At 41.8% G+C, this 109963-nt stretch overlaps 2 protein-coding genes across 4 annotated transcripts; one reads left to right on the top strand and one right to left on the bottom strand.

Annotated features, from left to right (window-relative positions):
- Window positions 1-36040: 36040 nt before the first annotated feature.
- lypla1 (lysophospholipase 1) lies at window positions 36041-97804 on the bottom strand. Of its 3 annotated transcripts, none has more exons than XM_078540516.1 (9): window positions 97604-97804; window positions 80520-80551; window positions 76105-76170; window positions 72499-72546; window positions 67527-67597; window positions 60301-60374; window positions 44560-44661; window positions 39102-39278; window positions 36041-37718 (listed from the first exon to the last, which is right to left on the bottom strand). In XM_078540516.1, the coding sequence occupies exons 1-9, from the start codon at window positions 97670-97672 to the stop codon at window positions 37665-37667; spliced, it is 693 nt and encodes a 230-aa protein (XP_078396642.1). In that variant the 5' UTR covers window positions 97673-97804; the 3' UTR covers window positions 36041-37664. The 3 variants fall into 3 exon arrangements, with proteins under 3 accessions (XP_078396642.1, XP_078396644.1, XP_078396641.1); XM_078540518.1 differs by having other exon boundaries at window positions 97714-97786; XM_078540515.1 differs by lacking the exons at window positions 36041-37718; window positions 39102-39278; window positions 44560-44661 and adding an exon at window positions 49364-49861.
- Window positions 97805-97914: 110 nt separating this feature from the next.
- mrpl15 (mitochondrial ribosomal protein L15) lies at window positions 97915-106524 on the top strand. Its single transcript, XM_078540514.1, has 5 exons — window positions 97915-98397; window positions 99516-99673; window positions 101131-101296; window positions 105221-105344; window positions 106084-106524. Exons 1-5 carry the CDS (start codon window positions 98296-98298, stop codon window positions 106419-106421), a joined length of 888 nt encoding a protein of 295 aa, XP_078396640.1. The 5' UTR covers window positions 97915-98295; the 3' UTR covers window positions 106422-106524.
- The last annotated feature ends 3439 nt before the right edge of the window (window positions 106525-109963 follow it).

The following is a 109963-nucleotide window of genomic DNA, read 5'->3' as shown; positions in this document are numbered from 1 at the left end:
CGCAACAAAGATGTTTGTGAGAGCTGGGCCGAGAGGGAATCCATGGCAACACCATCTATTTGGGCATACATGGTGTTCTTAAAACTGAACTGAACTGCGTGAGTTGCCAACTTCATAAGTTCAATGAATACTGATTCACGCAATGGTGGCGGGTCTAGATTGCCATGATTTAGTGCTGCAGTGCAAATATCTATGGCTTCCTTAAGTGGAACATTGATGAATAGGCTAGCAATGTCAAATGAGCACATGGACACAGCATTGCTATCAATATGTAAGTCCTGTATAGTCTTCGCAAATGTGAGGCAGCCCTTCACCATGTATGTGGAAAACTTGGAAAGCTTAGACATGTCTTTTTTTTCAGCAATCTTCAAACGCTTGAGAGTGTTGGGACTGTGGGAAGAAATATGAGTTCCCAGAGGGGGCTGAGCCCTGCCTTTGGGAAGTTTGCAACAGGTGCAGAAATAACAACCATTTCACAGGGAGACACTGTGGAAAGAATTGGCTGACAGACAGGAAGTTATAGCCATGGAACAGATGAACAAGCAAGGATTAAAGAAGTCATTGTCATCGAAGTTTGGGTAATTAAGTGTGTTGCACAGCTGCAGTCTGACTGCCTATGATTTCAAATAGATGTGAGTGCACAATATAAAGTAATTCCACTTCACCTATACCAAAAAGCAATGAGATTTTAAACTTGAAAAAGTGGAACCACTTATGTCCACGATTATAATTTATGGAAGGACAAGTAGGAATTCTGGTCCAACATGGTGACTATAATTGTAAATTGGGCTATGAGTTCATTCATAGCGCTACTATGTAACCTCTGCTGGATAGAAAGGTGTATCTGGGCATGAACATCATTAGGGACAATCATAATGATGAAATTAATAGAACATCTTCAATTGGTGTATATACATGCACAACTATAAGCCACTAGCCAAGGACTGTTCAATATTGAACACCCTCGAACATTCAGTGATAGAATAGGACAAGTTAAGGGAGAGTGCCAATTAGGTTCAACAAGGCAGTAGATTCAGTCCAACACTCCCCATGTTCTATTTTTTTCTTTATTCTTTCATGGGATGTGGCATCACTGGCAAGGCCAGCATTTGTTGCCCATCCCTAATTGTCCTTGAACTCAGTGGCTTGCTTGGCCATTGCAGAGGGCACTTAAGAATCAATTACGTGGAGTCATATGTAGGCCAGGCCAGGTAAGGATGGCCGATTTCCTTCCCTAAAGGACATTAGTGAACCAGGTAGGTCTAAGAACAATTGAAGATAGTTGTATGGTCACCATTACTGAGACTAGCTTTATATTCCAGATTTATTGACCGAATTCAAATTCCACCTGGGTCTCTGGATTACTAGGCCTGTGACATTACTCCTACGCCACCATCTCCCCAAGAGAAAGTGTACCTGTGCCTTTAAAGGATAAGCAGAAGGAAAGACTGGATAGTTTGGTCAGATCATTGACCAGAAACTAAATTGGACTAGCCATTGTGGCTATAAGAGCAGGTCAGAGGCTAGGAATCCTGCGGCGAGTAACTCATTTCCTGACTCCCCAAAGCCTGTCCACCATCTACAAAGCACAAGCCAGAAGTGTGATGGAATACTCTCCACTTGCCTGGACGAGTGCAGCTCCAACAACAATCAATAAACTTGACACCATCCAGGACAAAGCAGCCCGCTTGATTGGTGCCCCATCCACAAACATTCACTCCCTCCACCACCAACGCATAGTGGCAGCAATGTGTACCATCTACAAGATGCACTGCAGGAACTCACAAAGCCTCCTTAGACAGCACCTTCCAAACCCATAGCCACTACCATCTAGAAGGACAAGGGCAGCAGATAGATGGAAACACCACCACCTGGAAGTTCCCCTCCAAGTCACTCACCATTCTGACTTGGAAATATATTGCCATTCTTTCACTGTCATCTGGTCAAAATCCTGGAACTCCCTCCATACACCACATGGACTGCAGCGGTTCAAGAAGGCAGTTTACCACCACCTTCTCAAGGGTCATGAGGGATGGGCAATAAATGCTGGTCTAGCCAGTGATGCCGACATCCCATGATGAATTTTTAAAAAGCATCATTGCTCCTGCATCAACATTGACCTCATTGATAAGTTCAATAATAATAATAATATCTAAAAAGAATGACATGCTATGCATCTGATAAGATCCTAAAGACTTGAACAAGGCTATCAACAGAGTGCATTATTCTCTGCAAACTGTTGAAGATATAGCTACGTGGTGCTAAAGTCTTCACAAATCTTAATGCTCACAATGGGTTTTGACAGGTGAATGACAATAAACAGTTGTCATATCTTACAGCATTTCACACAGACCTTATAGATTATACTGCTGAAAATGTATGGCATTTTGCATCAGCTCTGCAATAGAAGTTTTCAAATGAAAAATAAATGAGCTGGCGGAAGGACTGCAAGGGATAGAGGTCATTGCAGATGATTTTGTGATGGTTAGCTTTGGAAGAACACTTGAAGTAGCAATTTGAGACCACGATAAAAAACTAGGAGCTTTCTTACATTAACACAATGATCATGGGGTGGTGTTAAATGATGATGAAATAAAATTTCATAAGCAAGAAAGTCCTTTTATTAGACACATTGCTAAAATAAAAAAACTTCATCCAGCCAAAGTTAAAACTGTTATGGCGATACTGGCACTGATGTAGCAGGGATCCAGCGATTGCTTGTACTCATTCAATATCGGAGTAAGTTTCTCCCACATCTATCGGACATTACAAAACCAGATTTAACGTGAAAAGATACAGGATAGGGAGAATTTCTTGAATTAGTGCTGCAACATCTTAAAGTAGCAGTTACCAGCATAACATCTCAAAAAAGAAATCGCTGCACAATGTAACGCATCTCAATCTGGACTTGGAGCAACGTTGATGCAGAATGGACAACTGTTGTATATGCACTAAGGGCATTAATAGCAGCAGAAATGAGAAAAACACAGATCAGGAAAGAACTTCTAGTGATTGTGTTGGCCTGTGATAAGTTTGAAGCTTGCATCTATGACTGGAATGTGATGAATACTGAAATAGATCACTGCCCATTAGACATCAATAGTCCTCAAGCCACTAAATATTGCATCTAAGAGACTTCAAACAATGCTGTTAAGACTCCAGAAATATTGTTTGAAAGTATCTTATAAGAAAGGGGAGAAAATAGCCCTTGCAGAATTTGCAGCATACATCTGCCAGATGTTAAGGCCTGCAATTTTACACAACCGGAAGGAATTGATTATTGCAATCATTTTCGGTTGAAGACTTGTAATCGCAACAACTTAATCATTGCTACAGCAGAACGACTTGGAAGCAACTGCAGGTTTCACGCAACAAGACTGGTCTGGGATCAAATCAGAGATACCTGAATACCTCCAACTCTACTTTGATTTTCAAAATAAGCTAATTGCCCAAGGGGAATTGATATTCAAAGGACAGCAACTTGTGATAATTGTTATATTGTGTAAGGAATTAATGTCAGTAGTTCATTCAACTCACTGGCATAGAATGTCATATCTGCAGAATCTGTAGCAGCTTCTATTTGCCAAGGCCAGTTCACCACTACCTTCTCAAGGGCATTTTGGGATGGGCAATAAATGCTGGCCTAGCCAGTGATGCCCACATCCCATGATGAACGAAACAAATGACAAAAAAGGATGTCAACAGAGCGTAATGCATTGAAAAATGTGATTTCTGTTTGGCGCATCGTAGTTCTCCAAGCAAAGAGCTATTATCACAGCATGAAATGGTGGCTAGCTCTTGGTTGAAGGTTAGGGTTGACTTCTGTGAGTTACATGGCTGTACCCTGTTCATAGGAATAAACAATCAGAGTAACATTTTGTCAAATTAGCCAGCCTCCCTTCCATTGCCAAGCACTGTGTTCTGAGAGAACTCCAAGAGATGATTTCAAAATTTGAGATACCAGCCATCCCTGTCATAGATAATGGTTCATAGATTGTCCCTTCAGTATTGGCAGTGTTTGCCAAGACATATGAATTTAACTACATGGTGTCATTACCTTACTACCAAAAATCCATTGGCAAAATTGAGAATGCCATCAACTGTTAAATGACTTCACAACAACAACTTGTATTTATTTCATAACTTTAATATAATAAAACTTCCCAAGGCAGGACCATTGTAGAGCAAAATTTGACACTGAGCTAAATAAAAGCAATAATAGGCAGATGACCATAAGCGTGGTCAATGAGGTAGATTTTTATGAGTGCCTTAAAAGGGGAAAGATTAGAGAGACAGAGAGGTTTAGGGAATTAATTCCAGAACTTAACGGCTTGGCATCGAAGGCATGGCCACCAATGGTGGAGCAATTAAAATCATGGGTGCTCATGAGGGCAGAACCAGAGGAGTACAGATATCTCAGAGGGTTGTGGAATTCAAGGAGATTACAAAGATAGGGTGGGGTGAGACTGTGGAGGGATTTGAAAGCCAGTTAAAGAATTTGAAAATCAAGGCTTGCTTAACTGGGAGCCAATGTTGGTTAGCAAGCACAGGGGTGATGGATGAACAGAACTAATGTAAATTACAGAAAAGAAAGACTTACATTTATATAGAGCCTTTCATAGCCACCAGATGTCCCAAAGCATTTTCCATAACCTTTTTGTAGGAATTTTCACACAACTGAATCCTGACAGTTCTGTCCTGGGAACAAAATCCTGAAATACTCTTAAAGTGTAGTCACTGTTGTAGGAAACATAGCAGCAAATTTGTGCACAACCAGCTCCCATAAAAGCAATGTGATAATGGTCTGATAATTTGTTCTTGTGATGTTGATTTGAGGGGTAAATATTGGCTAGGACATTAGGAATTCCCCTGCTCTTCTTTGAAATTGTGCCATGGGATCTTTTACATTCATCTTAGAGAGTAGACATGGCATCAGTTTAATGTCTGATCTGAAAGATAGTGCCGACAACAGTACAGCACTCTAAGAACTGCACACGAGTGAGAGGCTACATTTTTGTGGAGTGGAACATGAACCTGCAACCTTCTGACTCAGAGGTGAGAGTGCTACCAATGTAACTGACACAATCTGGGATGATGCTTCTGTAAGAAATGAGAACAAATGGAACTAATAAGTACGGAGAGTTAAAACTTTTATTTAGTTGACAAAATGTGTATTCCTGAATAAGCAACTTATGCAGTTCCCAACATCAAACTCGAAAACACAAAGAGAATATACATTACATACACGTAACAACTCTACCGAAAATTAACCGTCCTTCTGAGGAGGTGGAATGTGACCAATATGACATGGGTAGATAAAAGCAAAATACTGTGGATGCTGGAAATCTGAAATAAAAACAAAATGCTGGAAAAACTTAGCAGGTCTGGTAGCATCTGTGGAGAGAGAAACAGAGTTAATGTTTTGAGTCCGTATGACTCTTCTTCAGAGCTCGAAACATTAACTCTGTTTCTTTCTCCACAGATGCTGCTTAACCTGCTGAGTTTTACCAGCAATTTCTGTTTTTATTATGAACTTAGTAGATGTAGGTTCTCCCGGGTGTTCCTCTTCACTACTGTAAGTCCGTTCCATACCAGGTCTCTTATTTTTACTACATCATTTACATTTTACCTCTGACCAGCAGTCACCAGGCAGTTCTAGTCTCGACTTCACAAATACTCAATGTAGCATTCACAACACAGGAGTACATCACATGACATATCTATCCAGGCAGTTCAATTGGCTAAATAATGAAACAATAACAAAACATATAATCTTACAGTCCTCTCCTCGAAGCAGAAGAAATCTTTCTGATTCCTCACAACATTAACCATCTTAACAATTAGGCTATTTGCAAATGGTCAGTTCATCTTAGTAACCTCCCCACATGATACCTTAAGTAACATAATATAAGGCCCAATATTACCAAAGTTACCATTTGCACTAAAATAAGGATAATTGAGACCATCCAAGTCCATGGATGTTGACTGGTAATATGCAGCTTCCCACTTTTGGTGGATTCCTAGTTGCTGACCTTTCTGGAAAGTTATATCATTTTCTTGTAGCATTCTAACCCGATATTTTTGAGAGGTACTAGCTCATTTAATAATGGAAGTCAAGCTAAGAGTTGGGGGCATGGGGGGGTGAATTATATACGGTGTCCAAACTAGTAACAGCCTCAAAGCTTCAAGGAGTGTAGTGATCTTTACCTAGATTTTAGTCATATTTTGAGCCTATAATCAGGATGAGATGAGAATTTCCATAATGTGCATTGTGGTAGGTCTAAAACAGAAAGCGGGGTTTGTCCATGGTACAGATCTGTCCCATGACTGTATTTAAGGGCAGAAGTAATCACACCACAACTTTCCCTGGCCTACATAACTTGATTGAGTCCTGACCTCTTCCTCAGGCCACGTTCATCCAATGTGAGCTCACATGCTGATATCCTGTTTTACAGATTGTCACATCTACACCGGTTGTGCAAACAACAATCTAAGTTGGGAGCCTCTCAGGTTGAGCCTTTCCAAAAGAAGTGCTGGGGATATTCTGTGTGTTGCTTGTACAGATATCCTTCCATGATTCCTGTAGATTCACTTTAAATATTTCCCACTGCTTGTTGCAATCTGGTGTGGTAGCTGAAGGACAACAGGTGCTGGTGCTCTGTGCCATAGTCTCCAGGACATGGGATCATAGCATAGTAGGGGAGGCTGTGTTCTCTTGAGCTACATTGGCCTCTTGTACCATTCAGGCTATCCTTTAAATGGCTCAGAGTAACAAAGTTTGGTATTCAATTGTTTTCAATATTGGTGAGGCCTTACCTGATGAAAAAGGAAACTCCAATACATCACAGAGACACTGGCATTAGCTATTTCAGCCTAGTGAAAAGTTGAATTAGTAATTATCTCATTCACCTTATCCCAGATTTTCCTTAAATGTTGATATAATATCTAAGATTGATTTAAGGTTTTCCTGTAGCCCTTATTTGGTTATTGTCCCCCTTGCCTATCTTAGTTAGGATTCTATTTAATTGGCATCTCATGTTCTCATTGTGTTCCCACATGCTCTGTATGCCTGTGCGGTTCCATGCTGTGGTTCCTTGGTGGCACCTATCCCTATCCATTCTTCTAACCCTTTCTTATGCCAGAATTTTTGTTTATGACTATTTGTTTTAGTATCATTCACAACAGGGCTAGAGCACTTTTCCTCTCCTGGGAGGCATTGTTGATTTCCATCTCATCCTGCATTTCTTTCTATGAAATCCCTTATTATTGAATTTACTATTTGGCTATGAAAGTCCCTATATGGGATTTTACACAAGGACCCTGGCATTTGAACAGTGGAGAAATTAAATATTACAAGGATAATTCATATATAACATCATTGTTCAACCTCTCATGGCTGCAGCTGACTTCTAGATCATTGGTAGGGCCTTCCTCTAAGGCTGGGCATAACCTACCATCTAATCTTCTCCTTTGATTTGGAATGGTCCACATGTTTCATCATGCCTTGATCTTAAACCACCTACCCCCACCAAACTCACTCCATTTCCACCCGTACATCTAATCTCAGCACATTTCTTGGCCAACATGGAAACAAGATTGATCGGTCCCACAATTTTCATGTGGGACTCATGCTATTTTCATTTGTTTTCATGCCCTAAGGTTAAAGATTGTGTTTCACTTAGGCATCCATTGATACCATCCATTAAAGTTCATGCTACATAACAAAACATTAAACAAACACCATCTCCCTCTGGCACCCATATAGTTCCACTGAGCTCCTTGCATCTTTCACAATTGACAGTAAATGTGCAGTTGTTATTTTCATTGTTTATTCCCTTCCCACATCTCAGGTATTTGACTGATGACATCATTGCCATCGATTTGGCCAGGAGGGCAACCAGTGGCAGGAACAACGACCTCAACCTTTTCCTCCTAATGATATAAACAACCAGTACCGTATTTACCCTTTCACACTTTTTTTAGCTGATTAATATGACACCATTTGGTTAGTTTTCCCCCATTTTTCCCCAGCGTATTGTATCAAATAAAGGGGCCAGTATTATTGATAGACGACTACTGTGTAGTTCAAAATAATGCCAATAGCATGAGTTCCCGTTCCGGCTGTGGTAGACTTGGTACCTGCTCACCTTGTTCTGCCCCTGAAAGTGGAAGGCAATGGCAAACCACCACTGACAAAAGCTGCCAAGGAAATGGCTCAGGATAAAGCATCAGCAGACAATGAGCCAAGGACCTGCCTTTGGGCAGAGCACACATGAATGAATGAGTGTATCAAATAAACAGCAGGGCTTGCCTTATCAATTCCCCAAAGCCTGTCTACCATCTACAAGGCACAAGTCAGGAGTGTGATGGAATACTTTCCACTTGCCTGGATGAGTGCAGCTTCCACAACACCCAAGAAGCTTGACACCATCCAGGAAAAAGCAGCCCGCTTGATTGGCACCACATCCACAAACATTCACTCCCTCCACCACCAATGCACAGTAGCAGCAGTGTGTACCATCTACAAGATGCACTGCAGGAATTCACCAAGGCTCCTTAGTCAGCACCTTCCAAATCCCCGACCACTACCATCTAGAAGGACAAGGACAGCAGATAGATGGGAACACCACCACCTGGATGTTCCCCTCCAAGTCACTCACCATCCTGACTTGGAAACATATCGCTGTTCCTTCATTGTTGCTGGGTCAAAATCCTGGAACTCCCTTCCTAACAGCACTTTGGGTGTGCTTACACCACATGGACTGCAGCGGTTCAAGAAGGCAGCTCACAACCACCTTCTCAAGGGCAACTAGGGATGGGGAATAAATGCTGACCCAGCCAGCGAAGCCCACATCCCATGAATTAATAAAAAAAATTATAGGGAATGGTCAATTCCATTTTGTTCAAACATCTGTTCCTTTTTCCCGTAATTGGGGACCATGACAGTATCTCGGACTTGATATGGGTATACCTTTTTGTTGAAATATTTCCTTACCTGATTTTTAGATTTTCCTAAGTTCCAAGCAATAAATTGGTCTGTCTGATTGACATGTTCTACCTTCCTTTCTCTTTTGGTTTTTCTCATGTTACATGAGGTTACCACAATGCTGGTTGATCACTCCCTCATATCAACTATCACTCTTATATTTGGCAGGTGGTTTTTACAGCTAGATGCCCTTCCTGGCATTAACCCTCCCCATTTATCCAGACTGGGGACCAGCATTGATAGACACTGGCTTGCCTGTACCAGTGGCTGGATTCTTTCCTGGCCAACGGGTCCTGAAATGGAAACAGAAAATACTGGAAAACTCAGCAGATCTGACAGCATCTGTGGAGAGAGAAACAGAGTTAACTTTTCAAGTCTATATGACTCAGGGTAGAAGGTCAGTGATAGGTGGGGGCTAAGGGGAGATTGACAAAAATGTCATGGACACAAGACAAAGGGAGTGTTAATGGTGGTGGCAAGGGCTGAAGAAGGTGCTTATAGTGGCATAAAGTAAGAAAACAGAATGTGTTAATATCAGAACAAGAGTCAGCATTCTGTGAAAGAACAACATGGAACATATTTAAGCCCAAATCATTCATGTATATTACAAACAGCAAAGCCCCAACACTGAGCCCTGTGCAATGCCACTGGAAGCTGCTTTCCATTTGCAAAAACATCCATTGCCCATTACTCTTTGTTTCCTGTCGCTGAGCCAACTTTGGATCCAACTCACCACCTTCCCCTGTATCCCATGGCATCTCACTTTTCTGACCAGTCTGTCAGGTGGGACCTTGTCGAATGTCTTGCTGAAATCCATGTAGACAACACCCACTGCACTACCTTCATCAACCCTCCTTGTTACTTCCTCAAAAAATTATATTAAATTAGTAAGACATGATCTCCCCCTAACAAAACCATGCTGACTATCCCTGATTAATCCGTGCCTTTCTAAATGACAATTTATCTTGATTCCAAAGAAGTCAGACTGACCAGCCTATAATTTTCTGGCCTATCCCTTGCACCCTTTTAAAATATCAGTACAATGTTCAAAGACCTCCAATCCTCTGGTACCTTGCCTGTATCTAGTGAGGATCGGAAAATGATCCTCAGGGCATCCGTTATTTCCTCCCTGGCTTAACAACCTGGGATACAATCAGTCTGGCCCTGGTGATTTATCCACCTTCAAGCATGCCAGTGCCTCCAGTACTTCTTCTCTCATAATGCTTATTGTATCTAACATTTCACACTCCTCCTCTTTGACTAGAATGACTGCATCATCGCTCTCCTCAGTGAAGACAGAGACAAAGTACTCATTGGGAACCCTGCCCACGTCTTCAACATCAACCCAGAAGTTACCATGTACATCTCTGGTAGGCCCTATCCTTTCCTTAGTTATTGTCTTGTTTTTAATGTACTGGTAAATCTTACGATTTTCTTTGATTTTACCTGACAATATTTTTTTGTATTGTCTCTTTGCTTTCCTAATTTCCTTTTCTACTTCACCCCTGTACTTTCTATACTCTTCTAGGCTTTCTACAGTATTAAACATTTTGTTACTGTCATAAGCTTTCTTCTTCTACTTTATCTTGGCCTGTATGCTTCTGGATAACCAGGGGGCTCTAGATTTGGGAGTACCACCCCTTTTCTTTGTGAGGACATGTCTATATTTTGCCCGTAGAATCTCGCTTTTTTATAACTCCCACTGATCTGACACTGTTTTCCCTTCTGATACCTGTATTCAGCCCACTTTCACCAGTTCACCTCTCAGCGTTGTAAAATTTGTCTTCCCCCAATTTAGAACTTTTACTCCTGAACTATATTTGTCCTTTTCCATAATGATGCTTAATTGAACTGTATTATGGTCACAATCTCCAAAATGGTCACCCACTGCTACTTAATTTCCTAAGACTAAATCTAGAATTGCACTCCCTCTTGTTGGGCTTGTTACATGCTGGCTGAAAACATTCTCTTGAATGCAGTTCAAGAATTTTGTGCCCTCTGTGCCCTTCACACTGTTTGTATCCCAATTGATATGAGGGCAGTTGAAGTCTCCAACGATTACTACTCTAATGTTTTTGCACTCAGAACTTTGCCTACATATTTGGTCTTCTAACTCCCTTCCACAATTTGGGGGTCTATAGTACACTCCTAGCAGTGTGGCTGCCCCTTTTTTATTTCTGAGCTCAATCCATATGGCCTCATTTGCTGCTTCATTTAGTATATCCTCCCTCCTCAAAGCTGTAATTGTTTCTTTCACCAATAATGCTATACCCACACCCTTTTTTTAAATCCCCCTCCCTATCCTGCCTGAAAGCTCTATACCCAGGGATGTTGAGCTGCCATTGTTGTCCCTCTCTAAGCCAAGTTTCCGTTTTAGCAATGATATCATGCTGCCATGAGTCTACCTGTGCCCTCAGCTCATTGTCTTTATTTGCTATAATCCTTGAATTCACATATACTGCCAAATTCCTGTGCTGTGAACTTTTTAACCTGTGCTTCTGTCATTCAGAGTCACTCACTAATTCTCCATCTCCCGTTTCCAGCCCCCTGCCAATCTAGTTTAATCCCCCCCCCCCACTCCCCAACAGCACTAGCAAATCTCTTTGCGAGAATTTTTGTCCCAGTCCTGTTCAGGTGTAGACTGTCCAGATTGTACAGGTCCCACCTTCCCCAGAACCAGCCCCAACACCTCAGAAAACCTCCTACACTAGCTTTCCAGCCATGTGTTCATTGCTGAATTATCCTATTTGCACTTGCACGTGGGACTGGGAATAACCTTGAGAATACTACTTTAGAGATCTTGCTTTTCAATCTCCTGCCTAGCTCCCTAAAATCTGCTTTTAGGACCTCATCCCTTTTCCTACCTAAGTCATTGGTACCAACATGGACCACCACAGCCTCTAGCTGATCACCCTCCTCCAGAAGAATGTCCTGTGTGACATCTTGGCCTTGGCACCAGGGAGGTAACATACCATCCTGGAATCATGTCTACATCCTGTCTGATGAAAGAAATGCCTATCTATTCCCCTAACTAATGAATCCCCTATTATTTCTGCTCTTCCCCTCTCCTTCCTCCCCTTCTGTACAGCAGGGCCACCTGTGGTGCCACAAACCTGGCTCTGACTGCACTCCTCTGAGGAACCAACGCCCTCACCAACATCCAAAATGGAAAACTGATTGTTGAGTGGGACCCCAGGGGACTCCTGCACTACCTGTCTAGTTCCCTTGGACTGCCTGGTGATCACCAATTCTCTCTCTGCCTCCAGGCTTCTAAGCTGGGGTGTGACCAACTCTCTGAACATGTTATCCATGGAGCTCTCTGCCTCGCGGATACACCACAGTGTTTCATTCGCTGCTTGAGCTCTGAAACCCGGAGCTCAAGGATCTACAGCTGGTGACACTTCCTGCACATGTGGTCATCTAGGTAGCATCCAGAATTTCCCACATATTCCAGGACACGCATTCCACATGACCGATCTGTTCTGCCATGGCTTCAAGCTACTTCCCTTATGTTAACTTTATTTTACTTAAACTACTTTATATTAGCTGACCTTCACTTTAACTTTACTTCCCTATTGTTTGTGTTTCTCACTGAAATCTAAGTAGCTCCTTCTTTTAAAAAATGTATTTTTCTAAATTTTCAGCTATGCGAAGATGCTCCCTAACAGCAGTTTCTCACCAACCAAGGAACTTACAGTTCTCCTGAGATGGCACTCTTGGATGTTTTCAAAACTCAACCATTTTGTGCAGCTTTTCAACTCCTGATCTCCTGCAGAAAGATAGAGAAAGAAAAAGAAAAGTGCACACCCCTCCCCACCCCACCGAACTCCCTTCTCACCAAAACTCACAGTAATTCCACTCTGTACCAGTGCACTTTAAAAATGACAGAGACCTGGTCTACATAACCATCATGTTGAAACTCAAATATCAACCTCTTTGCAGGTCAGGTTGCCTTCATTGTAGTCCAGACCTATTGGGTGGTGAAGAAGACACCAGATTTTGGATGGCCACCACAGGGCTCTTGACATGACCCCAGTTGTTCCTACCATCATTATTATAGGAACAATTTTATTGAGTCTTTGTTCCAGACCTGCTTGGTTATTTTTTGGTGGCCTTTTTGGCATAGGGTGGTAGTGGGTCTCTTCTATGACATTGCCATCCTTCAGCCATATGGCCTTGCTTGCCACAATTGTAGCATGAAATTCTCAGCGTCCATTTAATTTGTTGAGGATGAGGCAGCCCCAGATTAGAAAGTCCCTCCACAACAATGGGTGTTCTCGGATATTTGGTGTGGAACCTGTGTTTGGGATAAGGTGACTCAAATGCCCAATTGGTGGTAGTTATAATAACTGTGACCCCAATGGACCCAAGATTAATGGTTGGAGCTGACTCAAAAACATTTGTTTATAGACCTCATAGTCTTGGCAATTAGCCACAGGTTTTCCTGCATCTAGAGAGGGATGTGTTTGTTCAATGAAGTCTTGCAAATGGATTCTGAAGGCACTTCCTGTATCATTTGTGAACACAGCCAATGGGTTTAAACTCCCAATTCCCAAGATGCTTAACAGTTCCGCGAAAATTGCATCACATTCTAGCTGGTAATGATCAGGGATATTGCAGGTATAGCTCTCCTGATTGTTCCTTCGCAAACCATAACGAGTATTTATTTTAAATCCCCTTCCTGGAACTCCTCGTGGAAATGTTTGAACGATTGCTACCAATAATTTACATCAAGTAGACCATCGGATATGACAATGGGTCCCACCTCACACCAAATTCCAACACGCGTCGGGCTTGAGATATGTTTAATTACAAGTAACCGTCACTATGGCAGGATTAGCCCCTTGTGCCAGAACAGCTCTAGTTTGAGTGGAAATAATATTGATGGGCGCACAGAGGTCAGTTCCAATCAGGACAGTCAGAATTGTCAAGACTAAGTCCTAAGTCAAACTCTCAATATTTATCCCCTCCCCTCACCTGCCTGGACTTGCGACCGAGACAAGATCAGTTCGTTTGCCTCATCTGTCTTATATCTGCCAATTTGGCACTGAGATTTGTCATTTTTCCTCAGCACTATTTTAAGCAATATCTTTTTTTTCTTTAGTTGCCAACGGACATCGCCTGATTCATCTGTTGTTCTTCAGAACCTCTCGCATGAAAATATGTATAGGCAAGTAACCATTTTCCTTAGATAAAAGCAAAATACTGCGGATGCTGGAAATCTGAAACAAAAACAAAAGTAGCTGGAAAAACTTTTCCTTTCTTCCTGTTTTATCACTCACTTGTTTTTGGATACACTGAAGTGTGTCCTCATAAAATATTGTTTGAATTCGTCAGAGGTTCAGACAACAATGTCTTAATGCCTTTTATACTTTTTCCTGGCGCCACATATTATCGTCATTTTATCAACCAAATAATTATTTTATCTATCGCTTTCAGTTTTCGTTCTTCAAGAAAGGTTTTAAGGATTGTACACAATAATTAACTGGTTGAGTCTTATAGTGTAATAGGATGATCAGTCCTTTCCCCTGTTCAACTCCATTGTGGTTCCAGCTGGGTTGCCAATTTGTAAGAAACGTGAACTAATTGAACTCAATGTGTGGAGAGTTGAAACTTTTATTTAGTTGATAGAACATGAATTCCTTTTGTACATAACTTCTGTGTTCTCAAACTCAAAAACACAAAGAAAATATATAATATATGTGCATAACGACACAACTGAAGACTAATTATCATCCCGAGGACTGGGATTGCGATCGAAGTGACCTTGGTCAATGTAGATTCTACCGGGTGTTGTCTTCACTACAAATGTAAATCTAATCCATACAGGATCTCATATCCTTGCTACATCATTTACATTAGCTCCGACGGCAGTGGCTAGGCAGTTTTAGTCTCGACTTAATGATATGTCATATGAACCGTTCACAACAGATGATATACCTATCCAGGCAGTTCACCTGGCAGAATGGTACGAGAATAACAACATGTATATTTTCACATTTAAAAGGACTACGGGGGCAGTGTTGCACTGTCAAAAGGAAAATGTTAAAGATGTCTTTCCCCTGGGATGGACGTCAAAAATCCCATGGAATCCTTGAAGGAGAGTAGGGGCGTTCTCCCTGGGACCATGAGGGGTAAACCCTGGGCAATCAGTATCACTAAAGCAGATTAAAAGCAAAAAACTGCGGATGCTGGAAATCCAAAATAAAAACACAAATACCTGGAAAAATTCAGCAGGTCTGGCAGCATCTGCGGAGAGGAACACAGTTAACGTTTCGAGTCCGAATGACCCTTCAACAGAAATAAGTAAAAATAGAAGAGAGGTGAAATATAAGCTGATTTAAGGGGAGGGTGGGACAAGTAGAGCTGGATAGAGGGCCAGTGATAGGTGGAGATAACCAAAAGATGTCACAGACAAAAGGACAAAGAGATGTTGAAGGTGGTGATAGTATCTAAAGAATGTGCTAATTAAGGATAGAAATCAGGACAAGCAAGGTACAGATAGCCCTAGTGGGGGTGGGGTGGGGTGAAGGAATCGAAAAAGGCTAAAAGGTAGAGATAAAACAATGGATGGAAATATATTTAAAAATAATGGAAATAGGTGGGAAAAGAAAAATCTATATAAATTATTGGAAAAAAAGGAGGGGGGGGGGGATCGGAAAGGGGGTGGGGATGGAGGAGAGAGTTCATGATCTAAAATTGTTGAACTCAATATTCAGTCCGAAAGGCTGTAAAGTGCCTAGTCAGAAGATGAGGTGCTGTTCCTCCAGTTTGTGTTGAGCTTCACTGGATCAATGCAGCAAGCCAAGGACGGACATGTGAGTATGAGAGCAGGGTGGAGTGTTGAAATGGCCAGCGACAGGGAGGTCTGGGTAATGCTTGCGGACAGACCGAAGGTGTTCTGCAAAGCCGTCACCCAGTCTGCGTTTGGTCTCTCCAATGTACAGGAAGCCGCATTGGGAGCAATGAATGCAGTAGACTAAATTGAGAGAAGTGCAAGTGAAATGCTGCTTCACTTGAAAGGAGTGTTTGGGCCCTTGGACGGTGAGGAGAGGGGAAGTAAAGGGGCAGGTGTTGCACCTTCTGCAGTTGCATGGGAAGGTGCCGTGGGAGGGGTTTGAGGTGTAGGGGGTGATGGAGGAGTGGACCAGGGTGTCCCGGAGGGAACGATCCCTGTGGAATGCCGTCGGGGGGAGGGTGAAGGGAAGATGTGTTTAGTGGTGGCATCATGCTGGAGTTGGCGGAAATGGCGGAGGATGATCCTTTGAATGTGGAGGCTGGTGGGGTGATCAGTGAGGACAAGGGGGACCATATCATGTTTCTGGGAGGGAGAGGAAGGTTTGAGGGCTGATGCGCGGGAGATGGGCCGGACACAGTTGAGGGCCCTGACAACCACCATGGGTGGAAAACCTCGGTTAAGGAAGAAGGAAGAGATGTCAGAGGAACTGTTTTTGAAAGTGGCATCATCAGAACAGATGTGATGGAGGCGAAGGAACTAAGAGAATTGGATGGAGTCCTGACAGGAAGCGGGGTGTGAGGAGCTGTAGTCGAGGTAGCTGTGGGAGTCGGTAGGCTTGTAATGGATATTGGTGGACAGTCTATCACCAGAAATTGAGACAGAGAGGTCAAGGAAGGGAAGGGAAGTGTCAGAGATGGACCATGTGAAAATGATGGAGGGGTGGAAATTGGAGGCAAAATTAATATATTTTTCCAGGTCCAGACAAGAGCATGAAGCAGCACCGAAGTAATCATCGATGTACCGGAGAAAGAGTTGTGGGAGGGGGCCAGAGTAGGACTGGAACAAGGAATGTTCCACATACCCCATAAAGAGACAGGCATAGCTGGGGCCCATGCGGGTACCCATAGCCACACCTTTTATTTGGAGGAAGTGAGAGGAGTTTAAGGAGAAATTGTTCAGTGTGAGAACAAGTTCAGCCAGACAGAGGAGAGTAGTGGTGGATGGGGATTGTTCGGGCCTTTGTTCGAGGAAGAAGCGGAGAGCCATCAGACCATCCCGGTGGTCCCATCACTAAAGCAGATTATCTGATCATTGTCACTTCATTGTTTATAAAACCTTGTTGTATGGAAACAGGCTGCCTCGTTTCCTATGTTACATCAGTGACTAGACATTAGTACGCAATTGCCTATAAAGCACTTTAAGATGTCCTGAGGTTGGGAAAGGTGTTATAATAATGGAAGTCTTTCTTTTTGCTTTGAAAACAGAGATCATTTGGGCTAGATTCAGACAAGGTAGCAGTAAAGGATTCTGTAATCCAGGGTTTCCTAACTTGTGACTTCAGCTCACACCACCCTTGAACTCAAGCAATTTGGCTCTCAAATTCCTTCCCCGCCACATTTAAATGCTATGGTACAAGATATGAAAATGATTGGAAACACAGACTTAAACGTTATATATGGCCCTAGCAACTGAAAGACAAAAATATGGGGGCAAAAATACAGTAATCTACTACACTTATGTAATCACCTTAAAAATGAATCCTAAACGCTGCAGTCTATTCCTGTTTATCTGAAGCATTCTTCATTTTAAAAAATCCAGTACGATAGTGCAGATGAAGCCGTTGTAACATCACAGCAAATTCCAGCAATGAGCAAACTAGTGAATCAAAGGATATTGTTTTTCTCTGCTCTCAAAGGCTTTTAAATAAGTGTGGAACTTGATGACCAAAATTCCAACACATTTCCTCTTATCTGCAAAGTTAATTCGTGAAGAATTGCTTCTGCAGCACAGAAAAGAATCTAAAAGCAAAAAACTGCAGATGCTGGAAATCCAAAACAAAAACAAAAGTACCTGGAAAAACTCAGCAGGTCCGACAGCGTCTGCGGAGAGGAACACAGTTAACGTTTCGAGTCTGTATGACTCTTCAACAGAACTAAGGAAAAATAGAAAAGAAGTGAAATATAAGCTGGTTTAAGGGGGGGTGGGACAGGTAGAGCTGGATAGAGGACCAGTGATAGGTGGAGATAACCAAAAGATGTCATAGACAAAAGGACAAAGAGGTGTGGAAGCTGGTGATATTATCTAAGGAATGTGATAATAAAGGTACAGATAGCCCTAGTGGGGGTGGGGTGGGGTGAAGGAATCGAAAAAGGCTAAAAGGCAGAGATAAAACAATGGATGGAAATACATTTAAAAATCATGGAAATAGGTGGGAAAAGAAAAATCTATATAAATTATTGGAGAAAAGGGGGGATCGGAAAGGGGGTGGGGATGAAGGAGAGAGTTCATGATCTAAAATTGTTGAACACAATATTCAGTCCGGAAGGCTGTAAAGTGTCTAGTCGGAAGATGAGGTGCTGTTCCTCCAGTTTGCGTTGAGCTTCACTGGAACAATGCAGCAGGCCAAGGACGGACATCTCTCTCATCCATCCCCACCCCCTTTCCGATCGCCCTTTTTTCCAATAATTTATATAGATTTTTCTTTTCCCACCTATTTCCATTATTTTTAAATGTATTTCCATCCATTGTTTTATCTCTACCTTTTAGCCTATTTCGAGCCCTTCCCCCCACCCCACCCCCACTAGGGCTATCTGTACCTTTATTAGCACATACCTTAGATAATATCACCAACTTCAATACCTCTTTGTCCTTTTGTCTATGACATCTTTTGGTTATCTCCACCTATCACTGGCCCTCTATCCAGCTCTACCTGTCCCACCTCCCCCCCTTAAACCAGCTTATATTTCACCCCTTTTCTATTTTTCCTTAGTTCTGTTGAAGAGTCATACGGACTCGAAAAGTTAACCGTGTTCCTCTCCGCAGATGCTGTCGGACCTGCTGAGTTTTTCCAGGTATTTTTGTTTTTGTACCGAAAAGAAACTGTTTGATCCAGCATGTCTTTAAGGTGGTGTCAGAGCTGTTCATGGTTACTTTACTCTGTAATTAAAAGATCTATTGCTTGCTTACCTGCAACTAAGTGATCTGGTAGGATGCAACGATATCTCTGCCAAAAATTAAATTTCTAGGCTGTATTGTCCTTTCTGTGTCCTATAGCTCTAGAGTTGACCTTAAGCTAATTTGAAGTTGCATCCCAATATTTTTCAGTTGAAGCCAGTTTTGGTTCCTTCCTGAAAACAATATCACTGGGGTGACCCACTAAGAAGAGAAATTCTGTTCATTACTCTTCTGCTCACTACCACTGCAAGAAAATTGACCTTGTTTCAAATATGTTAAATCAATCTAAGATGTTTCCCGAAAAAGTGGAATGCTTTGAACAAAAAAAATTTGCAGTAGAATTTCCTTCCCCTTTAATTAAATAGCAGCTATGGCTCAGTGGTCACATTCTTGCCTCTCAATCAGAAGGTTGTAGGTTCAAGTGCCACTCCTCATACTTGAGCATATAATCTATGCTCAAATTTAAAAGCAGTACTGGGAATGTGTGGTGTTGTCTGGTGGATGAGATGCTAAACAAAGGTGGACACAAAAGATTCCATGGTACTATTTTGTGAAAAAAAAAGCAGCAAGTTCTCCTTGTGCAAAATCAAAATAATGCAGATGCTGGAAATCTGAAATAATTAGAAAATGTTGGAAATATTCAGATCAGACAGTGTCTGTGGAGAGAGAAATAAAGTTAATGTTTCAAGGTGTGACTTTTCATCAGGAACAATCATGACCTGAAATGTTAACTTTTGTTTCTCTCGGATGCTGCCAGATCAGCTGAGTATTTCCAGCATTTTCTGTTTTTATTTGCATTCTCCTGGTGTCCTGACCAGTACTTAACCCCTTAACTGACATCACCAAAACAATGAGGTCTTGTGGCACAGTAGGTAGTGCCTCTGCCTCTGAGCCAGAAGCTCCAGGTTCAAGTTCTACTCCAGGTCTTGTTGGCCATGGAAGAAGCATTCATGACACAGTTCAACTGATTGAAAATCAGCCTTCCCCACTATTTCCCAAAGGAGGTGGGGGGAGTAGTATGTGAAGATACAAAGCAAACAAACCAAAACTGATCATCTGGTCATTACGTCATTGCTGTTTGAGGGACCTTGTTGTGTCCAAAGTGATGATTGTGTTTCCTACATCAGTTAAGTACTTCATGGATTGCAAAGTGCTTTAGAATGTGAGGTTGTGAAAGGTGCTTGCTATTACAGTTTAAGCTTAAAACTTTAATTTAAAAATTGATTGGAATTTTATTTTCCCAATTTGGCAAAAAAAAAAGCCATAGCTTACAGTGGAATAGCATTTAGCTTACTAGTATATGGGTACTGTCTGTTAAAACACTTTACCTTGATAGACTTCTGGTCATTACGCTCAAAATGAATGACCCATCTTTAGAGCTGATAGCAGGAACCCTGATAATGCATTTTCCCCCTGGCAGCTTGAAATATTTAGCCAGCCTGTGCGGCACAATAAACTCATGCATCTGAAAAGTGGATATTGGAAATGTTCTTATTACACATTCCCTTATCACAAACTGGTAAAACAAATTACATTTATACTGTACCTTTACTGTAAAGAAAACTCCGTGTTTCACAAACATGCATAAGCAAAATGCTGCTGATACTGGAAGGGAGAGGTTCAGATGGGTGACTGAATGCTTGATCACACAAACTGATCATCGAGAGATTTTTGTGGATGGAAAGGAAAAATCCATGATTATTATCGGGCCCCACGATGTTGCTTGTTCTTCACTCTATGTCCTTGATTTCCCAGTTTGCATATTTATGTAAAAGTGTGCCAAGGAAATTAGAGAAAAAATTAACCTTGGATTAAAATATTATAAGTTAGAATTTAACTTATTAGTAGTTAGTAACAGCAGCTTATCATCAATGCTTATTTTTATTCCAGAATTTTTTCATTATTTCATGGTCAGACAGACATCAGGATGTAGGACTGCAGGGCGGTTAAGGGTTTGTAAGGGTGGCATTTTTCTGATAAAGTTCTTCTATATAGATGTAATTTTTCAACAAGTTATGCCTTCAAAAATTGCAAATGAGTAATTTCATTCTTCTTAAATGTTGAGAAGGGCACCTTCACGAGGACTGGATGGCATTCAATGTGTGGATTGGAGGGCACCAAAAATGACACAGGGACTGATTAATTGTATACTGATCTTCCTGAATTATAACTGGGAGCAAGGAGAAATGTTAAGAAAAATGTCCTTACACAGAGGATTGGGTAACACAACGCTTTGCACAGGCAGCGTTTGAGGCAGTATTTTAAGGAAAATTGGATAAATATTTGAAGCAGAGTAAGATGCAAAAGCAGGACAGTGGGGTAGTTTATATTGGGATGCTGTTGGGCTGGCCCCTTTGTGGTGGAAACTTCTATGGTTCTATAATTCCTATCCTTCCAGGACAATGGTATTTTTCAATTGCGGATACAATCAAATGCTAGAGGCTCGGTTTAGTTCAAGTTGGTTTAGATTCAGTTCTTGCAGCTATACCCTATTGAACTGCTGGTAGGTCAGGCTATGGTCAAATCTCATTACAGGATAAATTGTTGCTTTCACATGCTGAATCCAAAAGTGTTACTCTTCAATGACCAAATACTACAGGATCGTGCAAGTGAAGATTTACTTCCCAGGCAACAGTTATAATTCCTTCATTTAAAGACAATCCTCTTGGCTATTTAAATTGGAAATTGAAGAACAGAAGCTGCTCTCTTCAGCACTGACAAAATTGTGTTTTTGCCAGATTTAAGGATTTAGTGCATTTCACTCACCATTTTTGATTTCAAAGTCAATCATTCCAAACGTTGGAAAACAAAATAAATTCTGCTCTTTGTTCATTTCCCCTTTCAGTGTACTTTAATTTTCCATATAACACAACTGATGGAACACTAGATATGCATACAGCCTAAGTTCCAAGCTGATGTTTTGTTGCATGCTTCGTGTGTTTGTTTTCACATCACACACATGGCCAATGGACTTCTGTTTTCTGAAGAAAACAAATTGATGCAGGGAAACAATCCCTGAAATTACAGTTTTAAAAAAAATGAATTTAACACACTTTAAAGCAGCTTTTTTTGTCATAAAACAAATTCAGAGCCGTTTTTGAATTTTTGGGGTTAACTGTCAATCACCTGAAGCCTGATTAGGGACTGAATAGGTGTTAATTACTATTTGAAGCTTAACTTGTGGTGAGTCAACTCAGCTTTATTTAAGAAAGGGACTATCTAGAGTGGGGCACAGCCAGAGTGGGTATTGGCAATTTGGTGCAAAGCGGGAATTCAGTGCATAGGGGACGAGGTGCTCTTTGCATTTTTTCCTTGTTACCCAACTTCTTAAATCTTCAGAGTGTGCTGCAGCAGCAGAGGCTACAAGGGAAAGGAATCACTGGTAAGTAGTGGGTAAGGTATTTACTACTTTAATCGCTTATAGTTTAAGGTCTTTTTGTGGTTTACAGTTTGTATATTCTACAGTAACGAGGATCAGGAAAGAAGGGCCCTAGAGTAATTGACTTAAAAGGTTTAATTTAAAAGGATAAGTCATGGCAGGAGTGCTCAAAGCTGTGGTGTGCTCCTCGTGGGAAGCCGGGGACATTTCCAGTGCCCGGGACCAGCACGTGTGCAGGAAGTGTGTCCAGCTGCAGCTCCTGGAAGCTCGGGTTTCAGAGCTGGAACAGCAGCTGGGGACACTGTGGAGCATCCGCGAGTCTGAGAGCATCATGGCTAGCACATTTAGAGAGGTGGTCACACCGAAGATGAAGGGACTTGAGGAAGGAAGGGAATGGGTGACCACCAAGCAGTCCAAGAGAAACAGGCAGGTAGTTCAGGAGTCTCCTGGGGTCCCGCTCGCAAATCAGTATTCCATTTTGGAGGCTGATGAGGGCGCTGATTCCTCCAGGGAGTGCGGACAGAGCCAAGCTTCTGCCACCACAAGCAGCCTGTCTGTACAGGAGGGGAGGAAGAGAGGAAGAGCAATAGTAATAGGGGATTCTATAGTCAGGGGAACAGATAGGCGCTACTGTGGCCATCAACGTGACCCCAGGATGGTGTGTTGCCTCCCTGGTGCCAGGGTCCGGGATGTCACTGAACGGCTGCAGGGCATCCTGAAGGGGGAGGGTGATAAGGCAGTGATCTTGGTACATGTTGGTACCAATGACATAGGTAGAAAGCGGGATGAGGTCTTGCATCAAAAATTCAGGGAGTTAGGCAGTAGACTAAAAAGCAAGACCTCTTGGGTTGTAATATCTGGATTATTCCCAGTGCCATGTGCTAGCAAGCTCAGAAATAGGAGAATAGCACAGATGCATACGTGGCTTAAGAGTTCGTGCAGGATGGAGGGTTTTAGATTCCTGGATCACTGGGACCGTTTCTGGGGAAGGTGGGACCTGTCCAAGCGGGACGGTCTACATCTGAACCAGAGCGGGACTAACATCCTTGCAGGTGGGTTTGCTAGTGCTGTTGGGAGGAGTTTAAACTAATTCGGCAGTGGGAGGGGACACAGAATGTTAGCAGAATAGGGACACATCATAATACAGTAAAACAACCAAGTCAGAGGGAGTACAGCTGCATTAAGCTTCAAGGGAGTAAGGCAAGGCTGGAAGGCCTCTACTTTAATGCCAGGGGTATTACAGGTAAAACAGATGAGTTAAGGGTGAGGATTGACACATGGAATTGTGATATAGTACCCATCACTGAGAAGTGGTTGAGGGAGGGGCAGGATTGGCAGCTCAACATTCCAGGATATAGAATCTTCAGGCGAGACAGGGGAGGGGGTAAAAGAGGAGGAGGCGTTGCATTATTAGTTAAGGAGTCAGTTACTGCAGTAAGGAGAGATGATATCTTGGAGGGGGCATCGAATGAAGCTTTGTGGGTAGAGCTTAGGAATAAAAAAGGGGCAGCCACATTGTTAGGTGTTTATTATAGACCCCCAGATAGTCAGTGGGAAATTGAGGAGCAAATATGAGCACAATTTGTGGAGGTGTGTAAAAACAATAACAATAGGGTAATTATATTAGGTGATTTCAACTTTCCCAACATTAATTGGGATAGACATAGTGTTAAGCGCTTGGAGTGGATTTCTTGAAATGCGTACAGGAGAACGTTTTAGGTCAATATGTAGCGGGTCCAACAAGGGATGGCGCAGTGCTGGACCTAACACTGGGGAATGAAGCCGGACAGGTGGCTGAGGTGGTGGTGGGCGAGCATTTTAGCGATAGCGACCACAACATAGTACAGTTTAAAACAAAAACAGAATTACCTGGAAAAACTCAGCAGGTCTGGCAGCATCGGCAGAGAAGAAAAGAGTTGACGTTTCGAGTCCTCACAACTCTTCAACAGAACTGAGTAATATTAGGAGAGGGGTGAAATATAAGCTGGTTTAAGGTGGGGGGGTGGGGGGAGAGAAGTTGGGGGGTGGGGTGGTGGTTGTAGGGACAAGCAAGCTGTGATAGGAGCAGATAATCAAAAGATGTCACAGACAAAGGAACAAAGAGGTGTTGAAGGTGGTGATATTATCTAAGAGAATGTGCTAATTAAGAATGGATGGCAGGACACTCAAGGTACAGCTCTAGTGGGGGTGTGGTGGAAAGACTGACAGGGCATTACAGGTATAGATTTAAAAATAATGGAAATAGGTGGGAAAAGAAAAATCTATATAAATTATTGGAAAAAACAAAAGGGAGGGGGAAGAAACGGAAAGGGGGTAGGGATGGAGGAGGGAGTTCAAGATCTAAAGTTGTTGAAGTCAATATTCAGTCCGGAAGGCTGTAAAGTGCCTAGTCGGAAGATGAGATGCTGTTCCTCCAGTTTGCGTTGGGCTTCACTGGAACAATGCAGCAAGCCAAGGACAGACATGTGGGCAAGAGAGCAGGGTGGAGTGTTAAAATGGCAAGTGACAGGGAGGTTTGGGTCTTTCTTGTGGACAGACCGCAGGTGTTCCGCAAAGCGGTCGCCCAGTTTACGTTTGGTCTCTCCAATGTAGAGGAGACCGCATTGGGAGCAACGAATGCAGTAGACATTCCGTAGGGATCGTTCCCTCCGGGACACCCTGGTCCACTCCTCCATCACCCCCTACTCCTCAACCCCCACCTATGGCACCTCCCCATGCCCACGCAGAAGATGCGACACCTGCCCCTTCACTTCCTCTCTCCTCACCGTCCAAGGGCCCAAACACTCCTTTCAAGTGAAGCAGCATTTCACTTGGATTTCCCCTAACTTACCTCCTCTACATTGGAGAGACCAAAAGTAAACTGGGCGACCGCTTTGCAGAACACCTGCGGTCTGTCCGCAAGAAAGACCCAAACCACCCTGTCGCTTGCCATTTTAACACTCCACCCTGCTTTCTTGCCCACATATCTGTCCTTGGCTTGCTGCATTGTTCCAGTGAAGCCCAACGCAAACTGGAGGAACAGCATCTCATCTTCTGACTAGGCACTTTACAGCCTTCCGGACTGAATATTGAATTCAACAACTTTAGCTCTTGAACTCCCTCCTCCATCCCCACCCCCTTTCCGTTTCTTCCCCCTCCCTTTTGTTTTTTCCAATAATTTATATAGATTTTTCTTTTCCCACCTATTTCCATTATTTTTAAATCTATACCTGTAATGCCCTGTCAGTCTTTCCACCCACCCCCACTAGAGCTGTACCTTGAGTGTCCTGCCATCCATTCTTAATTAGCACATTCTCTTAGATAATATCACCACCTTCAACAACTCTTTGTTCCTTTGTCTGTGACATCTTTTGATTATCTGCTCCTATCACTGCTTGCTTGTCCCTACAACCACCACCCCACCCCCCAACTTCTCCTCCGCCACCCCCCCCCCCCACCCCCCCCCCCCCACCTTAAACAAGTTTATATTTCACCCCTCTCCTAATATTACTCAGTTCTGTTGAAGGGTCGTGAAGACTCGAAACGTCGACTCTTTTCTTCTCCGCCGATGCTGCCAGACCTGCTGAGTATTTCCAGGTAATTCTGTTTTTGTTTTGGATTTCCAGCATCCACAGTAGTTTTTTGTTTTTATCTCATGGTACAGTTTAAGTTTGTTATGGACAAATAAATCGACAAGTTGCAAAAAAATGTTTTGGATTGGGGGAGAGTGCATTTTAGTAAAATAAGGCAGGATCTGGCCAACGTAGACTGAGAACAGTTACTTGTGGGGAAATCTACAGAGGAACAGTGGGGGGCATTCAAAACGGAAATGGGGAGGATACAGGCTCAACATGTTCCCTCTAGGGTGATAGGAAGGAGTAACAAGCCCAGAGAACCATGGATGACCAGAGATATTCAGGTTACAATGAGAAGGAAAAGAGAAGCTTTTAGCAGGTACAAGGGAAGCAAATCAGCAGAGGCATTAGTGGAGTACAGAGAGTGCAGGGTGGAGCTTAAGAAAGCAATTCGGAGAGCAAAGAGGGGATATGAGAAAGCTCTGGCTGGCAAAAGTAGGGAAAATCCCAAGATATTCTCTAAGTATATCAATGGGAAGAGGATAACCAGGGAAAGAGTAGGGCCCATAAGGGACCAAGGGGGCAATCTAAGGATGGAGCCAGAGGACATCGCTAGAGTGTTGAATGAATACTTCACATCCATCTTCACCCAAGAGAATGAGGATGAAGGTACCGAACTTGGGGAGAGAGACTGCGAGGTTCTTAAGCAAATTGATATAGGGAGTGACAAGGTATTGGAGGTGTTGTCAGGCTTAAAAGTGGACAAATCTCCAGGTGCAGATGATTTGTGTCCCAGACTGCTGAGGGAGGCAAGGGAGGAGATCGCAGGGGCTCTGACCCAAATTTTTAATTCCTCTCTGGCCACGGGGGAGGACTGGAGAACAGCTAATGTGGTTCTGCTATTTAAGAAGGGGTGCAGAGATAAGCCAGGGAACTACAGGCCAGTGAGTCTCACGTCAGTGGTAGGGAAACTGGAGAAAGTTCTGAAGGACAGTATCCATCTTCACTTGGAGAGGCAAGGTTTGATCAGGCATAGTCAGCATGGCTTTGTCAGAGGGAGGTCATGCCTAACAAATTTGATTGAATTTCTTGAGGAGGTAACCAAGTGTGTAGATGAGGGTAGTGCAGTTGATGTAGTTTATATGGATTTCAGCAAAGCCTTTGACAAGGTCCCACATGGGATACTTATAAAGAAGGCAAATGCACATGGGATACAGGGTAATTTGATAAGGTGGATTCAAAATTGGCTTAGTTGTCGGAGGCATAGGGTGATGACAGAAGGATGCTTTAGTGACTGGAAGCCAGTGTCCAGTGGCGTACCACAGGGATCTGTGCCCGATCCCCTATTATTTGTCATTTATATAAACGACATAGATGACTATGTGGGGTTTAGGATTAGTAAGTTTGTGGATGACACAAAGATTGGTTGGGTGGTTAACAGTGAGGTTGAGTGTCTTGGGCTACAGGAAGATATAGACGGGATGGTCAAATGGGCAGATAAGTGGCAGATGAAATTTAACCCTGAAAAGTGAGAGGTGATACACTTTGGAAAGAGTAATTTGACAAGGAAGTCTTCAATGAATGGCATGACACTAGGAAGTTCTGAGGAACAAAGGGACCTTGGCGTGTGTGTCCATAGATCTCTGAAGGCGGAGGGGCCTGTTAGTGGGGTGGTGAAGAAGGCATATGGGGCACTTGCCTTTATCAATCGAGGCATAGATTACAAAAGTAGGGAGGTCATGTTGGAGTTGTATAGAACCTTAGTGAGGCCACAGCTGGAGTACTGTGTGCAGCTCTGGTCGCCACATTATAGGAAAGATGTGATTGCACTGGAGGGGGTGCAGAGAAGATTCAGCAGGATGTTGCCTGGGGTGAAACATTTAAATTATGAAGAGAGGTTGGATAGACTTGGGTTGTTTTCATTGGAGCAGAGAAGACTGAGGAGCGACCTGATCGAGGTGTACAAGATTATGAGGGGCATGGACAGGGTGGATAAGGAGCAGCTGTTCCCCTTAGTTGAAGGGTCAGTCACGAGGGGACATAAGTTCAAGGTGAGGGGCAGGAGGTTTAGGGGGGGTGTGAGGAAAAACTTTTTTACCCAGAGGGTGGTGACGGTCTGGAATGCACTGCCAGGGAAAGTGGTGGAGGCGGGTTGCCTCACATCCTTTAAAAAATACCTGGACGAGCACTTGGCACATCATAACATTCAAGGCTATGGGCCAAGTGCTGGTAAATGGGATTAGGTAGGTAGGTCAGGTGTTTCTCATGTGTCAGTGCAGACTCAATGGGCCGAAGGGCCTCTTCTGCACTGTGATTCTGTGAAGTTGTCAGCTTTTACTGATCTTTGCTATCCAGATGGGCATAATCATGGAGCTGCTGGAGGGTGAGAAGATTCACCTTTACCTACAAAGTCTACAACCTTGGCGACAACCCAAAACAAAAATCACCGCTGTAATATCTTTGCAGCCACAAATAGTGACACTGCAGGCTCTCTGGTTAGATTTTCAGCTTAGTCCCTGTTTTACTCTATGCCCTAATGAACTGTTTACATGCACACAATGCAACAGGGCAATAAATCTGAGGTAAGCGTGCAAAGACTGGAACAGAAGCGACCGCTGGAAATGCTTGGACAGTATATTATTGGATAGACAGAGTGGAACAAAGTGAGGCCCGTCCCACCAACCTGGACAGCAGGGAAGCGTTGTTGGGGGAAGACATGTGGCCTACTGTGTCAGAGTGCGAAGAGGTTGAAAAACAATAATGCTCCGTCACAATTGGAATGTTACCTGTGACTTTGATTTGGGCCATTTCAGTGCTGTGAGATGAGTGAAAACCTGTTTGGAGAGGATTTAACTTGGGAGAAGTGGGGGAATGAACACAGACTTGGGTTGTAACAATATATGCAATGACTGGAGAAGAAAGGGTGTAGATAGGGCAACAATAGTTTGCAGAGACAGAGGTGGAAGGTTTTTTTTGAGGGTATGATAATTATGAAAGGAGGAGTACAGTGTCTGAGGAGATGGAACATTCACAAGTCAAGGAAAATTGGGTGGTCCACAGTTTAGTGAGAATGGTTTAACGAAGCAGAAGATGGGTCATATAGGTGAGCATGGAGAGATTTTGTAGGGGGGGAGGTGGTGGTGAGATGGGGACAATAGGGTGCGGGTCTATGGCAGTAGTCAAGACACGTGAATGAAGTGTCTCTATCTGGGTGACAAAATTCCTTGAGCTCCGCACACTTGAGAGATCAGGATGGAATGGGTGGGGGAAAGGGTGTGGTTTAGGACAAGTTAATAGTGGAGAAAAGCCAGAGATTATCTTGCTGTTCCAAAGTCTTACACTCATGCATAAAATACAGTTGAGTGATAATACTTGGTTTATGTTCTTTTCTTTTAAAAAAAAAGATTCAGTAACTACTAGAAACAATCTTACACAATTTACTTGCTCAGTCTATCACAAAGAAATATTTTATTAAATTCTCTTTAACCATTTTTTCAATGGAAAAACATTTTTTTCATAACTAAAACCTTTAATTTCTGATGTTCTATTGCTGTGGAATAAACTCAAGAGCAAAAATAAAGCAATGTCAACATGATTAAAGTGCTATCTCCATCTCTTGCTTTCGTGCAACCAGGCTGTTGCTAGAGCTCTCATTGAGTCAGCACACTGTAGGCTTAATCCCTGTTCCAGAACATAAGCACATAATTTACAGTGACAGCAATGTGGTTGACTCTTAACTGCCCTCTGAAATGGCCTAACAAAATATTCAGTTGTACCAAATTACTAGGACAAAGTATAATAAGAATAAAACTGGACAGAACCACCCAGCATGGACCTAGACATCGGATTTGACAAAAGGCACACCCAGCCCAGTCAATGCAGCAAAGTCTTGCTCGCTATGTTCTGGGTACCTGTGCCAAAATTGGGAGAGACAGCCAACAAAATAGTCAAGCAACAGCTTGACATAATCATATTCACCAAATCATACCTATCAGCCAAAATCCCAGACTTCTCCGTCACACTCCCCAAGTATGTCCTATCCTGCAGAGGCGGCAACACAGTGGTATGCACTTGGAAGGGAGAGGTCATTGGAGTCCTCAGTCTTGATTCCAAGACCTAGAAGTATCATGGTATCAGGTAAAAAATGGGCAAAAATTCCTCCTGCTGATTACCACCTACCACCCTCCCTCAGTTGATGAATCAGTAGTCTGCCATGTTGAACATGACTTGGAAAAAAGAGGGCAGCAAGGGCACAGAATATACTCTAGGTGGGGCATTTCGATGTCCTTCAGCAAAACTGGCATGGTAGCACCTGACTGAGCTGGGCAAGTTCTGAAGGACATAGCAGCCAAACTGAACCTGCAGCAGGTGGAGAGAGAACCAACATGAGAGAAAAGGCTCCTTGACCTCCTCCTCCTCATTGGTCTACCTGTCACAGTTGCATTGATCCATGACAGTACTAGTAGGAGTAATTACTTCATAGTTCTTTCGGAGATGAAATCCTGGATTCACACTGAGGATGTCCTCCACCATGTTAAATTGGATAGGTTCAAAACTGGATATCCAGCAGATTCTGTTCCACCACAATCTGTAACCTCATGGCCTGTTATATCCGTCTACCATTACCACCAAGCTAGAGGACCAACCCTGGTACAATGAGTGTAGAAGAACAAGCCATGAGCAACAATCGGCTTCTGGAAAACTGTGAATATCTGGTGAAACTACAACACAGGGCTACATGCATGATAAACAGCAGAAGCAGCATGCTATAAACAAGAGCTAAGTGATCGGATAACCAATGGATCAGATCAGAGCTCTGCAGTCCTACCCCCATACGGTCATGAATGGTAGTGGATAATTAAATAACTAATGTTCATGGCAGAGATTCCATGGACATCCCCATCCTCAAGGATAGGTCAGCCCAGTACACGAATGCAAGATGAGGCTGAAACATTTGCAACCATCTTCAGTCACAAGTACTGAGTGGATGATCATCTCGGCCTGCTTCTGTAAGTCCCCACCGTCATAGAAGCTAGTCTTCAGCCAACTTGATTCAATCCATGTGGTATCAAAAAGCAGTTGAAGACAGTAGGTGCAACAAAGACTCGGCCCCAACAACATCCCAGTTGTAATGCTGAAGATAGTGCTCCAGAAAGGGTTTTTCCCCTCTAGAGGTATGCCTCTAGCCAAGCTGTTCCAGTTTAGCTACAACACTGACATCTGTCCAACAATGTAAAAAAAAATTGCCCAGGTATATGCTATCCACAAAAAGCTGACAACTTCGATTAACACCCCATCAGCCTACTCTCAATCAACAACAAAATGATTGAAGGCGTTTTCGACTTTTCAATCAAGTGGCATTGACTTATCAATAACCTGTTCACTGATGCTTAGTTTGGGTTCCAAAAGGACTGCTTGGCTCCAGACCTCATTAACCTTGGTCCAGATAAGGCATCACTTGATGGAGTGTGACTTCAAGGAGTCCTATTAAAATTGAAGTCAATGGGAATCAGGTGAAAACTCTTCCACTAGTTGAAGTCATGTTTAGCACAAAGGAAGATGGTCAAGGTTGTTCAATGCCAATCATCTCAGCCCCAGGACACCACGGTAGAAACATAGAAACTAGGAGCTGGAGTAGGCCATTTGGCCCTTTGAGCCAGCTCCGCCATTTATTATGATCATGGCTGATCATCCAACTCAATAGCCTGCTCCCGTTTTCTCCCCATATCCTTTGATCCCTTTCGCTCTAAGAGCTTCATCTAACTCCTTGAAAACACACAATGTTTTGGCCTCAACTACTTTCTGTGGTAGCGAATTCCACAGGCTCACCACTCTCTGGGTGTAGAAATTTCTGCTCATCTCAGTCCTAAATGGTCTACCCCGTATCCTCAGACTGTGACCCCTGGTTCTGGACTCCCCCATCAGGAACATCCTTCCTGCATCTACCCTGTCTAGTCCTGTTAGAATTTTATAGGTTTCTGTGAGATCCCCCCTCATTCTTCTGAACTCCAGTGAATATAATCCTAACCAACTCAATCTCTCCTCATATGTCAGTCCTGCCATCCCAGGAATCAGTCTGTTAAACCTTCGCTGCACTCCCTCTATAGCAAGAACATCCTTCCTCAGATAAGGAGACCAAAACTGCACATGATATTCCAGGTGTGGTCTCATCAAGGCCCTGTATAATTGCAGCAAGACATCCCTGCTCCTGTACTTGAATCCTCTCGCTATGAGGGCCAACATACCATTTGCCTTCTTTACCGCCTGCTGCACCAGCATGCTTACCTTCAGCGACTTGTGTACGAGGAAACCCAGGTCTCGTTGCACATTCCCCTCTCTCAATTTATAGCCATTCAGATAATAATCTGCCTTCCTGTTTTTGCTACCAAAGTGGATAACCTCACATTTATCCACATTATACTGCATCTGCCATGCATTTGCCCACTCACTCAGCTTGTCCAAATTACACTGAAGCATCTCTGCATCCTCCTCACAGCTCACCCAGGTGGGAACCCAGCTTTGTGTCATCTGCAAATTTGGAGATATTATTTAGTTCCCTCATCTAAATCATTAATATATATTGTGAATAGCTGGGGTCCCAGCACCTATCACTGCAGTACCCCACTAATCACTGGTGCCATTCGGAAAAATACCCGTTTATTCCTACTCTTTGTTTCCTGTCTGCCAACCAGTTTTCTATCCATCTCAACATACTACCCCCAATCCCATGCACTTTAATTTTACACACTCTCTTATGTGGGACTTTGTTGAAAGCTTTCTGGAAGTCCAAATAAACCACATCCACTGATTCCCCCTCATCAACTCTACTAGTTACAACCTCGAAAAATTCCAGTAGATTTGTCAAGCATGATTTCCCTTTTGTAAATCCACGCAGACTCTGTCTGATTCTGCTACTGTTTTTCAAATGCTCAGCTATTAAATCTTTTATAATGAACTCTAGAATTTCCCCCACTACCGACATCAGGCTGACTGGTCTATAATTCCCTGTTTTCTCTCTACCTCCCTTTCTACATAGTGGGGTTACATTAGCTACCCTCCAACCTGTAGGAACTGTTCCAGAGTCTATAGAATCTCGGAAGATGACCACCAATGCATCTACTATTTCTAGGGCTACTTCCTTAAGTACTCTGGGATGTAGATTATCAGGCTCTGGGGATTTATCGGCCTTCATTCCCATCAATTTCCCCAACACCGTTTCCTTACTAATACTGATTTCTTTCAGTTCCTCCCTCTCACTAAACCCTGTGTTCTCCAACATTTCTGGTATGTTACTTGTTTCCTCCTTTGTGAAGACAGAACCAAAGTATGTATTTAGTTGGTCAGTCATTTCTTTGTTCCCCATTATAAATTCCCGTTTCTGACTGTAAGGGACCTACATTTGTCTTCATCAATCTTTTTCTCTTTATATACCTATAGAAATTTTTACAGTCAGTTTTTCTGTTCCCTGCAAGCTTACTCTTGTACTCTATTTTCCCCTTCTTAATCAATCCCTTGGTCCTCCTTTGCTGAATTCTAAACTGCTCCCAATCCTCAAGTCTATTGTTTTTTCTAGCCAATTTTTATGCCTCTTCCTAATACTATCTAATACTCCTAATACTAATAGAATCTAATACTATCTCTAATTTCTCAGGGTAGTGTCCAAAGGCCCAGGTATCTTCACTGCTTTATCAGTGAGCTTTCCTACATCATAAGGTCATAAATGGGGAACTTTGCAAATGGATTTAGGTGCCTCATCTTTAATGCTTTAATTATTCAGTTCCATTCATATCTACGCATAATGAAGCGGTTGACGCCCATATGAAAGACCTGGACAACATTCAGGCTTGGGCTGGTGTGTGGCACAAATGTTATTTGCCACAAGTGCCACCTCCCCATGACATTTAATGACATTATCTTTGAAGTCCCCACCATCAACATCTTGGGGGTCACCCATGACCAGAAACTTAACTGGACCAGGCACATAAATATCGTGGCTACCATAATAGGTCAGAGGCCATTTATTCTGCGGTGAGTCACCTTCCAACTCCCCAGAGCCTTACAAGGCACAAATGGGGAGTGATGGAATAGTCTCCAATTGCCTGAATAAGTGCAGTTCTAACACTCCAGAAGCTTGACACCATCTAAGACAAAACAGTCCACTTTATAGGCAACCCATCTACCACCTTAAACATTCACTCCCTCCACTCTGCACACTGTGTCTGCGGTATGCACCAGTTATAAAATGCATTGCAACAACTTAGCATGGTTTCTTCAAGTGCACCTCCAAAAACTATGACCTCTTTCAACTAGAAGGACAAGAGCAGCAGGCAAATGGGAACACCAGCACCTCCAAGTCACACAAATCTGACTTGGAAATATGTTGCTGTTCCTTAATTGTCACCAGATCAAAATCCTGGAACTCCCTCCCTTAACAGCACTGTTAACACATGGACTGCAGCAGTTCAATAAGGCAGCTCACCACCACCTTCAAGGGCAATTAGAGATGGGCAATAAATGCTGGCCTTGCCACATCCCATAAATGAATAGAAACATATGCATTAGTAGAAAAGCCATCCTTCAAATGAGTATTTCAGCAAAGACTCTCTACTGCTCCAGTACATTAAGGAGCCAGTGACACTATTGGAAGAGAAGCAGGAACTTGTCCAAGAGTCTTGGCCAATACTTCCATTGAACTGATGCAGAAAACTCTCCAACTCAAACTGATCATTTAACTCCTTTTCTCTTTGTGGATCTTGCTGCAAACAATTTTATTTTTTCTAGATAAATCAGTACGTTTTGAATTCATTAACTAGTACTATATAAGGTTCTCCCTAAAAGGTTTAATATCGTGTTCTACACATTTTTGACCCCACGGCAGCTGATATTTCACCCCTCTGGAGCTGTAGTGTCAGTTAGTTCACATGCTCCTAAAGTGGTTCCATTACGTTTAATGGGAGTCATATTGGTAAGGTAAAGTTGCACACTCAACCAAATTTTCTGTAGTTCATTGTTCTTGATGAATCCTAGTCTAAAGCCTTGCCTCCCAATAAAGCAATGGAGCTACTTTGGAGGTTAGCTGACCCAGTCCTGTAGTCTACATCAGTGAAGTGGTTCTATATAGAAGCAGTTCTATATAGAAGCAGTATAGCATGTCTCTGGTCATACAAAGATGGTAATCTATGAAAGATAATTAAAATAGAAATATCCTAGCATGTTCGCTGAATTTCCTTAAGCTTCACCCACCCCCAAATTTTTTCCATCACTACAGTGCAGGCATTATTCCATCACACTTCAGACTACTCTGATCATCTCAAATTTCATCCAAACATTAACTTATACATGTCCATTTCACATTCCTTTCATGGCTTGATGCGGAGTAAATCATAGGCAATTAGAGGACCAACAATCAGATGAGTTTTCCAGCTTTTCTTATGGATTATGGATTTATGGAACCCTACAGGCTACATTAAAAGTTTGTGTTTTAGAGTTTCATTAATATGTACACATCTTAAGTTACTGATGCTAACTTTAAAAAAAATCATTCACAGGATTTGGGCAGCACTGGCAAGGCCACCATTTATTGTCCAATCCTAATTGCACTCAAGAAGGTGGTGGTGGTAAGTTGCCCTTTTTGAAAATAATGAGTGGCTTGCTCGGCCATTTCAGAGGGCAATTAAGAGCCAATCACATTGCTGTGAGCCTGGATTCACATGTAGGCCAGATCAGGTAAGGACAGCAAATTTTCTTTCCTAAAGGACGTTAGTGATCCAGATGGATTTTTAATGACAAACAGGTAGTTTCATGATCATTACTGATACTATTTTTTTTTATTCCAAATTTATTTGAATTTAAATTCCCTAGCTGCCATGGTGGGATTTGAACTCATGTCTCTGGATTATAAGCATTAGGATCTTGAGATCCAGGCCTCCAGATTTAGTCCTGTTACTATCCACTATGCTACCCCTTAGTTTTCAGATTTAGGATTTTCCCACCAATGTGACAGCAGCATTAAGGGCAGACCTTTTCATAGTTCCTGGTCCACAATATTCAAATAAGACAAACTAGCAAATAAGAAAGATAAGCACAAATAGAACTCAACCAGCAACCCCCAATTATAGTTTGGAATGTAGAACAATTTCAGCCTAACAACAGAAGTCAAATAGTGGAAGAAAATGTGAAGAAGAACAACAAGGCACACAACCCAGGAGTTCATTATGGTCTAGTATCAATCGGTTTTATTTTTAAATCATGTTCTTGGTTGATTCTCTGAATTTATTAAATGCACTAAAAATGGTGCACATTTATCATAAATTTTGACAAACGTATGTGAATTAAGTGTTCTCAGCACTGCTTCACAGTATGTATATTGAACAGCTACAACAGGATTTATCACATCCATGAATTTAATTAACAAAAAAGTTGTTAGTTTAACCTAGGTAGTTAGGTACAATTATGTAGAATTGTGAATGCATTACCAAATAACTTATTATACTTACTGCACAAAATTTCTTTAATTCTGAAACCAGTTAAACATTCCATTAAATTTTTGTGTTGTCAATTGGAATATAGTTTATTTCTCAAATATTTCAACCTTGATGGTAAATCACATTGTTTTGAAGAGGTGCTTTGTCTGGTGTCCATGGCAAATATTTTTTTTTTCACGTGCAATTCCTGTACAAAAGCCATTTTTTTTCCAAAAATAAATTAAACATTGTACCAGTGATAACCACAAATTTAAATTTAAATGCTTCTACTAAATGTCATTGTTAGTTTGAGAATCATGAAGCATGTTTGTCACTGAAACCTGTTTGCATTCTAGGATTGTGTGTCACACAAGCCATAATGTCAGACCAAGATGGATCAATATTCTTAAGATAGTATTCAATTTAAAAATGTAACACTTAAACATTAGGTAAATTTCACATCATACAAAAAGTAAATAAAAATACACTAGCCATATCCACCATTACAACATTTGCAAAAATCTAACTGGAATATGTAAAGTTATCCCTGCACAGTTTAGTTCTTTAAAATTGGGAAAATGGACATAGCAAAGACAACTGCAATTCAACTCAAAGTTGTTTCTTTACTTGGTGTAATACGATATACCAATTTATGTTGTTCTGAACAAATTGTATTTATTTAAATGATAAAGTACTACACTTTAATGCTGCACTTGGCTTCATGCTCAATTTTGAAAGCACTTGTTCTTCAACAGATCACGTACTCCTATTGTTTTTCATCCTGTGCTGTGTGGCTTTGAAACTCACTTCTCAAAGGTGGTTTTAAGTGTACTCCTCTGATTAGTATTTATAGGAAATGCTATTACCTGTACTACTATTTTGGAATAACAACCTTTGGTTATCAACTTTGACCTTTATTTGATTTTCTATATCAATATTTGCTGTATTAAAATACCAGCAAGTGACATTCTTTTTGGGAGTTTTTAGAAATTTGCTTCTTGTATCTTTTTTCCATATAAACATACATATGCCATCACAGTCAAGACAGAACGAATCACATGAACAAAGCCAAAGCAAACTGAATTTGGACAGAGTAAAGGCTAGGGTGCTCAAACATTTGGGTATGAGCAGCTTAAACATCCCCTGTGATTACTGCAGTGTTAAGCATTTATAAACCGTAGCAGGCAGAATCCAACTCATTGTAACATTGAAAGTTCCTTCATGAAAATTACAGAATGTAGATTGGGAAAAATGTGCAAGTATTAAAATGATGGATGACTGATATCTTTGAGTAAATGAAAGGAAGGATTAGGGTCTATCATGATCAGATGCTGGTGCAGCCTCTTAGAAAAATGCTTCTGATGGTCTATTAGTTGATTGGAGGTAGCTGCTTTTCAATGAATTGTTTGACGTCCATCATTTCCTAGTTTTAAAACAAAAGGTTGTTAAAATTGCTATGTTGTAAATAGTTGAAAGATGGCTTTAACACATGTGATGTTTTGCAATCAGAATAATGGTGTTTGGCCTCCATGTGGAACAAGAACAATACAGACAGTCTTAGAAATCCATTCAAAACAAACTACTCCCTCAGCACAGCACCATATTCATTTGCCATGAGGGGCAGCAACCCTGAAAAACACAATCGCCAGCATGCCTGGCTCCTCCACATCATTTCAGTGCCAAAATATCCCCAGAATCCAGGCTGAACAAACTGCCTTTGGATCCCTGACCCGAATGATTCCTAGTTCAAGCAACCTTGAAGGAACCCTGCAGTCAGGGTGTGTCATGACTCAACTTATACAATATTGGAATGTCCATCACCATGTGTGTGTGATTAAACACAAATATTCAAGTGAATCCTTAATCACATAGTAGCTTCACAAAATATGAATGTACATTACCCAATTGCCTACAGATGGTGTTTTGATAGGTACATAGCACAGCCAATCCTGAGGAGTGTCTTCCAGTTCGGATCAATTGTATGAGTAAATCTGCTCATTATATCAGATTTGGAAAGTTACGTTTTCTTCCCCATGAAGCTTGACAGTCGATTAACTTTTAAATTGCTAACTTCCAAAGGTGGTGGTGGTGGTGGAGGGGTGGTGGGTCTAATGGGGTTCAGGATATGAGTCCATGCTGGGGTATCATTCCATAATTGCTAGCAGCCTCTGATATCACATGCAAGTGGCTATTCCTCGTTAGCCTTGGCATTGAGTGTCGGTACACTATTTGGCTATGGGAAGACATAACAGTTGATCCTGATTTCAAGAGATGTTTAAGCATACGCATGTTCTGAATTGCTCCCTAACTAACGACGAGTAGCAGAATGCTGGTACTTTTTCCTTCCAAAATCCACAAGTGCAGAGACCAACTAGACTAGAGCCTCTACTACCACCCTGGCTAAGAGCAGCTAACTTGGCACAGACCAAGGATCAAATTTTGAACCTTTCTACTCTAACTCTGTACCATGCCAGAAGACACATTTAATCACTGAACCATTGGAGAAGCTCACTTAATTTCTTTGTAACATGAGGGTCAAAGGAAGGGCTATAAAATAAACACAAGAATTACACATTTCAAAAAATGTCTTAAGATGGATTCAAGTTGAAGAAATTAACAAAAAACTACAATACTATCCTTTTAACAGCTTATGTGCACTGGATTATTATTTCTATAAAATTATAGATATTAAAATATTGCAGTCATGATTATAATAACAATCAAATTCAACATAGCTTATCAACACAATAACTCTGATTTTTCAGGAATACATAACTTGAAATATTAGCTGAATGTAATTGCTGACCTGGGGACAAGAACCATGCATCATGCCTGTGTAGGACTTGAAAGTGACATTGTCTGGATTGATGATGGTTTTTAATTTCTCAGCAGTGAGAGTACCAAACATTAGAGGCAGAAGAGAGTCAGCCTCTCCATGACATTGAAGAGCATGAATATCTTTGTTTGGACTGTTAGCAGCTGCCTTGAAAAAAAGTAAAAATAAGATGTTACAGTACTTTCATCTGCTCTAAATTATGGCTCTCCTTTTACTCAGCAGAAATCTATTTTCAGCTAATATATAGATTAGAACATTGAAATCTTATTTATTTGCCCTACAAGTAGAAGACGAAGCTCAAAGTTGTCACACAACTTTTCACTCTTACAAAAGATCCATCAGTAACAGTCTTTTTCCTTTGCTGAGGAATAATTTTGTTTGCTATAGTGCAAAACTGTTTTGTCAGTACTCACATTTCAAGTAAGCATACACAAAAAAAAATCCCGCTGGGATGTTCAGACAATCACAGATGGATAGGCTTTGGCATAAGTTTAGCCAAATTAGTGAGATAAAATGCTAGCAAGGAATCTTGTTCAGTAGAACAGCCTCACTAAGCTTTTGCCTGCCATGTAATTAAAAAAAAGAGGCACAATCAATGCTTTATAACTAAGAATATGAATATTCTTCTGAGCTTGTAGGTACAAAAGAAATGAATAATCATTGTCACTAGTGACTTAAATTTCTTTCAACTTTAAATATTCACAATATAATTAAGAATGGGTACACAGCCAAGTTATAAACCATGTATTATGTGCTAATGGAAGCTTCTGATAGCATGATGAATAATTAAGTAGACACAGATACAGTTAAAATACATGCAAATTTTAAAATCAGAAATTGGGGAACAAAAGATAAAAAGAAAACTATGCTGCAGAATGATCCAAATGAATGTAGAATATAGGTGAATTCTAAAACCATCCAAAGCTGCAATAACACTAAAGCACGTCTTTTGGTCTATGTTGGTTTTTAATTGCTCCCCAGCTTATTAACTATGTTTATACAGTTCAGAAACACAATTTTTAAATTATCATTGCCTGACATATTTAGACATATAATTTTTTTCTGATTAATGCATAAAATGTCAATCATTTTCAGGACAGAAAAAACTATATTTACTACAAAGAATTGGCATTCAGTTTCAGCTGTGGCTCAGTTGGTAGCACTCTTCCTCTTGAGTCAAAACATTGTGGATTCAAGTCTCGCTCCAGAAATTTGAGCATAAATATTTAACCTGACACTCCAAAGTTCTGAGAGTGTGCTGCACTGTCAGAGGAGCCACCTTTCAAATGAAACATTAAAGCAACTCTCACCTCCCGGGCGATGTTAAAGGTTCCATGGCACTGTTTCGAAGAGCAGGGGAGGCATCCCCAGTGTCCTGGCCAAAATTTATCCCTCAGTCAAACGTTACAAAAACAGATTATTTGGTCATTACCACATTGCTGTTTATGTGCAAATTGGTTGTCCTACTTTACAACAGTGACTGCTCTTAAAGTATTTAATTGGCTGTAAAGTGCTTTGGGACACCTTGAGGCTATGAAAGGCATTATATGAAAGCAAATCTTAGGATAGTCCAGAAGTATTACATGAACTGATCTCTTTCTTACGCTGACCAAATTTAAAACATACCACTAGCTAATTGGAAAGAAAAGAATAAAACAAGATTTTAAAAAGTAGAAGTACAATAGCCAGTATATGAAATAAAAGCAAAACAGGAAATGCGCAAGGTGCTGCAGTGGACAAAGATGTTTTTCTTTTATCAAACAGACCTGGGTTGAAATCCAGCCATCTCCTTTACTGCCAGCGGAAACTTTATTGAGAAAATCAATAAGGATGATTAATGGGGGAATTCATATTGTTACACCAGAGGGCGCTCCACATTTGGGGTTAGAACAACTATAGTTACTTCATATAGATATAAGCAGGAACTATGTTTGATGTCAAAATTTGTTGCTGGTAGAAGAAAATGTTCTTCTCCAAAGCCATGGACATCACTAATTTTGGTCAATGCAAAATGTAGATGAGCACAGGCACAGCTCTAAAATGTATAACCACACTCCACTCTATCATATCACAGAATTGTTATAGCAGAGGCCCTTCGGCCCATCGTGTCTGCACTGGTTCTCCAAAAGGGCAATTCACCTAGTGCCATTCTCCTGCTTCTCCCCATAATCCTGCACATTCATTCTTTTCAGATAACAGTCTAATTCCCTTTTGAATGCTTTGATTGAACCTGCCTTCATCACATTCTTAGGCAGTGCATTCCAGACCTTAACCACTTGCTGCATGAAAAAGCTTTTCCTCATTTCGCTTTTGTTTCTTTTGCCAATTACTGTAAATCTGTGCCCTCTTCGTTCTCAACCCTTTCATGAGTGGGAACAGTTTCTCCCTATCTAGTCTGTCCAGACCCCTCATCATTTTGAATACCTCTGTCAAATCTCTTCTCAGCCTTTTTTTCTCCAATCTATCTTCATAACTGAAATTCCTCATCTCTGGAACCATTCTTGTGAATCTCTTCTGCACTCTCTCCAATGCCTTTACACCCTTTCTAAAGTGCGGCTCCCAGGGCACAATACTCAGCTGAGGCCGAACCAGTGTCTTATTTAATTTCCATCTTAATCATAGAGTCATAATGGCACAAGAGGAGGCCATTCAGCCTACTGAGTCCACGCCGGCTCTCTCTCCGTGATGTAAATGGTCAAGAGGAGCACAGATTTTAAGATTAGGAACTAATCTAAAACAGGTAGATGTAGCGACAGGAATTCACCAGAAAAATCAGGAAAACCAGAAAAGGTACTTAGATAAGTGAATTCGAATATTTTAGGCTCAAGAAGGTATCAAGAATAAGTTATTAGAAAAAGAGTTTATGCAATTTACAAGTATTAACCAGCATAGCTAAAGTTAAACAACAAGGCATTTTCCAAAGTAACATTCCCCAAAGCAAGCTGACCAGTAACTCAATGTAGTGAGAGTCAATTGTATAATGAAATTGGTATTTCCAAACTTTAAAAAGCATAAATTGAATAAATTGCAAGACTAAAGAAATGTTCTTCCAAACCAACAAGAAAATGTTATGAAGGAAAAAAAGTTATTCCTTTCCTACCACAATGCTAATAATATCCTGCTATCATTGAATTGGTCAGTCACCTAACCAGAAATTCAACTTCCTGTGCAGTAGATTGGAATGTATTGTTGTGCTCTCGATGGAAAAAAACAAGGTAATATGTTTACATCTGCTTCTTTAACGGATAAGATGCAACAAGTATCACTTGCTTTGTAGTTTTACTCCGTACAGCTATTCCACTTTCTTAATCACACTGCAGCTAATGGAATGGTGTTACCAAGTATTCAAGGAGATTTTCTTTTAAAAATAGAAATTGATAGAAGGGAAAGTTAGGTTGAATCAAAATACAAAAGAAAATATGACAATAAATAATACATGTTGTTCAGTTTCATACAAACAGAACTAGATAGTTCTTATTGCCAGTATCTTTGTACTAGTTTTGCCTTTGGGTGGGTTTCTCATTCTATAGTCTGATCTAGTACTAAAAGCATATGTACTGTGGTTTTCACTTCATGCCTCTTGTACATTAATAAGATAATCAATAAAATTAGTTACATTTTAATTGTGTAGAATTTGAAGGGATGGAAGCAGAACACAAAGAATTAGTCGCAAATTAAGGAAAATCTAGCAATGCTTAGTTTTCCATTATTTTTATAATGGCAAAGTAACACTATTTGTTCTTTCACAAAACAGTTTGAGTTCTTGAATTCCAAATTTGTATCATTTCTGTTATTACAAGCTACAATGAGACATCTCTGTTAAACATGTGACAAACCAAACATGTTTATGATGAAACAAAATTTGAACATTGTGAATCACAAAAGGCATGCAATTATTATTACAGTAGCCCAAATAAGACATATTTCATACTTTAGCATAACACAACTACTTATATTTATATAATGCTTTTACCATATAATGAAGTATCCCAAGGTGTTTCATAGGAGCGAAAAAAAATAATGTATGACATCGAGCCACACGAGATATTAGGTCAGATGGTCAAAGATGTAGGTTTTAAGGAGGTATAGGGGCATAGAGGTGTATGGAAGGGATTCGAGAGTTTGGGATCTTGGCAAGTGAAGGCACAGCTGATTGGGAATGTACAAGAGGCCAGAATTAAAGGAGGGCAGATATCTTAGAGATTTGTGAGGTTGGTGGAGATTACAGAGATAGGGAAAGGCAAGGTCACAGAGGAATTTGAAAACAAGGATGAGAACTTCAAAATCAAGATGTTTCTTGACTGGGAGCCAATGTAGGTCAGTGAGCACAGGGGTGATAGGGAAATGGGATTTGTTTTGAGTTAAGACACTGGCAGCAGAGTTTATGGAGGGTAGAATGTGGGAGACCAACCAGGTGCACATTTGAATAGTCGAGTCTAGAGGTCACAAAGGCATGGATGAAGGCAGCAGATGAGTTGATCTAAGGGCAAAATCGAGCCATGTTACAGAGGTGAAAATAGACAATCTTAGAGACATCACGGATATGAAGTCGGAAGCTCATCTCAGGATCAAATGTGACAAGAAGGTTGCAAGCAGACTGGTTTAATTTCGACCATTGCCAGAGAGAGGCATAGAGTTTGAAGTCAAGGAAGGAAGTTTGGAGGGGATTGAAATGAATAGTTTTGGTCTTTCAAATATTTAATTGGAGGAAACATCTGCTCATCCAGTATTGGATGTCAGAAAAGCAGGCTAATAATTTAGCAACAATAGGGGAGTCAAGAGAGTTGGTGGTGAGGTAGAGTTGGGACAGCATATAGATGAGAAATAGGAGGGGGCCAATGTTAAATTCTTGGGGTAACGATGTGGGAGGAGGAAGAGAAGCCATTGCAAGTGATTCTCTAGCTACTATTCGATAGATAAGAATGGAACCACATGAGAGCAGTCCCACTCAGCTGGATGATAATGGAGAGGCATTGGAGGAGGCTAGTATGGTCAATCGTGTCAAAGGCTGCAGACAGGCTGGGGAGGAGGGAAGATTCATGATTTTCAAAGTGGAATTTGTCTTAAAGAAGACATGGTGCTTGTGCAGTGTTGAATACTTCAACGGCTCCAATTTCTACTTCTTATTTGTATATAGTTATTTCATTTGTTCAGTGTGTGCATAGTCACATAGTCTTGACAGTGGCTTGATGGAGTTCTTCAAGCCTGCTTTCAAGTTTAGTCAGTGGACACTCCTTGACAATAAGGGTCATTGCTTGGACTGCACCACAGCTGCAGCCTGGATGGCCTTGACAACCCCACTGATTTTGGCTGGCTGCACAGAGGCCTTGGCCAGTCCAGAAATGGTTTATGGTGGGAGACTGCTACTGAACCTTGTTAGTCATTGAGTAATCATATTAAGCAATAGTGTGGATTATTTTATTAGTACCTCTGGAAAAGAGTTCCGAAGTGGAAGCCAACAGCTAAGGCCAATCACTCCTCCAAGTTTCTGATGTGTTGTTAGAGCAGTGTACAATGACAGAGCTCCTCCCTGTAAATAAATTACACCAAGAATTAAATCACTGTTAAACCATATTATAAATAAACTATTCATGTTAACATTTTCCACCTGAAGCCCTGTTTAAAGTATCTTCAAATTTCATTACAATGAGTGCTGGCTATTACTTTGTTGATCTATGTCTGTAATGGTCAATGAATATGTAATAGTGAATAATTCTACATTTCATTACAAATTCGCACTAGATTTTTCAAATTCACAATAATTTAAAGTATATCATATCGTCTAATCTTAAAGCAGAGAACTGATAATAGATTTCCTTTCCATTGCAGTGGTCACAAGCAATATTTAAAAGTCTGAGATTAAATGTGCCTAGTGTAACTTGCAGTTAGTTTTCGCATATTTTACCACATCAGGCTAGTGTTCCTAAGGGTTCAGGAGCATTATTTGGTAACCTGTGGATTATATCCACACTGTTTCATTTACAACCTGTAGGGGTTCTCATGTGCTTTACACAGCATGCAGCAAGGGTAAAAATTACAGGTTGACAAACCCTAATACCGTACACTCCTGATGACATTTTCTACCCAAACACATTTATGTGCAAATATACATGCTTCCAAAAATCTACTGGAACAGCAGTATTGTTAGAGGAAGCTTCTGCAGGAAGGAAAAGCTCCAGTCTGCAACGATGTTGTTCAGTAAGCTACACAGGAAGTCAACCTTACAATGGACAAGTGGCATTTACATAGGCCTGACTTTCATTCTTGACACGTGCACCAAGTCGGCGGGAGTGGAAGACGCGGTTGTGTTGCAAAAGCGATTTTACGCTGGGTGGCCAATTAAGATCCGCCCAGGGGCGGGAACCTGTCAGGCGCTGGGTCCGATGGCGACCCGGCAGGCACTTTAAAACCAGTAAAGGCAGCTCCCTGAAGGCAGTCAGGGGAGAATCTTTGGAGTCTGTCCAGGAGACTGGGACAATGGCCTCACTAGTGGCTGGAAACTTAGGGCGGGAGCGTAAGTCGGGTGGGCACTCGGCCCCATTTCTTGGGCAAGTGCCTTGCGGTCCTTGTGGAGGAGGTTGGTGTCAGGCGCGGCACACTCGTACCCAGGGATGGCAGGAAGAGGCCACTGCACCTGACCAAAAAAGCCTGGGAGAAGGTGGCAGCCGAGGTCAGCAGCCATGACATTGTGTAGCGCACATGGGTGCAGTGCCATAAAAGGTTCAATGACCAGCTGTGCTTAGCAAGGATGAGTAGTGAGTTGGCATGGGATCAGTGTGTTGAAATGTTAAGGGCTGGCCATCCTTCCGTGGAGCTCAGGGGTGTTCGAGTCTGAATGCCAACTGTCACTGACTCCAGAGCTGGCCAAGAGGGTGAGCCTGGCTGCTTGGCCGGAGTGTCTTGCAGGCCGAGGGCCACGACTTGAATGTGCCCTGCAAGGTGTTCCTCAGGTGGGGTTGGCCAGGCTGCAGTTGTGCTGCAGGTAGAGTGGACTAATCAATGCTTCTCTGTCCTTTCAGAAGAGAAGCCATAACATCTAGGGGTCAAAGACAGTCGGAGGACCCCAAACCACTTTATTTTAACGAGGTACAAAATGGATGCCTTCAGGTTGGATAGCCGCCACCCACCTCGGTCAGCCGGTAGTGGAAAGGCAGGGATCTCTGACGAAGGTAAGAGTGCAGTGCACAGAGTTGAGAGCGTCAGACTGTGCAAACATTCTTGTGTAGTCTCATCATTAATGGGAGCCTCAAACCTGGAGACCCCATTGATCATTGCCCCGTGATGCAGATCTCTATCGTCTCACCAGGGTGCCTAGCATGCACAGTGGCAGTTTGTTGACTTAAACTAATGACATGTCGTTGTTCTCCCTTAGATTCGCCAGCTCTCACTCACTCCCGAAGAGCCACCCTTGACGCTTGAGGACCACGGGGCTTTAAATGCACCTGCGTCATACCCCCTCTCGGAATCAAGCACCAGCACCTCAGTGGGCATTAGATCATCGGCTAGAATGTTGGTGCACAGCTGTGAGGGCACTTAACACTCGTTTGAGCAGGTCGAGGCAGAGAAAGCCTAGGATCCCGGCAGTCGGAGGACTGCTGGAGACCAGCATCATGCTGAACCAAAGGCAGATGGTGAGCTTTTGGAGTCGTCCAGTAGGTGGCAGATGCTGGATGTCCAGTGGGATGTGTGGGAAGATCTGGCAGAGATCCATGGGAGTATGCGTGGTTTATGCTTTGGAGGAGTCCATGCAGAGCATCACCACCGAACGCACTGCCTCCTTCATGTACAGAGTGGCGACTCTTATGGAAAGGCAACTCCAGGTAGAGAATCACAGGTTCCTGGAGTGCATTCGGACCTGCAAGCCCTCACACAGGCACTGACCACCTGAGGTTAGTGCCAGTGTGGGAGAAGGATGAGGCACCCAGTATCCCAGCTAGGTGCCCGTCCATCAATGGTGAGCAGGGAGGTCCAGAGCGACCTTATGTTGGTGTACAGCCTGCTTGTCGTCTCTGCAGGCTCCTCTCTGGGTGCCCTGGATGACGGCAGTAGCTGCTCTGCCCCTCTGCCAGTGACCGTGGCATCTGATGAGGCTGCAATGACTGGGGAGATGCCAACCTTGGAACTGGCTGCTCCCTCCCAGGTGGGACCAACACAGGCTCCACTGCCCAGAAGACAACCGCCATGGTCATCAAAGCTAACAGATGAGTCAGCAGGCTGCCTCCAATGCTGGTGCCAGTGATGTGGGGGCGGGGGGAACAAGACGCAGTACTTGCAAATGTAAGTTTAAGGCACCATGAGCACAAGAGGGGCTGTTCACGGGTGATCTTCTGTTCTGCCACATTTTGTTAATATGTTTACTGGTGTGACAATTAACACCATATATAGTTATATTCATCAGATGTGTCAACATGATATAAATTTTGCTTTTGTCTTAATGGCCTGAGTATGCTTCATTTGTTCTGTAGGTGCAGGGCACGCCAGTATCTAATACTGGACGTGAGTGGCTCCAAACTTTATTGCACAGGCACTGAGTGGACTTTGGGTTCAAAGGAAAAGGTCAAACATCCGGGATGGAGGTGGCACCCCTGACATGACACCCCTGGAAGCAGATCTTTGGCAGCCTAGCAGAAGGAGCGTTGGATCAAGGCTTCGCTGGTGTCCCTGCCTCATCGAAGCATCCAGAGGTCTGCCTCCATATCCTCAGTGTTCTCACTGGGCTCCTCTGCTGACTCACCACTGGATTCATCCTCTGTAGCCTGTGGAGCTGCCTCAAGACCCTCTTCCTCCATGAGTCCCCCCTTACCAGAGCCAGATTGTGGAGAGCGCAGCATGCAACTACTATCAGTGATACCCGCTCTGGGGGGTAATGTAGTGCTTACCCTGAACGATCCAGGCATCGGAAGTGCATCTTCAGAAGACCTATAGTCCTATCACCGCCCTTGTGGAGGCATGACTCCTATTATAACACTGCTCTGCCTCTGTTCTTGGGTGGCAGATAGGAGTCAAAAGCCACCTTTTCAACGAATAGCCCTCGTCACCCAGCAGCCATCCATCCAGTCGAGCTGGAGCAGTGAACAGCCTTTACCCTTGGCATCCAAGTGTCTGAGAATGTAAGCATCATGAGAGCTGCCAGAGTACTTTGCACAGACTTGCAGAATCTGTGTCTTGTGGTCACAAACTATCTGAACGTTCATCGAGTGGAAGCCCTTCCTGCTGACAAAGACACCCAGCTGACCTGCTGGCACCTTAAATGTCATTACCTGTCTGAACAGAGCATCAGTCACCAGCTTGACACAACTGTGGACAGCTGATTGGGACAGTCCACAAAGATCCCCCACTGACCAGAGGCATAGAGGTTGAGGGCCACTGTGATCTTCAGAGCTACAGGCATGGGATGTCCACCCAGTTGGAGGTGATCTCAAGCCCAATCGTCTGACAAATGGAGGTCACAGTCTCCCTGGAGAGGTAGAACCTCCTTCGGCACTGCACCTCGAACACCGCTGCCTGTAAATCCTGGCGGCAGGATAGTGGCCCCTTATGCCTTGAACTACCTGCTGGCTCCGCACCCCTAGTGCCTGAGCCTCTCCTCCCACAGGTCGCTCCCCTGGAAGCTGCATAGGGACACCTGGCCTCTTCTCCCTTCTGCCCCTCTCTTCCTCCTCAGAGGAGGTGCCACCAGCAGAGAGCACAATCCCCATTACCAGAGTAACAAAAGGCTGTCTGGTGCCTGGAAAGGTCCACACAGTCAAAGTCCTCCAGGAGCCTTGGAGACACCAATGAGTCCTGAAATGAAGCCTTGAAATGCTAAGAATGAAGCACAGAACAGGGATGAAGCTGTCAAGTTCAAATAAGCACCCAGCAGCAAACAATCTCCTGAACTCCTCACTACTCACAATGGCAATGCTGCTGACCCTTTTTATCCTGCCCTTGGATGAGGTTTCGTTAAAAGTAACCTGCCCATTTTGCCCATGAGACAAGTGTGAAATCGCACGGGGAATGTAAAATCGCAAATTACTACCTTTTTAATGGCCTTAAGTGGCCTTTTTATTATTGGTGGGCACGGCTCCGACACCCACACACACCCTATTGCTCGCATGTGGGATGACGTCAGGATGCCCGCCCGACGTCATCTCGCACTGTCACATCCATTTGGGTCAGGTGCGCACCCGCCTGAGAGGCATAAAATTCTGTCCATAGTGTATTTGACTTAGAAAAAGCATTCCAATACGCTTCACAGGGGGGTTTAATCAACAACAACAAATTGCTACATTAAAGGCACAACAGAAATGCAATGTCCCAAATGCTTCACAAACAAAAACTTGCACCACAGTCATGGTCAGAGGTCATTTTTTAAAGAGGGTCCTAAAAATGGAAAGGACATGTAGGACTTCAGATAGTAAATTCGAGAGCACAGGGTCTTGACAGCTGCAGCCAAAGCTGCCAATGGTGCACAAGACACCAGGGTTGAAGGAAAGTTCTTGGAGAGGCTGTAATATTCTTTGAATGTTGTCACCTCCCAAATCTGTGTCCATCATTCCCAGATCGCTGTTTGAAAATCTCCAAAATAGGTTTACATCCCTGCCACAGTATTGAAATAGCTTGTCAAAGTCACAAATGGCATCCTGTGACTTCCTTCTTAACCTGTCCTGGTGCCTGGAAAGGTCCACACAGTCAAAGTCCTCCAGGAGCCTTGGAGACACCAATGAGTCCTGAAATGAAGCTTTGAAATGCTAAGAATAAAGCACAGAACAAGGATGAAGCTGTCAAGTTCAAATAAACAACCAGCAGCAAACAATCTCCTAAACTCCTCACTACTCACAATGGCCTTGACCAGGTGCCCGTGTCATCCTCCTCCAATGCTTCCCCACTGTCATCCAGCTGGGTTGGACTGCTCTTCCCTGGTTCCATTGTCATCTTGTTTAATCACAGCCAGAGAATAATCTGCATTGGCTTCTCTTCCTGCTCTTGTACTGTTACCTCTGTTGTCCCCCAAGAATTTATTCTTGCTTCCTCCTACAAACTGCCCCTCAGCAACATCATTCAAAAACAGTGTCAGTTTCCACATCTACATTGATGACACCCAGCTCTACTTTGCTCAACCCCTCCACAGATGTAAATTGTCAGGTTGTTTGTTTGACATCTAAAACTGGATGAGTGGTAATTTCCTCCAATTAAATATTGGGAAGACTGAAACCATCATTTTCAGTTCCCATTGCAAACTCTATTCCTTAGCCACTGACTCCATCTCTTTCCCTGGCAATTTTCTGAGGCAGAAACAGATTGTTTGTACCCTTCGAGTCACATTTGACCCCAAGATGAGCTTCCGATCCCACATCCAGCCTTTACTAAGACCATCTCTTTCCACCTCCGTAAAATCGACCGACTCCCTCCCTGCTTCAGCTCATTCTCATCCATACCTCTACCTCTAGACTTGATTATTCCAATGCACTCCTGGCTGGCCTCTCACATTTTACCCTCTGTAAACTTGAGGTCATCCAAACCTTTGCTGCCTGTATCCTTATCACCCCATCACCCCATGCTCCTGGTTAAGCAATTCCTCAATTTTAAAATTCTCATGTTTGTTTTCAAATTCATCCAGGGCTGCACACCCTCACTTCCAACACCCCAATCTCTGTAACCTCCATCAGCCCCAAAATTCTTCTAGGTATTTCTGGATGATCCCCAATTTTAATTGCTCCACTATCTTGCCGTGCCTTCAGCTACCAAGTTCGTAAAGCTCTGGAATGCCCTCCTGTAATAACCTTTGACCCAAAAGCATTACAGTAAGAAAAAATTGTAATTTCTTTAAAAGGTCTGTGGAATCTGTAATTTTTTTTTAAGAATGTTTGAAAAGGACTTTTAAGAGATTGCATCAATTGTAAATGGACCAGCTTGGTAAGAAATACTGGCTCCTGACCTGGAAGCAGTACCAACAGGAAGGAAGTTAAGAAAGAAGCATTTGGGTTGGTAGACACAAAGAAGCACTGCAGACACAAAGGAGAGCTACAAGCAGACGAGCTGGAGGGTAAAGGCGATCAGTGCACAGGTGCAGACACAAAGAGAAAGCAGACAGATAGAAAGAAGAACACAGAGAATTCTTGGGAGGAGAAGCAAATCACTCTCAGGAAGAGGTCAGTTTTTCTGTTTGGCAGAAACCGAGGTAGGAATTCTTGGGGTCCTGTGCGAGCTGGCTAAAAAGACCTAGAAAGCTGTGTGAATAGCTCAGAGATACTAAAGAACTGGATGTTGTCCCAGAAGTTGCTAAACCATGAACCAGAGTGTTATTGGCTGGTCGGCTGAAATGGAATTCTGTAAAGCTACACTATCAAGGCTGTCGTGACCCGAGGGAGAGGGGGTTTGGAGAAGTGAGTCTTGCTGATGATAACAGAAGGTGAAAATTGTAGTCAGATAGAACCTCCTGGCCTACCTTGCACGAGTGAAAAACGTAGCTATGTACTCCCACATTTGTACAGGGAATGACGTGAATCCTTGTGGTTACATAAGACATAGCTTGGTTGTATCGACTATTTAAAGTGAAATTTACCTTTTTATTTGAAGTATCATTTGTCTGGCAATTTGCGTTGGTTCTGATTCGTGTTAAAGTAAAAGCTACAAAAAGTGGAATCTTGTTAGTAATTTCTTCATTTGGGATCTTTCAGTAAATTTGGTTATTTTGATTTACGGTTTCCCAGTTACGGTGATTGTAACACTCCAAGTTTTTCAGCCTCCCCATCTTTTCTCCTTGAAGATTCTCCTGAACACCGACCTCTTCCACCATGCTAGTGGCCATTTGCCCTCAATCAACATCACAAAATACAGATTATCTGGTCATTAGCACATTGCCGTTTTGGGGAGTTTGCTGTGCAGAAATTTCCTGCTGCATTTCCTACGTTACAACAGTGACTACACTTCAAAACTGCTTCATTGGCTGTAAAGCACTTTGAGATGTCCGTAGTTGTGAAATGCAAGTCTTTCTTAATATCACTACATGGTTCGGTGTCAAATTTATATTGTTCTTGTGAAGTGCCTTAGGACATTTTATTACGTCAAAGGCACTATATAAATACAAGTTGATATCGTTCAATCTATGGTCCAAATGGTTACAGTGATGAGGGGCGTAACGGCATGATTGGATTTAAGCATTAAGCTAATTTTAAATTGAAGACACTGGGCCACCAGATGTTACTGATGTGATAGGCGAGTAGGGCTTGTAGAATAGGACATGGACAGCAGAGGTTTTGATGAGTTTATGTTTATAAAGTATGCAGGATAGGAGGCCAACCAGGATTCTATCAAGGTAATTGAATCTGCAAGTGACAAAGGGTTTCAACAGATAGCCTGAGGCATGAGCTGAGATAGGCAAAGCTATAGAAGGGGAAGTAAGCAATTTCTGAGACAGAGAGGATGTGGATTAAGAATCTCAGCTCAGCGTTGATTAAAATGGTGAAGCTGTGAACAGTCTGGCTCAACCCAGGAAGGGGGTTAGAATGACTGGCAAAGGTCAAAGAGGATGGCTTGTCACTCAGTCCTCCCCGCTCCAACATCAGGAAAATTATATTTGACTGTTGTTTGACAATGCAGAGCAGTGGAGGGGATCACAGAAGTGGTGCAGATTAGAACTGGGTGTCATCAGCACACCTTCATCCCGACCTGGTTAAAAAGTCAGGATGGAGCTCACCCAGGGGAAGAACAACTTCCCTGCAGCTATTTAATGCCCAATTGGCTGTTAATGGACTGCGACAGGATTTCTGCCCCTCAGGGACAAACAGTCCTGCCTCAGAGTTGCCAGAATCTGGCCTGGTAATCCAGAGTAGAGTGATGGGTCAGTAATTGGCCAGGTTGGATTTGTCCCGTTTTTTCTGGGCTGGACATACCGGGGCTATTTTCCACATTGTTGGGTAGATGCCAGTGTCGAGGCTTGGCGAGGGGTGTGGCTGGTTCTGGAGCACATGTCTTCAGTACTACTGCTGGAATGCTGTCAGGGCCCATGGCCTGGCCTCATCAACCTTTGTTCAAACTATGCACTTAGGTAAATTAAATGTGGGTCTACAGGAAGAGACTGCATATTCAATGTTGAATAATCGATAGCTTTATTGATTTTGCGAATTTTAAGTGGCGTGATAGGTTTCCACATTTTCTTTCAATTACTCTCATGTTGATCAGGGTACTCTTGATCAAGCTACTGTTCCATGGCTGTCAGGCATCCTCCACTACAATGTGCCAGTGCTTTTCTTCATCTTTGATCCTGGGCAGCAATTTTCAGAAAGCTATTTTGACATTAAAGGCATGCAGCAGAGCTCAATCCTATCTTTACCCACCAAACACAGGCATACATTTTGACATGAATCACAGAATAACACAACAAATTGAAAATCTAGGAAATACTTAGCAGGTCCAGCATCATCTGTGGAGTGAGAAAACAGAGTTAACATTTTAGGTCAATGATCTCTTGTCAATTCTGACGAAAGTCATTGACTTGAAACGTCAACTCTGTTTCTCTCTCCACAGGTGATGCCAGATTTACTGAGCATTTACAGTATTTCCTGTTTTTATTTCAGATTTCCAGCATGTGGGGAGGCGATGGCATAGTGATATTGTCACTGGACTAGTTATCTAGGGTAATGCTCTGGGGACCTGGGTTCGAATCCCGCCAGAGTAGATGGTGAAATTTGAATTTCGTAAAAATCTGGAATTAAAAGTCTAATGATGACCATGAAACCATTGCCAATTGTTGTAGAAACCCATCTGGTTCACTAATGCCCTTTAGGGAAGGAATCTGCCGTCCTTACCTGGTCTGGCTTACATATGACTTCAGACCCATAGCAATGTGGTTAACTCTTAAAAAAGTCCTCTGAACAATGGCAATTAGGGATGGGCCAGAGATGCCTACATCGCAGGAACAAATAAAAAAAAAATCCGCAGTATTTCGCTCTTATAGGAGTAGAAATTTTACCCGTCCAAATTAAGAGGTTACTTGGAAGAAAAAACAATCCTCATTATGTATTGCAAGCCTGCCACAAGACCAAAATCCTGTTTTTGATTTTGATATTGTGCTGAAAATCTGGTGCATCGTTTTTTTTTATTCATTCATGGGATGTGGGCTTCGCTGGCTAGGCCAGCATTTATTATCCTTCCCTAGTTGCCCTTGGGAAGGTGGTGGTGAGCTGCCTTCTTGAACTGCTGCAGTTCATGTGGTGTAGGTACACCCACAATGCTGTTAAGAAGGGAGTTCCAGGATTTTGACCCAGCGACAGTGAAGGAATGGCGATATATTTCCAACTCAGGATGGTGAGTGACTTGAAGGGGAACTTCCAAGTAGTGGTGTTCCCATCTATCTGCTGCCCTTGTCCTTCAGTGGTCGTGGTTTTGGAAGGTGCTGTCGAAGAAGCCTTGGTGAATTCCTGCAGTGCATCTTGCACATGGTACACACTGCTGCTACTGTGCGTCGGTGGTGGAGGGAATGAATGTTTGTGGATGTGGTGCCAATCAAACGGACTGCTTTGTCCTGGACGGTATCCAGCTTCTTTAGTGTTGTGGGAGCTGCATTCATCCAGGCAAGTGGGGAGTATTCCATCACACTCCTGACTGGTGAATAGGCTTTGGGGAGTCAGGAGGCAAGTTACTCGTCGCACGTCACATGATTCCTAGCCTCTGACCTGCTCTTGTAGCCACAGTATTTATACAGTTAGTCCAGTGCAGTTTCTGGTCAATCCCCCAGGATGTTTATAGTGGGGGATTCAGTGATGGTAATGCCATTGAACATCAAGGGGCGATGGTTGGATTCTCTCTTGTTGGAGATGGTCATTGCCTGACACTTGTGTGGCGCAAATGTTACTTATCACTTGTCAGCCTAAGCCTGGATATTGTCCAGGTCTTGCTGCATTTGGACATGGACTGTTCCAGTATCTGAGGAGTCGTGAATGGTGCTGAACATTGTGCAATCATCAGCGAACATCCCCACTTCTGACATTATGATGGAAGGAAGGTCATTGGTGAAGCAGCTGAAGAGGGTTGGGCCTAGGACACTACCCTGAGGAACTCCTGCAGTGATATCCTGGATGAGTGACCTCCAACAACCACAACCATCTTCTTTTGTGCTAGGTCTGACTCCAACCAGCGGAGAGTTTTCCCCCATGATTCCCATTGACTCCAGCTTTGCTATGGCTCCTTGATGCCACACTTGGTCAAATGCTGCCTTGATGTCAAGGGCAGTCACTCTTACCTCACCGCTATTGCAGAATATAACTTCTGGTTTTCAGAATTAACTGTAGATAAATGGGGGAAGCTATCTGAGAAACTGATAAGCAATCCTTAAGTAAATGCAATTCAAATAAGCTTGGAGGCAATTACAGTTAAAAGCTAACTAATGCTTATCTTACAAGGTCAGAAGTAAAAGTATAAAACTTGAACATTATTGAGCCATCTCTGGGCTTGTAATGGAGCCAGAAAGTCTACCCTTACTTCAATAAAAGATTTAAATTAGGTATGCAGCTCTCAGTTCAAGAGAAGGTAAAACCAGGTTTCAAACAACAGAGTTCCTTAACAGAGCCAGCACTTCTGGGAAAGAGTGTTGCAAAACTCCATTAGAGATGGAAATTATTCATATTGGTTTCAGAATCTCTGTTTGAGCTATCCCAAAGCATGCCACGTTGGCATAGAGATAGTGATTCAGGGTGGAGCCCTGGTTAGAAGGTTATTTTGTCTAATTCTGACAGAAGCAAGCAGTTCAGTTTGGGAACAGGCAGAGGCAGTTGCAGATTTGCTTTTGTGTAGGATGCAACTACACAAGAGAGCCAAAAGATATGAATATTAGTCAGGCCTGCATTCAAGCAGACAAAATATGAACTTTATCATTCACTATGCGGAATGTGGGTGGGGACACAGTTCAGTTTGGAATTCATGAGGGGGAAAGAAGCTGAAAGATTTTCCTAGTTTGAAGCTAGTGAAAGAAATCTACAGTGGTCCTCACAGAGCCTTGTGGCAGAAAGTAGTCAGCTTGAATAGTTAGCTTGGAAAGAGCTTTACAGAATCTGTGAAAGCGGACTGGGAAAAAGCAGTCTATGTATATCTAAAACTATGACAAGGAGCTGAAGAGTCCGAGTCTTTAAAGAAATTTGGAGAATCATTTAGCTAAAAGCTAATCAAAGGATTCCCATAAAATTTGTATCTTTGAAAAAGCTGGAATACGGAGGAGAACTGAAGTAAATTCCAGAGGACTATGGCATAACTTGGGGTTAGTCCTAGGAAAAGTGAAGATTTCATAAGATAAGGAAACTCTTGGAGGAAATAAACAGTAACACAAAGTTCGTAGCTTAAGTAGTTATAAACTATAACTAGGTGGGAATGCGAGTGGTGATGAGGATGCTAAGAGGCTTGAAGGTGATTTAGACAAGTTGAGTGAGCGGGCAAATACATGGCAGATGGAGTGTAATGTGGATAAGTGTGAAGTTATCCACATTGGTAGGAAAAACAGAATGACAGAGTATTACTTACATGGTGATAGATTCGGAAATGTTGATGTATAAAGGGACCTGAGTGTCCTTGTACACCAATCACTGAAAGCAAACATACAGGTGCAGCAAGCAGTTAAGGCAGCAAATTATATGTTGGCCTTAATTGCAAGAGGGTGTGAGTACAGGAGCAAGGATGTCTTGCTGCAGCTATACAGGGCCTTGCTGAGACCACACCTGGAGTACTGTGTGCAGTTTTGGTCTCCTTACCTAAGATAGGGTATACTTGCCATAGAGCGAATGTAGCGAAGGTTCACTAGACTAATTCCTGGGATGGCAGGATTGTCGTATGAGGAGAGATTGGACCGACTAGGCCTGTATTCACTAGGGTTCAGAAGAATGAAAGGGGTCACAATCTCAGGATACAGGGTAGGACATTTAGGACCGAGATGAGGAGAAACTTCTTCACTCAGAGGGTGGTGAACCTGTGGAATTCTCTACCACAGAGCGCTGTGGAGGCCAAGTCACTGAGTATGTTTAAGAAGAAAATAGATAGACTTCTAGACTCTAAAGGCGTCAAAGGGTATGGGGAGACAGTGGGAGTACGGTGTTGAGATAGAGGATCAACCATGATCATATTGAATGGCTGAATTACCTACTCCTGCTTCTATCTTCTAATTTTCTATATAAAGTTATAAAGCTTGCTTTGTTTAATTTATCTTTTTATGCAATAAAGTTTGTTTTTATTTAAAAATGTGAAATTGTGTGTTGTAGTTCTGTCGGTTAATTGCTGGGTGCTTCGGATTTCTTCTTTCTACTTTAACGGTTCCTAACAGGATCACATTATATCAAAATAAGAAAATACAATAGTAACGTAGGAATGCTTCTATAGGAACAATACTTGAAGGAATCTGTAGCCATTTGTTCCCCAATCCTGTGTACCAGAAACGTTACTCAGTTTGGTACTGCACAACAACAAATTAGGGAGAGCCTGGGAGAAGTCTGTTGTGCAGCACTCTTCCCATGAATGAGAATGGAATTAATTTAAAGTTCCTTTGGAGTACATGTTCGATATGTTGAAGCTGACTATCCATTGGTAACTATGATTTTGTTTACTCATAAGTGAGACTTAATACATTACAGTATTTGAGCAGCAGTTTACAAAGTAGAATTGAGGATTAATTAATGCCCTTCGAGTTGAAGGTGTGCCTATTCCACATACCTTCTACTCGCAGAAGTGTAGTTATGAAACCCAAACTTACCTCGTTGGAAAGTGCGGAGGTTGGGAGCTTAAACTCCCGACGGGCCGTGGAGCTTTAGCACATGTGCAGACAAGGAGCGGGCTGCACATGTGCAGATTGGCATTTTTACATTTATTTTAGGCCCAGTGCTCTTGTGCATAAGAAAACAGTGTGAAAACCTGGGACAGGTGATCGGGAGCGGAGTGCCACTGAAAAGAAGAGTCCCGGACAGGGGACAGCTAGAGGTTCTAAAGAGACAGGGACAGGAAGAGGTCCCAGTTTAGTTAAAAGGAGAGGGGCAGAGAAACAGGCTCCAAATAGGAAAAGGATCAGGAGCAAACTTTAAGTGAAGAGGACTCAAGGGAAGCCCTGGTATTGAAGAGGGTTCAGAAAAAGCCCTGAAGATCCAAGAAGGCAGTTGAAGGTTGGTGACTCTGTGCTGCAGGCCACTGGGGCAAAGGTACCCCGTTCGAGCAGTAGTGTTCTGCTTGGCGCAATTGAAGAGCTGAAGTTGTGCTTGTGAATTGGTGTTTCAATGTATATGTGGGAATCCAGGGGAACAGAATCTTGGGACACGTGATTGAAACCTTGTGAGGTGGGCCGTTGTTGATGCTGTATGAGTTGGAGAGAATTCCAAAGTTAGATTTTGGAAGATGAGGACTGGAATCCCTCCTGAGAGAGACAGTTTCAGGGAGATTGGTTGACTCAGTGTCACTGATGGTCTGGGTGGGTTGTTGAGAAATCTGTGGGCTCTGTTTTGATCGCATTTGGCATTTATTGTGCAGAGTAGTGCATTCAAACACAGTTTGTCTGTTAATTCACATATGCCTCATGTACTCAACATTCAGGGTTAATAAGGCAGATATTTCAAATTGATTTATCTTTCTAACCTTGTATAGTGAAGTTTATTTTTGTTTGTTCAAAACCCCTGGAATCTTGTGGCTTTATTCATTGAGCAAGTGTCTTACACAAAACGTTATTTGACCCTAACCAGATCTTACTGAAAACTTGGCAATATGGCCTCGGGGTCATTAACAGGCAGCTACACCCGCCTGGTGTCCTTCCATGCCCTTCTACACTGAAAGTGACCCATGCTCCAAATATCTGGAACTGTGCAGAAATCTATCCAATCATAGGCTCAGCAAGCTCTGTGTTCAGGCACAGGCCTTAGCCTCCCTTACCTGTCATTTAGTCTTAGCATAATCCTTTTCTATGCCTGTTTTAGCTTCCAGGGTTAATGATACAACCCTGCATCTGGAGGATAATAAGTGTAAGTGTAAACAAAATCTAGATTTTAACATGCCTTTCCCCATTTCTGAAAAATAAATCTCTCAACTAGCCACCTTCATATTAAAAAGCATTCCAGCAAAGTGTAATGCTGAAAAATAGTACGTGAATCATATTTATCTATACTTCAGCAACTTTCAAAAGTATGTGCATTTCCACACACACAGATAAAGATGAGAGATGAAGCTGTAGACAGTTCCAAACCTCATGCTGTTCTTTCTTATCCTCTTCTAGCAATAATTAGTTTTTGCAATAACAAGGCCACTTGTGATCTTGCACCTGCCAGATGTCAGCAGGCAATCCACAGTAGTATATTTTTGCAGAACAGTAACTTTAGAGAAAAGCACAAGGTCATTTATCTCTTGCATTGCCTAATTCCTCAAAAAATTCTCATAAACCTATATTCTCACAAGAATTGCTACCCCCATTCATCATAAAAGGTTGCCAACACAATTTTAGGATCTATCAGTTTTGCTTGATTTGCTGTGTCACTAGCACTTAATATTTTGTAAATTACTGGTAGGCACTTCAGTAATGCCCACACCTCAAAGACAGAAATTGTGCAAAAATAAAGGAATTAAAATCATGAACATTGACAATGCTCCAGTGTTATTAAAATAGATTATGATGTCACAGTAGGGAGAGTTCTGTAAATATCCTTGGTTGGCATTTCTAAAACATAAAACCAATAACACCGATAAATGCCCAGAGAAACATTTAAATTTGCATCATTGAAAATTATGGGAAAACTGCTTCTCTCTCAATTCAAAGTTAGCAAAAATTAGGGCTCATTATGTTTTAATTTTGGCAGTATCGTTTCTAAAGCTACACTGTAATAGAAAAAAACATCTAATCGATCATTCTGTATTTTGGTGATGATCAGTCACCAATATTACATAGACCAACAGATTAGACATGCAAACAAAAGCAGAATTCTGCGGATGATGGAAATCTGAAATAAAAACAAAAAATGCTGGAAGCATTCAGGTCAGGCAGCATCTGTGAAGAGAAATAGAGTGAACATTTCAGGTTCAGATGATCTTTGCTCTGTGTTCTTAAAAAGGAAATCTCAACCTGAAATGTTAACTGTTTCTCTTCACAGATGCTGCCTGATCGGCTGAGTATTTCTAGCATTATTTATTTTTATTACATTAGACATGATGCCTTGTTCATAAGCATATGATACATCACCTGAGAAAAGCCTCCCAAAATAATTCGGTGAGATGGTATCCCATTCTTAACTTCTAGATCTATCATTGCTTTAACTGCAAAACAAATAAAATTAAGCAGATATTACATTGTATTTACTCAGTGCAGAGAAAATGATGCAATTTCCTGAAGAAAATCATATATATATTTTTATTTTTATAAATTGTGTACCTAAAAGAACAAGACCGTCATCACTCTCCCCCACATGACATCTCCCCAAAAATCGTACCGTGGGCGTCACCATATAACTCGGCCTTTGAAATCACTCTCCAAACACAGTATAAAGGTGAACTGCTGGCGAGGGCGTGGGTGGTCACGATTTTGAAATGTCATCAGCATACGAAGCAAAGAGTGGGCGTGTCTTAAACTCCCGCACGTCTTTGCAGCACAGTATGTATCTCCTACTTGATCTATTGTGCCTAGTTATAAGGCATTAGTAAGTATAACATACATTTGCGGGGTGAAAAATTGAGGTCGACTACTAATGTGAGTATAGCATGTCGTGCCTTAAAAAGGGGTTGACTTATATGCCGAGTATTTGCAAATCGTGATTTTTGGGGCCAGAAAATGGAGTTGCCTTATACGCCAGGTGGACTTGTATCGCACAATTTATTGTACCCTTCACCACAAATCCTTGAAACAGCTGCCCATCTCCAGTATCTCTTTCCTGTCAAAGTCCAGGGTAATTTAGTTCACTGTTAGCTTCCAAATCCATGCTCACCTTTCCCAACTTCCCATTTCAGTACCTCTAATCAGTTTGTGCTCCTTCCATAGCACCGAAACATCTCTTTTCCAAAGACGCAAATAGATCTCTGTGACTCTGACCATGGTGCAAAATCGCTCAACTTGCCTTTAATCTTTGACAGTGCCAACCACACCATCCCCACCAATGCTTCTCCTCCACTCTATATCAGAGAGACAGCCATCACTTTGCTATACTCTTCCTTTCCTTATAATAGCCACATCATCTGCTGTAATGGGCTCTCTTCTCACCCCAAGCAAGTTACCTCAAGTCCTCAAAGGAAGTACCCTTGCCACCTTCCTCTTCTACATTCTGCTCCAGCGATGTGTCCACTGGGGCACATATATTGTCAACAGCCGGCTCCACCTCTCAATTCTTTGACAGCCTTGTTGTTAAATTGTTTTCCCAATATCCAGTTTTGGTAAACTGCAATTTCCTCCATCTAAATATTGGGAAAACCCAAGTCATCGTCTTAGGTCTCTGCCACAAGCGCCGCATTCGTCACCGATTCCAGGTTGAACCAGGCTGTTAGCAATGTTGCCATCCTATTTGATCCGAGCTAAACTTACAGCCCCATATCCTCTCAATTACAGAACCACCTATTTCCACCTCTGGAACACTGCCCACCTCTAACCTTTCTTAACCCAATTGATTACTGAAACTTGCAGAAATTATGTGATAATTTCCTGCCCAGTTGAATTTCCACTTAATTTTTATCACTTTGAATGAGAAAATATTTTCAAGGAGGACACAAAAATTTATAATCTTCATTAACAAAGCTTGTGCAGTCAGGATTAAAAGTATGATTTTGATGGTTACATTCCACAGGATACCACTTCATTGTAAAGATCAGATTTCAATTGGTATTCAGTTCGGTTAGACAAGTGATTCTTACCCTCAGTTACAGCAATCAACGTAAACATTAAAAAGTCCATCTTCTACATACCAGCCAACAAACATTAATTGAACTTAACATTCTATGTGGTAAAATCAACAATCATATCACAATCTCAGTTACATAATTCCCAGTTCAAATCAAATTGGTATTCTTGCATGACTTCACTCAGGGTTGACTTAGTTGTGAAGATTGTTTACAACTGAAACTCCTCAGTCATTAAACAAGGCAATAAGAAAGTGTATGAAAGGTGAAAGGAAACAAATTAGACGCACAAATTATAATTCTTAAAGTGTAGAAATTTTTGGCTAAAACTTAATTTGAATTTGATTTGACCAATTCAAATTATTGTATGCATAATGTTTTGATTGGTAAAATAAAAACTTGAAATACATAATTAGGAAAGACTCACACAATGAAAAACTACATGAACTAATCTACTAGACAGGGAGATGAAAACACTGGGGCCATTAAAAGTTCAATGTTGAAGAAAGAACTTGCATTGATAGAGTCTTTCATGACCTCAAAGTCCCAAAGTGCTTTACAGTCAATTAAGTGTTTTTTTTGAAGTGTAGTTTACTAGTGTAATGTAGGAAATGCCACAGCCGTGAAATAATGGCCAGGTAATCTGTTTCCCTGGCATTGGTTGAGGGACAAACTTTGACCAGGGCGACAGGGAGCACTCAGTCATAACAGTACAGAAGGAGGCCAATCACCCCACTGAGTCAATAACAGTTTTCTATCGAGCAATCGGTTTAGTTCCATTCCTCTGCTCTATCCTCAATCTTCCTCAAGTTCCTATACAATTTCCTCTTGAAATCATTGATCATCTCCACTTCCACCATCCTCGTTGGCAATGAGTTCTAGATCATTACCACATGTTGCATAAAAAAGTTCCTCCTCACATTCTCCTACATCTCTTGTCTAAAACCTTAAATCAGCGCTCCCTCGTCCTTGTACCATCAGTTAATGGAACGGCTTTTCTTTGGACTGCCTTATCTAAATCTGTCATAATCTTGTACACCTCTATCAAATCTCCCCTCAATCTTCTTTACTCCAAGGACTACAAACTCAGCTTCTCCAAACTAACTTTGTAGTTGTAGTATTAGGGTTGAAAGGGTTAATGTGTGGGACTGTGGAAACAGCACATGCCCATAATAAACATAAAAAACAAAAAAATGGGAGTGGGCCATTCGGCCCATCGAGCCTGTTCCACCATTTACTAAGATCATGGCTGATCTGATGGTGGCCTTAACAGCACTTTTTGCCTGTGCCCCATAACCCTTGACTTCCTTATCAATAAAAACTCTGTCTAATTCAGGGATTGGTTTCTCGATTGAACATTTCCAGAGTAATAGGCTTACTAATTTTCTTCTCTTCACCACCATCCCCATAATATTTGTGAATATATTTAAAATCAAAACACATTCTACAAAAATTGAACCTTCTCAAGTTTCATTCAGAGGTTCAAGCAGAATATAGCATGTTCAGAAAGCCAGTTGACAACTATAACATTTCCCAAGCTATTTCAACCTGCTGTTTAAACAAGCACTACTATATGAATCAGGAAATGCCTTTAATTTAATCAAATTTGGGTTGAAGATGTTTGGTTAGTCATGTTAAGAAATTAAACTCTACAGGTCATTACACAACCAGTTGATTGCCTGTTTTATTCAATGTATTCTTTCTTTTTTATTCCTTTCATAATGATGATGTAAGAGATACATGACCAAGTGTCGAGAAAGAGAATGCTTCTAGCTTAGGCAGGGTACCACATAGTCGTGCATATAGTTCCGTTATATCCAATAAACCTGTTACTGTTTAGACATGCCAATGTCTCAGCAATAATTCCTCAGCCAGTCCGACCCAACAAAGAACAGCAGCTAAAATCCCTCATTCTTAGAACCAGACCCTCTCAAGGACTCTCACGTTTCCTAAAGTATGGTGACCAGGACTGGATGCAATACTTTTGTTGTAGCCAACCCAATGCTTTGTAAAGGTTCAGCATAACTTCTCTGCTTTTGTACTGAATACCTCTATTTATGAAGCCCAAGATCCCATTAGTTAGCTTTGCTTTGCTAACTAATCTCTCAATATGTCCTGCCACCATCAAAGATCTGTTCACATGAAGCTCAGTTCCTTTTGTCCCTGCACACTCATCAGTCCTTACTGCCTCTCTTATCCTTTCTGTCAAAATGCATCACTTCATATTTCTCTACATTAAATTCCACCTGTCACTTTCCTGCCCATTATGCTAAACTCTCTATGTCCTTTGCAACAAGTTGGTATCCTCTTCACTGTTTGCCATATGTTCAAATTTGGTATCATCAGTAAATTTTGCTTTGTATTCCAATATCCATGCCATTTATACTTATCAAAAAAAGCAGTGGTCCTAGCACTGGTGTCATGAAGAGATATTAATGTATATAATACTATTGGAATTTTTCTTTTTTTAAATAGATGTTTAGTCTGTGTGTATGTTAATTGGATTAAAGGCAGCTAGTTTGGGTGCTTTGATGTATAGTAGCTTTGAGATGTAAACAGTAAGGTAGGGGATACATTTGCATTTTGTTGAACAGAGCATTCAAAGACTGGGGGTGAAATCTTGCACCGAGCTAGGAGACACCAAGCAACATGTTTATATTACTAATAAAATTGGGACTATGAAAGGGGTTTTATTGTTAGAAGAGGTAGAGTTCAAAGGACCTGGTGATACAATGAGAATTTGCATTCAAAGGGAGAGGCTAGGTATAACAGAAAGGAGTTTGTGTGTGCAGGGCAGAGGCATGTAATATCTAATCAGTTGTAAGCCTACAACTGTCTGCAAAGGAACCAAATCGAAAGGAACCGTATTCTGAATTTGTAAGGTGAAAATGTTTTGCCTGGTGTCCGTTTAAGTCTATTGGTTATTGTTGCCTTCGTGGAGATTAATTTGGAAATTTGTTAAAAAGTTATGATATTAGTAATTTGTAGCCAAGTGTATGTGTTTAATTTGTTGTAAATTAATAAATGTTTCATTTAGTTTGACATAAAAACCTCTGGGTGGGTTCATTTCTGAATTCAGAGCTGCATTTCAAACATACCAATTGAAAATATAGGTTATGACAGTTGTTTAAAGTTTCCCTCTGGGATTTTAAATAACAGCCTTTACCAACTGCTGGATCATAAAACTGGCCCTTGGGGAACACCACTATATATTATCCTGCAATCTGAAAAACAACAATTTACCCTGACTCACTGTTTTCTGTCCTTAAGTCAATGTTTTTTTTTAATCTAAGCTGACACTGACCCTCCTCTTCTATGAGCCTCAGTTTTGTTTTATAGCCTTTCAGGTGGTACTTTGTCAAACACTTTCTTAAAATCCACAGACAACATTCACTGCATTCCCCTCACCTTGTGTTTAGTCAAACATAATCTGCCTTTTACAAGTGTGCTGCCTTTGTATTTCTTGTAGTCCTTCGGCTGCTCCTAACTCGTATGGTATGACTTCTTTCTCTAGTACAATCCATCACGCTCACTCCTTTATGCATCTTATTTCTTGTTTCGGCTTCTATATACTATCTCCCATCCCCCTGCAATTTAGTTTAAACTCTCCCAAACTACACGAGTAAACCTAGCCACGAGGACGTTACTCCCAGTCGTGTTAAGGTGCAACCCATCCACTTTGAACAGATGCCTCCTGTCCCAGAATTGGTTCCAATGCCTTAAGAATCTGAAGCCCTCCCTCATGCACCATGCCTCAAGCCACACATCGATCCTCTCAATCTTCCTATTTCTGTACTGGCTAATGCGTGGTACTGGGAGTAATTCAGAGATTACAACTGCTGAGGTCTTACTTTCAAACTTTCTCCTCATCATTGTACCTCATTATCTTCCCTCTCTATGTTTTTAGTGCTGACATGCACAACAACTTCTGGCTCACCCCCTTCTCCCTGCAGGACATTCTGCATCTTTTCCATGATGTCCTTTACTCTGGCACCCAGTGGGGGGGGCAACAGACCATGTGATATGCACAATGCTGATTACAGAAACTATCTGTTCCCCTAACTATGGAATCTGCTATAATGACTGCATTTTTACACTTTACTGTTCCCTATTGTTCATTGGTTCCATGGTTTGGATTGGGTCGTCATTCCCAGCAGTCTCCAATGCTGAGTATCAGTTTGATGATGGCTCTCGCTCCTAGTCTTAGGCCTCCCCACACCACCACTGTATTTAACCGTACCAGTCTTACTCCTGGTCTTGGGCTTCCTCTACAGCCACCATTCTATTTATTCCCTGCTCTACTTTGAAAGGATGCCATGGAATGTTTCACATACATCCAAGAGGGCAGATGGAACATTGGTTTTAATGTCTCATCTGAAAGATGGCACCTTAGACAGTGTAGAATTCCCTCAGTACTATACTGGAGCGTCAGCCTGAATTTTGTGCTCAAGTCTCTAGAGCTAGATTTGCAATTTCTGACCCAAAGGCAAGAGTGCTACCACTGAACCAATGCTGACATCTTGTGCCAGTACAGAGCACCTTCACCTTGACAAGATTATCCAAGCAAACTAAAGACCACCACAGCAAGTAGGTTCGTCAACAAGAAATAAATTTAAGTGGAACAAATGACTTTCCTTATCCTGTATTTTGTGCATCAAACAAAAAGTAAAGTGGGAAATTCAAAACTTGAGTGAAGGCCCACCTCAAAGATCAATGCATTATAGATATATTATTTAGAATATACGTATGAATAGTACATCTTATAAAAGGTTTACCAGATTCCAGGGATGACATTGACAATGATACACAAAGTGACAAGATTTGCATATTTTTACTTTCTCATGTGATTATCAATCTAATAACTGACAACATTACAAGATACATTCCAGAAGAACTTGCATTCTTGTGCTTCTCGTTTTTCTATGAAATATGTCAGGAGTACATTACAAAGTGGAGAAGAAGGTATAAAAGTTGCATACGGAGCAGGGAATAGAAGATTTTACAAGAGGGTGGGTGGAAAGAAGATAATCAAAGGAAAGGGTTCTAGACATTGAAGGCAGGAGGGAGTAATGGTGAAGTGGTTTTGAAACAGAATTGCAGAGGGCAGAGCAAAATGACAACAACAAAAAAAATCAACTTCAAATACTAGGGAAGAGATGCAAGGGAAACGTTAATCAGGAGTCCAGGCTAAAAAAGGAAAGGAAAAAAAAAGCAGAATTGATTGGATTCAAATCATGACGTTGATTGCCCGAGGATCCTGGGGATGGAGATTTCATCTCACGGTCAAATTTTTTACAAGGTGCAGGCAGCCAACAGAGAGAAGCAGAAATACTGTGGGCATACTGAAAAACATGCAAGAACAGTGACACATCTCAGAGTATTGGTACCTTTAAAGAGATGGTTACATAAGTGATGTAAATATTTCATATTACCCATCAAACATTTTCTTAAGCAGTTAATGAATGAGGCAAAAGTTTCAAAGCAGTCTAGCTCGAGAAAGTCTCAACATGGTTATGATATTTATCAACACCATCAATCCACAACTTAATTAAGCAAAGATAGTTATGAGAAGTTTTTCTCCCTTACCACTCTCTGCTGCATTTCTGATTCCTCCCTCATCTTCAACAGAATCCACAGAAAGTCCAATGATATCAAACCTATGGGAAAGAAAAGTTTTATTGACAAATCTGAAAAGAAAGGACTTGCTATTGATTTTACTTGGGTTATCTCAGTTTGGGGAGACCATGTTGCTCATGTCTTCTTGTGAGCACTTCTTCATTTTGATTAGTTACTATTTTGTATTCTCCTTCAGTTTGAAGCCCATTTTCAGCTTCTAGGTTTTTCATCTCTTCTTGCCCTGTCTTCTTACCATTGATGTATGGTTTCTTCTTTGCTTTTAGACTTAGCTCTTACATTTTATTTCTCAGTGCTCCACTTTAAACGTTTCTGTATTTTTTTTATGTCACCCCAGTAAACTCTTTCTCCCTGCAAGACTTTTAGGGGTTAGTTTTCTTTGTTAATGCATTTAGCACTCCTTGTTTAGCCTGGTTAGTTTTGAGAAAGTAGTCCTCTTGTCTTCTGAAATTTATTTCTTTAAATTTAGCCCGTTTCAAGTTCTCTACCAGAGCCCGAATTTTAAATATTTCTGAACCTCAGATCTTGTTGAAAGTCATCATTGTGGTTGTTTTCTCTTGGGGTTCTATACTCCAATATCTGGCTCACCAACAGCTGTCAGGTGAAGATGAGCACTGTGTTGTGCACAATGCCCATTGTAAGTGGATATTTAGAGAATAATTTTGGTAATGCCTAGAGGTGCGGTTTTGACCACTTAAAGTGAGCATAAATGAAGTAAAAATATTTCTGGAAAGAAATGTCCTATATTACAAATTGGCTACATTTCAAAAGTATTTCATCATTCATGCACTTTGGGACATTGAGATCACGAAAAGGGCTAAATAAATGTACAACATACCAAATGCACTGCAGCAACTCACTAAGATTACTTTGTTGCGACCTCCCACCCCTACAACTTCTGTCATTACTCTGGCCAGAGGCAGCCAATGATGAAGGAAGTCGATATTCAGTCCAATGGTTGGGATGTCAATCAAGCAAAGTGCTTTAATTCATTCTGAGATGTCAATACTGCACCCATCCAGGTGAGTGACAATCATATCTTATTTAATTCTTTATTCATGGGACTCAAGTGTTGCTGGCGAAGTCAGCATTTGTCACCCATTCCTAATTGCCCTCCAGGAGGTGGTGCTGAGTCACCTTTTTGAAGCACTTCAGTCCAAGTGGTGTAAGTACACCCACAGTAGTGTTAGGAAGAAAGTTCCAGGTTTTTGACCCAGTGACTGTGAAGGAACAGCGATAATAGTTTCAAGTCAGGATGGTGAGAGGCTTAGAGGGGAACTTGCAGGTGGTGGTGTTCCCATGCAACTGCAACCCTTTTCCTTCTAGGTGGCAGAGGTCGTGGGCTTGGAAGGTGCGGTCAAGGGAGTTTTGGTAAGTTGCTGCAGTACATCTTGTAAATGGTACACACTGCTGCCAGTGTGTCGTGGTCGAGGGGGTGAATGTTTAAGGTGGTGAATAGGGTGCCAATCAAGTGGGCTGCTTTGTCCTGAACAGTGTCAAGCTTCTTGAGTGTTGTTGGAGCTGCATTCATCCAGGCAAGTGCACTCCTGACCCGTGCCTTATAAATGGTGGACAGGCTTCGGAGAGTCAGAAGGCGGTTTACTTACCACAGAATTCCCAGCCTCTGACCTGCTCATGTAGCCACAGTAATTATATAGCTGGTCCAGTTCAGTTTCTGGTCAATGGTCAAACCTCCAGGATTTTGATTGTGGGGAATTCAGCAATGGCAATGCCATTGAATATCAAGCAGTGATGGGAGTTAAGATTCTCTCTTGGAGATGGTCATAGCCTAGCACTGGAGTGGTGCAAACGTTACTCGCCACCATAAGACCATTAGACATATCAGTCCAAGCCAGAACATTGTCCAGGTATTGCTGCATGTGCACATGGACTGCTTCAGTATCTGAGGAGTCTTCAATGGTACTAAACAGTGCAATCATCAGCAAATATCCCCACTTCTGACTGTATGATGAAAGGAAGGTCATTGAAGAAACAGCTGAAGATGGTTGGGCCTAGGGTTAAGCCATTCACCATCCTGACTTGGAAATATATCGTCGTTCCTTCACTGTCTCTGGTTAAAATCCTGGAACTCTCTCCCCAACAGCACCATGGGTATACATTTACCACATGGACTGCAATGGTTCAAGAAGGCAGCTCACCACCATATTCTCAAGGGCAATTAGGGATGGACAATAAATGCTGGCCTAGCCAGTGACTTCCACATTAATAAAAAAATGGAAACTACCCTGAGAAATGCCAGCAGATGCCCTGAGGCTGAGATGATTGGCCTCTAATGAGATGATTAGCAACTTTGTGCTAGGTATGACTCCAACCACTGGAGAACATTTCCCCCACCTGATTCCTACTGACTTCAATTTTGCTAGGGCTCCTGATGCCACACTCAGTCAAATGCTGCCTTTATGTAAGAATAGTCACTCGCAACTCACCTCCGAAATTCAAATCGTTTGTCCATGTTTGGGCCAAGGCTGTAGTGAGGTCTGGAGCCGAAAGTCCCTACCAGAATCCTAACTAAGCATTGGTGAGCAGGTTATTGCTGTGCAAGAGCCGCTTGATATCATTGTCATTGACACCTTCCATCACTTTGCTGATGATGGAGAATACAGCCAATTTGTCCACAGCAAGCTCCCACAAACAGCAATGTGAGTGATAACGGCCAGATAATATTTTTTTAAAGGACGTTGGTTGAGAGATAAGGACACGAGGGATAGTTCCCCTGCACTTCTTTGAACTAGTGCCTTGAGATTTTACACATTCAGCTGAGAACATAGAGGGGTGTCAGCTTAACAATTTATCTGAAGGAAAGGTGCCCTCCCAACAGTGCAGCACTCCCTCGTTACTGCACTGTACTGCCAGCCTACATTTTTGTGCTCAAGTCGCTGGAGACTTGAACCCATACCTTCAGACTCAAGAGGAGAGAATGCTACTAACTGAGCCATGGCTGTCACTGATGGGAGTGAGAAGTTGCAAAGAGACAGAATCATTAATATGAGTCATTTACAATATTATGGCAGATGGAGTTCAATGTGGGCATGTTGATGCCATCCACTTTGAAACTTATTTTCTAAAGGAGCAAAGTGATTTGGAAGTCCAAGTACAAAACTCATTAAAAGCTAGCAGACAGGTGCATAAAGCAATCAAAAAGATATATGGAATGCTGGCCTTTATCTTAAGGGGGCTGGAATACAAAGGGGAGGAAGTTACATTTCAGTTGTATAGAGTCTTGGTCAGAAGCCATCTGGGATACTGAGTTCAATTTTGGGTTCACCACCTCAGGGAGGATAAACTGGCCTTGGAGGGGTGCAGCACAGAATGACCAGTGTGATACCAGGACTGAGAGGATGAAATTATGAGTACAGGTTGGATAAACTTCGCTTATATTTCTTTCGGCATAGGAGACTGAGGACTGATCTGATCAAGATGATTAAAATGTTTAAAAATATTTGTTGGGTACAAACTGTTTTATCTGGTGGGTAGAATCAAGGACATAATGTTAAATTAGAGCCAGCTATTTAGGAATAAAATCAGGAAGCACTTTTTCACACAAAGGGTTGTAGAAATCTGGAATTTTCTCCCACATAATGCTGTGGCTTTTGGGACAACTGGAGCTTTCAAGGCATTTAAATGGATTGTTGTTAGAAGAAGGTATCAATTGATACCCTCTTCAGATGGGTAAATAGAGTTGAGGTACTGATCAGCTATGACCTCAGTGAATGGCACAGCAGGTTTGAGGGGCTGAAAGGGCTTACTTGGGTGAACTTATCCACTTTGACAGGAAGAATAGAAAAACTGTATACTATTTATATGGCAAGAGATTGCAGAATTCTGTGGTATGGAGGGATCTGGAAGTCCTGGTACATTAATCCCAAAACGTTAGTTTGCAGGTACAGCAAGTGATTAGGAAGGCAAATGGAATATTGGGTGTTTATTGCGAGGGGAATGCAATATAAAAGTAGGGATATTTTCCGGCAGTTGCACAGGGCCTTGGTGAGTCCACATCTGGAGTATTGTCTACAATTGTAGTCTCCTTATTTGAAAAATGGTATAGTTGCATTACAAGCAGTTAAAAGAACATTCACTCAACTCATTCCTGGGAAGAAGTGCTTATCTTATGAAGAAAGGTTGAAGACCTTGGGCCTATACCCATTGGAGTTTAGAGAATGAGAGATGATTTTATTGAAACATAAGATTCTGAGGGGACTTGACAGAGTGGATACTAGGAGAATGTTTCCTTTTGTGGAGGAGACTAGAACTAGGGGACAAAGTTTAAGAATACGTAGTTTCCCATTTATGACGGTGATAAGGAGGAAATTTTTCTCTCAGAGGATCGTTAGTCTGTGAAATTCCCCTCTCCAGGAAGAGGCTGGGGCATTACATTTATTCAAGGCTGAGTTAGATAGATTTTTGATAAGAAAAGGGAGTCAAGGAAGGGAGAGAAGAAGGTGGAGTCAAGATCACAACCAAATCAGCTATGATCTTATCGAATGGCAGAGCAGGCTCGAAGGTCCACTACGTTCCTATGGTTTTCTTTGTTCAAAAGCCACTGTATGACATTTATATGCTGCAAATATTACCTGCCACTTGGAAGCCTAAGCTTGAATGTCATTCAGGTCCTGCTTTAGATTGGCTTGGACTGTTTTATTATTGGAGGGCCAGGGATTGCAACTCGGTGTAAGGTCAAACAGAACATTAAGCTCCAAAAACATATTTGACAGACAGACAGACAGACAAAGGGATTGAGGGTGGGCAGTATTCGCTTGCAACGCTGCAGGAACTACAAAATCTTATTAAGGAAGTAATGAACGTTATTAATGCACACCTAAAATTTCTTGCTTCCCCATGACATTTCATATCAACCAAATGCAATGACAATTACAAATAACTTTCATTCTAATCAAACACTTACCAAGATGACATATTCATTCTGAAGTTCATTGTGACAGGAGCAATAGGCCTAAAAGCAAACATAGACCACAAGTTAACTTTTTTAAAAATTTGTTCATGGGGCTCATCACTAGCAAGAACGGTATTTACTGTGCAGCCCTACTGTGCCCTTGAGAAGATTGTGGTGAGCTACCTTCTGGAGCCACTGCAGTCCTTGTGGTGTAGTTAGGAAGTTCCAGGATTTTTTGACTCAGAACCTCAAAAGGTTTGGATTGGCATTGGGTCAAACAAATCAGAAAGCTGAAAACATGATTTCAAAGGTGGTGTGGGAGACAAGGGTTTCAATTCATGGGGCACTGACACTGGTACTGTTCCTTTGAGACATGCACCACTTAAACTTGGGTGGAACAGTATCCGGGTAGATTATATAACTCAAACTGTGAATAGGACTTTAAACTAAGAACATTGGCAATGGGGGAGTGGGGGTGGTGGAGAACGCAGAGGAGGAGGAAGTGTTCACGTGGGGTAAATTTATAATCTAGAAAGAAAAGTCAAGTTCATTGAGCACTGTAGTGTTTTGGGTAAAGATAAGCAGAGTCTCACAGGAAGGGATAACAGCTTAAGTGATAGTGCATCTGCAAAGAGGTCAAATCAGGAAAAATGCTTAAACATTAAAGTGAAAGGTGCTTTATCTGAGTGCATGATGATTTGTAACAAGGGAGACAAATTAATGGCACAAAGATAAATGGGTTTGATCTACTAGCCATTGAAGAGATGCGGTTGCACAGTGACCAAGGTTGGGAACTAAATATTCTTGACAGTTCAAAGACAAACAAAGTGGAAAACAGGTAGTCCAGGTAATAAAGGACAACATTAAGAACAATACTGAGGAAGAATCTTGGCTCAGTAGAGCAGGGAGTAGAATCAGCAGGAGTGGAAATAAGAAATAACAAAGGGAAGAAAAGACTGGTGAGAATAGTTTATGGACTCCCTAACAGTAAGTATATTGTTGGACAGAGTATTAATCAAGAAATAAGAGCAGTTTGTAATAAAAGCAATAATCGTGCAGAACTCTAACCTTCACATAGGCCAGACATAATAAGCTGGCAAAGGCATGTGGAGGATGAGGTCATGGAATGCATTCAAGATTGTTTCTTGCAACAGTATGTCATGGAATCAAACGGGGAAGAGGCTAATTTAGATCTGGCCTTGTGTAATGAAAGAGGGTTAGTTAGTAATCTTACAGTAAGGGCTCCAACTGGGAAGAGTTAATTGTATATAAATTGTGTGTTAATTGCATTCAGATGGTGAGTATTATGTGGAGTGTTAAGTGTGCTCACATAGAGTAGGCTGAAAGAGGGCTGGACTGTTTTGGAGGTACACAATATACAATGTTTCTCTCTGCATGTAAAAGCTTGTAAATAAATAAAGACTTAGCTTCAACTTTCTACCCTTTACCACCTGGCTATCTGAATTTTGATGAGCGATCATAATATGATGAATTTCACATCAAAGCTAATAGAGTCTGAAACAAGAATATTAAATTTAAAGGCAATTTCCATAGGTATGATGGGCAAATTGACCAAGGTAGATTGGGAAATGAAATTAAAAGGTATGACATTGGATAAGCAATGGCGAACATTTGAAAAGAAATTCATAGTTCTTAACAAATATATACTCCATGGTTAACTAGAGGTTAACAATGATATTCGATTAAAAGAGGTGGCTTAAAATAATGCCAAGAACAGGTAGTAAGCCTGAGGTTTGGCAGAGCTTGAGAAACCAGCAAAGGATGATCAAAAAAATTGATTAAGAGAAAATAAAATTAGAGTAAACTAGCAAGAAACAGAAAGATTGTAAGAGCTTCTACAAGTTATAGAAAGGAAGAGAGTAGTGAAAGTAAACAGTCTGAGACAGGAGAAGTTATAACAGGAAGCAGATGGCAGATACATTTAACAAATATTTTGTGTCTGTATTCACAGTAGAAGACACAAAAATCTTGAGATATTGGGGAACCAAGGGTCTAATGAGAGCAAAGAATTCAAGGTTTGGAGAAATTATTGGTACTAAAAGCCTAATAATCCCCTATTCCTGATGGACAACAGCATAGGGTCCTAAAAGGTAGCTGCAGAGATGGTGTATGCACAGATTGTGATTTTCCGATATTCCCTAGGTTCTGGAACAGTTCAAATGAATTGAAAAGAAGCAAATTTAACACTGCTGTTCAAGAAAGGAGGAAGAGAATAAACAGGGAACTGCAGATCAGTCTCAGATCTACCTTGTCAAGCCCCTTTAGAATCTTGTGTTTTTCAATAAGATCACCTCTTATTCTTTCAAACTCCAATGAGCATAGGCCCAACCTGCTGAACATTACCTCATAAGATAAACCCCTCATCCCAGGAATCAGCCTAGCGAGCCTTCTGTGAACTGCTTCCAGTGCAAGTATATCCCTCCTCAAGTAAGCTGACCAAAACAAGATACATTACTTTAGGTGTGGTCTCACCAATGCTCTGCACAGGCATAGAAAGACCGCCCTACTTTTATATAAATAATAACAAAAACAGAAAATGCTGGCAGAACTCAGCAAGTCTGGTTAACTGGCCCATAGTTTCTGGCTTTGTCTCCCTTTCTTGAACCACTACATTTGTGGTTTTCTAATCTGCTGGGACCTTTTCAAAATCTAGGAAATTTTGGGAGAATACAACGAATGCATCTATTTTCTCTGCAGCCACTTCTTTTAACAGCCTAGGATGAAAGCCATCTGGTTCAGGGGAACCTGTCAGCCTCAAGTCCCATTAGTATTCCCATTACTTTTTCTCTAATGATAGTGATTGTAAGAAGCTTGACACCATCCAGGACAAAGCAGCCACCTGATCGGCACCTCTTCGACAAACATTCACTCCCCCCACCACCGATGCACATGGCAGCAGTGTGTACCATCTACAAGGTGCACTGCAGGAACTCAGAGGCTCCTTAGGCAGCACCTTCCTAACCCATGATCGCTACCACATGGAAGGAGAAGGGCAACAGACATATGGGGATACCACCAGCTGCAAGCTCTCCTCCAATCCACTCACCATCCTGACTTGGAGCTATATCGCTTTTCTTCAATATCGCTGGGTCAAAATGGCAGAACGGGCTTGTGAGGTCAATTGGCCTATTTCTGCTCCTACTTTTTGAACAAAAGGTTGATGTGGGCCTGACAGGAGTTTCCTAATGTCTGGCAGCTCTGGTTTGTAGGTTTTTAAAAATATGTCCGTAAACTTTAAATTTGATGTTTTGTGAATGATTCCCGAAGTGTCTCTCGCTCTGCCACAAAATCGATGTCTGTCTCCCTTGGTCAATAATTAAAATTTTTACATTTTCTAATTTTTCAACAAAACTCAGTTGAAAATCTCATTATAGCTCGTAGCTTTCTGTCTGCTTTCAAAATTCAGTCGACAGACATGTATTTCGCAAGTTTGACACAGGAACTAAGATTCAATTGTATAGGAAGCATGTGCCATTGACAATATTTTAAATAATATATCTGTTTTATTGAATTGCAGCAAACGTGTAGCTTTATTTTGGAATGGGCACTCAACCAAGTAAAGAAGGACGTTATAAAATTTTCCATTAAAGTACTTACGCATGTGGGCATATGTATTTCACATGTGGTGTCTTGATAGCTGCCAATCCCTCCGCCCAGCCATGTCTACAAGATATAAAGCATGTAAAGACAGTAGCTACAAATATTCCACATAAAAGTCTGAAACATCCCCGATGAAGATGGATGCCAGCCACTCTCTTTAGCTCACCCTAGGAGCCAATGTATGCAAATAATAACTAAGCAGCAGGTAACTGCAAACTATATGAACATACAACACATTTACTGAATCTGGTACCATGTTGTGTGCACACAGGCAGTTCCAGCATAGCTCGCAGGGCAGTTCAGAAGTAGAAAACCACCTTTCTTTCTTAATTGAGAAGTGCCAAGGCCCAAATGAAGTGTGCTGGAGAAGTCTGATTGAATTGAAAACAAAATCTGGAAGTGAATTTTCTTTTGCAGCATCTGAAAAGACAAATTGATCTTCTGGTTGTAGATCTTTTTATAAGGATTGGAAATGAGAAAATGAGTGAACAACTTAATAGCGTTGAACAAAATAGAAAGAGAAAAACCACAGACAGTGAACCAGGACTGAGTACTGTATGCTAATTACTATTGCACAAAAGATGCTATATATGGACTTCTCTTAAAAAAAATGAAACATTTGGGTGGCAAATGATGAACAAAGGGCAAAGATCACCTCAGTCAAGCAGGATAAAGCATTGAAAGTGATGGTGAAAACAGCACTTTCAAGTTTTAGAAATGTATTTGAAAGGGGAGTGCAACATTTCCAAAATTGGTGGGAATGAGGTGGAATTTTGAGTTCTTATTCCTTTTGCTAGAATATTTCCATTGATATTGCTCACAGGTGGTCCCCGATGGTTAAGTCTGATAGAAAATACATATCTTTATGAAAGAGTGCATTATAAATGAATGCATTAATGAACCAGATGGGTCTTTATGATAATCGACAATGGTTTCATGGTCACCATTAGACTTTTAATTCTAGATTTTTATTGAATTCAAATTCCACCATTCGAATTCGGGTCCCCAGAGCATTACCCTGGGTTTCTGGATTACTAGTCCTGCGACAATTCCACTATGCCATCGCCTCCCACTGTGGGGTGGTGTATATAATTCTATTCAATTATATCTATCTATATTTCTGAATATGAAGTGGAAATTATCAAGGTATTTCTCTCTTACCCATAGCAGGGAAAATCCTGTCATGTACTCTCTTGAATTGTCGACTTCGTGTGGCTGAAGAAATCCTCTCAGCGACACAGTGTGGCTTGAGACCTTCCAGAGAAACCGCTGACATGGTCTTTGTTGCCAGATAAATCCAAGAAAAATGTTGAAAACAACACTAGGAACTCCTCATTGCATTCATCAACTTAACCAAAGCATTTGGCTCAGTAAATCTGTGGATTGTGCTTCAAAGATTTGGATGTCTAAGGAATTTCATCAAATCCTGCAACTGGTTCACAATGGTATGGCTGCAACTGTCCTGAGCGGGAGATCTGAAACAGTCACCTTCAAAATTCAGACCAGTGTCAAGCAAAGCTGTGGGATTGCCCCCGTACTATTTGCAATCTATAAGACAGTGGCTATTTACCTCATCAAAGATAAACTGCTCTCTGGTGTAAATATTAAATATCTCCCAGGTGGAAAACTCTTTAACCTGTCACTTCAATGCCAAAACTAAACTGGCCACCATAGAGATACACGATTTACAGTTTGCAGATGACTGCAGTGTCATTGCCCACTCTGCACCAGATCTGCAAGCCACTCTCAATCTCTTCAATTCTGCACACAAGAAACCTGGCTTGTTCTTGAATGTTGCCGAACAAAACTCAATCTATACCTGATCAGCCAAATAATCAGCTTGCCACGTATGGTGATGGAGACACTGGAATATATTGAGCATTTCATATAACTTGGCAGACACCTCTCTCATTGACGAGGAGATCCAACACCGGATCAGGGAGGTCAGCTCAGCATTCTACAAACTACGGCAACGAATGTTTGACATCAAAGACCTCTGCAAGTCAACCAAACTCCCAGTGTACACAGCAGTTGTTGTCAACACACAGCTGTACTACTGAGAGGCCTGGACTTTATGTATACCTGTGACATATAAGTGCACTAGAGAAATTCCATCAGCAATGTCTCTACCACACCCTCCTGATTCATTGAGAAAACTGTCGAACAAATGCTTATGCCCTACGGAAGCCAGATCCACAAGCGTTCGGGCAAAACTCCAGCAAAATCAACTTAAATGGGCTGACACTGTGTCCAGATGGCCAAAAAGCATCTTTCCTGCCGGTCACATTTTCTCAACTCTCAAATGACCGGCGTTCCGGGAAGGACAAAGAAAATGCTTTAAAGACGCTTTGAAGCTCTGCTTGAAGTACAGCAGCATTGACATTAATGACTGGGAGGAGTTTGCTACTATTCATTCAAATGGCAATAACTTGTCCATCAAGCTGCATCACACTTTTGAGCTACGTTTTCACAATGAGGCAGAGCGGCCGTAGAGGAGGCAAGAAAAGGAAGCAAATCCTACACTCTGGTTCCCACTGCTTCATGGAAGCCACTCTCAATTTCTTCAATTCTGCATACAAGAAGCCCGGCTTGTTCTTGAACGTTGCCGAAACAAAACTCAATCTATACCTGATCAGCCAAATAATCTGCTTGCCATGTATGGTGATGGAGACACTGGAATATATTGAGCATTTCATATAATTTGGCAGACACCTCTCTCAAAAGGCCCCATGTGCCCAAAAATCTGCGGTTGAGAATCGGCTTGTTCAGTCACATGAAGACCCATAGCAGGAACTCGCGACTCTGAGTAGGTGTCATAATTGAATCGAGAGATAGCTGATGATAATATATATAGTCTTTCATCTAGCACATATTCAATATACACCAAACATCACACTTTGATAGACACAAACCAATCTTTCTTTTAAAAAAATCAACCATCGGGGCTCACTTTGTTAGCAATATCAATAGAAATCTTCTTGCAAAAGGAATAAGAACTCAAAATTCCACTTCATTCCCACCAATTTTGGAAATGTTGCATTCAAATGCATTTCTAAAGCTTGAAAGTGCTGTTTTCACCATCACTTTCAATGCTTTATCCTGCTTGAGGTGATCTTTGCCCTTTATCCAGCATGTCTCCCAAATGTTTCACTTTTTAGAAAAGTCCATTTCCAACATCTTTTGTGCAATAGCAATTAGTATACAGTACTCAGCTCTGTATCACTATCTGTGGTTTTTCCCTTTTTATTCTGTTCAATCCTATTAAGCTGTTCACTTATTTTCTAATTTCCAATCCTGACAAAAAGATTTACAACCAGAAGATTAATTTATCTTTTTAGATGCTGCAAAAATAAAAAATTCATCTTCCAGATTTTGTTTCCAATTCATTGATGTGTACACTGGTTATTAAGATTTGAACACAGTTTCTAGGTTTGCTTGGTTCTTAGACCGTGCTCGAATGGTTGAGAAATGCATGGGTTCTTGTAAAGCATTGATAATTTAAAAATATATATACTACTGATGGTGCACATTGTTTAAAGACAGCCACAATAAGGAGTTACCATAGTAAATTATGGAGAGGGGCAGCAGTAACTGCTTAATTTATTTTTAAACTGCTTTCAGAAAAGCAGTTCTATACTGGTCAGGCTCATGTGCAGAAAAAAATACATATTCCATGTACAGAGGAGAACAAGCTCATGAGGCCAATGCAGCACGAAAAATAAGCTGTGATAAAGTATTTTCTAATGGACAAAATAAATTAATGCCAAGATTACATTATCAAATAAATGGATCAAAATTGGTATTTTATGAATGGTTTCACTAATTATCCACTATCTATGCCATTGTGCTTTGTCTACATTTTCAGTTCAATACTGCTTGGTAATGGAAGGCACTAACAGAATTGTCAAAGTTTTTTCTATTCAGTAGTGAATTTGTAGATTATTCATGTAATAATAATTTTGCTGTGGTTGATACTTATTGTGCCAGTAATCCCTTCATAGCTCAGCCATATGCATACTCGTCATATGTAAGCCTAGAAAATGAGTTTTGGGGTACTATTTGATCTTGGAGGCAGGGATACCACAACTGAGCCCAACCCTGTCCTTAATCAACACAGGCATGGGCCCTTTCATTTCTGTAGGCCAATATGTGTGTGAAAACTTAGATATTTTTACTCCATCCATGGCTGAGGGACACCAAGGGCTACTGAAGTGCTCTATCCTCACCCTGACAGGGGCTAGTCAACCTATCACATTTCAGGAATGGGACCTCCCTGGTTTTCCTACTATACCACAGTACATCTATTGAGCCAGCAAGGAATGCGACATGGCTGAATACAACCAGGTTTCACAGTATTATCTCTGAATAGTGATACATTGCACACAAGAACTTCTTAAAAAGTCTCCTCTTACCCAGTGTCTCCTAATCCATGTAGAAAGATAACCTGCAAATAAAGGGGAGAAATGACATTAAGAATTCTTTAAAATGGGTATTAATAAATTATGAAATATAAAAGTAAACACCCTCAATAAAAGTTTGCTTAAATTTGGCCAAATTAACTGTACAGAAAATACTCATAGCAACAATATTGAATTATGAGAAATGAGGACATGCCAATCTTTGTCCTCGAAAGTCAAAATTAAAATTCACAAAACCTAACAACTGGTTCTGACTTCCTGACACTTACCATTGTCCATTGACAATTTTTGTGAAACTATAACTGATAAATTTACATTGTTAGACAACATTCCAAACAATGAATTAGAGGAACCATTCTTTTTTGTTGTGTGTAAGCATCATATTCAGTCACATTTCTACACTGCTCAACTACTTGAGGCACAGTTGGGGTTTGTACATTGGCTGTGGCACACCCAAGTCTAAAATTATTTCCATAAATTTGATTTTGTTGTACTACAGGGTGTTACTGACATCTTGTTCTAACACAATATGAACATTTTCCAATTGTAACTATAGACCTTCAAAGTTGGTAACTTACAAAACACCGTTTTACATATAGATTGCCCTTCAAAATGTTGACATAGGCAGTTTCAATGTTAAATTTTCACAATTTGCCCAAAATGACAACAGGAAATTGGACAAGAAGTGCATGCACAAGCATATTTTAAGATGTTAGCTGATCTCTTGTGATATTGTCACAATGCAATGTTAAAGGCTGGGAAAAACTGTTAACAGCAGAGAAGGGAAATGTAGAGCAGGATTAGAGAGCTGCAAAAGTTAAAGTGGGAAGGTTGTGCGAGGTTAGGATGAAAAGCAATGGCAGTCTTGATTGTTATATGCTGACAAGTTACTATTTAAAAAAAGAGACTATAACATCTGTGGAAGGTTTTCTTTAAAAAAAAAAATCACAGGGCCTCAGGGCTGAGGCTGCTGTGATATTGACTACATTGGGAGTCACGGCTCTGGACAAAAGCTATATTGCAATAAAGATAATGGTTCAGAATTTGCTGGGGCAGGGGAGGTGGGGGGTGTGGTTATCTCAGTTCGACTTTTTCTGCACTTTTCAGTTCAAACATTTTTTGCCCTGTAAATAGCTGGCAGTGCAAGCTGATCATGGCATGAGGAGGGCAAGAGGGACCTTGTTAAATGACGTGATAAAATTATAAAATGGTATAGCAGAAGAGGCCATTTGGCTCATCATGCCTGTGTAGACCCACATCCCTGCAAATTCTTCCTCTTCAAGTATTTATTCATTACCTTTAGGAAGTCACTGTTAAATCTGCCTCCACCACTCTTCGGCAAGGCATTCCAGATAATAACTCTCAACATCTGGTTCTTCTGTCAATTACTTTAAATCTATGGTCTCTGGTTACTGACCCTTCTGAAACTGGAAACAGTTTCTCCTTATTTGCTCTTTCAAAATCGTTCATGGTTTTGAAACTTCTATCAAATTTTCTCGTAACCTTCTCTGCTCTAGGGAGGACAAGCCCAGTTTCTCTCATCACTCCATAAAGCTAAAATCCCATATCCCTGTTACCATGTTTGTAAATATTCTCTGATCCGCACCCTCTCTAAGACTTTGGCACCCTTCCCAAGTGTGGTGCCCAGAATTAGGCACACTACTCCAAATGGGACCTAACCAGTGCTTTATTAAAGATTTAGCATAACTTTATAGTTTTTTAAAAATTCTAAGCCTCTATTTACAAAGCCAAGGATCCCATATGTTTTTTTTAAAACAGCATTCTCAACTTGTCTTTCCACCTTCAACATTTGTGTATTTACACCCTTAGACCTCTGTGTTCCTGCACCCTCGTTAAAATTACACCATTCAGTTTACACCTCTTTTCAGTCTTCCCACCAAAGTGAATCAATTCACACTTCTCTGTTAAATTTAATCTATGTGGCTGTGGATGTTGTCTACATGGACTTTAGTAAGACCTTTGACAAGGTCCCACATGGGAGGTTAGTTCAGAAGGTTCAGACACTTGATATCCATGGAGAGGTTGTAAACTGGATTCGAAATTGGCTGTGTGGGAGAAGACAGAGAGTGGTAGTGGATGATTGCTTCTCAGACTGGAGGTCTGTGACTAGAGGTGTGCCTCAGGGATCTGTACTGGGACCATTGTTGTTTGTTGTCCATATCAATGATTTGGATGATAATGTGGTGAATTGGATCAGCAAGTTTGCTGATGACGCTAAGATTGGAGGCGTTGTGGACAGCGAGGAAGGCTTTCAAAGCTTGCAGAGAGATCTGGACCAACTGGAAAAATGGGCCAGAAAATGGCAGATGGAATTTAATGCGGAAAAGTGTGAGGTGTTACATTTTGGAAGGTCAAACCAAGGTAGGACATACATAGTAAATGGTAGGGCACTGAGGAGTGCGGAGGAACAAAGGGATCTGGGAGTTCAGATACATAATTCCCTGAAAGTGGCGTCACAGGTAGACAAGGTTGTAAAGAAAGCTTTTGGCATACTGGCCTTCATAAATCAAAGTATTGAGTATAGGAGTTGGGATGTTATGGTGAGGTTGTATAAGACATTGGTGAGGCCAACTTTGGAGTATTGTGTGCAGTTCTGGTCGCCTAACTACAGGAAGGATATTAGTAAGATTGAGAGAGTGCAGAGAAGATTTACTAGGATGTTGCCGGGTCTTAAGGAGTTGAGTTACAGGGAAAGATTAAACAGGTTAGGACTTTATTCCTTGGAGTGTAGAAGAATGAGGGGAGATATGATAGAAGTTTACAAAATTATGGGGTATAGACAGAGTAAATGCGAGTAGGCTCTTTCCACTTAGATTAGGAGAAATAAACACGAGAGGACATGGCTTTAGGGTGAAAGGGGAAAGGTTTAGGGGGAACATTAGGGGAACTTCTTCACTCAGAGAGTGGTGAGAGTGTGGAACGAGCTACCATCTGACGTGGTAAATGCGGGCTCACTCTTAAGTTTTAAGAATAAATTAGATAGATACATGGATGGGAGAGGTATGGAGGGTTATGGACTAGGTGCAGGTCAATGGGACTAGCGGAATAATATTTCGGCACAGACTAGAAGGGCCGAATGGCCTGTTTTCTGTGCTGTAGTGTTCTATGGTTCTATGTGCCTGCATGTTTAAGTCTAGCACTGCTCTCTTCACTGTTTAATATATTTCTGAGTTTCCTTTTGTCTGCAAATTTTGAAATTATGTCCTGTAAAGCAGAGATCATTAACATATTTCGAAAGGACTAAGACCATAAGACGTAGGATCAGAAGTAGCCATTTGGCCAGAGTCTGCTCCGCCATTCAATCAGATCATGGCTGATCTGATAATCCTCAACTCCACTTTCCTGCCTTTTCCCCCCATAACCCTTGATTCCCTTACTGATTAAAATCTGTCCATCTCAGCCTTGAATATACTTAACAACCCAGCCTCTACAGCCCTCTCTGGTGAAGAATTCCACAGATTAACAACCCTCAGAGAAGAAATTCCTCATCTCTGTCTTAAATGGGCGACCCCTCATTCTGAGATCCTGCCCTCTGGTCCTCGACTCTCCCAGAAGGGGAAACAACCTCTTAGCATCTACCCTGTCAAAGCCCCCTAAGGATCTGATATGATTCAACAAGGTTGTCTCTCATTCTTCTAAACTCCAATGAGTATAGGCCCAACCTACTCAACCTCTCCTCATAAGAAAATCCTTCCACACCCGGGATCAACCTAGTGGACCTTCTTGGGACAGCCTCCAATGCCAGTACATCTTTCCTTAGATAAGGGGACCAAAACTGTTCACAGTATTCTAGGTGTGGTTAACTAGTGCCTTGTATAGCAAGACTTCCCCATTTTTATACTCCATTCCCTTTAAAGTAAAGGCCAACATTCCATTTACCTTTCCTATTACCTGTTGAACTTGATATTCATGCACGAGGACTTCCAAATCCCTCTTGTGCTGCAGCTTTCTTCAGTCTTTCTCCATTTAAGTAATATTCAGCTCCTCTATTCTTCCTGCCAAAGTGCATAACCTCACATTTTCCTACATTATATTCCATCTGCCACGTTTTTGCCCACTCACTTAACGTGTCTTTGTCCCTCTGTAGACTTTGTGTCCTCACCACTTGCCTTCCCATCTATTTTTGTGTCATCCGCAAACTTGACGATAGTACATTTCCCTCATTCAAGTCATTAATACATATATTGTAAATAATTGTGGCCCCAACACTGATCCCTGTGCCACTCCACTAGTTACAGGTTGCCATCCTGAAAATGCCCCCCTTATCCCAACTCTCTGTCTTCTATAGTTAGCCAATACTCTATCCATGCTAATATATTACCCCCAACACCTTGGGCTCTTATCTTATTAAGTAGCCTTATATGCGGTACCTCATCGAACGCCTATTGGAAATTCAAATATATTACATTTACTCGTTCCCCTTTATCTATCCTGCTTGTTACCTCCTCAAAGAATTCTCATAAATTTGTCAGGCATGATTTCCCCTTCATGAAGTCATGCTGACTCTGCATGGTTATATTATGCATTTGTAAATCCTCTGCTATGACATCCTTTATAATAGACTCTAACATTTTCCCAATGATGGATGTTAAGCTAACTGGCCTATAGTTATCTGTTTTTTGTCCCTCCCTTTTAGAATAAGGGTGTTATGTTGGCGGTTTTCCAATCCTCTGGGGCTTTTACAGAATTTAAGGATTCCTGGAAGATTACTACCAGTGCATCCACTTTCTCTGCAGCTATTTCCTTTAATATCCTCGGATGCAACCCATCAGGTCCAGGTGACTTATCGGTCTTTAGCCCAAATAGTTTCCCTGATACTTCTTCTCCAGTGATAGTTATTGTATTTATTTCCTCCCCCCCTTTTGTCCCTTGATTATTTAGTATTTTTGGTATGCTATTAGTGTCTTCTACCATGAAGACTGATGCAAAGTATTTATCCTCTGCCATTTCCTGGTTCCCTATTATTATTTTCCCAGCCTCATTCTCTAAGGGGCTTATGTTCATATTGGTCTCTCTCTTCCTTTTTATATATTTAAAGAAACTCCTATTGTCCATTTTTATATTACTTTCTAGCTTACCCTCAGTTTATTTTCTCCCTCTTTGTTTTTTTGGTTATCTTCTGTTGGTTTTTAAAACTTTCCCAATCCTCTGGCTTACCACTAATTTTTGCCACATCATATGATTTTTCTTTCACTTTGATACTATCTGTAACTTCCTTGGTTAATCATGGTTGGCATATCCCCTTCCTACAATCCTTCTTCTTCACTAGGAACTTACCTTAGTCTAAAACTGACTCCTTGGGAACCCCACTGTACTCTTCCCTCCAATTGGAAAATAACTGTTCCCTGCTGCTCTTAGTTTTCTTTCTTTTAGCCAACTTTGAATCCACCAGACACCACTTCTTCAATCCCATGGGTTTCAACGTTGTTAGCAAGTTTATTATGCAGTACTTTACTCAAACACCTTTTGAAAGTCCATATAATTATCAACTTCAATTGAAAATTGCCTAGGTACATCCTGTCCACAAAAAGCAGACTAAATCCAATCCAGTCACTAACATTAATGATTAATCACTCTCAAAACATCAGCAGTGATGGAAATCACTTAATCATTGATGTTCAGTTTGAATTGTAACAGGGCCACTCAGCTCTAGACCTCACTTGTCATGTTTAGACCAGGGATGTAAAGAGCTGAATTCCAGAGGTGAGGTGAGAGTGAATGCCTTTGACATCAAAGCAGCATTTGACTAAATGTGGCATCAAGGGGCCATAGTAAAACTGAAGTCAATGTGAATTGAAGGAAAACCCTCCATTGGCTGGAGTCATAGTTAGCAAAATGGAAGAGGGCTCTGTTTTTTTGAAGCCAATTACCTTGGCCCCAGTACATCTTTACAGGAGTTCCTTAGGGTAGTGTCCTGGGCCCAAGAAACCTCAGGTGTTTCATCAATTTCCTTTCCTCCATCATAAGGTCAGAAATGGATGTTCACTGATGATAGCAGTGTTCAAGTCTATTTGCAACTCCTTATATAATGAATGCCCACATGAAGCAAGACCTGGGCAACATTCAGGCTTCGGCTGATAAGTGGCAAGTAACATTCATGCCACACAACTGCCAAGCAATAATCATCTCCAACAAGAGATGGTTGCTAATTCCCCTTGACATTTAATGGCATTCGCCATTGCCAAATCCCCACCATCAACATACATGATGGGAGGCACCACTGATCAGAAACTTAACTGAACCAGCCATATAAGTAATGTGGCTACAAGAGGTCAGGGGCTGGGTATTATTCTTTGGGGAATGACTTATTACTCATCTCCTGCCTCCCCAAAGGCCTTCCCCCATCGTCGAGGCTCAAGTCAGGAGTTTAACAGAACACTCCCCACATGCTTCGATGAACGCAGCTGCAACAACACTTAAGGGAAGCTTGACATCACACCATCCAAGATAAAGCAGCCTGCTTGGCTGGCACCAAATTCACCATTTGAACCATTCACTCCATTGACGATCTGCACACTGTGGTTTCAATACCTCATCAATCCTCTCTGTTACTTCATCATAGGACTCAACATGATTTATCTTTAACAAATCTGTACTGGCTTTCATTAATTAGCCCACATTTACCAGGTGCCAATTACTTTTGTCCTGTGTTATTGTCTCTCACCACTGGCAGCAAGTGATGACTTGTTGTTGCCAGGTTTATACCTCACCCATTTTTTGAGCAGGCTGTAACACTTGCTATCCTCCAGTCCTCTGGCACTATTGCATATCTAAACAGGATTAGAAGATTGTAGCCAATGCTGCTACAAATTCCACTCTTACTTCCATCAGTAACCTCGGTTGCACTTTATCTAGACCCAGTGACTTTTCCCCAGAGGAATCAGTGTGTCTTCTCAATCAATGAGATTGCAGGATTGAGAAATAAACAAAGGAGAGCTTGAATAACAGTGTTAATTTAAATGAATGAATTTACAGCAGATACATAGAAGGGGAAAGAAAGATTGGATTGATGGAAAGAGACATGCAAAGGAAGAGTGAGGAAAAAAAAGTTGAATTTTTAAAAAGCTCCAACTATTTATAACATGCAGGACTGGGATTGAACAGCTAAATTGTTCACTTTCTGGGCTAAAGGAGTTGATTTGCAGTCATCAACAATTATCACATCATTAAAAAGAAAAAAAATGCATTTAAATAGGGCTTTCGACGACAAACGGGTGTCTCGAAGCGCCTTACAGCCAATGAAGTTACTTTTTTTAAGTGTAGTCACTGTGGTAATGTAGGAAACACAGCAGCTAATGTGTGCTCAGCAAACTCCCAGAAACAGCAATGTGACAATGACCAGATAATCTGTTTTTGTGATGTTGATTGAGGGATAAATATTGGCTAGGACAAGAAGGATAACTTCCCTCGAAAACAAAAAAATGCTGGAAAAACTCAGCAGGTCTGACAACATCTGTGGAAAGACAGCGCTAACGTTTCAGATCTGAAGAGTCATACGGACTCGAAACGTTATCTCTCCACATCTCCACAGACGTTGTCAGACCTGCTGAGTTTTTCCAGCATTTTTTGTTTTCGTTTCAAATTTCCAGCATCTGCAGTATTTTGCCTTTATTTAAGGATAACTTCCCTGCTCTTCTTTGAAATAGTGCCAGGGGCTCATTCACATCCACCTAAACAGGCAGACTGAGCCCTGGTTTAACGTACAATGCTCCCTCAGTACTGCACTGGAGTGTCAGCCTTGATTTTTGTGTTCAAGCTGGAGTGGGACTTGAACCCAGAGCCTTGTGATTCAGAACTGTGTGCTACTAACTGAGCCACAGCTGACACTGGAATTAAAAGGATAATTAAAATTGTTACTAGTTGCTAAAGTTAGTTTTGTGGCAGGTTTAATGGGTAATTAATGTGCAAATGCAGTAATTTCATGAAATTCATGGGGAGGTAAAGGGTAAAATGTAACTCATGGGGCTTCTCACCAGAAGTTGCTGGCTGACTTGAATATTAATAATGGCATGTGTCATTCACGGGCATTATTTTTTCAGCAAATACTAGTCCAATGTCATCCCCTTTCTCCCTCCAACCCCCTACCCAGCCCTATAGCAACAGGTGACTATTTATTGAAAGGACAGCTGATTAAATTTTAATTCATTCAGGAAGAACACTCCTGAAACAAATACTATTGTGTTACAGCCTCAGGGATAACTATCTTCCTCCTTTCTTACTTAAAACAAATTCTTAAGAGTGTGGGTGCTGCTGGAAAGGTTGCATTTGTTGCCTATCCCCAATTACTCTGAGAAGGTAGTGGTGTTCAGTAGGCTAATTGGAATACTGAACTAGTGCTGAAGGAAAGGCACTACAGGATAGTGTGCAACTTGGAGCAGAATTCGGGGATGATTTTATTTCCACAACATTGCTCCTCTTGCCCTTCTCAATGGCAAGTGCTCAGAGGAGGGAAGTGTTTTGGAAGTAAATGTTGGCAAGCAACTGTAGTACATTCTATGGAATGCACACAGACAGTGAGTGTTCCCAAGTACAATTATGGTCTCTGTCCATAAGGAGAATCCTGATGAAAAACTGCAATGACTTTTAAGATAGTTCCCTGATTTGTCAAAATACATATATAATACTTTGGCGATATTAAGAACAGCAAGGAACAGGCTGAATTTTGCTCATAATAAACGACTGTTGCTTTATATAAAATCCCTCCAAGAATAGTCAGTAGACTCAAAGAACCTATTTCTTTTGAAAGAGCGTTAAGGCAAGCTTGTTCCTAGTTGATGTTTTATAAAAAAAGCAATAGGCAGTCAAAGCTATTTTGTAAGGTCACCCACTGTCTTGAAGGTTCTCCAGTTATCATCATCCAGCAGCTTCTCAGGTGAGTAAATAGACCCCAAAGTCAAGACTAGTAATGAAAAATTTTGCACTATACTGTTCATAAACTTGGTACATCTAGCGCTTTACAGCCAATGAAGTACTTTGAAGCGCAACCACTGTTGTAATGTAGGGAATACAGCAGCCAAATTGGGCACAAGGTCCCACAAACAGCAAAGAGATAGTGACCATGTACTCTTGTTTTGGTGCTGCAGCTTGAAGGCACCAGGGAGAACTTCTCTGTTCTTCTACAAAATAGAGACATGAAATCTTTTACAGCAATCTGAGAGGGTATATGGGGACTCAGTTTAGCATCCCAACTGACAAAAAAAAACACCCAATAGTGTACAGCTCCTCAAGTACTATATTGAATGTCAGCCTAGATTTTGTGCTGAAGCTTCTGGTGTAGGACCAGCTTGTAATGCTAAAAATCACCTTCACCTACACAAGGCTATCCAAGCACACTCAGATTTCCACTGCAAGTTGTTTCTGATCAGTGAGTGATGAGCCACGCCATCGGTCCCATTGATATTTGGGTTCATAAATTTTTTAATTATTTGGTATTCATGTTTCCTCAGGAGATGGCCATTGATGCACATATTTTCTGTGCAAGGCCAAGAATCTCTCAGGAAAGGAAAAACTTGATCTTTGGCTTACCACTCAAGGTGTTACATTATTCCAGGTGACAAGAAAGTTCACTTACAACATCAACTCTTTTGGCTTAAGAAAACCCGCCAACAGAAATGCTAACAGTCTGCAATCAAGCATACTCTGAGGCAAGTTGCAGATGTTGGCAAACATAGCATCCTGTCAAACATCCATTGCCAGCCATGTTCATCACCTGCAGCCTTAAGCGCAACGAATGCATATTTCTATCATCTTTCAAGCCAAGATTATGAATCAAACCTTTTGAGGAATATAATGGCTAGGAATGGGTTTTAGAAGGTGGCCCTTGAAATCAAGGAAGGCAGGATATGGCTGACCTCTACCCTAAAATAAAAGGCTGGAAATTCTCAGATCAAACCAGGATGAACACAGCTCGCGGTTGGAGGGGCTTTGGTGCATGACTCTAGCTGTCCGCCTCTCTTCCACAGTTTTGTCTGCACCTGGATGGCCTCTAGAAATGGAGCCATATACTGGTACATCCATGGCCTTTGTAAACCAGTGGGCATCACAAGAAAAGGAATGTCTTATTAACGAGTAATAATAATATTAGTGTTACAACTTTATTTTTTGTTGAAAGTTTCACTTATCTTCAAGTTCTTTTGATGGTTGTGCCCTTAAAAAGGGGGCATTGGTGTTATTGATACCAAGGTAATCCAGTGTTATCCTTGTGGATCACTTTCTCTTTCAAAAAGATGGTAGTTGATATTTCAACCCTTTGCCCCTTCCTCAGGACTAGGAGATATCACAGATGAGCAGCAGTTAAAAAGGAACACAGAAGCAAGGGGGTAGGGAAGAATAAAAAGACTCACTGGAAAGAAACAGAATCTGTTAAGCATTTTGGTACAGAACAGTAGGTGATTAAATGACACTACTATTAATAGGACGTGAAGAAATTAGAATGAAATAAATTAAGGAAATAGGAGACTAAGAGAGTTGCAAGGAAGTAAGCAGAAAGGGAAGCATGAAAAATCGGCTTGGTAGTAAGATGAAATAAAAAAGGAAGCAGATGAACATTAAGGCATTAGACCACCTCACCATATCTGTAGTTACGATGAGTGCACATCTGGATTGTTCTCTCATGGGGGGAAACATGAACTTATGCAGGCAGATATCCTATTCTTTCTGGGCAGAATATGTGCAAATCGGGGTTGGGGGCAAAGGGGATAGGTGAACAAGGTGAATCCAGGAGAAAATTGTAGGTTTGCCAACCATGCAGAGTTTTTAACATCAGCCAACAAAATAAAAGTGCTCCACCTAACCTGTCAAATGCCACATTTTATCACCAAATGTTTTCAGTTCAACCACTGAAATAAGTTAAAGTTAAGCAATGTTAAACTATAATTAGCTAACATTTTCCAAACTAAGAGCGAAAATAAAAACTGAAACAGAAACTAAATGAGAAACAAGTCCAATAACTGAAAATATGTAAACATTTGAAAAGTAAAGATACATAAAAAGCAAATGAAACTTAGGATAAATTGAGTGTACCAAGGGGGAAGCCACAATTGTCTCTATTGATTGCTGGCGTTTTTGTGTGACATTTATTTTTTGAGGAGTTGGGAAGAGTGCAACACAAAAACAAACAGGAAAAGTCATGTCACCTAGGTGACACACAGTCTCCTAGGAGAGATGAAAAACCAAATCAAAAACCCACAGTCAATTAGGAAAAAAGCACATTGAAAATTCCTCTTGGATCCCCCAGGCAACAAAACTGCTCCAAGAGACTATACTGAACATCACTGATATTCATTGGTTCCTACCTCTATAATGTGATCTTACCCCAGCCAGGAACAACACAATCCTACCCCTCAAAGATCCATTCATCGCAGGTAAGACAGCAACTTGTCTCATTGACCTACTACTCTATAAAATAACCTGTCTAACATCTAACCTATTTCTTCCTTTGCATAATTAATATATATAACTCCATTATTCAACCTAATAGTTGAAATAATTTGTCACTGTTCACTAATTATTGTTACTGGTCTCAAATTGTTTGAGTCTACACCTCTCTAAAAGATATACACCAGTATTTTGAGTCTATCTTGGTAGCTAAAGTATTTTAAACTACAAATCATTCTTATGGTCCTCCCCTAAACCATTTTCAAAGCCCATCACTCATTTGAGTGGACCAGGCCTAAACACCATAATCTAAATGGGGCCGAACTCTAGGTCAAGAACAAGCACAAAATGATGTTTCATTTTGTATGGATAGTCCTATGGATACAGCCCAGAATTAAGACTGACACTCCAGTGCAGTACTGAGGGAGTACCGCTCTGTTAGAGGTGCCATCTTTCAGGTGAGGCGTTAAACCGAGACGCCATCTGCCTGCTCAAGTGAATGCGAAAGATCCCATGGCACTATTTTGAAGAAGCGGGGAGTTATCTCTGGTGTTTTGGTCAATATTATCCTTCAATCAACATCACAAAAATACATTATCTGGTCATTATCACATTGCTGTTTGTGGGAGTCTGCTGTGTGCAAATTGGCTGCTGCGTTTCCTACGTTGCAACTGTGACAACACTTCAAAAGTGCTTCACTGGCTGTAAAATGCTTTGAAACATCAGGTGGTCATGAAAATGCTATATAAAGGCAAGTCTTTATTTCCTTTAGCTATAGCTTCACAGTATTGTCATGAACTTTTAGATTTATGAATCATGATCTTTTTATTTCACCACATGCATCAGTTCTGTTCCTTGAAGTGAACATATGCTTAGAGTTGACCTTGCCACGTGCGTAACACTGCACTTCTCCAAGCTAAATATCATTTGCCAAACATGGTCCCATTTCCCCAACACACTGTGATCTGCTCTCAGTTGTTTAGGCTCCTCCACAGACCTCTAACCAATACAAATCTTCATGTCACTCCCCTCAATATCTTCATCACGGTCATTATAAGACCAGTATAGACCCAGAGTCCTCAAACGTTCTTCATATATTAAGTCTTTCATTCCTGGGATCGTTCTTGTGAACCTCCTCTGGACCCTCTCCAGGGCCAGCACATCCTTCCTGAGATACGGGGCGAAAACTGCTCACAATATTCTAAATGTGGTCTGACCAGAACCTTGTAAAGTCTCAGCAGCACATCCCTGCTTTTATATTCTAGTCCTCTCGAAATAAATGCCAACATTGCATTTGCCTTCCTAACTACCGACTCAACCTGCAAGTTAAACTTAAGAGAATCCTGGACTAGGACTCCCAAGTCCCTTTGCACTCCAGATTTCTGAATTCTCTCCCCATTTAGAAAATAGTCTATGCCTCTATTTTTCCTACCAAAGTGCATGACCTCACACTTGCCCACGTTGTATGCCATCTGCCACTTCTTTGCCCATTCTCCTAACCTGTCCAAATCCTTCTGCAGCCTCCCCGCCTCCTCAATACTACCTGTCCCTCCACCTATTTTTGTATCATCTGCAAACTTAGCCAGGATGCCCTCAGTTCCTTCATCTAGATCATTAATGTATAAAGTGAAAAGTTGTGGTCCCAACACTGACCCCTGCGGAACTCCACTAGTCACCGGCCGCCATCCTGAGAAGGACCCCCTTATCCCCACTCTCTGCCTCCTGCCAGACAGCCAATCTTCTATCCATGCTAGTACCTTGCCTCTAACACCATGGGCTCTTATCTTACTGAGCAGCCTCCTGTGCAGCACTTTGTCAAAAGCCTTCTGGAAGCCCAAGTAGATAACATCCATTGGCTCTCCTTTGTCTAACCTACTTGTTACCTCCTCAAAGAATTCTAACAGATTTGTCAGGCATGATCTCCCCTTGATGAAACCATGCTGATGTTGCCCTATTTTACCATGCCCTTCCAAGTATTCTGAAATCTCATTCTTAATAATGGACTCTAAAATCTTATCAACGACCGAGGTCAGGCTAATCGGCCTGTAATTTCCCGTCTTTTGTCTCACTCCCTTCTTAAACAGGGGGGTTACATTAGCGATTTTCCAGTCCTCTGGGACCCTCTCTGACTCCAGTGATTCCTGAAAGATCACCACTAATGCCTCCACTATCTCTTCAGCTATCCCCTTCAGAACTCTGGGGTGTAATCCATCTGGTCCAGGTGATTTATCCACCTTCAGACCTTTCAGTTTTCCTAGCACCTTCTCCTTGGTAATGGCCACCATACTCACCTCTGCCCCCTGACTCTCTTGAACTTTGGAGATGTTACTCGTGTCTTCCACCGTTAAGACTGACGCAAAGTACCTATTCAGTTCCTCTGCCATTTCTTTGTTCCCCACTACTACTTCTCCAGCGTCATTTTCCAGCGGCCCAATGTCCACTTTTGCCTCTCTCTTACCCTTTATATATCTAAAAAAAACTCTTGCAATCTTCTTTTATATTACTGGCTAGTTTACCCTCATATTTAATCTTCTCCCTCATTTCTTTTTTAGTTGTCCTCTGTTGGTCTTTGTCGGCTTTCCAATCCCCTGGCTTCCCACTGCTCTTTGCCGCATTGTATGCTTTCTCTTTAGCTTTTATGCTGTCCCTGACTTCCTTTGTCAGCCATGGTTGCCTCGTCCTCCCTTTAGTATGCTTCTTCTTCCTAGGGATGAATTTTTGCTGTGTCTCCCAAATTACTCCCAGAAATTCCTGCCATTGCTGTTCCACTGTCTTTCCTGCTAGGCTCATCTCCCAGTCAATTCTGGCCAGCTCCTCCCTCATGCCTCTGTAGTTGCCTTTATTCAACTGTAATACCGTTACATCTGATTCCAGCTTTTTCCTCTCAAATTGCAGGGTAAATTCTATCATATTATGGTCACTTCCTCCTAAGGGTTCCTTCACCTTAAGCTCCCTTATCAAATCTGCCTCATTACACATCACTAAATCTATAACAAAAACAGAAACACCTGGAAAAACTCAGCAGGTCTGGCAGCATCGGCGGTGAAGGGTCATGAAGACTCGAAACGTCAACTGTACTCTTCTCCGCCAATGCTGCCAGACCTGCTGAGTTTTTCCAGGTATTTCTGTTTCTGTTTTGGATTTCCAGCATCCGCAGTTTTTTGTTTTTATCACTAAATCTAGAATTGCCTGTTCCCTTGTGGGCTGCACCACAAGCTGCTCTAAAAAGCCATCTCGTAGACATTCCACAAATTCCTTTTCTTGGGATCCGCTACCAACCTGATTTTCCCAGTCTACCTGCATATTGAAATCCCCCATGATCACTGTAACCTTGCCTTTCTTACACGCCTTTTCTATCTCCTGGTGTATCTTGTGCCCCACATCCTGACTACTGTTCAGAGGCCTGTACATAACTCCCATTATGGTTTTTTTTACTTTTGCAGTTCCTCAACTCTACCCACACAGATTCTACATCATCTGACCCTACGTCATTTCTTGCTATCGATTTAATTTCATTTCTTACTAACAAAGCAACCCCACCCTCTCTGCCAACCTGCCTATCTTTTCGATAGGATGTATACTCTTGGATATTTAGCTCCCAGTCCTGATCCCCTTGCAGCCATGTCTCCGTGATGCCCACCACATCACACCTGCCAATTTCAATCTGCACCACAAACTCATTTACCTTATTTCGTATACTGCGTGCATTCAGATACAACACCTTCAGTCCTGTATTTCCCGTCCCCTTTGTCATTGTTGTCCCTTTATCTGATGTGCTTGAAGTTAGATTCCTAGCCCTTTCCAAACACTCTGTCCTATTTTGTGTTCTGGAGACTTTAATAGCCTCTCCCGGGCTCTCCTTTCCTTTCAGTTTTTTCATAATTTTCCATGAAGTTGAATCCACCCCCCACACGCTAACCTGCAGCTTTGTTTCCCATTAGTCATATTTCTTGGAGTTTTACCCTTCCCTCCCCCCCCCCACCACTTTCTAGTTTCTAGAAACATTAAACTAAGGATCCAACACTGATCACTGCATGATGGCGCTGGTCTTCAAGCAAACCCACATTCTTTGATAAAAAAAACTTTCTGCCAGAGGGCATGCAGCCAATGATTTGTCGACAGTGACAATTTACTGCAAATTCCATAAATATTATCTTGTGCAGCAAACTGTGAAAATTATGCTTTCTGGAAATCCAGATAGACAATGTCTATGAGGGAACATAATAGGATTGAATTTAATATGTCTAAGAGGGAGGAAAGACAAGCCAAGTTTTAAATTCAAGGTACAAGGAAAGGCTTACATAAATATGAGCAAAAGTGGAATCGGCAGACTGGGAGAGCTGTAAACAGAAACAAAGGGACACAAACAACAGGTGCAAAAAACAAACATGAAGGAAACACTTGCAAGGAATATCAAAGCTAAGGGTCAAAGATTTTATAAGTATAATAAGGGAAAGAATAGTGAAAGGGGTTGTGGGCTCACCAAAAATAGACACAGGACAAAATGGGGCAGTGGCAAACTTTATAAATGAGAACTTTGTGTGTGACAGAGGAAGAGAATGGAGAGGAGATTGGGGAAAAGTGGAAAACCAGGCACGGCAATGACATACCCATCAGTCTAACATCTCTGTCATTATGGGTAAAATGTTTGATCACTTGGACAAGTATGAACTGAGCAGCGTAGATTTTTGAAGGTCATATTTGACGAATCAAACTTTTGTTTTTGAGGAGATCACTAACATTTACCTGAAAAGAAAGAAAGTGCAGGATGACAGGTAAAATACAAGGGAGAGGCACTAGGTGAATTGCTCCTTCGGAGTCAGCACAGACACCACCGGCCAAATGGCCTCTCTGTGACGTTGTCTCTAAATGTTATTTATATGGGCTTCTAGAAGATATTTAATAAGGTTCCATATGTGAGCTTGGTAACAAAATTAAAAGTGCACAAAATTGGAGCATTCTTACAGCATGGGTTGGAGATTGGTTGGGAGGTAGGAGACTGAGACAAAGTGAATGAATGAAAGGATGTGACAAGTCATGTTTTCCTGGGAAACAAGGGCTCAGCTTTTCAGCATAGATATCAATTTCTTGGATGAAAGCTTAGTGAGTTATATGTTCAAGTTTGCAGATGACAATAAGTTAGGAGGCACAGCAATTTGTGCAGATAGAAGCAGGATTACAAAGGGGCATTTTTTTCTTGCAAAACAATGCACTGCTGAAAGTTTAACATAGCTTTCAAAATTGATGACTGCTGTGAAGTATGCATTTAATCTTTTACCATCCCAAGAGTCCATTTGAACCTGTCCCCAGAAACATGTCAATTTTTTTAGTCTTTAATGGTCCTCTGACTTAGTTAAGAAAGCTCTTAGCATTTCTGTCCCAATTAGCTAATATCCTCTTCTCCAGTGACTTTTTAAACTGCTCTGATAGCTTCTGTTTTCTCCAATTGTATATGATGTGTTTGTTTTTATGACAATTGCAAATCAGGAAGTCGCTTAAATAGTGCACAATTATTCACCATAGATGGCAACTACCAAGACACATCAGTACCGTTTCCCCTCTCCACTGCACACCGGGGACACGTTTTCTCGGTGGGTCAGTGCATAATTCTGGTTGCGCTGTGAACCAGGTATTGGAAGCTGCACCCGCCCTTTGCCCAACGCCTTCCAGGTGAGACTCACCGCGGCCGTGGCTTTCTTTGCAGCAGGGATAATGGCAGGAACCGGCGCTGACATGTTGTTACCGCACATACACAACAAAAAGGAAAGTGTCCAGCTAAACCCCGAGTCACCTCTACAACACACGGCTCACTGCCGCTATTCACGCTCCTCCTGCCCGCTCCTGGGCCGTTACGTCCACCCTCCCCGCGCGGACGCAGGATGTCCCGCCCCCTCCTCACTCCTCATTGACGCCTCCACAATCGGAAACCCAGACTGGGCGTTGTGATTGGCTGATCGGGATGTCAATCAGAGGAAACGCTTGGTGGCGGACTACGCAGGTGCAGTTTGAGAGCGAGTTGTAGTTAGAATCGTGTCGTCGTCAGTTCATAACCCAGCTCCTGTCTCTCATTTCTCAATCTATTTTGTAATGCATGTGAATAAATATTAGTGTAAAGCGGAAATACAATAAACCAAACTGTCTCTGTTGGTCAATCTTCAGTCACTTGCTACTCGCACACTTTACATTTCGAAGCCTTGAAAGGTCCCAAAAAAGAATGCTGGGAATCACACATAAAATCAAATCAGTGACTGGATATTAGAGGACAAATCGGTCATTCCGAGGCTGGGATTTACCATTCCTGCGCTTGTCGTAAAGCAGCGTTCGCTTGGCCTTTACAGCAGTCGTAAGTTGTGGCTGCTGGTGGTTGGGGCAGATGGCGGCGCGCGGGGGTGGTTCGGCTGGGCTCGAGCTACTACGGCGGCTACCGCGAGTCTCACTCGCCAACCTGAGACCGAACCCCGGGGCCAAGAAAAAGGTCAGTTCAGCAGCACCCCCGGCTCCTCACTTACCTGGGAGGTAAGCCTGGACATTCTGGCCATCCGTCCCCTGCCGCCTTCCGGAGAGATAGAACCCGACCGGCAGCTTGAGTAGTAACAGCTGTCACTGCACAGCAAGATCCCAGATATAGCCCTTGTATTTTTCGGTTGGGTTGGGGTGAATGTTAGTTGAAGCACGGAGTGAGCTCCCCCGCTCTTTGAGACATGCTGGGGGCAGGAGGACATGGGCCGCGCTCTAAAGCCCCATTCAGAGTCGATGCCTGGGACAGTGTGGTACTCCCTCACTACTGGAGGTCAGCCTGGAGATGGGGGAACTTCACAGAATCATTACAGCATAGAAGGAGGCCATTCGGCCCATTCTGTCGGTGCTGGCTCTTTGCAAGAGCAACTCAGCTCATGCTAAGCCCCCGCCCTTTCCCTGTAGCCCTGTGAATGTTTTCTCCAGATAATTATACAATTTGCTTATAGATACCCACAGTCTCTGAATTTGCATCAGTCTCGAAGGCAACAGCCTGCAATAATGAAGTTCCTTCAACATAAAGAAACATCCTAAGGTGTTTCACACACAAGGAGAGAGAGGCTTAGCCAAAAGAGGACATATTGAGAGATGTGACTAAAGGCTTGGCTAAAGAATTAGGTTTTAAGGAGGATCTTAAAGGAAGATTGTGTGGAGCAAAGACGAAAAGGACTTCCAGAGCTTGAGGTCTAGGCAGCTGAAAATGTAGCCATCAATGATGGGGCAAAGGATGGGGTCTTGAAAATTTGATGTGGGAGAGGATTACTTAAACTAATGCTAAGACCTCCTTGAATCTTTCACAAAAAGCTTTAAAATGTTATTCAAGGTGGTGACAAGAATGCTTTGGCCAAATTGGGAGTATTTCTTAGCAATATTTTCATACTCAAGCAAGCCCAAAGCACAACATCTTTGTGACTTCTGAAATGACTATTATCTGTTTAGAATTTTTTTAAGTAAGAATGTAAAAAGGCTAGTGTTTCACAACCAGCCATCTTTGTCATTCTGTTTTTAGGTTCAACTCGGACAAAGATGAAGAAACATCTATTGTAGATCGTTAACTAATAAATACTTAATTTCCAGGAAAAAAGACGTGGCAGGGGAATCCATGGAGGGAAAAAAAGTGGCCGAGGTCATAAAGGCCAGACGCAGCGTGGAAACCGGCCACGATTAGGATTTGAAGGTGGACAAACTCCATTTTATATTGTTATTCCGAAATATGGATACAATGAGGGGCACAGGTTGGTGAATGAATAGCTCTATTGACTATGTAGTAGTCATCCTCATTACAAACTATCATCTGTATCCCATATTTTGAAAAGCATATAGTTTTTCATGGAGAAAATTCTGAGGGGGCTTGACAGTGTAGATGTGAGAGGATATTTCCCCTTGGGCACAATTTAAAAATAAGTTGCCTCCCATATAAGATGGAGATGAAGAGGAATTTGTTCCATTAGATGGTTGTTAGTGTTTGGAATGCTCTCCCCCAGTGAGCAGTGAAGGCTGGGTCATTGAATATATTCAGAGCTGAGTTAGACAGATTGTTCCTTGACAAGGGAGCCAAGAGTTATGGGAAACAGGCAGGAAAATGGAATTAAGGCCACAAAAGATCAGATGTGATTTTATTGACTAGCGGAGCAGGCTTGAGGGACCGAATGGCCGCCTCCTATTTCTAAGTTCTTATGTTCAATCCATTATCCATATATATTTTATATATGTATTATATATATATATATATATAATATACATATATATATATTACATATATCTATATATATATTATATGTGTGTGTGTGTGCGCATGTATGTATGTATGTCATGTGTATACAAGAATATGTGGTGCCTGGGTGCAGGCATGCACTTACTCGTATGTGTGCATGTATATTTGGATGTAAATGTGATTATGCATGCATGTCTGCATGTGCATGTATCTATGCATATATGTATATATATATATATATATATATATCTGTATACATAGCTGCCTGTGTTCATACATATGTATCTGGCTGTGTGCATGCTTATATATATGTCTGCATATGTGCATGAGTGATTGCGTGTGTGTATGTGCATATGTACATACATGCATTTGTCACACATCTGTTTGTTTGCATGTGGTTGTCTGTATATATGCATGTATACACACATGCATATATGTGAGTATGCACAGGTATACACATATGTCTATATGTATATGTGTACCTTTGTGTGCCAGCACATTGATGCAGATTTATAGGTGTAGGCACATGTATCTGCGTGCATGTATAGTCGTATAGGATATTGGCCATGACTAATTTCTAAGTCATGAGATTGTGGGTTTAAGGCCCACTCCAGGAATGTGAGCACAACTGGTCATTATCACGTTGCTGTTTTTGGACCTTGTGTGCAAATTATCTGTTGTATTTTCTGCATTACAATAGTGCCTACACTTCAAAAATAGTTAACTGGCTGTATAACACTTAAGGATGTTTTGAGATTGTGAATGGCGCTATATTAATGCAAGTCTTTCTATATGTGTGTGGAAATGTCAATTTCCATGCATCTGCCTATAGGTGGGTCAGTGTATCTACGTATAGTAGGTACTGCACTGAAGAACAGATGGTCTGTGGCGGGAGAGTCATCTCTTACACAGAATTTTATCAATGTGATATTCTTATGGTTAAGAAAAACAAGTATTCTTTTAAATTTCTTCCCTCAGCTATAGGCGGCAATACCAACCACTAAGTCTGAATCGACTTCAGTATTTGATAGATCTGGGCAGAGTGGATCCCAGTCAACCTATTGATCTGACCCAATTAGTGAATGCAAGAGGAGTTACAGTCCAGCCTCTCAAACGAGACTATGGAATCCAGCTAGTAGAAGAGGTAATACAAACCTTTTATCTTAATACAAACCAAACATTATTCTGTTAATGGCACAAAGTCACAGCTCTATTTCGCATGTAAGGTCACCAATTTTCCAGTCCTCTCTTTGTTATTTCCAGGAAATCTATCTGTCTTTATGTGCAGATAATAGGAGATAAATCTGCTGATTGTTTTTGAATTCTTAACAGTTATAGTATAACTGCTATATTAACAGTGGAATTCAGAAGACTGAACTTCATTGAGATATTTACTGTTTGTCTCAAGAGTTACAGAAATTCTGACTCCTACAAATAGCTACAAATTGCTCCATATTATTTAAAGTACAAGGTCATCTAACTACTAGTTAAGCCTTTGGCTTAGTGGAAGCATTTCTTCCCCTAAATACAAAGATACAAAGTTCAAGCACTGCTCCAAATGATCCCAGCAGTATGAGACCAGAGTTCTGGTTCTCCACTTTCTCCTCCTGCACTTATAGTCCCCTTCTCTCACACTCTGTTCCCATTATCTTTCTCCTCTGATCTCTCTTCCAGCCTCACCCCTTCTTTCCTCTGCTCCTATACAGTCTCTCCTACTTTCCCCTGTCCACTGGCCCGTTCTTCCCCTGCCCTCCCTTCTATTCTCCCCACTTACTCTTCCAGTCCCTTTCTCTCCCTGTTTCTCCCTCCCTTAGATACGAACAAATGGATCAGCCATTCGGCCTTTGAGCCTGCCCTGCAATTTGATAAGATCATGGCTGATCTGATTGTGACCTCAACTCTACTTTCCTGCCTACCCTCTATACCCTTAGATTCTTGATTGACAAGGGAATCAATCTATCTTGGCCTTAAAATTATTCAATGACCCTGCCTCCACTGCTCTCTGGGGTAATTAATTCTACAGACTAACAACCCTCTGAGAGAAAATAACTTCTCTTCATCTCTGTCTTAAATGAGAGACCTCTTATTTTAAAACTGTATCCCCTAGTTCTAGCCTCTCTCTCAAGGGGAAACATCCTCTCAGCATCCTCCCTGTCAAGTCCCCTCCAGCTCTTACATGTTTCATAAGATCACCTCTCGTTCTTCTAAACTCCAATGGATACAGGCCCAACCTGTCCAACTTTTCTTCATAAGATAACTCTTTCACTTCAGGAGTCAGTTGAGTGAACTTTACCTTCTTGTTTCCCCACTTCCTCGCTCATTTTGTAATGTTTACAACTGAATGTTGCAACAGCAACTTAGGTTTACATAACACCTTTAACTTTGAAGTGCCATGGAACATTTCTCTGAGGTGTAATCAGCCAAAATGGATGCTGAGCCAAAAAGATATCGATGTGTCAAGTGCTTAGTTAAAGAGATGGGTTGAGAGGAGAGGAAGGTGGGGGAGTTTAGAGATGAAATTGCAGAACATTGGACCTAAATGGCTGAAGGCAAGGGCAACAATGGTGGGAAACAGGAGGAAGGGATGCCGCAGAGGCATGTAGAAATTTGGGGTTGTAGAGCTAGGGGAAGTTTTGGCGGATATTTGGAGGTGTGATACATGAATGTTAATGTGAATGTTAGTATTTTAAATTTGAGTTTTTGGGGGACCAGTAGCTAGTACAGGTCAGGAAGAACAATAATGATGAGTGAGTGGGACTTGTGCCAGATAGGATAGGGGCAGCAGTTTTAGATGAGCTGAAGTTTAGTGAGCGAGGAAGATCATTCTTCCAGGAGAACATTAAAATAACAAAACAAAAATACCTGGAAAAACTCAGCAGGTCTGGCAGCATCTGTGGAGAGGAGCACAGTTAACGTTTCGAGCCCTCATGACTCTTCAACAGAACTAAGGAAAAATAGAAAAGGGGTGAAATATAAGCTGGTTTAAAGGGGGGGTAGGGGGGATGGGTAGGACAAGAAGAGCTGGATAGAGGGCCAGTGATAGGTGGGGATAACCAAAAGATGTCACAGACAAAAGGACAAAGAGGTGTTGAAGGTGGCGATATTATCTAAAGGAATGTGCTAATTAAGGGTAGAAAGCAGGACGAGCAAGGTACAGATAGCCCTAGTGGGGGTGGGGTGGGGTGAAGGAATCAAAAAAGGCTAAAAGGTAGAGATAAAACAATGGATGGAAATACATTTAAAAATAATGGAAATAGGTGGGAAAAGAAAAATCTATATAAATTATTGGAAAAAACAAAAAGGAGGGGGGAAATCGGAAAGGGGGTGGGGATGGAGGAGAGAGTTCATGATCTAAAATTGTTGAAGTCAATATTCAGTCCGGAAGGCTGTAAAGTGCCTAGTCGGAAGATGAGGTGCTGTTCCTCCAGTTTGCGTTGAGCTTCACTGGAACAATGCAGCAAGCCAAAGACGGACATGTGAGCATGAGAGCAGGGTGGAGTGTTGAAATGGCCAGCGACAGTGAGGTCTGGGTAATGCTTGCGGACAGACCGAAGGTGTTCTGCAAAGCGGTCACCCAGTCTGCGTTTGGTGTCTCCAATGTAGAGGAAACCGCATTGGGAGCAACGATAGCGGTAGACTAAGTTGAGGGAAGTGCAAGTGAAATGCTGCTTCACTTGAAATGAGTGTTTGGGCCCTTGGAAGGTGAGGAGAGGGGAAGTAAAGGGGCAGGTGTTGCGTCTTCTGCGGTTGCATGGGAAGGTGCCATGGGAGGGGGTTGAGGTGTAGGTGGTGATGGAGGAGTGGACCAGGGTGTCCCGGAGGGAACGATCCCTACGGAATGCCGCCAGGGGGGTGAAGGGAAGATGTGTTTGGTGGTGGCATCATGCTGGAGTTGGCGGAAATGGTGGAGGATGATCCTTTGAATGCGGAAGCTGAGGGGGTGATCAGTGAGGACAAGGGGGACCCTATCATGTTTCTGGGAGGGAGAAGAAGGTGTGAGAGCGGATGCGCGGGAGATGGGCCGGACACGGTTGAGGGCCCTGTCAACCACCGTGGGTGGAAAATCTCGGTTAAGGAAGAAGGAGGACATGTCAGAGGAACTGTTTTTGAAAGTGGCATCATCTGAACAGATGCGACGGAGGTGAAGGAATTGAGAGAATGGGATGGAGTCCTTACAGGAAGCGGGGTGTGAGGAGCTGCAGTCGAGGTAGCTGTGGGAGTCGGTAGGCTTGTAATGGATATTGGTAGACAGTCTATCACCAGAAATTGAGACAGAGAGGTCAAGGAAGGGAAGGGAAGTGTCAGAGATGGACCATGTGAAAATGATGGAGGGGTGGAAATTGGAAGCAAAATTAATAAATTTTTCCAGGTCCAGATGAGAGCATGAAGCAGCACCGAAGTAATCATCGATGTACCGGAGAAAGAGTTGTGGGAGGGGGCCGGAGTCGGACTGGAACAAGGAATGTTCCACATACCCCATAAAGAGACAATAATGATGAGTGAGTGGGACTTGTGCCAGATAGGAGCTGGGGCCCATGTGGGTACCCATAGCCACACCTTTTATTAGAACATTAAAATAGTTGTGTCTGGAGATGACAAAAGCATGGATGAGAGTTTCAGCAGCAGATGAATTACTTTTCTGTCAGAGATGGGTTATGTATTCAAAGTGAACATTGTTTTGGAGTTCCTGCAGTTCTCTCTTTAGTTTTTTAATCAGTTGACTGTTCTTTATCAGCTGCTTTGTTTTATCCCAACTAACCTGTGTACCTAATGCAATGAGCAAACTGATACAAAGCTAAGTGGTTACCGTTTATTTGGATGGTTGTTTCTCTTGCTGCCATTAGATGGAAGCAAAGGCACACAGTTTGTGAACGTGTAGAGAATCCTGTTAGGTTCTTGTAGTTTATCAAGGATATTAGAAACTGAGAAATTTTTGTGCATTTGTTAGCACACATCTTCATATCGATCATTATTAAGTATAACCACAGATATGAACCAATAATTGATTGCATTAATGAAAATAACTGAGACTACTGCAATCCACTACAGTTTTTGCTTCATTTTTCAGGGTGTTGACAGCTTTGCAGCAAAAGTAAGCATTGAAGTCCAGTGGGCATCCGAGCTCACTATTGCTGCGATTGAAAGGAATGGCGGAGTTATAACTACTGGATTCTATGATCCACGAAGTTTGGGTAAGTGTACTTACCCAAGTGTTCTGTTTTAATTATTTGTGCATAGATTTGTTTAAAACAAGGCAGTGCCTTTTCCTGTGTCTCTTGAGAATGATCTCAAATCAAATCCTCATTCTGTAATTTTTTTAAGGTGTAGGTTTTTTGGTCTAGAAATTCGCTAGCTTCGTTTTTAATTTTCAGGATATACACAGAAGTTTAAGCTGCCAATATGGCAGGCTGGAGGCATGCTTAGAATAATTGTTAGACCTCTTGCATAAGCAAACAAGGTGCCTAATGCCTGTTTGAGGTCCCCTGTGCAAACTTGGGTTACCCTGAATGCAGCTGGCACAAATAATTAGCAAAAATCTAATACTGCTAGTGTCCTGCTTAGAATTACTGGCCAACTTCAATGCAGTTTATAGTGGGTATAGATCGACAGCACAAAACTGCTCACCAATTGGAACTAAATTGAAAGACTTAGAAAAACTGAGATGAACAAAACAAGTGAGTGACAGTAGTTTTGCCATTCCTGATGAACAGAATTTGGTAGTTAGCCCTCACATAGAGCATGGTACTTTTATTAGAATGAAGTGTTTGGAACTAGCATGATATATCCAGACATTAATGGAATTGAGCAATAAACTTATTGTGGATTTAAATATCTGAACTGGTATTCAACAAACCAACAGCGTAGAATAATTTAATCATCTTATTGCATAAGCATGGTTAACCATTTGGCAATGTTTCTGCATTCAAACAGATATTTTATGTAAGCCGGTGCCCTTTTTTCTAAGAGGGCAACCCATTCCAAAACGTATGCTTCCACCTGAGGAACTGGTTCCTTACTATACAGATGCTCAAAATCGTGGCTATTTAGCAGACCCAGCAAAAATTCAAGAAGCACGGATGGGACTTGCTAAGAAATATGGCTACATTCTACCGGACATTACCAAAGATGAGGCGTATAGCATGTTAGCAATGCGTAAGGATCCTCGACAAATTTTCTTCGGTCTTGCTCCTGGTTGGATGGTGAACCTGTCTGAAAAGAAAATCTTAAAACCAACTGAGGAAGAGCTATGTAGTTACTATAGCTCTTGAAACTGATGATAATGATTTAGATGTAACTAGACGATGATATCAATGTTGATTACTTGCCTGTGTAAATTGAATTAAGTATTAAAAGGCTATTTGTTTTCCATTTCTGAGTTATTTGTTTCTGAGTTCAATTTTTCTGTTGACTTTGATAAATAGTTCTTGGTGTTACACATTGAAAGTTAGCAGCTAGTACCTGGTGGTGTTGCTCGTGGAAAGTTAGCTTGCGCTCAGAGTCTGTTTTCTTTGATCTCCGACCATTTTACACATTGAGATATGAATCAACAGGGGCTGGATTTTAAATGACCGCTGAGACATAGTAATCAGTCTTTTGTCTCTGCAACCACAGGAGATTAAAGTTCAGTCTTTTGCATCTTTCCTACCTCCCTTTTAAGCCTGTGCTTGAAGAAGGCCGTGGATACCTTTTCAGGTGTGACATTCCATGCTCTCAGGACAGATCTGTCAGTATAATCCACATAGGGATTTTTCCAGAAAGTGGTCACTTTACATTATCAGCCACCTTTTGCTCAGTGTCCTTGCTTGTGTTTCTTTTAAAACATGCACGTCTTCCTTAAAAGGTTCAATACGCCCATAAGTAACTCATGGCAGTAATCGGCTTTTCATGACACCACAATATTGCATTTTCACAGGCACAACTCACACCTCAGATATATCTCAGTTGTTCAACCATGTGAGGTATTGAACACGTACAAACGCACCTACCAATACATTCATTCACAATCACCACTCTCTCATGGTTAACGTGCAAGCAAGACCTGACTAGGGGAGGAAGCATGACTCTATGCAATCATGACCCATGAGGAGGCAACGCTGGCACAAATTGGGAGGGAGCAACACACATCTTGGCCATAGGCAGAGCAGGGGACACCTTGCCTAGAGGTATGTGGCCACTTCAGCCTCTTTACAAACGTGCAGCTAGCCTGATCCCTAATTCCTCCAAATCTAATGGAACAGCTCCTTTCTATTTTAAGCTATGTATAGCCATAATATGGCTTTTGGCTGCACTCACCCCATATCCCACTGCTTTGTAAGGTGGCAAAAGAAGCATATTAGCTCCCCAGGTACCTTCACGAGCAATGCATCATCTGTGAAAAGAGGTGTTGCATAGTTAAAAATGTTAAAAATTATTTCTATGTGCTATAAAACATTTTGTTACACAAAAATGGGATAACTTAAACATTGGGGTGGTTGGGATGGGGAAGTTTTGCTACAAATGAATGCGTATTTAGAAACTAAAAATGGTTTTATATTTTATATCGCTTCTAGTGAAAAGGTTTCTCCTCATTCTTTGCCCTATGTAACAGCTGATTCTGAAACTTTTACATTAACAAAACTTCTTTGCATGTTTCAAATTTATTTTACAACATTAAAAAGCAGGGAAATTAAGTTAATCCTGTTATCTTGATTGGTCCACACTCTGAGTACTGTGTACATTTTTGGTCTTCACAATACAAACAGGATATCGAAACACTGAAGAAATATTTACAAGGATGATAACAGAGCTGAAAGGTTGTAACTATCAAAAAAGACTGAACAGGCTAGGGCTCTTTACTGTGGGAAACAAGGATGAGTTGTGATCTAATAGAGTCTTTAAAATTATGAAGGAGCTTGATCAAGGAGAAAATGTTTTCACTTTAGGGCCAGTCAAAAACTAGGGGCCGTAAATGTAAGAGAGTCACTAATAAATCCAGTAAAGTATTCAGGAAAAACCTCTTTACCCTGAGAGTGGTGAGAATGTGGACCTTGCTACCACATAGAATAGTTGAGACAAATAGCATAAATATGTTTAAGGGGAAGCTGTAGAAATAAACGAGGGAGAAAGGAATAGACAATATGCTGATAGAATTACTCAGAATATACCGCACAGAAGCACGCAATTCAGCAAAACTAGTCTGAGGGTGTTTACACTCCATACAACTCTCATCTCATTCCATCTGCCATATCTCAGCCTTTAAACATATCTTTCTACCATTCCTCTCATGGACTTGTGTGTTGCCTTTTTAAAAATTCATTCATGGGATGTGGGCATCGCTGCCTGGGCCAGCATTTATTGCCAATCCTTAGTTGCCCTTCAGAAGGTGGTGGTGAGCTGCCCTCTTGAACAGCTGCAGTCCATGTGGTGTAGGTACACCAACAGTGCTGTTAGGAAAGGAGTTCAAGGATTTTAACCCAGCAACATTGAAGGACCGGCGATATATTTCCAAGTCAGGATGGTGAGTGACTTGGAAGGGAACTTCCAGGTGGTGGTAGTGTTCTATCTGCTGCCCTTGCTCTTCTGGATGGTAGTGGTCGTGGGTTTGGAAGGTGCTGTTGAAGGAGCATTAGTGAATTCCTGCAGTGCATCTTGTAGATGGTACATACTGCTGCCACTGTGCGTCCATGGTAGAGGGAGTGAATGTTTGTGGATGTGCCAATCAAGCGGGCTTCTTTGTCCTGGAAGGTGTCAAGCTTCTAGAGTGTTGTGGGAGCTGCACTCATCCAGGCAAGTGAGGAATATTCCATCACACTCCTGACTTGTGCCATGTAGGTGGTGGACAGCTCTGGTGAGTCAGGAGGTGGGTTACTTCATCATACGATTCCTAGCCCCTGACCTGCTCTTGTAGCCACAGTATTTATACGGCTAGTCCAGTTCAGTTTCTGGTCAATGGTAACCCCCAGGATGTTGATAGTGGGGGATTCAGTGATGGTAATGCCATTGAACATCAAGGGGCAATGGTTGGATTCTCTCTTGTTGGAGATGGTCATTGCCTGACACTTGTGTGGCACGAATGTTACTTGCCACTTGTCAGCCCAAGCCTGGATATTATCCAGGTCTTGCTGCTTTTGGACATGGACTGCTTCAGTACCTGAAATGTCGCGAATGGTGTTGAACATTGTGCAATCATCAGTGAACATTCCCACTTCAGACCTTATGATGGGAAGAAGGTCATTGATGAAGCAGCTGAAATGGCTGCGCCAAGGACACTACCCTGAGGAACTCCTGTGGCGATGCCCTTGAGCTGAGATGACTGACCTTCAACAACCACAACCATCTTCCTTTGTGCTAGGCATGGCTCCTACCAGTGGAATTTTTTTCCCCTGATTCCCATTGACTCCAGTTTTGCTAGGGTTCCTTGATGCCACACTCCGTCAAATGCAGCCTTGATGTCAAGGGCAGTCACTCTCACCTCACATCAGGAGTTCAGCTCTTTTATCCATGTTTGAACCAAGGCTGTAATGAGGTAAGGAGCTGAGTGGCCCTCGTGGAACCCAAACTGGGTGCCAGTGAGCAGGTTATTGCTAAGCAAGTGCCGCTTGATAGCGCTGTTGATGACGCCTTCCATTACTTTACTGGTGATGGAGAGTAGACTGATGGAGCGGTAATTGGCCATGTTGGATTTGCCCTGCTTTTTGTATAAAGGACATACCTGGGCAATTTTCCACATATCCAGGTAGATGCCAGTAGCTGTACTGGAACAGCTTGGCTATGGGCGCAGCAAGTTTTGGAACACAAGTCTTCGGTACTATTGCCGGAATATTGTCAGAGC

This window comes from Cetorhinus maximus, chromosome 4, assembly GCF_964194155.1.
Source record: "Cetorhinus maximus chromosome 4, sCetMax3.hap1.1, whole genome shotgun sequence".
Classification (NCBI taxonomy): Eukaryota; Metazoa; Chordata; class Chondrichthyes; order Lamniformes; family Cetorhinidae; genus Cetorhinus; species Cetorhinus maximus.
The sequence above is the reverse complement of the archived record's forward strand: the minus strand, read 5'-3'. Positions and strand labels throughout refer to the sequence as shown.

Coding starts and splice junctions, on each gene's coding strand:
- lypla1 (XM_078540515.1), bottom strand. CDS start 97,672: ATGTGCGGTAACAACATGTCAGCGCCGGTTCCTGCCATTATCCCTGCT. Junction 76,171..80,519: donor CATGGATTAGGAGACACTGG/GTAAGAGGAGAC, acceptor TATATCTTGTAG/ACATGGCTGGGCGGAGGGAT. Junction 72,547..76,104: donor AAATACATATGCCCACATGC/GTAAGTACTTTA, acceptor GTTTGCTTTTAG/GCCTATTGCTCCTGTCACAA.
- mrpl15 (XM_078540514.1), top strand. CDS start 98,296: ATGGCGGCGCGCGGGGGTGGTTCGGCTGGGCTCGAGCTACTACGGCGG. Junction 98,398..99,515: donor ACCCCGGGGCCAAGAAAAAG/GTCAGTTCAGCA, acceptor CTTAATTTCCAG/GAAAAAAGACGTGGCAGGGG. Junction 99,674..101,130: donor GGATACAATGAGGGGCACAG/GTTGGTGAATGA, acceptor TTCTTCCCTCAG/CTATAGGCGGCAATACCAAC.